Source organism: Leucoraja erinacea, chromosome 10 (genome assembly GCF_028641065.1).
Source record: "Leucoraja erinacea ecotype New England chromosome 10, Leri_hhj_1, whole genome shotgun sequence".
In the NCBI taxonomy this organism is placed as follows: domain Eukaryota; kingdom Metazoa; phylum Chordata; class Chondrichthyes; order Rajiformes; family Rajidae; genus Leucoraja; species Leucoraja erinaceus.
The window spans coordinates 33395968-33516094 of NC_073386.1; the positions used below are offsets into that span (position 1 = coordinate 33395968).

The window sequence follows — 120127 nt, forward strand, 5'->3', positions numbered from 1 at the left end:
GTCTCTTCTAATATTCTTTTCCTGTGAGTTTCCTTTTGCATCTCAATACCCAGTCATGTGATAGTATGAAGAAGGAGACAAATGTGTTCACAATGGAACATATGTTACTGCGGGTTTAAAGTCGCTTACTCTTGCAACCTTTTGGCCTTATTACATAATCTGAACTGAATTGGTTGAACATTATTATCTTAGGCTTTAGAGAGTTCAGGAAGTAAGTAAGTAGGATCAACAACTTGTAATTTAAACATCTTTCAGAATATTTTAAAAAAGCTGGCATTACACATGGCACGGATAATCATTACACATCATGGTGTTTGCACCACTGAGTTCATTCACAACTGAATCAAAACGTATGAATGGCATTTCTCTGAACTTAAAGAGGAAAAGTGAGATCAGTTTGGAGAATAGTTTGGAGAATCAGTTTGAGATCAAACAGGAGATGGCGTTGGGACTCTTGAAGAGCATTAAGGTGGATAAATCCCCAGGCCCTGCTGGAACCTGTCACAGGTTGTTAAAAGAAGGACAGGAACCTTGATAAAGGTCTTTCCATCTGTTAACCACAGATAGAGTCCCATAGGACTGGAGAGTAGCTAATGTTGTTCCTTTATTTAAGAAATCGTTATAATCCACAGAATTATCATTTAGTGAGCTTCACATCAGTTGTAGGGAAGCGGAGAGGATTCTTCATGATTGGGTTTATTCCCATTTGGATGAAAATGGGTTAATTAAGGATAATCAGCGTGGCTTTGTACATGGCAAGCCGTGTCTTACTTACTTTAGTTTATCTTGGCATTATTTTCAGCATAGACATTGTGGGCTGATGTGTCTGCTCCACGTGTTGTATTGTTCTTTCTTCTATATACTAAGCAGCAGATTGTTTTCTCCTCAGCCTCAATCATAAGAAATTTGCATCTTTTAAACTTGAAGTTCAAAGTGCAGCTTGTTCTTTGGAGTCCTATAAAATGAAGACACAAGAGAGTACAAATGCTAAAGTTTTGATCACAAAACAAACCACTACAAGACCTCAGTGGGTCAGGCAGCATCTGTGGAGGGAAGGGACAAACTTACTCTCCTTCTCCCATCCCCCCAACATTGCTCCAACCCTTCCCATTGCCTCTTTCTACTCGCTCTCGCCCCTCTACTCCAGCAGCCTGAAGAATGGTCCCGATCTGAAACATTATCCATTCATTTCCTTCCTGAGATGTTGGCCGAGTTCCTTCAGCAGTTTATTTTTTTTTTTTTAATCAAATAAATGTCTATGTGATCAGGTCACTTTCTTGTTAATCAATACCCAATGAGCGGCAACTAAACATGATTTAATATTTCCACATTTATCATCCTGTCTTTGTCTTTGTCTCAAAGAGCCTTTGTCTCTGGTGACAGCCCAAAGATTTCATGTAAGACAAAAACAAAGTATAGTAGGATATCAACACTGCGCTATGGACACTGCATTATCTGAGAATAAGTGATTTGTAATAAGACCTACTTCATGTCCCTGAACTTTGCTATTCTATCCTATGCTGAGATACTGTAGATACCTTCTAAAAATTCACGGAACAACTTGTGAAACAGCAGATGAAGACAATTGTAAAAGGCTATGGAGGAAGTACACCAGTCATCTTCACTCCATAATGAATGAAATAGACTCTTGAACTTCACTTTTTCAAATGCCTTCATTCCATTATTTTTGTTACATTTTCCCTTTTCACCCCAGTAGCTATAATCCACCATCTGATATGGCATAAATGTCAGGAAACTGGGCCAAGTGCTGGTATGAGTCGAGAAAAGGTAAAAGTCAGTTTGTTAATGTGGTGTATTTGAACTTTCAGAGAGTGCCAATGTTCTGCCATACAGACAGTTATTAAACAAAAATAGAATGCACGGTATTGAGTAGCATTTGGCCTATATTGGGGATTGTGTAATGCATTAAAAAGAGAGACTTGAAATAAATGAATTACTTTTGGATTGTGAAGCAGTGACCTATAGGGATCTGTGCTGAGGTTCCAAGTGTTCATAATCTACATCAACAATCTGGATGAGGATCAAATGTAATATATCCAGGTTTGAAATGTGAAAATGAAAAATGAGAGGCCATACATAATAGGAAATAATGGTAAGAATGTGTTCTAATTGAAAGGAGTTTGCATTTCGAGGGACCTGATGCCCATGTACTGGAATCTTTGAAAGATCATGAAGCAATTATAAATCCAAGTAGTATGCTGGTCTTTATTGCTGTGGGATGAGAGTACAAGAATGGACATGTATGGCACCAATTTTATAGAGCCCAGGTTAGGTATATGAGGAATATTGTGTCCATGTCTGATCTCCCTACATAAAGGATATATATGTGATAGAGGAAGTACTGTGTAGGTTCATCAAATTGATACCTCAAATGGCAGATTTATAAAACCTTAACACATAGGATCAGAATTAGGCCATTCAGCCCATTGAGTCAGCTCTGTCATTCAATCATGGTTGACCCATTTTTCCTTCTCAACCCCATTCTCTTGCTTTCTCCCCATCCTAATCCAGAACAGATCAATATCAACCTTAAAAATATTCAATGCCTTGGCCTTGACAGCCATCTATGACATTGTCTTCCACACATTCACTACCCTATGACTAAAGAAATTCTTCCTCGTCTCCTTCCTGAAGGCATATCCTTTTATTTTGTGCACTCTGGTTCTGGACTCTCCCATTACTGGAAATTTCCTTTCCTCGTCCACGTTCCACGTCATTGAAACCAGTGGGTTTCAAATTGATCAAACTGATCATATTATGATCACTGCTTCCTTCACTTACAGCTCCCTCAAGTCTAGTTCTCTAAACAAGCCTTGTTTTATGAAGAATGATTAAGCAGACTCGCCGCATAGAGTGTAGACCTGTTCCTTCTGATAAAGTAATGGCCAACATCAAAGCAAAATGATCTAATTTAGTACATTTTCAAAGCACTGAAAAATTATTCATTGTTCATAGAGTTATACATTTTCCATACAGCTACCACTTGTTTATAATGAAACATCATATTTATATAAACTAATTTAAAACTATATTCAGATAAATGATCTTATTCTGTATTTACATTTCAGTAGACGGTTTGCTTACCATCATTCATAGAAGGATGAAAAGCTACTTGGGTTTCTGTGCTGAGAGAATTATAAATATTTGAAAAGCTTGTGATGTATGTGGTTGGGGTGAAAATATCACCATCACTTTCTCAGCCCACTGTCCCTTACACCTGAAGTGATACATTCTGAAACATTGCCATCGGGTAAATGGAAATGTGCTCTTTGCATCAGCATGTGAAAAACCAAGTAGTATTTGGGATATGTGTGGCAAAAGCACCATTATTTAACCTAATCTCCCATTCAAATGACAGAGAATCTATTTAAATAGATTTTTTTATTAATTGGACTGATGAATGATTGGCATAATGGATCTAATGTTGATTCCATTGACTACGTTAGTAACAAATCAAAGAGCAGAGATATATTACTTCATTTTATACTATCTCAACCTTTTGTTCTTTATCAAGAGCGGAGCAGAGACATACCGGAGAGTTAAAGGAAAACGAACAAAAGATTGAGACAGTATGAAATGAAGTAACATAATCCAAGCCCCTTATTTGAATATCTTTTGTTATGATTTTGTAAAATTGGTAATTGACTATACGGTTTAAAAATACCTGGACAAGCCATGTAACAATCAGGTACAGCACCCGGGTCAATCTCAGGAACTCTCAGGTTAGCTCTCAGATGCAGACAGTTAATTTAGCCAAGCCAATTAACCTACAAACCTGTACGTCTTTGCAGTGTGGGAGGAAACCTGAGCACCCGGAGAAAACCCACGAGATCACAGGGAGAATGTAAAACTCCATACAGACTGCACCCATAGTCAGGGTCGAACTCGGGTCTCCGGCACTGTAAGGCAGCAACTCTACCTTTCCGCCACCATAGTCTCCCTGTTAAACTGCTCAATCCTACAAAACCTGCTTCATCTGATCTTTTCAGATCACCCTAGTAATCTGATAAACTCTGGTAAATGTTAAATGCAGATGAAATTGCCTACTAGTATGCACTTGTTTCAATATTTCCCATTAGTCACGAACATTTTTTTTTTCAAATAAATTATTACAGCAGGAAAGCATAACATAGATTAATATCACTGGTTAACTTCAAGCTAAATTTGGATTTAGCCAGATTGGATGCTAACAATCCAAGCAAATATGTTTGTTAACAAAGAACGTGAATGCAAGTCCAGTGAGGATGTGGAGAGGATCTTTACAGGCACAGGGAAAAGCATTCTGTTTTTCTGAAATAGATCAAGTGGATGGTAAATGGCCTGCCAACAAAAAAACAATGAAAAGTGCCTTCAGGAATCATTGAGCTGTATATTTGCGATCAATACCTGCCAATAGCAACTCAGCACTCACACCTCTGCAGCTTCGTGCTGCTCTTGAATCAGAGAAATACACTTCCGAGCATGGATTCATCGATCCTAATTTACACTGGGTCTAAATTTAGTTGGCTGCCCTCCTGACCAAAAATGCACAATGATCCCAAGCAATTCAAGTTTTAAAACTTTCTTTCATATTGACTAAAATTTGCATTAATTAAAAACCCATCCTTTTGACAAATCGCATCAATGCCTATTCAATACCTTGAATATCAAAGGGCACCAATCATGCACTCAGTAAATTGAGATACCAATAAACTCTGTGCCCTATTTTACTTTCTATAAAATGTCATCAGAACACTTCCTCACACAACTATGGTTGGACTTCTCTTTGTAAGTAGTTGTTGACTCTCACTATTTTGCAATTTGAATTAGTAGCTATGAATTCTGATTTTGTTTGCAATGTTCCAACCTGCTTCCTTTTTAAATTGACAGTCCAATTTCTGGTCCTCCTGAAGGTAACATGATGTGAAAAGGAAACTGTCAGGACATTTACAAGAATATTGAAAATAACTTATAATGCACAATCTCTTTTCCAATTATACGGTGCAAACTATTTATCTTTCAGGTTGTGCAGGAACTGTAGGAAGATTTCTTCCAATGAAATATGTGGAAGGCAAAAGCTGAAGCCCTCCATTGCTACCACAATCTCCATTGCCAAACCATTGGCTTCTCCAATGTAAACCCACCCTTGATTACCAACTTTGCTTGATACTAATGAAAGGTCATTCATGCAAAGCTTTCATTATGGAAAGATAAACGGTTAGTCCCTGATTTGTTGAGTATTTATTTTTTTTATTTTTTTTCAAACAATTCAATTCATTTACTAAGTAAAAATGGAACCAGGTTTAATATGGATGATGGTGGACAGGAAGTTGATGTGATCATCCATGTCAAGGACTATTGACAGATCACAGAAGATGATTTATATTTCCATAATCACATAGCATAACATTACAAACTTTTGGGAAAGAACTGCAGATGTTGGTTTAAATCAAAGGTGGACACAAAATGCTGGAGTCTGAAGAAGGGTCTCGGTCTGAATCGTCACCTATTCCTTCTCTCCAGAGATGCTGCCTGTCCCACTGAGTTATGCCAGCATTTTGTGTCTACCTTCAATTACAAACTTTTATCTGAGCAATTTTGGATATTGTGGTACATGCAAAAATCTGCTGAAAGGAATTTAGACACGAGACATCCATCAGGAGGCTTTTAAGATATTGTATATTGTAAATAAATATTGTACATTGTGGACGCATTTTGAGGGTGGGCGAATGAGGGTGCCAAGATGTTTTTTCTGTGAGATGACATAATGATAGCAACTCATGAACCCTCTTCAGAACTTGGCAAAAGATACTTAATAGGTCACTTTAGGAGGAACATGTTAAGTGTTGGACCCATCAGTTGCTGTGGGATGCCTCTATTGATTTGAAACAACTGATATCAGGTTGATAAAAAAGCAAATTATAAATTAAAGCAAATCAGTTGAATTTGTAGATGTAACAAACTATTTCAAACCTGAATCAGCCAGTCATCAAAATGCAGTTGTATAGGGCTCTGGTAAGACCACATCTGGAGTATTGTGTACAGTTTTGGTCTCCTAATTTGAGGAAGGACATCCTTGCTATTGAGGCAGTGCAGCGTAGGTTCACGAGGTTAATACCCGGGATGGCAAGACTGTCACTTGAGGAAAGACTGGACTTGTATTCACTGGTATTTAGAAGGATTTTAGGGGATCTAATAGAAACATATAAAATTATAAAAGGACTGGACAAGCTAGATGCAGGAAAAATGTTCCCAATGTTGGGGGAGTCCAGAACCAGGGGCCACAGTCTAAGAATAAAGGGGAGGCCATTTAAAACTGAGATGAGAAAACACTTTTTCACCCAGAGAGTTGCGAATTTGTGGAATTTTCTGCCACAGAAGGCAGTGGAGGCCAATTCACTGGATGGATTTAAAAGAGTTAGATAGAGCTCTAGGGGCTGGCGGAATCAAAGGATATGGGGAGAAGGCAGGCACGGATTACTGATTGTGGATGATCAGCCATGATCACAATGACTGGCGGTGCTGGCTCGAAGGGCCAAATGGCCTTCTCCTGTATCTATTTGTAAAACTTTATATTCCTAGCTTTGGCTAGTGACAAAGCTTACACTGCCAGCTTTGCCTTCTGTCAAAGACTGTCAAAGCATTCCAGGGATAAGGTTTCAGCAGGGTACCGTCAGCTGCTTTGCTGGGCGTCACTGGCTGCCTACCAGGTCCAGAGTAGCTCTACTTCCAGCAGGTGGACAGAAACTGTAAGTGCTGTCTGCACAACAAATAAAATCCAGCTTGATACAGCCCAATGCACTGTATTTCCAGTCAATAAATATTGCAAATGTCATTTGTAGTATAGAGCATTAGAATTTCTATGTACTACTGCACCAACATGTTCTATGTCCATAAGGTTTATTTGTGCAAAGAATTTTGACAATATCGTATTTTCACAAAACATGCCGAACAAAAATCAGTAAAGAATTGTTTATACAGCTTTAATACTATTCTTTCGATTCCTGGCCTTCCAAAAAAATAATCATTGAATTTTGGTTATCTTTCCACTTTGGTTTTGTAAACCTGAATGTATTGCCTCAATAAAGTTTAGTTATATGAGCCTTTAGCCTGTGTAGTACTCAAAGCTTTTTGTGGTAGAAAGTTCAATATTTTCATTTCACTTTTTGACAGAGTGCTGCTTCGTATTGCAAGAGAAAAGGCTAACTCTAATTTTAAGAATATTTCCCTGTTGATTGGTGGGAATACAGATCCAGCACCAGAAGAACAGCAACTAATGTACTGCAGTCATCTGCAGGTTCCCCTCCAATTGCACTTGCTAGCCTGGACACTTCATTGTCCTTTTGCATGAATACTGGAGCTGCCGATTCCACAACCCTTGCTTTTCATCACCATCATCTCTAGGCTAAACTGGCATGGCCATTACAGGCCTTGTCAGATATGTACACAGAACGTGATTAACTTTTGTTTGACAAGTGCCAGATGTTATGAGGATCAAGAGGTAATGCTTGTGTGCTGAGGAACAAGATTCAGATGTGCAGCCAACTGTCAGACTGCCAACAGATAACTAGCTGAGAAATGGACCATCTTGCATTCAATATTTTGTCAAACATTAAGAATTAAACATCTCTGGTGGGTATTGGCCTCTGGTTTGTAGCTGGAGGAAATATCAAAGCAACAAATTAAGGGAAAAAATATATGACCTCAGCTGTTATCGGAACTTGGAATTCGGAATAGAGCTAAGTTGATATTTAGTTAAACGATGCTCCCTTTCCATATGAAAGAGTATAAAAGCATCAAATGTTACATAGAGTGTAGAACAGTACAACACAAGAATAGGCCCTTCAACCTGCACTGTCTGTGCCGAACATGATGCAAAGACCATCACTTAACTACCTGCACAAAACCCATATCTATCCATTCCCTACTCACATTTTTCCCATCGAGGTGATAAACATCTTCCCGTTCCATTCCCACCTATATTTCCAAACTTTTTAATTGTTTAAAGTTTTAAAAACAGCCCGAAAACTCACTCATTTAAAAAAAAAATGTAACGTCACAATGGACTCGCAAGGTAGAACGGGACACTGCGGGAGGGAAGAGTACTCTAGCGCACCCGAGTGACTCACCAAGCAGGCCGGCGCCCGACAACTGGTGGCGAGGGTAGAGCCGCGGGCCCAGGCTGGAGCAGAGCCTGGTGCTCTAGCTGCAGTGAGAGCCAAGCCCGGGACGTGATGTGGCTGAGACTGGGGGCGATAATGAAGTTGCCGCTGGGGCCAAGGACAAGCCTGGGTCCAGGGTCAGGGAAGGTGAAGTCGGAACCTGCACTGGAGCCCAGGCGGTGGCCGAGATGAAGGCTGGAGGCTGCCACTGGAACCAAGGATGAGCATGGGTCAACAGCCAGGGCTGGGTCAAGTACGAGAACCAGGCCAGGTTCCAGGCCCTGACGCTGCTCTACGACCTGGGTAGGTCCTGGGGCAGGGAATGGGAGTGAGGAGAGGAGGATGAGAGAAATGAGGAGGAGGGAGATGGGGTAGGGACTCTATCCCCTCCCTCCTTGCCCCTCTCCCTCTCTCTACCACCCTCCCCCCCCCCTCTACCCTCCCTCTCTCTACCCCCTCCCCTCCCTCTCTACCCCTCCCTCTCTCCCTCTCACTCTCTAACCCCTTCCCTCTACACCCCCCTCCCTCCCCTTCCCCCCCCCCCCCCCCCCCCCCCTCTACCCCCCCTCCCTCTCTAGGAAGTGGTGAGTATTGGGACCTTTGAGTGAGCGCCCAGTCCATCATCAGCTCTGACCTCCCCACCATCGAAGGGATCTATCGCAGTCGCTGCCTCAAAAAGGCTGCCAACATCATCAAAGACCCACACCATCCTGGCCACACACTCATCTCTCCATTGCCATCAGGAAGAAGGTACAAGAGCTGGAAATCTGGAACATCCAGGTTCAAGAACAGCTTCTTCCCCACAGTCATCAGGCCATTAAACACAACATCAAACAAGCTCTGAACAATAACAGTATTATTACAATTGCATTTTATCTGTTTATTTATTGTGTGTATATATGATCTACGGTATGTAGGCACTGAACGTTTATCTCCTGTTCTGAATTATGTTTACGCATTCTGTTGTGCTGCAGGAACAAATAATTCCATTGTCCTATCTGGGACACATGACAATAAAACTCTCTTGACTTGACTCTTGACTCTTGAGTGGTGCAATATTGCGTTCGGGGACCAGTGACGGTGTGCACCCCCCCCCCCCCCAGGACAGGACCCAACAGGTCCCACTTGGTCTAATCTCCTTTATCCTCTCTACTTAAAGCTAAGCCTTCGAATATTAGATTTTGTTTTCCATCCTGGGAAAAAGATTCGGACTGACTACCTCTCTAATTTTATATGCTTTGATCAGGTATCCCTGGAAACTCCAGCGTACCATAGATAAACAATCCAAATCTGTCCAACCTCTCCATGTAGCTAATACCCGCTAATCCAGGCATCATTCTGGTAAACCTCCTCTTACCCTTTTCACAATACTCCAAATGTGGCCTAATCAAAGTCCTATAAAGCTGCATCATGATAATCTGACTCTTAATGTCCCGACCTATGAAGGAAAGCATATATGACTTTACCACTTTTGAGTCAAAAGGCAGTTGCAAAATACAAACATGACAAGGCAGGGAAAAGGCCTTCACAGCAAAGTTCTGGGAAAAGCGCAGATATGTGCTGTCAATGCAATGGCTGGCACAAAGCAAACAATTGGCAGTTCAAGGACTCAATGTGCTACAACTATGAAAAGAAAGGCCACATTGCATCAGCATGTAAAGCACTACTACAGGACAAATCGAAGCAAAACCAAATGCGTGGAGTTCACAACCTCAGCCAAAGAGTGTTGAACTTGGACTACACTGCATTTACGCAATGAGGGGTGGGTCTGGAAATGAACTTTCAGACAAAAGTCAAAATGAACAATCAATACATTACTATGCGTTTTGATACAGCTGCTTATTGCACAATGAAACACAAGGACACCTATGAGCAAGTGTATCAATAACCTCTCTCAAAAGCAATTCTTCAGCTGAAAAAGTACTCTGGAAAAGTGTCGGAGACGTGTATAATGTGCAACACAAAGGCAAAACTCTGAAGCTGCCAATTGTTGTCACGAGCTATGTCACGAGGCCATTGTTGGTGGGCAAACATTGGCTCCGTTTACAGAAACTGGACTGGAAATTTGTGTTCCAAGTAAAAGCACCAACAAAACTGGATAAATTGTTACAGAAACATCAAGCTGTGTTCAACCACGATGGCATAAAGGGCAAACAAGCATACATCAGCATTCGGTTCAATGTCAAACCTGTCCACTGTAAACCGCAACCAGTGATCTATTTGTTGAAAAGTCAGGTGAAGGCCAAAATCAAAAACATTGGAACAAAATGGCGTGTTGAGCAACTCCAATAGTGCCGAAAGCAGACAACACTGTGAGATTGTGCAGTGACCTCACAAAATCTGTATACTGAATTTGCTGGCTCCAAGGTGTTTACATGCATATGCCCAGCTGAATGTTGATTTTGAGAGCCAGCAGTACCTCACAAAAAACACACACATGGGGCTGAATTCCTATACAAAACTACCCTCTGCTGTGAAGCCCGCACCAAAAGTCTTCCAAGCTACAACGGACAAGATTCTCCAAGCAATCCCACATGATATGTTGATCATGACTGTTACTGGGGTGGAGAACCTGGAAACAACTTTATGATCATAATGCCAAGTTGAATGGAAGCAGATGTGCATTCTTGCAGTCCGAAGTACTGTGTCCCGGTTTGAAAGTGAATCAACGTGGGCTACAACCGGTGAAGAAAAAGATTGAAGCCATAGCAAATGCCCCAACACCACAGAATGTGTCTCAACTTCGCTCCTTCCTGGACATGGTGCAGGATTATTCATGCTTCTTACCTGTTAACAACAATGTTAGCTCCTCGTCACAAGTTGTTGTAAAAGGATGCAAAATGTGAGCAGTCGAAAAACAATAAAATGCTTATGATGCATGTAAGAAAAGCTTGACTAGTGATGCATAGCTTTGTTCACTATGATATAAATTGCCAGTTGAACCTAACTTGAGATGCATCCGGTTTTTGGCTAGGGGCTGTGATCTCACACATGATGGAAGATGGGCAAGAAAAGCCTGTAGTATTTCCACCATGCGCACTCATCAAGAGTGAGTGTAATTTTGCACAAATCGAGAAAGCCCTTGATATCATCTTTGGGTTCAAGAAATGTCAGCACTATCTGTTGGGGAGGAAATTCATCCTGATTACAGATCATAAGCCACTTCTTGCTATTCTTGGTGCTCAGTCTGCAATCACTACAAGGGCAGCCTCAATGATGCAGTGATGGGCAATTCTCCTGTCATAGGATGACTACAGTATTGAATTTCGCAGCTCAAAAGAAAATGCAATTGTTGATAAATTGTCCCGTTTTCCCCACAAAGAATCACACATGGGCACTGAAAGTGCTATCAACATCACAGAGCACTGGGCAATGACTTTCCAGTCACAGCAGCTGAAATTGCTGCTGAAACTCAAAAGGACACTGTGCTAAAACAAGTGTATGGAAACACTTAGTGTGGACGGTCAGAAAGAAAACCATATACTAATGAACTAAAACCTTACCACAATAGATGACATGAATTGTCATGTGAGCAAGGTGGGAATGTTATATTTTTACTGAGTAGTTTTGCCAATATCAGGTGTCAGGAGTTATGGGGAGAAACAGGAAAATGGTGTTAGGAGGGAGTGATACATTAGACATGAATGAATGGCGGAGTTGACGATGGGCCAAATGGCCTAATTCTGCTCCTATTACTTATGGCCTTATGATTTTTTTGTTTTTTTCTTCTGTACACAAAATTGAAAAAGAGCATCTGTTTCACAAATCTGGAATAACTGTAAGGTTAGATTGCATAGAATCCAGGGAGAGTGATCTAACTGGATACAGACTTGGTAGGAGGCAAAGAATGGTGGTGGTAGGATACAAAGTGCTGGAGTAACACAGTGGGTCATGCAGCATCTCAGGAGACCATGGATAGGCAACATTTGGGGCCGGGTCACTTTTTCAGACTGTCTGGCCATTGTCCTGTGTTTTTGTTATAGTGTCCCAACCAACCACTGCCAACTCATGCATTTCTTTGGACTTAAACCCCATCTTCAGAATGAACTACATAATTTTGACTTTGACCCTGACTCTCAGTCTGAAGAAAGGTCTAGACCCAAAATGTCACCCATTCCTTCTATCCAGAGATGCTGCCTGTCCTGCTGAGTTACCCCAGCATTTTGTGTCTACCTTTGGTTAAAACCAGCATCTGCAGTTTCTTCCTATACATAAATTTCAAATTTGATACAAAATATTATTTTTATTTTTTTCTAATATTCCTTTACAACAATATTATCAATAAACCCTTTCATGTTGTATAATGCAAGAACTAAACCAACCTTTCTTTAACTGGTTCCTAGTTATTCTAGAAACAAAGCAACACAGTACCAAGGTCATACCACATGGTAAACATAGTTCTTAAAGGTATCTTCACACATGTAGCTACTTCTAAAGTCCTACATTGTGAATGATTCTAAACTGCTGCTTGCAAATATCAGACAAAGTAATAGTGCATCTCAAAATGCTGACTACCCCTAGGCAAAGTGGGGGAATTCTAATCACACTTTTGACAAGGATTATTGGAATATAATAACTATAATGGAAAGGACAAAGACAAAGGCTGGTAGACTTCATCGTAGATAGAAGGAACGAGAGCTTTGGACTGCAGGATTAAAAGCCATGAAATATATATTTACATGTCAATGTTTGGGTGTCAGGCCACAATTATTAAAATTGTCTAAAATAAACATTTATCAATGAGCACACATCACTATATTTCATTACGTATTTGAAGAGCTTTGATCTCACACCAGTTGTATCATTCCCATTTAACATAAGATATTTATCAAGTCGTGCCAATTGTCACCAAATATCCATTTGGTGATAATTGACACTTAGTTCATTTCCACTGTAGTGTACCTGTTTCTCTTGTGCTTTGCTCTGGATAACATTTTAATAGTTAGTTTAATTTACTACCATGTCATCAAAGTGTTTGGGCAGACGTGAGACTTTTAAACATCCCCGTATTGAAAATTTAAATCTATTGTAAACATGGAAATCTGGCACACATTGTCCTGTTATAAACATCCATAACTGCCTAAGATCTTATGGTAGAAACAAGGGACTGCAGATGCTGGTTTACAAAAAAAGGCACAAAATGTTGGAATAACTAGGTCAGGCAGCATCTCTGGAAAAAAATGGATGTGTGATGTTTTGGGTTGGGGCCCTTCAAACTCATGGATCCCCAAACAAATCAAATAATGTTGATGATGACCTGTAAATGTCTCAAGCAAGAAAAATTTAGAGTTTTAAGGAATAATTATTTTAAATGTATTTGCTCAGTTAACAGGATCAAAGGGATTTACAAAGCACATGAAAAATGTTAGATAGGTTTGCATTTTTAGCAACCAACAATGGTCTATGTGGACAGTCCAACTTGAGGAGGGACCTTGTATTGGGAAACAAGCCTGGTCAAGTGACTGGCATTTTGGCAGAAGAGTATTTTGAGAACGTGATCACAACTCCATCAGTTTGAATATAGGTATGAATAAGGATATGTCTGGACCTTGAGGAAGGTACTAAAATGGGGAGAGACAGATTGCAGATGTATTAGGTAGAACCTAGGGAGTGTAAAGTGGAAGCAGTTGTTATTGGGTAAGTCCACATCTGGCATGTGAGAGTCTTTGAAAGGCCAGCTGATTAGAGTCCAGGACTGGCATGTTTCAGGAGAGATGAGGATGGCAAAGTAAGGAAACAAATTATCAGAGGGTGTAAACTTGATCATAAAGAAAAAGGAAGCCAATGTACGGTTTAGAAAGATAGGTGTTATTCTGGCTGGAACCCTGTAACCAAGTGGGTGTGCAGGATTTGTTCTAGGACCTCCGTTGTTTGTGATAAATATATAAGTGACGTGAACGTAAATGTAGGTTGCTTGGTTAGTAAGTTTGCAGATAACAACAAAATTGGTGGAGTTCTTGACAGCGAGAAATGCTATCAACGTATACAGCGGGATATAGATCAGTTACAGAAATGGACGGAGAAGTGGAAGATTGAGTTTAATCTGAGCAAGTGTGAGGTGTTGCGATTTGGGAGGTTAAATGTAAGTGTACAGTTAATGTCATTAAGCTGGAAAGATTTACAGGATATTGGCAGGACTCGAGGACCAGAGCTAAAGGGGGAGATTGGGCAAGCTAGGACTTTATTCCTTGGAGTGCACGAAGCTTAGGGGTGATATTATAGAGGTGTATAAAATAATGAGTGGAATTGATAGGCTTAATGCATGAAGTCTTTTACCGGGAGTCCCAGAATACGGCAATCAAGAATCGTATGGGTTTTCTCCGAGTGCTCTGGTTTCCTCCCACATTCCAAAGACATGCAGGTGTGTAGGTTAATTGGCTTCTGTAAATCATCCCTAGTGTATAGGATAGAATAAATGTACAGGTGATTGTTGGTCGACGAGGACTCAGTGGGTCAAAAGGACTGTTTCCATCCTGTATCTCTAAAATCTATACATAACTAAAACTCTGATCTTGTTATCTTCCGGTTTGGCGGTCTTTCAATTTGCGCAAAAATGGTTCGCGATAGCGCTACGATTTTTCGCCAGTTCACTCACCGGTGTCCTGTGCTGCGAGTCCACCAAGTTTTGATCCGATTGGTTGAAAGTCATAAAAGTTAGCGAGGTTTAAAAATCTTAAAAACCGCGCATGCGCGAATCAATCTCTTCTGTGCCAGTCAGCGCCGCGCGGATTAGTCTCTTCCCGTCACTACATGGGACGGTCCGTCCCTTCCTGCGCCATCGGTCTTTATTGGGGCTGAGGAAAGCCGGCGGTTTCCAACCGGACTTTCAGAGGGACCCGAAGCAGCCCTGCCCCAAGCTGCAGCCACGCCCCCAAGCAGCAGCCCAGCCCTAAGCAGGAACCAAGCTTCGAAGACCCGACCCAGCCCCCGGAGTCGGAGATGTCGCCAAACAGAAAGCGGAGACTCTGATACCAGCGGAGGAGAACGACCAGCGCCCACTGTGAGTCCCCATCGCCCGCTAATTGCTGCCACTACCCCTCTGGTCCCCTTGCTAGCTCCTCCCCCACACCCCCGTGATGCCCCCCCTTTGCCCCATGGCTCTTTCCTGTCTTTTCTTTCCTCAGCTCACTGCCCCACACACACACCACTCTCCCTCTCCCCCCCCCCCACCCCACCCCCACCCCCCCCCAAGCCCACACCCACCACCTCGCCCCCCCCACCCCCGCCCCCCACACCCCCCCCCCGCCCACATCTTTTGTGCCCATTGGTTTAAACCCAGCAGCTGCAGATTATTTGTACTCAATTAAATGGTATTAGCTAGGAGGACTGATTAGACAAATTTGGATTGTTTTCTCTTGAGCGTTAGAGGCTGAGGAGAGATGTGATAGAAGTATCTAAAAATAGACATCTCGATAGGGTAGACAGTCAGAACCATTTTCCCAGGATGGAAATATCAGTGAAGGGTATAGCTTATATAGTGAGAGGGGCAAAGTTTGGAAGGAGATGTGTATGGCTAGTTTGTGATGGTGCGAGTGGTGATTAACTGATACACGCTGCTAGGGGTGGTGGGGAAGCAGATATGTGGTGGCTTTTAAGAGGCTTTTAGATAAACACATAGCTATGCAGGGAATGGATCATGTGCAGGCAGATTGGATTAGTTTAACCTGACATGTTTATTGTGGGCTGGAGCACCCATGCTTGTGCTGTACTTTTCTATGTGATATGTTAGAACATAGGGTGGCTCTTGACTGCTAATATTCAGCTGCTACAATAACAAAACCTGTGTAAACCTGCGCAACGGTGAAGTGAGATAATTGCTCACAATTAAACGGGTTTATTTAATTATCCGTGTATAGTTGTGCCTTAGTATAAAACTGTTGGCCTAATAGCTCGGGATATGTGCAAACCTATACCACAGTGCAGTGAGATAATTGCTCACAATTAAACTGGTTTACTTAATTATCCGTGTGCCTGAGTATGAACAGTTAGTCTAATAGCCCGGGATATACTTAAAGAGAAGTAGCATTGCAAGGTAAATGGCTGAATCAGTGATCTCTACTTTCAGCTGTTCCTGGAAAATCACTGATACTTGCCCTTGGCTGAGGAGAAGAAAATAAGAGTGAAGCACACTCTGTTGAAGTGCAAAGCAAAAGGGCAGGACAGCTTGTGGACAAATATTGGAGCAGTCTAGCAATCAATTCAGTGGACCGTATGTGGAAGAACATTCCTTACTTGGGTAATATATTTAGGAGTTCTATGTAAGTGTTGAGTTCTGCTTGTGATTAAAAGACCAAAGTCTAAATAAGGTCAGGCCAAAAGTGGCTTTTGCAGGCAATGCATGGCAATAAAGTTTGGGTGTAATTTGAACTCGGGTATACAGGACACTTCTTGAGTAACAGAAGCTATGCAGATGTGATACACTTACAGACAGTGTTCAAAGAAAAGTTTAACTGTCAAGCTGCCAAGCTTCTCCTTTTCTTTCTACAAAAATTATAATGGAAGTAAAACTCTCCTGAGAAATTGTAATAATTTTAATTATGTTTTAAAATAATATCAAATGGTAGACTTGAAGTTATCGATTCAGAAATAGAAAAAAGAAAGTATAAATAATGCTTCAGTGCATCCTCAAAATACAAATACCATTCTTACTACAATATTCTTCTGAAAGTGGCACAATTTCAGGTTATCCTGAACAATTTCAGGAATCAATTTCAACACCAGAAATTTGGTGTGGGTGTTGACCATCTGTTCCCTCTGCCTTATTCGCAAACAACTGCCTGTATTATTTGATCCATGACAGTCAGTGGTCCCATGAAAAATATGTTTTCATAAAGTGGTGTTCACAATTAAACATAGTAATTCCATCATGGTCTGGTTTGGCTCAGCCACCAAGCATGACATCCGGAGGCTGCAGCGAATCGTCCGATCAGCTGAGAAGGTTGTTAGCTGCAACTTCCATCCATTGACAAACTGTACACTGCAAGGGCCAGGAAGCGAGTGGGTAAGATCATCTCTGACCCCTCTCACCCTGGCCACAAACTCTTTGAATCACTTCCCTCTGGAAGGCGACTCGGACTGTCAAAGCTGCCACAGCCAGACATAAAAACAGCTTTTTTCCATGAGTAGGTGCTCTACTCAATAACCAAAAATCTGTAGCCTCATTTTGAACTGGTATTTTATTTAATTCACATGTTTAATCGATAATGTTTTATTATTAATGTTTAATGTTTTATGTGTCTTTCTTAATTGTCACTGTATGTCATGTTGTCACTTGCGAGCAGAGCACCGAGGCAAATTTCTTGTACGTGAATATACTTGGCCAATAAACTTATTCATTCATTCATAGTACTTCTGCTAAAACCTAATTAGCGTTTAATAAAAGTTTAACATAATTTTTCTACTACACCTATAAAGATGATTCAAATGAAGAAAAAATAAATTGTTTATTGCCATATATGTAAAGTCTACTCCCACTTTCAACCCCTCTTTATTATGATACAAATTTTTCTGCTTAATGTTGAGAGTTCTTTTTGTTACACCATGCCTTATCACTTATGAAGGAGGGCCATTGACATTAATTCATTGAATTCCAGATGCTGTCTAACCCATTGAATATTTATAAATGTTTCTGATTTTTATTTCAGATATGTGATATGTAATATTTTGGTTTCATATAGCTATTTACTTTTCCAGTTCTAGAAAGGGTATGTTGCTATACTTTCCAGTCCAACTGCCTCCAAACCTATATACAACAGCCTTTGGTCTCTGATCCCTGGCTGTCAAATGTCATATTTTGATAGAAAGGCACAGTCCGTGCTTGTTCCACTGCAGAAGATTGTTCTGATGTTTAATTATCATATAAAGCACACACCTTGACATATGTATTACTGCAGTAGACCTTATGCAAGTCTCTCAGTTTAAGGACATTGTCAACTGTCCAACCATGCCGGCAACATCAACCAAACAAACTGAGCAGCACCAACTCCTGTACTTTCCATTCCAGTAACACATTAAGGGTCTGATTTACTCTTTGAATCAATAATGGCTCAGTTGCATACACTTGCCTGTAAGGCAGTCCCACTACAATTTTTTCTGCACAAAATAATTAGGTTGTCATGTGGTATCCTGCTTTAATGAAGTGTTTAAACCAAGACACTCTCAGTTCATCCAGGTGGATGTAATTGATTCAATTTCACTGCTTCATGGGGACAATATAACTGATGTCCTGGTCAATATTTGCTCAGTTAATGACATTGAAACGGATCGGGCCATTATCCTGCTGCTGCTTGAGGATGCACAGTGAATAATAACACATTTATTAGAAAACACTTTGTTCCTTTCTGAAGTTATGAAATGAACAATATATGTATTTCTCCCTTTACTTTACAATCCCATGCTACTTCATTTGTTGCCTTTTTCTCAAATGTTCAGTCTCTAATGTATGCGTGCAAGTTTTAAAATTAGATTGCATTGAGACAAACGACAATGAAATGTAGTTTTACAAGTTAATAGCTTGAGTCTTAATTGATGTCTGCAGTATGTGTCTTCACTGTCTCAGAGAGCATCTAGTCTCTGATCCTTGCTGATCAGAAGCACCACCTGCAGGACCAACATACTTATTGCTACATGCACCTCAATCAGCCTCCAATCTTGCTGTATTTTTACTGCTCCCATTATTTAGTTTATAAATTGTTTAGGAACAAATGCAGTTAAACAATAATTTTTAATGTCTTCTCTCCAATTTCTCAACGTGTGCCTTGATTATTCATTTAATATAAAAATGTAATTTTAAGTACAGTTAAAAAAATATGATTTTAATCACAGGAATAGTTAATGTTATTAATACTGTTACATTTTATGTCAGTAGTTTGGCATAGTGATTCAACAAAGGTCAAAGAATAATGCAAAATAATGTATTAACAGTTATAAAGATATTCTGTTGTGCTGCTGCAAGTAAGAATTTCATTGTTGTATCTGAGACAGATGACATGTGACAACACAACATTCTTGACTCTTATGTTGAAGCCACAATTGCAGAAAATGTGGGAAAGAATGTGGCTCGGATCTACCTTGAGAAGTGATCCACTAGAATTGGAGTGAAGTGTTTTTGAGCTGCCAGGTGCAATTCGTAGTATAGAGTTTAATGAACTAATGTTCCCAAAGACTAACTAAAATTATGCTTGGTTGAGCCATTTGTGTAAATAGTTAACCGCATAGTCATATTATCTTGTGAACCATTTACATCAATCGTAATTCGTATGTGTTTGTAACTTATGGGGAAGCAATTTAGTGTTAGTAAATGTGTACATTCAAGCCAAAGGGATCAGTGCTGGGTCGTCTGAAGAAGGGTCTCGACCCAAAACATCACCCATTCCTTCTTTCCAGAGATGCTACCTGTCCCACTGAGTTACTCCAGCATTTTGTGTCTACCTTTGATTTAAACCAGCATCTACAGTTCTTTCCTATATATAAATACTGTATATATGACTTGCTAGTAAATGTAGATTGGTTGGTTAATAAGTTTGCAGATCTTTGACACAAAGATTGCTGGGGTCATGATCTGTGGGAAAGACTATTAAGATATATAGCAGGATACAGATCAGCAAGAGAAATAGACCGAGAAATGGCAAATGGAGTTTAATCCAAGCAAGTGTGAGGATGCACTTTGGAAGGTCAAATGAAAGGGGAAAATTTGAATTAATGGGATGACCCTCAACAGTATTGATGTACAGCAGATCTTGGGATCCAAATCCATAGCTTCCCGAAAGTGGCTACACAAATTGATAGAATGGCAAGGAAAGTATATGGTATGCATGCTTTCATTGGTCGGGGCATTAGTATAAGTTAGAATGTCATGATGCAGCTTTACATGACTTTAGTTAGGTCACATTTTTATAGTTTAGTTCAGGTCGCCTCATTACAGGAAGGATGAGGAGGTTTTGGAAAAGGTGCGGAAGAGGTTTACCAGAATGATGCCTGTATCAGGGGGTATTCACTAGAGAGAGAGGTTGGACAGAGTTGGATTGTTTTCTCTGGAATGCCGTAGGTTGCAGGGAGTCCTGATAGAGGTATAACAAATGATGAGAGATAGGCTGGACAGTAGTCACAACCTGTTTCCCAAGATGGATAAATCAAATACTGCGGGGCAAAGTTTAAAGGAGATGTGCAGGGCAACCTTTTTATACAGAGGGTAGTGAGTGCCTGGAACGTGCTGCCAGGGTTGGTGGTTGATGCAAGTGTAATAGTGGCATTTATGAGACATTTGGATGAGCATGTGGATATGCAGGGAATGGAGGGATATGGATTATGCGCAGGTAGATAAGAGTTGGTCTTGGCATCATGTTTGGCACCGACATTGTAGGCTGAACAGCCTGTTCTGTTCAATATGTTCAGTGTATCAAAAGTCCTACCACATTTTACTTATGTAAAACATTGATGTTCCGTTGAAAGCCATTATTCTCCCATGCAAACCGCACTAGCATGCAGGTGCTGGAACAATATAAACTCTGCTATGAACTCTCTGAACTTTATTGCTATGGAAATGTTCTTTCTAGAATTGGCAATGTGCAAGAATTTCAGCTTAAACTGGTGAATAGTTTGAGGCGAGATTAATTAAGCAAACAGTACAAAGTGAACACAATATTGGGCACAATCTGTGCTGTTAACAAGAAGGCTAGTTAAAAAGAACAGCAATGTCAGGCTTTTCACAATACATAACTCTAAGGGTGAATTTACAGCAATTGTGTAAGTGAAATGAAGGTATTACTGTAGCAACTCAAACAAGGATATTAACAATACTTTTGTACAGAAATCTTCTTCTTCTTGCGTATGGCGTGCACAGCCTAAAGTTGTAGGACAACTTGTTCTATTTGATCTTATTTGATTGTGCATGCCGGGTTGATTGCATTCGACGAAACAGGGCAGACCACGTGAAGGTTGCAATCTTCCACCCCAGTACAGAAATGAGCATCAAGAATGAGAATTAATTTGTGCAAATTCACCCCCAGGGCAACGGAGCCTATATAGTCATGAAGCCATAATATTCAAACAAAAATTCTCTAGAACATATGATGCAGGTACATTTGGAATTGTTAGGATAGCTCAAGGAATGGATTATTGTTTTGAGCTGTTAATACAACTGATATGTCAGGCCAAATTAGACAAGAGATCAAAAACACAATAAATTCCAGATTTTTGCTTGCCTTGCGATTTGCAACTATGAATAATTTTGGAAGTTGATGAGCTAAGTGGCATTTCCTTGCTCCATATTATTTATTATGTTGTAATCTTTTAATTTTGGTATTGTGACTTCAAATTATGGCAGTGTTTACCACTCTGTTTTCCTGTAATATGTCATTCAATAATAGTCTTTGGCTTAGTCAACAATCTAGCATAGAAATTAAACAGAACAAGTTGTCTTACATAAAAACATAGAAAATAGGTGCAGGAGGCCATTCGGCCCTTCGAGCCAGCACCGCCATTCATTGTGATCATGGCTGATCGTCCACTATCAATAGCCCGTGCCTGCCTTCTCCCCATATCCCTTGACTCCACTAGCCCCTAGAACTCTATCTAACTCTCGCTTAAATCCATCCAGTGATTTGGCCTCCACTACCCTCTGTGGCAGGGAATTCCATAAAATCACAACTCTCTGGGTGAAAAGGTTTTTTCTCACCTCAGTCTTAAATGACCTCCCCTTTATTCTAAGACTGTGGCCCCTGGTTCTGGACTCGCCCAACATTGGGAACATTTTTCCTGCATCTAGCTTGTCTAGTCCTTTTATAATTTTACATGGTTCTATAAGATCCCCCATCATCCTTCTAAACTCCAGGGAATACAAGCCTAGTCTTTTCAACCTTTCCTCATATGACAGTCCCGCCATCCCAGGGATCAATCTCGTGAACCTACGCTGCACTGCCTCAATCACAAGGATGTCCTTCCTCAAATTAGGAGACCAAAACTGTTCACAATACTCCAGATGTGGTCTCACCAGAGCCCTATACAACTGCAGAAGAACCTCTTTACTCCTATACTGAAATCCAATTGTTAAGAAGGCCAACATTCCATTAGCTTTCTTCACTGCCTGCTGTACCTGTAAGCCACCTTTCAGTGACCGGTGTACAAGGATGCCCAGGTCTCGCTGCACCTCCCTCTTACCTAACCTAACCCCATTGAGATAATAATCTGCCCCCTTGTTTTTGCCGCCAAAGTAGATAACCTCACATTTTTCTATATTATACTGCATCTGCCACACATCTGCCCACTCACTCAACTTGTCCAGGTCATCCTGCAACCTCCTAACATCCTCTTCACAGTTCACACTGCCACCCAGCTTTGTGTCGTCCACAAACTTGTTAGTGTTGCTCCTAATTCCCTCTTCCAAATCATTAGTATATATGGCAAACAGTTGCGCCCCCAACACCAAGCCTTGCGGCACTCCACTCGCCACTGCCTGCCATTCTGAAAAGGACCCGTTCACTCCTACTCTTTGCTTCCGGTCTGCCAACCAATTTTCTATCCATGTGAACACCCTACCCCCAATACCATGTGCTCTAATTTTAGTCACCAGTCTCCCGTGCGGGACCTTATCAAAGGCTTTCTGAAAGTCTAGATACACTACATTCACTGGCACCCCTTCATCCATTTTACTTGTCACATCCTCAAAAACTTCCAGAAGATTAGTCAAGCATGATTTCCCTTTCATAAATCCATGTTGACTTGGACTAATCCTTTTACTGCTATCCAAATGCCCCATTATTATCTCTTTAATAATTGACTCCAGCATCTTTCCCACCACTGAAGTCGGGCTAACTGGTCTGTAATTCCCCGTTTTTTTTCTCGCTCCTTTCTCGAAAAGTGGGATAACATTAGCTATCCTCCAATCCACAGGAACGGATCCCGAATCTATTGAACATTGGAAAATGATCACCAATGCATCCATTATTTCTAGAGCCACCCCCTTGAGGACCCTGGGATGCAGACCATCAGGCCCAGGGGATTTATCATCCTTCAGTCCCATTAGCCTACCCAATACTATTTCTTGCCGAATGATCATTTCTTTCAGTTCCTCTACCACCTTAGATCCTCTGTCCTCCACCACCTTAGATCCTCTGTCCTCCAGTACATCTGGGAGATTGTTTGTGTCTTCCTTAGTGAACCTTACAACTTTAGAAGGAGGAGTAGGAGAAGAAGGAGAATGAGAAGCTTAGAAATTCACATTCAGCAGATGAGAAGAAATAAACCTAGTTTCTTACATTTAAATTGGCTCAAATGACCATGAAGTTCATACTACGATTTAAACCTGTTGATTATTTAAATGCACTGCAGCAATGACAGCAACATCCTTTTCCGAACTACACAAAAAAAATCATTGGAATAGAAATGGTATTTGTGGAGTTGGATTTATTGGAGGTTGTCTCGGAAAGAAGGATGCTCCTCAAACTGCGGAGCATCTTAGACAATATATCTCACCTCCTCCATGATACATTGGTCAACCTGAGGAGCACCTTCAGCAACAGACTGCTCCCATGTAGGTGCAGCATAGAACACCACAGGATATCCTTTTTCCCTGTGGCTATCAAATTGTATAACTCCTTCCACTTGTGTCGTGAGGTAGACTGCTCCCCCCCCCCCCCCCCCCCCAGGTCTCGCTGCACCTCCCTCTTACCTAACCTAACCCCATTGAGATAATAATCTGCCCCCTTGTTTTTGCCGCCAAAGTAGATAACCTCACATTTTTCTATATTATACTGCATCTGCCACGCATCTGCCCACTCACTCAACTTGTCCAGGTCATCCTGCAACCTCCTAACATCCTCTTCACAGTTCACACTGCCACCCAGCTTTGTGTCGTTCACAAACTTGTTAGTGTTGCTCCTAATTCCCTCTTCCAAATCATTAATATATATGGCAAACAGTTGCGCCCCCAACACCGAGCCTTGCGGCACTCCACTCGCCACTGCCTGCCATTCTGAAAAGGACCCGTTCACTCCTACTCTTTGGTTCCGGTCAGCCAACCAATTTTCTATCCATGTCAACACCCTACCCCCAATACCATGTGCTCTAATTTTAGTCACCAGTCTCCCGTGCGGGACCTTATCAAAGGCTTTCTGAAAGTCTAGATACACCACATTCACTGGCACCCCTTCATCCATTTTACTTGTCACATCCTCAAAAAATTCCAGAAGATTAGTCAAGCATGATTTCCCTTTCATAAATCCATGTTGACTTGGACTAATCCTTTTACTGCTATCCAAATGCCCCATTATTATCTCTTTAATAATTGACTCCAGCATCTTTCCCACCACTGAAGTCGGGCTAACTGGTCTGTAATTCCCCGTTTTTTTTCTCGCTCCTTTCTCGAAAAGTGGGATAACATTTGCTATCCTCCAATCCACAGGAACGGATCCCGAATCTATTGAACATTGGAAAATGATCACCAATGCATCCATTATTTCTAGAGCCACCCCCTTGAGGACCCTGGGATGCAGACCATCAGGCCCAGGGGATTTATCATCCTTCAGTCCCATTAGCCTACCCAATACTATTTCTTGCCGAATGATAATTTCTTTCAGTTCCTCTACCACCTTAGATCCTCTGTCCTCCACCACCTTAGATCCTCTGTCCTTCAGTACATCTGGGAGATTGTTTGTGTCTTCCTTAGTGAACCTTACAACTTTAGAAGAAGGAGTAGGAGAAGAAGGAGAAGGAGAAGCTTAGAAATTCACATTCAGCAGATGAGAAGAAATAAACCTAGGTTCTTACATTTAAATTGGCTCAAATGACCATGAAGTTCATACTACGATTTAAACCTGTTGGTTATTTAAATGCACTGCGGCAATGACAGCAACATCCTTTTCCGAACTACACAAAAAAAATCATTGTAATAGAAATGGTATTTGTGGAGTTGGATTAATTGGGAGTTTGTCTCGGAAAGAAGGATGCTCCTCAAACTGCGGAGCATCTTAGACAATATATCTCACCTCCTCCATGATACATTGGTCAACCTGAGGAGCACCTGCAGCAACAGACTGCTCCCATGTAGGTGCAGCATAGAACACCACAGGATATCCTTTTTCCCTGTGGCTATCAAATTGTATAACTCCTTCCACTTGTGTCGTGAGGTAGACTGCTCCCCCCCCCCCCCCCCATCTTTGCACATCCCTCATCTTGGACTTCTCCCACTCAATAATTTAATTTTGGTGTTGTTCAATATTACATATGTGCTGTGCAATTATCAGTCACTTAAATTCCATTATTATAATGCACATGACACTTTCAGTGCATTGTAACTGTATCTTTTGACTGGTGGCAGACCAATTTTCCTTTGGGATAAATAGTTGCATCATATCGTATTGTAAGCTTTAATACTATTTTAATGGATTCATTTCATAGTAAGGAAACCTAACATTTATGACAAATGAATTTTTCTGCCTTGGATGAGAAATCTACCAAGTAATCATTATCAGTCAAACAGGTTTGTCAACCATCTGTTTTGTTTACTCATCCATGACCAACAGCCCTAAATGTTAAATGTGTTTCTCTCACCACAAATGTTGCTATTCTTGCTGAAGATGTCCAGAATCTGTTTGCCTTTTTAGCATTTGTGCTATTTTGTGGTATTATAGTTCTTAATAATCAGTTCTTATTTTTCGTTACCCATTTGTGTTTTGCTAGTTTTCTTTGCTCTTTCAGAAACAATACTTTTCCTTTGTAGCTATAGAGCACAACCGAAAACGGATTATCATTTTCAAACCCGGTTTTCAAATATAAAATGTAATAGTTTGAATACAAGCAAAGTCTAGATATCGAATAATGCTTTCAAAACATAAATGTATTGCCTACTGCAGAACCAAGTCTGATATACCAGAGGTTTGGTCTGTATTTTGGTGGGTGGCTTGTATAAACAGCCCATTCCATGCTCACAATGAACATTTTATTATGATGAACAATCAAAAAGAAATACACGAGTAGTGTGTGAAATGTTTCTGTCCTCACTGTTATTGCGAACAGCGCTCGGTTATTGTTCTAACCATTGTTTCTGAGATAAACTAGTGATCTTGGACATAAGTTACTCTCTGCTCACAAATGAAAGCATTAAAGTATTTTTGATTAATTGCCTGCTCTTGGGCAATATGGACTTGAGCCTCTGACATCAATTTTTAATGTTTTTTTTATATACTTCATTAAACAATCTGTCAGATACTCGTTGAGAGATGTTGGATGAAAGGATGCTTCTAAAGCTCCTGTCTTCAAGAAAGCAATGAAGGTTAACCTTGAGTGTGTATATCAGAGACAGCTTAGAAGGAATTTTAATTTATTGCTATGAGAAAAAAGTGAAAAACAGTTTCCAGATATTCACGTTCTTTAAGCCTGCATGAAACTGTAGACGTCTACAATGTCTGACCAAAGATTCAGTATTCCCATGCAACTTAGCTCAGATAACGGTCCACACTTTATTGGACAAATCAATAAAGAATTTAGTGAACAGCTGGGGATCCAGCAGCAATTACACTGTAATTGTGTAACAATTACACAGGATGCTGGACTTGTAGAAAGGGCAAATCAGACCCTTAAAACTAAATTAGCCAAATTAAAGGCAGAGACTGGACTTGGATGGATTAAATTACTCACAATAGCACTATTTCACATGAGAGTCATGCCTGCAGGGAAATCTAGATTAAGCCTAATTGAAATTATTTACGATAAGCCCTTAGAAATCCCTTGGAACCAGAATGCGATGAAAATAGTTAATATCCACCATATGACTGCAGAGATAACCGACTACATCTTAGCCTTGACCAAAGCCTTGAGGGATTTACATTGTAGAGTGAGAGCAGCCTATGGTGATATGCCTTCATTAGCAACTCCCATTAAAGTAAAACCTGGAGACTACATCCTGATGAAGAATTAGGTGAGGAAAGGATCAGAAGATCGTTGGGTAGGACCTTATCACGTTCTTCTAATGACTCCAACAGCAGTAAAGGTAGAGGGAAGAAATGCCTGGGTGCATCATCATCGTTGTAAAAGTATTAGTGAAGGTATAGGTGGTTAACTTGGTTTCTTAGAAATTATCCACTCTCTTATGAATCGAAGACCAATGAACTATCAAGATTGATGGATGGAATTGGCGCCCATGAAAACTCAGGAGGTGAAAAGTATTCAGACAGAAATCATAGAACTATACCCACGAAAATTCAGGAAGCTCGATGAAATTCTGAGAAGCTACATCAACATCTTCTTGTTAGAACATTTGTTAAAGTAAAGCAGTCATCATTGTATTCTGGAGTTATCATTAATGATGAGGGTTATGATAAAATGGGGGGAATGTTAATACTGGTCAAATTAAAGACACCATAAAATGGAGGATCCCTGCACTTGTTACAATTGTCAACTGAAATTTACAGGCTTTGGATAGCACCAGCCAGTCTAGGCTCAGACTGGTATGCAGGATGATGAGGGATCCAGGTGTTCTCCTTGTTTCTCCTAAATTGATAAAATGTATAGCAGTTTTATGAACAAACCTTAAATGCATCATATCAATTGGATCGCTGCAAGGGCATTGTAAACAGTATAATGTTGCGAGACGGTCATCCTGTTAATTGATGATTGGTCGAACTGTTGAGCCTTGGAGAAACTGTTTGAATCCCAGGGCACATGTTGCAATGTTTATTCTTGTTTGCTTTCTTCTAGAAGCTTCTTTCAAATGCAATGTATTGAAGATTGTATTATTGTGTTAAGGAACTGTCAATTATATACTGTTATTATTATATGTTTAATTGGTTTATAAAGAAACCACCCCCATGTGGTTTGGCCCCTCAAAGTTCGGGGGCCTATAAAAGGTAGCTCCCACGAGGTCCGATGTCGATCTTCTGGAAGAACGGTTGGGACTGTGTGACCTTTTGGAGTGTCTCTGCTTGCACGAGGCTAGAAGGGCTTGGCCAAGCAGATACAAGGATCGAACCCGCGGTGGTTAGGTATTGTATAGGGGAATTTGTGTTGTGTTATCCAAAATAAAGTTTAGTTGCGCAAGTGCTTGATTTGGTATTTTATTGACTGAAACTAGAGTGGAGGGAACTTAGAATGAGCTATTTACATGCCTACGTAGCCATGTCCCACTTGAGGGACTATAAATCATCCCAAATTCACTGCAAGACTTTAGGCCACTTTCTGAGCGATACAGTTCATTCAAGCTGTAATGTAGTGGGCTGAGGGATGACATTAAAAAGGCTTATGAGTGAGGAACATAGATAGGACAGCCAATATTTTTTCCAAGATAGGGGAATCTAAAACTAGAGGCCACATGTTTAAGGCGAGTGAGGAGAAATTTCAAGGAGATCTGGAGGGATGACAGAGGCAGTGACAATTAACATTTTAAATAGGTGTTTGGAAAGATAGTTCTTATGCTTCTTTACAAATCTTTCCTTATTACTATAACCTCCTCCAGGGTGAAATCTCCAAGATCCTCCAATTCTGTCAGATTTAAGTGTGCTATCATTAATGGCAGATCTTCAGCTGTCTAGGCACCAGGTCTGCCATTCCTTTATTGAATCTACCCCTTGGCCTTTTAAGTAATTCCTTAAAATCTACCACTTTTTGGCCAAGCTCTTGAGCACCCTGTTCCTGTATCTCCCCATTATACTTAATATTTAATTTTACAAGACGTCTGTAAGTTCTTGGAAGGTTTTGGTTTATGAAAGACACTATGTGAATGTAAGTTATGAAACATAAACCAAACTGTAGAATAAGAGAGTAGACCAGAAGTCTGCATTCAAAGTAAATCTAATTTAGTTCAGTGTTTTTGTAAATTGAATTTATAATTAAAAAATGATCTTTAAAGCACTGTTGGAATAGTCTTAGCCTTTACTCTATCCAACAGGAATGAAATCCCAGATAACAGCATAGATGAGAACAATGGTAAAATGGAAGGTGCATAAAGTATCCTTTTTTAAAAATCAGCATGTGAGAGCAGAATTTTGTTTGTTTGATTCAAATCTATTACTGAGTTCTGGTTCTGAGCTGGTCATTTTTGGAAATTAAATATCCTAAGGTGCTTGATTTTTAGGAAATGTATAATGGAAGACACGATGTTGTAGCCCTGATAATAAAGGATGAGGCAAAACTATTGGAAATAACTTTAGAATATTGGGATATTGAATCATTATTGGTGCCGCTATGAAATTACAAAGAGCAGAAAACATTAGTAGGAGTAATTTAAAGGCACTCTAACAAACCTAATGGTGGACAGAGTACAAAACAGAACATTAAATGAGTTAGTAACAAGGTTAACTCAGTAATTGTGGGTTTTTTTTAATTTAGTTATAGACTAGACAAACTAAATTTGCAGAAGTAACTCATGTGATAATACATCAAAGAACTAAATGAAAATGTCAAAGATCACAAATGTCAAGTCTTCTAAGCTGCCAGGCAAAGTAAAAAAAAATCCCAAGAGATTCTACAGGTATATTAAGAATAAGAGGGTGGCTTGGGAAAGAATAGGTCTTGTTAAAGATCAGCATTGCATATTTGTGTAGAACCATAAGAGATGGGGAGATATTAAATGAATACTTCTCATCTATTTTTTACTGAGATGATCATGGAATCTATGGAATTGAGGTGTAGGAGTTGTGATGTCTTAGATCATATACGAATTACCAAAGTGGAGGCATTGGCACTTTTCAAGCAAATTACAGTGGATAACTCCTCACAACCCGATCAAGTTCTCCTTCTGACCTTGTGGGAGGCTCAGGAGGAAATTGCAGAGGCTTTTGCAGAGATATTTGCATTATCGTTACCACGGGTGATGTTCCTGAAGACTGGCGGGTGGCTAATGCTGTACCATTATTTTAAAAAGGCTGCAAGGACTAATGGAAACTAGAGGCCAGTGAGTCAGTTGTCAATGGTGGGCAAGTTGTTGGATGGGATTCTAAGGGATAGGTTCTACCACCATTTGTGTAGGCACAGATTGTTTAAGGCCAATGAACATGGCTTTGTGTGAGAAGCATTGTCTCAAAAACTTTATCTGGAGTTTTAGAAATCATCAAGAGGATTGATGAGGGCAGGGCAGTAAAGATTGTTTTCATTAACTATAGCAAGGCCTTTGACAATGTCTTTCATAGTAGGCTGTCTGGAAGGTTAGATCACATGGAATCCAAGGCGAGCTAACCAAATGGATTAAAAATTGGCTTGGTGGAAGGAATCAAAGCGTAGTTGTGGAGGGTAGTTTTTCTGATTAGAGGCCTGTGATCAATGGTGTGTTGGATCCACTGATGTTTGTTATATACATTAATGATTTGGATGACAATGAAGTTACTAAATTTAGAAATGACACAAAAATTGGTGGTATGACAGACAATGAGAAGGACACGTAAGTTTTCAACAAGGTCTAGATCACTTGGGAAGGTGGACCAAGGAATGGCAACTGGAATTTAACTTTGATATGTCAAACCAGAGCAGGTGTTGCACAGTAAATTGTGTGCCTTGTGGTGTTGAAGAGCAGGGAGATCTGGGAGTACAGCAGTAAAGTAAAGGTGGTGAATAGGGTGGACATTGTGGTGATGAAGAATGCTTGCCTTCATTTGGAAGGCAATTGAGTGCAAATGTTGGGACATTGTGATGCGCCGTTACAAGTCATTGGAGTACTGTGTGCAGTTCTTTTCACCCAGCTACAGGGAGGATATCATTGTTGGAAAGGGTACAAAAGAGATTAACCAGGATGTTACATGGGCTAGTTAGCTGGAGTTATAGGGAGAGGTTGGATAGACTAGACTTATTTCTTTGAAATATAGGAAGCTGAGGGATGATCTTATTGAGATGTTCAAGATCGTGGGGTATGGATAAAGTGAACGCTCGCAGTCTTTTTCCCTGGATAGAGGATTCTAACACTAGAGGGCACAGGCTTAAAGTGAGAGTGCAGAGATTTAAGAGGGGCTTCAGGGGTAATCTTTTCTCTCAGATGGTAGTCTGCAGTCAAAGTAGCCTTTATTCATTCAGACCTTGCGGTCTGAACGAAATGTTGTTGCCTTGCAGTCCTACATATAGTAAAAATGACAAAAACACACAATAAACACAAATTAACATCCACCACAGTGAGTTCACCACGCACCTCCTCACTGTGATGGAAGACAAAAGTCTTAAGTCTTTGTCTCTTCCCTTCTTATTCTCCCTCTGTGCCGAGGCGATCCAGGCTTCAGATGTTGTGACTCCCCCCCCGGGCGATGGTAAGTAATGTCAGTCCCGCGACTGAATCCGAGCTCCGCAAACAGGCCGGTTCAACTCCGCGGCCTGGGGTGGTCGAAGCTGCGGCCCGGGGTGGTCGAAGCTGCCGAAGCTGCCGCCCTCCAGTCCAGCGGACGCAGCTGTTGGTGCGGGAGCTCCGGAGAACAGGTCACCAACCTGTGACTGTGAGCTCCCGACGATGTCGTCCACTGGGCCCGCGGTCGGGTCGGGTGGCCGCTGCCGCCGGAACACTGCCCCAGCTCCGAGGCCGGGTGACAGATATAATTCTGCTTTTAAAAGACACTTGGACAGATATATGGATAGAGAGCTATGGGATAGAGAGCTAAATGCAGGCAAATTGAAGTGGCCCAATGTGCCAACTTGGTCAGAATTGAAAGTAGGCGCAAGTCAGACCATAGAAGGATCTGTTTCTATGTATTGTTTCCAGCTCTATGACTTTATAACTCATTATAATATTCTTTCACAGTCCTTCTTTCCTCAATCCGATTGCTTCCTGCATTCACCTCCTGTACTTACTCACTATCCAAGCCCAAATGTAGTGGAACTCTATTTCTGCCAGCTCTACCTCATATTCATTTCTTTGGCCAGGAGTCTTCATCCCGGATGGTGGATCTTTTCTCACGTGTCCAGGATTCACCAATCTATTTGTGCCTTCACTGGACTTATTTAGAGCTAACTATTGATGCAAGGAGTGAAACAATTGAGACACAAGCCTTCCGTTTCAATTGTTCCACTTCTCTTACTGTCAGTAAGCTACCCCTCTCTACACATACAGCATCCTATTGACTAAGGCCAAACCCCAATGATATCATGATAGTTAAAGCTATTGCGCTTGATAAACTGACCTACAACGGGCAGAAGCCAAACAACAGCTCTGAGGTGCTGAGTCTGCTACCTCTTACCAGGTCTGATCAAGCCAGTGAATCTCTGGTATTCACAGACCTCAGTTCCTCTCCCTCTCTACCTCAATCTTTCTACCCATTGCTCTCCCTATACGTTGCTGTCTTCCCACCTCGTCCCCGCCCCATCTCGCTCTCTCCCCTCACTATCTCGCTCTATCTATCTCATTCTCTCTATCATGCTCTCTCTCTCTACCTCTAATTAATTTTAGAATATTTTTTTAATTATTAATTTAATATTTTTTTCAAATACAGAGGAACTGAAGGAAATCCACATTAGGCAGGAAAAGGTGTTGGATAGACTGATGGGACTGAAGGCTGATAAATCCCCAGGGCCTGATGGTCTGGATCCCAGGGTACTTAAGGAAGTGACTCTAAAAACATCTTAAACATCTAGAAATCGTGGATGCATTGGTGATAATTTTCCAATGTTCTATAGACTCAGGATCAGTTCCTGTGGATTGGAGGGTAGCTAATATCCCACTTTTTAAGAAAGGCGGGAGAGAGAAAACGGGGAATTATAGAACAGTTAGCCTGACATCGGTAGTGGGGAAGATGCTGGGGTCAATTATAAAAGATGAGATAGCCGCACATTTGGATAGCAGCAACAGGATCGGTCCTAGTCAGCATGGATTTACGAAGGGGAAATCATGCTTGACTAATCTTCTGGAATTTTTTGAAGATGTAACTAGGAAAATGGACTAGGGAGAGCCAGTGGATGTAGTGTACCTGGACTTTCAGAAAGCATTTGATAAGGTCCCACATAGGAGATTAGTGGGCACAATTATGGCACATGGTATTTGGGGTAGAGTGCTGACATGGATAAAGAAGTGGTTGGCAGACAGGAAACAAAGAGTAGGGATTAACGGGTCCCTTTCAGAATGGCAGGCAGTGACTAGTGGGGTACCGCAAGGCTCGGTGCTGGGACCGCAGCTATTTACAATATACATCAATGATTTGGATGAAGGGATTCAAAGTAATATTAGCAAGTTTGCAGATGACACAACGTTGGGTGGCAGTGTGAACTGTGAGGAGGATGCTATGAGAATGCAGGGTGACGTGGACAGGTTGGGGGAGTGGGCAGTTGCATGGCAGATTAAGTTTAATGCGAATAAATGTGAGGTTATCCACTTTGGTAGCAAAAACAGGAAGGCAGATTACTATCTAAATGGTGTCAAGTTGGGAAAAGGGGAAGTACAATGGGATCTGGGGGTCCTTGTACATCAGTCTATGAAAGTAAGACTGCAGGTACAGCAGGCAGTGAAGAAAGCGAATGGCATGTTGGCCTTTATAACAAGACGAATCGAATATAGAAGCAAAGAGGTCTTTCTGCAGTTGTACAGAGCCCTAGTGAGACCACACCTGGAGTGTTGGGTGCAGTTTTGGTCCCCTAATTTGAGGAAGGACATTATTGTTATTGAGGGCGTGCAGCGTAGGTTTACAGGGTTAATTCCCGGGATGGCGGGACTGTCATATGCTGAGAGAATGGAGCAGCTGGGCTTGTACACTCTGGAGTTTAGAAGGATGAGAGGATATCTCAGTAAAACATTTAAGATTGTTAAGGGCTTGAACACACTAGAGGCAGGAAACATGTTCCCGATGTTGGGGGAGTCCAGAACCAGGGGCCACAGTTTAAGAATAAGGAGTAAGCCATTTAGAACGGAGACAAGGAAACACTTTTTCTCACAGAGAGTGGTGAGTCTGTAGAATTCTCTGTCTCGGAGGGTGGGGGAGGCAGGTTCTCTGGATGCTTTCAAGAGAGAGCTAGATAGGGCTCTTAAAAATAGCGGAGTCAGGGGATATGGAGAGAAGGCAGGAACGGGGTACTGATTGGGGATCAGCCATGATCACATTGAATGGCGGTGCTGGCTCGAGGGGCCAAATGGCCTACTACTGCACCTAATGTCTATTGTCTATTGTCTAAATAGTTTGTAATATCTCTATGAAATGTGTCAGAGGTGTTTTGTCAAAGATGTTTGAATAATTTGCAATCAGGAAGATGCCAAAAGCCTTGTCATTACTCAGAGCCAGCTCCTCCTCACCAATTTCTCGGGTGTGGATATGGGTGAGGGATCAGCTTATCTGGGCCTCTTCATCCACAAGAATTGCAGGAGATAGTGAAAAGAATGTTCAGTACACAGGCTGGCTCAAATGATCTGGCAGGGAAGATATTGGGTGTTGCCACTGACTATAACAGAATGACGGAGGGGTTGCTCTCCTGAATGACCGGCTGTTTCCTACTCGTGTTATGTGCTGCCTCAGCATCGACGATTATTCCTTGGAGCTGATGTGCCATTTTTGTAATGTTGTTCAATCACTCTTTTCAATGAACATCTAAGTCCTGCAAGAAGAAAAATGGGTTATTCAAGAAAAGTTTGTATCTGTAAGGATTTTGATCAATTTTACTACTGAGCTAAATCCTGATTGTAGCATCAAAGTGCAAATATGTGGTACATTGTACACTTAACATATTTTCTCATTGTTTTATGATTGATTGTCAATTGAAAAGTCATTGTAGTCCCAATTCAGCTGATCAGTAGAGCTCCCAATTTCTTTTATTCCTTTTTCCATTCAGTAATCCAATCTGGAAGACTCTGTTCTGGTAGTCTTGCACTATTCACTTTCTTGGATCCTCAACTACTGTATATAGAACAGTTCATTATCAACCTAGCTGTATTCATTCATTTATTCACTATTTTAAATGTTTCTATCATATTACCCAATAATGCATTATTTCAGTTGAAGCAATTCGGACTTAGGAAAACTGGTTTATTATCTCAGATAATGTCACGGTAAATCTGCATTTTGCCTTTTCCAAAATCTTTAATGTAGAATTTCTTATATCACACCTGCTCTAATTGTAAACACAAAGAACTGCAGATGTTGGTTTCTTGAGCAAAAAACAGTGCTGGACAGGGCCGTAACATCAGAACCACCAGGGGCACCAGGGAGATGGCAGCCCCGCCGGCAGTCTATTCGTTTTTTCTCTCATAGAAACATAAAAACATAGAAATTAGGTGCAGGAGTAGGCCATTCGGCCCTTCGAGCCTGCACCGCCATTCAATATGATCATGGCTGATCATCCAACTCAGTATCCCGTACCTGCCTTCTCTCCATACCCCCTGATCCCCTTAGCCACAAGGGCCACATCTAACTCCCTCTTAAATATAGCCAATGAACTGGCCTCAACTACCCTCTGTGGCAGAGAGAGTTCCAGAGATTCACCACTCTCTGTGTGAAAAAAGTTCTTCTCATCTCGGTTTTAAAGGATTTCCCCCTTATCCTTAAACTGTGACCCCTTGTCCTGGACTTCCCCAACATCGGGAACAATCTTCCTGCATCTAGCCTGTCCAACCCCTTAAGAATTTTGTAAGTTTCTATAAGATCCCCTCTCAATCTCCTAAATTCTAGAGAGCATAAACCAAGTCTATCCAGTCTTTCTTCATAAGACAGTCCTGACATCCCAGGAATCAGTCTGGTGAACCGTCTCTGCACTCCCTCTAAGGCAATAATGTCCTTCCTCAGATTTGGAGACCAAAACTGTACGCAATACTCCAGGTGTGGTCTCACCAAGACCCTGTACAACTGCAGTAGAACCTCCCTGCTCCTATATTCAAATTCTTTTGCAATGAAAGCTATCATACCATTCGCTTTCTTTACTGCCTGCTGCACCTGCATGCCTACCTTCAATGACTGGTGTACCATGACACCCAGGTCTCGCTGCATCTCCCCCTTTCCCAATCGGCCACCATTTAGATAATAATCTGCTTTCCCGTTTTTGCCACCAAAATGGATAACCTCACATTTATCCACATTATACTGCATCTGCCAAACATTTGCCCACTCACCCAGCCTAACCAAGTCACCTTGCAGTCTCCTAGCATCCTCCTCACACCTAACACTGCCCCCCAGCTTAGTGTCATCCGCAAACTTGGAGATATTGCCTTCAATTCCCTCATCCAGATCATTAATATATATTGTAAATAGCTGGGGTCCCAGCACTGAGCCTTGCGGTACCCCACTAGTCACTGCCCGCCATTGCGAAAAGGACCCGTTTACTCCTACTCTTTGCTTCCTGTTTGCCAGCCAGTTCTCTATCCACATCAATACTGAACCCCCAATGCCGTGTGCTTTAAGTTTGTATTCTAATCTATTATGTGGGACCTTGTCGAAAGCCTTCTGGAAGTCCAGATACACCACATCCACTGGTTCTCCCCTATCAACGCTACTAGTTACATCCTCGAAAAATTCTATAAGATTCGTCAGACATGATTTACCTTTCGTAAATCCATGCTGACTTTGTCCAATGATCTCACCACTTTCCAAATGTGCTGCTATCCCATCTTTAATAACTGACTCTAGCAGTTTCCCCACTACCAATGTTAGACTAACTGGTCTGTAATTCCCCATTTTCTCTCTCCCTCCCTTCTTAAAAAGTGGGGTTACGTTTGCTACCCGCCAATCTTCGGGAACTACTCCAGAATCTAAAGAGTTTTGAAAGATTATTACTAATGCATCCACTATTTCTGGAGCTACTTCCTTAAGTACTCTGGGATGCAGCCTATCTGGCCCTGGGGATTTATTGGCCTTTAATCCATTCAATTTACCCAACACCACTTCCCGGCTAACCTGGATTTCACTCAATTCCTCCAACTCCTTTGACCCGCGGTCCCCTGCTATTTCCGGCAAATTATTTATGTCTTCCTTAGTGAAGACGGAACCAAAGTAGTTATTCAATTGGTCCGCCATATCCTTGTTCCCCATGATCAACTCACCTGTTTCTGACTGCAAGGGACCTACATTTGTTTTAACTAATCTCTTTCTTTTCACATATCTATAAAAACTTTTGCAGTCAGTTTTTATGTTCCCTGCCAGTTTTCTTTCATAATCTATTTTTCCTTTCCTAATTAAGCCCTTTGTCCTCCTCTGCTGGTCTTTGAATTTCTCCCAGTCCTCCGGTATGCTGCTTTTTCTGGCTAATTTGTACGCATCATTCTTCGCTTTGATACTATCCCTGATTTCCCTTGTTATCCATGGATGTACTACCTTTCCTGATTTATTCTTTTGCCAAACTGGGATGAACAATTTTTGTAGTTCATCCATGCAGTCTTTAAATGTCTTCCATTGCATATCCACCGTCAACCCTTTTAGAATTAATTGCCAGTCAATCTTGGCCAATTCACGTCTCATACCCTCAACGTTACCTTTCTTTAAGTTCAGAACCATTGTTTCTGAATTAACAATGTCACTCTCCATCCTAATGAAGAACTCAACCATATTATGGTCACTCTTGCCCAAGGGGGCACGTACAACAAGATTGCTAACTAACCCTTCCTCATTACTCAATACCCAGTCTAAAATAGCCTGCTCTCTCGTTGGTTCCTCTACATGTTGATTTAGATAACTATCCCGCATACATTCCAAGAAATCCTCTTCCTCAGCACCCCTGCCAATTTGATTCACCCAATCTATATGTAGATTGAAGTCACCCATTATAACTGTTTTGCCTTTGTCGCATGCATTTCTAATTTCCTGTTTGATACCATCTCCAACTTCACTACTACTGTTAGGTGGCCTGTACACAACACCCACCAGCATTTTCTGCCCCTTAGTGTTTTGCAGCTCTACCCATACCGATTCCACATCCTCCAAACTAATGTCCTTCCTTTCCATTGCATTAATCCCCTCTCTAATCAGTAACGCTACCCCACCTCCTTTTCCTTTCTCTCTATCTCTCCTGAATATTGAATATCCCTGGATGATCAGCTCCCAGCCTTGGTCACCCTGGAGCCACGTCTCCGTGATCTCAACTATATCATAGTCATTAATAGCTATCTGCACATTCAACTCATCCACCTTATTACGAATGCTCTTTGCATTGAGACACAAAGCCTTCAGGCTTGTTTTTACCACACTCTTACCCCTTATACAATTATGTTGAAAAGTGGCCCTTTTTGATTTTTGCCCTGGTTTTGTCTGCCTGCCACTTTTACTTTTCACCTTGCTACCTATTTCTTCTACCCTCATTTTACACCCCTCGGTCTCTACGCTCACACATTTAAGAAACCCTTTCCCTTTAACTCCATCCTCCACTATCCCATTCGACACCCCACCCCCCTTATTCAGTTTAAAGCCACCCGTGTAGCAGTGGCAAACCTGCCTGCCAGAATGCTGGTCCCACACCTGTTAAGATGCAATCCGTCCCTTTTGTACGGTTCCCCTTACCCCAAAACAGATCCCAGTGATCTAAGAATCAAAATCCCTGCCCCGTGCACCAGTTCCTCAGCCACACGTTCAGGTCCCGTATCTCCCTGTTCCTGCTCTCGCCAGCACGGGGAACTGGAAGCAAACCGGAGATTTCCTTTTGTTATTTTTTAGTTTGTTGAAAGTTGGTTCTTCGGTATGTTTTATAAGGGGGGAGCGGGGAGGGGATAAGTGGAAACTTTATCAGGTTCTTACCTTCCTGGAGATGTGATTAATTTTCGGATCACATTCTCCGGGCTCCGCGGCCTACCATCGCTGGAGCTGGAAGCCTCCTCGGACTGTCCTGAGCCCCACCGCGGGGCGCAGACTTAACATCGGAGTGGATCCCTTGCCTGGGATTGCTCCCACCGCGACCACTGTGGACTTACCATCAAGGGCTCGCAGTCTCGGGAGAGGCTAGTCGGGAGCTCGAACGTCGCAGAAGGTTCAACCGGCCCCAGCGCGAGGTTCGATCGCCCGGCGCGGGGGAGCTGACATCCCCCCCGATGCAGGAACTGATCACCTCAATGTGGAGGGCTCGAACGCCGCCGGCTATGGGAGTCAAGACCATCCCGTCAACGGAGGGCTCGAGGCCCCCGACCGAGGAAGAACAAAAGGAAGGACTTGAACTTTATTTCGCCTTCGATCACAGTGAAATGTGTAGGAGTCACTGTGCTGGATGTTCATGTTAAAAAATGTTTTTGAGTGATTTGTTGCTTTTAATCGTATGACTGACCTGGCCAGTGAAATTCCTCGTATGTTGCAAAACACACTTGCCGAATAAAGTGTGATTCTGATTCTGATTCTGATTATAGGCCCCCGGGCAAAGCAGTGTACTGGGGCCCCTACCTTCACAACCACTCACAAGAATAAAAATGTAAATGATCGATAAAATTAAACATATTTATTCAACAAAATCAGTCTTTAAACATTAAAAAACATGCTGTACAGCAAAGATGAATCAACGCAAACATTGGAACAGGTGGCGCCGTGCCAGGAGCCTCGCCTTTTTTATTTTTAGTATGTCTAAAAGTGTGTTTTAGTGTGGGGGTGGGGCGGGAATTGAGGGAAAATTTATTAGTCATTTACATCGGTGGAATGCGACTTTTCTCCTAGTTACATTTCGCCCGCCCTCGCGGCCTAACAGTTTGGATTGGTGTGGCCTTTCCCAGTCGGGTCCAGAGCTTCAGCAGCGGGCGCAGCGTGGACTTTCCACTGCAGAACCGGGCGATCCCTTGCCAGGGGTCGGTAGAAGTGCTCCGACCACTGGTCTGCGGATTATGACATCCTGAAGATCACTGGCCCACGGACTACGACATCCTGAAGCCGCGGTCCGCGAAGCTTCTAGCCACGGGCGCGGCGTAGACTTTCCATCGCGGAGCAGGTGAGCCCTTGCCGAGGGTCGCCAGAAGAAGAAATTTATTGACAGCAAGTCACAACACAACACACATGGGGCCCTGGGAAACTGCCCAGCGTGCCATGGTGCTGGAGGAACACAGTGGGTCAAGCAGAATCACTGGGATAACATGGATAGGTGACATTTCGGGTCGGCACCCTTCTTCAAACTGATTGTGGTAGGGGGGGGGGGGGGGGGGGGGGGGAAGAGCTGGAAGAAAGGTGGGGGGTGGCGCAAAGCCAGACAGGTGAGATGATCACACCCAAGCTGTCCCCTCCCAGCTACTTTCCCGTGACCTCAGGAGATGTAACATCTGTCCCTGCACCTCCGCCTTCACATCCAACCAGGGACCCAGCAGCCCTCCTAGTCGAGACAGAGGTTCACATGCACCTCCTCTAACCTCATCTACTGTAGTTGGTGCTCTTGACGTGGCCTCCTGTACATCAATAAAATCAGACGTAGATTTTCCCCGTGCCCCACCTGGATACGCACTCATTTCTCCCACCATCCCGCCGCCCTCTTCTCTTTCCTTCCACCTGCATCCCTTCCTCTGGCCTCACATTTCATACCTCTGCACCGTTTCTCACATCTAGTTGTTTTCTTCCAATCTCTGGCCTTTGTCCCTCATCTGCCAATCAACCCCGCTCACCAATGTGTTCACTTATCACTTGCTGGCTTTGTCCTGCCTCCGCCTCTGCTCATTACATATACCCATCATCCTTTGAGTAAAAAAGTTGCTCCTCAGGTTTGTTTTAAATCTTGCTCCTCTCAGCTTAAACATATGTCCTTGTTTTATGATTCCCTAACTCTGGCTAAAAGACCATGCATTTGTCCTATCTATTTTACACACCTCTATACGATCATCTCTCAACCTTCTGTGATCCAAAGAATAAAGTCCTAGCTTGTCCAACCTCTCCCTATACCTCAGCCCCTCAAGTCCTGGCAATATTCTCGTAAAACGTCTCTGCACTATTTCCAAGTTAACATCCTATAGCAGGGTGTCCGGACCTGCACAGTGGACTCACCAATGTCTGTTGCAACTGTAACATTAGGTCCCAATTTCTATACTCAATTTCCTGGCGGATGATATCCAATGTAACAAAAGCCTTCTCGACCACCCTACATACAGGTACCTGTGACACCATTTTCAGGGAAGTATGTACCTGTACCCTAGATCCCTCTGCTCTAAAACACTCTCCGGGATCCTACCATTCAGTGTTAATGTACTGCCCTGGTTTGACTTCTCAAAATGCAACACTTTGCAATTATCTGCATTAAACTCCATTAGCCATTCCTCCGCCTACTTGTCCAGCTGATCAAGAGCCTGCTGTAATTTTTGATAACCATCTTCACTATCTGAGAGACTACCTACTTTAGTGTCACCTGCAAGCTTACTAACCATGCCTTGAACATCCAAATCGTTGCAATAAACCAGACTGCAATTGGCTCAGCACTGTATCCTGAGACACACCACTCGTCACAGGTCTCCATTCTGAAAAACACCTTTCCACCATCACCCTCTGCTTCCTTCCATGAAGCCAATTTTGTATCCAGTTAGGTAGTTATCCCTGGATCCCATGCGACCTAACCTTCCAGAGCGGTCTACCATGTAGAACCTTATCAAAGGCCTTGCTGATATCCATTTCCGGCAAAGGCCATCATCAACTTTTTTTGGTTACCCCTTCAAAGGTCGCAGTGTCACAGTGTCTATTGATTCATGTCCCAGCTACTGCGGAAGTACGGACCAACATCTCTCCCTTTCCAATCGTCTCTGAGAAGAAGGGTGAAGGTGGCATTGATCAAATCCCTATGATCCAAGGTTTGGGAACCAGCACTGCTCCAGGTTTGGAGGTTGGCACGTGGCTAATGGTGATGATGCACACATGTCCGTCTAATCTTCCAAGAGGTTGGAACTTAATACATATAATTTACAAAAAGATTCAGAATCTTTGCACAAGTTTGTCAGACAGAACAAGTAACACTAAACGAGGGACCATGGAATCTAATGAGGTTTTCAAAGTATTAAGAGATTTAAATTAATTGTGTATTTTGTGTATATATTTACATACATCACACGCAAGAGGATTTGAGCATCTGAGCATCAAGAATGCCGTGTCATTATTTTCTGTAATGCAGGCGCGGCTCTTGCAATTTTGAAATCATCAAAATGAATGAAAGTTACAACTCAAGAGATACTCAATGACAGCAGGCTTAAAGGTGGATAAATTGTCAGGGCAACAGAGAAATCCCCAGCAATTACAAACAGGTTAGCTTAACATCTGTGATAGGGAGGTTAGAATAGAGAGCAGTACAGAAATAAGCCCTTCAACCCACTATGCTGTGCCACAATACCAATCTAATTAGTCCCCATCTTGCAGTGCATTCCAGGCATCTACCGCTGCCTGTGTTTAAAGATAATTTATCATTGGCCACTCACAAATCAAGCTTTAGGTAACATTGTTTGCTACGTAGCTGCATGATGTGAAAGGATATTGACTTGAAACATTGCTACCCTGGGAGTAAAGGATAGAATAGAAGGCCTCATTACTGAAGATAGACACAACATGCTGGAGTAACTCAGCGGGTCAGGTAGTGTCTCTGGAGCAAAAGGAATAGGTGAGGTTTCAGGATGAGACCCTTATTAAGATGTGCCATACTTTACAAGCACCCATACCCCACATTCCTGTCTCAAATCTCTCAAAGGGAGTTTTATTCATGTATATCAAGGTTTCGTGAAGTGCTGGCTTGCCTCATCACCCTTCCTTTTTCACTTATTTTGCCTAACAATGTGTGAGTTTATTCAAAGGCTAGACTGAGTGTCAACACAGCTCTGTGATACAATTCTCTTTCACATGGAACACAGTTTCCAATTTGGAATAATCTGGAAAAAAATTGTCTCTCCTTGAAATACTTTGGAAAAAACATAACCCTTTGGCAACTTAAAAATAACAGCTCCAGCAGTCTGACATGGGAGTAAGTGAATTTCTAGGTCAGGAAAGGAGAACATCCATTTGACTTCAATAATATTTAATAGTTTTATAGTTCTCTCCCGTCATTCCCAAGAAAGATAAAATTTTGTTATTTAAAAATGAATTAATCATTTTCTATTCAGTAAACTAAATATCAAATAGCCATAAATTTGCTATTCATCTGTTACAATCAGATTAAAACAATTCAAGTGGTTGAAATTAACTCAAACGTTGCAATTGATTCAACATTTTTGCCAATCTTCTTGAGGTCTGTTCCCTATTTGTGATCACATTTCTTCCAAGGAACACGTTGCTTTATATGGGCGATGTTACCACGTTTGGATGCTGGAGAAGTAAATTAACAAAAGTAAGTGAAATTCCTCTTCCACAATTAAAAAACATTCATCTTTATTATTTATTAAATAACAACCATCTCAGGCAGAACTGGAGAGATGGAGGGGGGGGTGGGGGAATTAAAGATATATTTTGTTGGGGGAGAAAAGGGGGTCTCGTGATTATTATTTATTGGCAACTCTCAACAAGCTGACCAGGACATTACAGTGCAGGGTATAATATCTTGTGGTCAATAGTATACAATTCTCCTAAAAAATCCTGCTTGTGGTAAAATAGGGAGCAAAACTACTTTGGTGTTGTAAGAGAATGCATCAGCGCCTGCTTTCTAACATTCCATCTTATGGGCGTGTCCCACTTAGGTGACTTTATCTCTGTCTTCTTAAAAGTTGTCTCCACTCGTTCTCCTTCTCCCCCCTCTTTTAAAGGACTTACCGTACACTGTGCTTTGATGTGATTAATCAACACATCTCTTACAACATGCATTCTCTTACAACACCAAAGCGTTCCTGTTCATCGCAGTGTGTGTGTGTGTGTGTGTGTATCACCTAGACTTTGCACTGTGTGAATTTCACTCAGACAGCTCTTTCCCCCCCCCGCTTGCCCTGTCCCCCACCTGCATAACGGGCTGGTGAAGGTGTGCGTGTGTGTGTGTGTGTGTGTGTGTATGTTCCACTCTGACAGTAGCTATTCCAGTTACTGGTTTTTCAGGCGACTGCCGGCAACTTGACAGTCGCCTGAAAAATCGCCTAAGTGAAACAGGCCCATTACAGGTGCACAACCTTTCATCCGAAGATCCAAATAACGAAAACCTCCGAATAGCGACATTTTTTCAGTCCTTGAAGAAAGGTCCTTGAAAACGTTCACCGAGGGCGGCCCGCAGAGGTGACAGCGGAACCTCCGGTCGGTCCTCGAAGAAAGGGGAACTAAAGCCCCATTCATAAAAGAGAAGGTGAGGGTATATTGCGCGGGAGGGTTAATAATTGACAATCTGCTGCTGCCTGCCCGCTGAGGTTAAAAAGTTCCCACGGTAGACTCACGATACACAGTGTATCGTGAGTCTTGCGTGGGAACTTTTTTAACTCAGCGGGCAGCAGCAAATTGTCGCTCCCTTCAGTTTCACCCCACCTACACCCCTCTGCTTCCCGGCCATGTGTGTGACCCCTTCCCTCCCCTCTGACTCCAGCTCTCCGCGCATTGCACCGGCGCGGGGGCTTTGCACTGTCTTCACGTCGGAGCTAGTGCCAGTCACCGGAGACGTCAGGACCAACGGGACACCGACCCCCAGGCCCACTGCAAGCACGGAGATCCCAGAGACCTACAGCCAGCAGCAGCCCAGCCCCGTTCCAATTCCAGAGGAACACGCTCCCCGCTGTCCCCGTAGGGACAGAAGCTGATGGCTCGGGCTGTGACGTCTCCGGCGACCCCCCTGTACAGGAGCTGAGACTGGGAACTGTGGGGTTGTTTGCAGTTGCAGAGGGAGGGGGCAAGGGCGGTACAGTTCCCAGTCTCAGCTCCATTCCAGGGGGGTGACCGGAGACGTCAGGACCAACGGGACACCGACTGCAAGCACGGACAGCAGCAACTCTAGCCCAGCCCCGCTCCAACTCCAGAGGAACCCGGGTTGCGGATGAGGGGCCGCAGCTCGGGCTGTGGGCGAACTGCCACTTGTCGCTGTAGCGGCGCATCGGGGAGCGGGTTCTTGTTGGTCCTGACGTCTCCGACCACCCCCCTGGACAAGAGCCGAGAGACGTCAGGACCACCAGAAGCCGCTCCCCGATGCGCCGCTACAGCGACAAGTGGCAGTTCGCCCACAGCCCGAGCTGCGCCCCCTCATCGGGACACCGACCCCCAGCCCCACTGCAAGCACGGAGATCCCAGAGACTCACAGCCAGCAACAACTCTAGCCCAGCCCCGCTCCAACTCCAGAGGAACTCGGGTTGCGGATGAGGGGGCGCAGCTCGGGCTGTGGGCGAACTGCCACTTGTCGCCGTAGCGGCCCATCGGGGAGCGGATTCCTCTGGAGTTGGAGGGACAGGAAGACACAGCGGCTTTTGAGAATGGTGGGCAATCACTTCCAAAGTTCTGCCCACACAGTCAGTACACCTCTCCTACACTTGTCTCCCGCACTAAGATCATCTCGCAGAGAAGGATCCCAGCCTAACCCTCCCTATTCTCTCCTATTCTGCAAGAAAAACCTACATTGAAGACTCAAACTCGCGATCGAGTAACTGCCGGGATCGAGGCGCAAACTCGCGACCTTACGGATACGAGCCGAGCACTCTACCACTGAGCCAGCCGTTAAAATCTACGCTAAAAATCTTCCATTCCGAAAACCGAAAAATTCTGAATTACGAAAAGTGTCTGGTCACAAGGCTTTCGGATAAAAGGTTGTGCACCTGTACTAATAAGTCTTATAGCTTCCATTGGTCTTCAAAACAATATTTTGGAAGTACCCCAAATCTCTGACACATTCTACCTCTAGATTTATAGCATTGCTATGTTGAACCAAATGTAGACATAGGTCATCAAGGAATTTCTGCAATTCTTAATTCAGATTGTTCATCAGTGGTGAATGGATGGTGAAAGGCAAGAGAATGGAAGCATGCCAAGTACCATTAACTGTAACAAACTTGCACTTCCTACTTTTACTTAATGTTTTAGCGTAAAGCTCAATATTAACATGCAAGAGCATATAACTATTTTCTTTTTAAAATTAGATTTGCTTTCTTACTGCCACTTTTAGAGCTTGATGTAGGTCTTCAATGATGTCCTCCACATCCTCCAAACCAACGGATAATCTGATTAGGGTATCACTGATCCCTAATGCTTTGCGCTCCTCCACTGGGACAGAAGCATGCGTCATAATCGCCCTAAGAGAAAATAAAGAGTAATAGTGTTGTGGTTTTAAGGACAAACTCAGTTAAACACCAACCCCAAAGACAGCCATTTGAGATCTAATTGGAACCATAGCATTTGCAACAATCATTATTATAACTTAAAAAAAACTTATAAAACTTATAAACTTACACAACTTATAAAAAAAAAAAAAAAAAAAAGTGTGTGCGCTAGTGTAATGGGGATTGCTGGTCGGCGCAGACTCGGTGGGCCGAAGGGCCTGTCTCCATGCTGTATCTATCAACTAAACTAAACCTGCTGGTCACTTACTGCTAAAAGGCAATTTCACTATGGAAGTAGTGATTTGGGAAATAGGAAATTGCCACAGATGCAGCAGGTGCTTCTGTATAACCCTGGAATTAATTAAATTTACGGCACTATAGGACTGTTGTGTTGTGCTTGCCAAAATTGATTTTTTTTTAATTATTCCTATTTTCCAGCTCTATACATAGCCAGAAAGGGTTAAAGCTTTTCACATACTCATCCAGGTATCTTTCATGTTTAAAAATGTTTTTTTCTCAGCTGCAAATTACTCATTCACCAGAGTCTTGCAAAGAAAGGTTTTGTTGACTTCCTTCTAACTCTTTTTTCATCAACATCACAAAATAAATATTTCCTCCCTGTTCAAGCCATCCAGCTAGATCATTCATTATATATCTCTATCCACTTCTTCAGTCTTGCCAATAACCACAGATCTCTGTAGCCTCTCATCCTTTATTGTGTTGTTGTCAAAATTATATACACTACCCTAGATATAATCTATTTAATGGTATGCCTTGGTTAATAAATGTCCAGAATAGTATTTTCTAGGGAACAATTTGGTCTGAAACCCTTTCTTGTTGAATACCTTGCATAGTTCTGGCCAGGATGAACTTTGAAGTATAGGTCTCTAGTACACTTTAGCTGACTTGCATCATAGCCTGATGAAACTCACCGTCCCCCACTTTAAAAGTTGTACTCCTGGACTAACTTTGTTACGATTGCTATTTCTAAAATGTCAAGCTAGTCTCCCAAGAGGGTCAAACAAGATTATTGCCTATCATTACATCCCAGTGTATAACTAGTACCATTAAACATATAATACTTAATTTAATAATATGACAAAATATTGCACGGTTCGACTCTCTAATTATCATGAGGTATAATTATCAAGCAAGTAAAGAAAAAGACGGTAATCATGTATTTTTATAGAGGTGCCAGCCCGGCACCAACTCATCCTGACTTAAAAAAAAAAAAAAAAAAAAAAAAAAAAAAATTGTTCGGCATGGACTTGTAGGGCCGAGATGGCCTGTTTCCGTGCTGTAATTGTTATATGGTTATATGGTTATAACTTCTTCCATTGATCAAGAGCAGTCAATAAAACGATCCAGATCAGAATGATCGATTTAAAATACTGAACTATACTTGAACAATGTACCTAGACATACATTGGACTTGAGTTGGGTTGCAAGGCTCTACACAGAAATAACTCATTACTATTATTCTTCCCTCCTTTATTTTGAAATAGGCAATTCAATTTTATATTCTTATGGAATGGAAGGAAAGCAAGACAGACAGATGTTATGTAACTTGCCTCGTTCCAATATGTAGAACCCAAAAATGTTTTGGAACAGACAGCGTCTCATTAGATATTTTTTGGATGTCGTTGGGAGAAATGGCATTGGGTGGTTATGGGCCTGTACTAACCAAATTAATAATTTGCTTGAACTCTGTGTGTAACGTCAAGTGCTATAAAGTCATATGCAAAAGTACAGATATGCAAAATTAAATGTGTTTAGGCGATTTCAACACCGCTTCTAATAGGCACAAATGCATAGTACAAAAACTGGGAGGCACGGTAGTGCAATGGTAGAGTTGCTGCCTTGGTGTCAGAGACTCGGGTTTGATCCCGACTATGGATGTACAGAGTTGTACCTTCTCCCCATGACAGCGTGGGTTTTCCCCGGGTGCACTGGTTCCCTCCCACGCTCCAAAGAGGTATAGGTTTGTAAGTTAATTGGCTTTGGTGAAAATTGTAAATTGTCTCTAGGGTGCAGTGTGTGCACTAGTGTAATGGGGATTGCTGGTCGGCGCAGACTCGGTGGGCTGAAGGGCCTGTCTCCATGCTGTATCTATCAACTAAACTAAACCTGCTGGTCACTTACTGCTAAAAGGCAATTTCACTATGGAAGTAGTGATTTGGGAAATAGGAAATTGCCACAGATGCAGCAGGTGCTTCTGTATAACCCTAGAATTAATTAAATTGATGGCACTATAGGACTGTTGTGTTGTGCTTGCCAAAATTGATTTAAAAAAAAATATTATTCCTATTTTCCAGCTCTATACATAGCCAGAAAGGGTTAAAGCTTTTCACATACTCATCCAGGTATCTTTCATGTTTAAAAATGTTTTTTTCTCAGCTGCAAATTACTCATTCACCAGAGTCGTGCAAAGAAAGGTTTTGCTGACTTCCTTCTAACTCTTTTTTCATCAACATCACTACAAAATAAATATTTCCTCCCTGTTCAAGCCATCCAGCTAGATCATTCATTATATATCTCTATCCACTTGTTCAGTCTTGCCAATAACCACAGATCTCTGTAGCCTCTCATCCTTTATTGTGTTGTTGTCAAAATTATACACACTACCCTAGATATAATCTATTTAATGGTATGCCTTGGTTAATAAATGTCCAGAATAGTATTTTCTAGGGAACAATTTGGTCTGAAACTCTTTCTTGTTGAATACCTTGCATAGTTCTGACCAGGATGAACTTTGAAGTATAGGTCTCTAGGACACTTTAGCTGACTTGCATCATAGCCTGATGAAACTCACCGTCCCCCACTTTAAAAGTTGTACTCCTGGACTAACTTTGTTACGATTGCTATTTCTAAAATGTCAAGCTAGTCTCCCAAGAGGGTCAAACAAGATTATTGCCTATCATTACATCCCAGTGTATAACTAGTACCATTAAACATATAATACTTAATTTAATAATATGACAAAATATTGCACGGTTGGACTCTCTAATTATCATGAGGTATAATTATCAAGCAAGTAAAGAAAAAGACGGTAATCATGTATTTTTGTAGAGGTTCCAGCCCGGCACCAACTCATCCTGACTCTCCTGCAGCTCTGGGCCTTCACACACACAGTTATCCATTCACTCATCCATCCACTCAATGGACCACAACTCTACTTCATTCAACACCAGATCCACACAACAAAAGCTACCTCGCCTATCTGGACTCTACCAAGGCTCACAAGCTTGCCCGCCTCCAGACCGGTCCCTCCACCGACACTCCTTGACTCGACCACGCGCAGGTCTGGAGGTCCACCGTTGGACCACGACGCCGCCTGCACAACCACCACGAGGCCGGGATGGCCACCACGAGGAGCAGCAACAACACCCACGGCCTCCCTGACCCTCACCGCTTTCCCGGCCAAACGCAGGCCCGGACCACCAAAACTGCCGCGGCTGCCGACTCTCACCGCCTCCCCGGGGCCACCGCCGCTGTCGCGGACCTTCAGTGTCTCCCCGGGGCCACCGATGCTGCTGCCGCCGAACCGTATCTCTACTCCAGCCCCTCACAGGCCTCCACCGACCCTCGCCTATCCATCGGCCACCAGCAGGCCAGAGCCGTCACCACACCAGAGTTCCAGGCTCAGCATCAGGCCCACAACCTCTACAATGCACACAGCACGTGGTCTGACTCTGCTGGGTCCCACTGTTCCCCCCCCCCCCCTCCTACAGGGAACCTCATTAGTGATGGGTCTTCCCCTTTCCCCTCTTTCAACCAGGTTACCCTGACCACACACCCGCTAGTTAAAATTCCGGCTTTTTTTTTGGCTTTTTTTATTATTTTTTTATTTTTTAAAACAGAGGTGCCGGAGTAGTGCTCCGGTGAGCTCCGGCAGCACTGCACCCCTGCCTACAGCCACTTTTCCACAAATCAAGTTCACTCCCTCCTGGTTAAAATTGCGACATACCAATTTTAAGTATGAGTGTCTTTGAAAAAATCCATATCTCCTTGATTCTTCACTCTACTACTATCCCAGTTTCTCCAGATTATTTTATGGTTATTGCTTTATTATTTTTGCAGTTACCAACCTATTTGTATTATAATCTCCCCCACCTGGGAGTCTAAAGGAAACTCCAACAAGGCAAACACTCATTTCTTTTTTTTCACCATTGTTCATCCAAATGGCCTCACTCTTTGATCTTTCAAGTAAGATTCCTCTTCACCAATGTTGTTTGCTTCACCAATATTGCTACACAATTCATTTTTCTTTGTGCCTCTTTGCCCCCCACAATATTTAAGCTCATTATATTGAACATTTAATTAAAAATAAAAGTGGAGTCATGTGGCAGCAAGATCAGATTATTGTTGTATGGTAAATTTAACCAAGATCAGTTCTTCAATCAGTTTAAAAAATAATAAAAATATCTTACGGATGCTCAGCCAGGCTTTCATATCCTCCCAAACTCTCGGCAAGGCAAAATATCTAAATAATAAGTTAAAAAGTGAAAATGAGATTATTCTGCTCAGGCACATGATACACATAATATACCAATTGCTTTAATGGGAAGCAAAAGATACTCCTTTACAAAAAGAGGGCTAGCAAAGAAAATGCTAGATTGTTCCCTTTGCAAATGGTATCCTTTTTAAAACTTTAAACTTTTTCATAAATTAGGAAACTAATCTCACTGTTTTCTCAAATCGATTATGTCAAAAACATACCAGTTTTGAGATATACTTGAGTAAATGAATAATACATTTCCAAATCAGGTAGTAACTCAAGTGATAATGATGCACACCTGGATGAGCTCAATGTTTTCTATACTCGCTTCAAAGGGGAAAACATCAAAATACCTTCTCAGGTAATCTGTCACCAAGACCAATATCAGAAGATCGGTGCCCAAAAAGAGCAAGGTCACCTGCCTTAATGACTACTGACTGATGGCATTAATATCTGTAGTGATGAAGTGCTTCAAGAGGTTGGTTTTGATGCATATCATCTCCTGCTTTAGTAAGGAGCTGGTCCTTGTAGCAAAGAAATAAAAATACAGTGCTGGATTAACTCAGCGGGTCAGGCAACATCTCTGGAGAACATGGATTTGTTGATGTCTCAGATCGGGACCTTTCTTCAGACTGATTGTGGTTGGGGGACAGGAAGGGGGGTGGGGGGGGGGGGGGTAAGAAGGCTGGAAGAGAGGAAGGCTGGACAAAGCCTGGTAGGTGATAAGTGGAAACAGGGACCAGGCCTACCTTGTAGTGAAGACCTGGACCCACTACAATTCCCAAGCTCCAACACCATCTTTAAAGTCGCAGGTGATACCATCATTGTATGAATAATGGGAATTGATGAGTCAGAAAACAGGAGGGAGATTGATAATCTATTATTCTGCCACTCATTCTTGCTCTCAAATGTTAACAAGCCAAGGAGCGAATTGTGGACTTCAGGAAGGGATAACAGAGGATCCATGAACCAGTCTTCATTAATGGGACTGCGGTGGAGAGATTCAACAGCTTTACATTCGTGGGCATCACATTTCTTAAGATCTATCCTAGGCCCAGCACATTGATGCAATCACAATGAATGCTCAGCAATACTTTCACTTCCTTAGGAGGAGAATTGGCGTACTGCTTAATACTATTACCAAACATCTACGGATATACAGCAACAAGCATACAGACTGGTTGCATCACGGGGAGGTTAGGTAACTCCAACACCCAAGATCGAAGGAAGTCGCCGAAATTGTCAGACATTGTCTGATTCATTACGAGCACTGACCTCCCCACCATTGAAGGGATCTACAGGTGGCCCTGCTTCACCAAGAGAGCCAATATCAAAGACCTACATCATCCTGGCCATGCCTAATCCCACTACTATCATTGAGAAGCTTGCATGGGGGCCCAAACTATGTGACCTCCAGGTTCAAGAACAGCTTCCTAGCAACTACTTGAGCAGCCACTTGAACACTACTAACCACATCCCTACATTAGCAACTATGATCTACTATGGACCTGGGGTTGCTGAATATCCCACGGTCTAGGCATAAGCTCAGGGGCGACCGCGCCTTTGCGGTTGCAGCCCCTAGAATGTGGAACAGCATCCCCTTTCCCATCAGAACTGCCCCCTCCATCGACTCTTTTAAGTCAAGACTAAAGATTTATCTATACTCCCAAGCCTTTCCTGACGTCCTGAGTGAGGGCTACATGTATATATGCATGTAGTTTGTTTTGTTGTGCTATTCTTATAACAAATGTAAAGCACTTTGGCCAACGAGAGTTGTTTTTTAAATGTGCTATATAAATAAATGTGACTTGACTTGACTTGGTTATACCATGGACTTCGGTTTTACACTCTTAAGATCTCATTACTTCGTATTACTGTCATGAATTTATTGTATTATTGCATACTTGTTTGCTATTGTCATAAAGCTGTGGCAACTAAGGATTTAATTGTTCTCTTGCCAGGACATATCCGATCAGCATATACATTGGAAGACCACTGTCACCACATTACACACCAAGGTGAAAGCTAAGAGTGAAGGCTCAAGGAACGGCAGATGCTGGTTTACAAAATAGGGAAGTGCTGGAGTAACTCAGCAGGTCCGGCAGCATCTCTGGAGGACGTAGATAGGCGACATTTTGGGTCAGGAGTCTTCTTCAGACATTGTAGTAGGGGAGAGAAAGCTTGAAGAGAGAAGGTAGTGATGGGCAAAGCCTGGCAAGTGTTAGGTGGAATATAGGTGAAGGGAGTTTGAATGGAGGATGGGTGCACAAGGACTAAAACCGAAAAGGAGACAAAGGGATGTCAGATAAGGAGGGAAGAGGAATGCAATGTAAAAACAAGAGTGAGGAATGTATGTGGAGGGGAGGAAAAGGGGACAATGGATCTACACAGTCTCATATTGTGTTTTGAATTGAATTCCGTCTTTAATTTGTGCACTAGTCATGTCTCTACTATTTATTTCATTCCGCTTACATGTTTTTCCTCTACTTGCTAAATTTTTGTAAGGTGTCCTTGAGACTCTTGAAAGGCGCCCATAAATAAAATTTATTATTATTATTATTATTATTACACAGGGCAGTTCTTTTGTTAATTTTGGGGGGGAGGTAGAAGCAGACCATGCGCGGCTAGGGACGATAAGGCTGGAGGCTGTGGAGGGCAGATCACAAGAGGTGATGAAATCAGAGACATTGGCCTGATGTTCATCTGTAGGGTCATGGTCATCGGGTTGGTGGGAGGTGGTGTCAAAAAGCTGGCACCTGGCCTGAGCACGGTAAAGGTCAGCCCGCCAGACTACAACTGCACCTCCCTATGCAGTGGTTTAATGACAGATCTATACTCGATGCCTTGACTGATGGACCATTGTTGACAGTGGAGGAGGTGATACTAACAGTAAAATTGGCAGGACGCTTAAGGTGGGGGATGGACGGAGAGAAAGGAATGCATGGGTTACTTGAAATTAGAGAAATCAATATTCATACCACTGGATCTTAAGCTGCCCAAGCAAAATACCAGGTGCTGTTCCTCCAATTTGCATGTGGTCTCATCTGACAGTGGAGTCGAGATAATTTGCGTGGTTCGGGTGGGAAGAGATGAGTGAACCAGGGAGTTGCAAAAGGAATGGTCAATGTGCAAACCAGAAAAGGGTGGAGATGCGAAGATGTGATTTAGTGATGGGATCCTGTTGCAAATGGTGAAAATGTCAGAGGATTATGTGCTGCATGGCGAGGACCAAGGGGACTGTCCCTGTTGCGACTGGGGGGAGGAGCCAGAGAGGAGCTACGGGATACAGAGGAGACACATATGAGTGCCATCTATGATAGACAAGATGAGGCTATTCCCTAAAGAATGAGGACATCTCAGATGTCCTGGTATAGAATGCCTCATCTTGGACGCAGATGCGATAGAGACTGAGGAATTGGGAGTAGGGGATAGTCTTTGCAGGAGGCAGCGTGGGAAGAAGTGTTGTCTAGATAGTCAGTAGGTTTATAATAAATGTCAGTTGATAATCTACCTCCTGTAATGGGGATGGTGAGATCAAGAAAAGGGAGGGAGACGCGAGACATGGTCCAAGTGAATTGAGTGCAGGATGGAAATGGTAGCAAAGTTAATGTTCCACGAGTTCTGCATGGATGTAGAGGATAGCCCCAATGCAGTCGTTAATGTAGCGGAGATAGAGCTTGGGTATAGGGCAAATGAACACCTGGAAAAGGGATTGTTCAACGTACCCTAGATCTATGGCAAAGACTCTCGTCAACGTCTACCCTACATAGAGGCAGGCATAGCTAGGGTCCATGCGAGTGCCCATGGCAACACCTTTGATTTGAAGGTATTGGGAGGAGTTGAAAGAGAAGTTGTCTAGAGCCAGGACCAGCTCCGCTAGGCAGAGGTGACTGTTCGTAGAGGGAAATTGGCTGGTTCTACAGTCGAGAAAAGAACTGAGGGCATTAAGGCCTCCTTGGTGAGGGGTGGAGGTGTAGAGTTCATATTTAAATGTTCATAACATTTCCTCAGGAATTATTACCATTAAACAATAGCAGTTTAAACTTGCATTTAACTAATGTATAAGGGAATAATACAATACTTTAGGGCAAGGGTTCCCAACCTGGGGTAAATTTACCCCCAGGAAGTAAATTGCCCTGCCCATGAGGTAATTTTATTGATTTGGGATTTCTACATATTTTTTCTCATTGACTGACTGTGTTTGGTTCTGGTATACCGGTATCTGTTCATCATTAGTTGTTCATAAATAATTGAAATAACATTGTTATGTGCTATTAAAGTTGCCACGGGTAAACGGGACAAAAAGGTTGGGAACCCCTTAGGGGTTAGAACTTGCAATTAACCCTAATGTATGGGCAAATGTTTGAAGATGCAGTATAATGTGGATAAATTTAGGGCAAGGAAAGCAGACTATTATCTAAATGGTGGCCGATGGGAAAAGGGGGAGATGCAGCGAGACCTGGGTGTCATGCTACACCAGTCATTGAAGGTAGGCATGCAGGTGCAGCAGGCAGTAAAGAAAGGGAATGGTATGTTAGCTTTCATTGCAAAAGGATTTGAGTATAGGAGCAGGGAGGTTCTACTGCAGTTGTACAGGGTCTTGGTGAGACCACACATGGAGTATTGCGTACAGTTTGGTCTCCAAATCTGACTTATTGCCATAGTTTGACTGATTCCTGGGATTCAGGACTGTCTTATGAAGAAAGCCTGGATAGACTTGGTTTATACTCTCTAGAATTTAGAAGATTGAGAGGGGATTTATAGAAACTTACAAAATTCTTAAGGGGTTGGACAGGCTAGATGCAGGAAGATTGTTCCCGATGTTAGGAAAGTCCAGGACAAGGGGTCACAGCTTAAGGATAAAGGGGAAATCCTTTAAAACCGAGATGAGAAGAACTTTTTTCACGCAGAGAGTGGTGAATCTCTGGAACTCTCTGCCACAGAGGGTAGTTGAGGCCAGTTCATTGGCTATATTTAAGAGGGAGTTAGATGTGGCCCTTGTGGCTAAGGGGATTAGGGGGTATGGAGAGAAGGCAGGTACGGGATACTGAGTTGGATGATCAGCCATGATCATATTGAATGGCGGTGCAGGCTCGAAGGGCCGAATGGCCTACCCCTGCACCTAATTTCTATGTTTCTATGTTTCTAACACAAAGCCCAAGCAAATTTTAAGAAGTGGACAATGTTTAACAGTACTTACTTTGAGGTTCTCCAGGAATATCTTGGCATTTTCCAGATTTCCTTTAATTAAGAAAGATATCATGCCAGAAGTCCCAGTGCACTGCTGCTTTGTCAGCTTGTATTGTGGATGAGAAGGGAGCCCTGAAAGAAACACATTTACCGTAAAAGGGGGGCATTTTTATATACTTGGAATCAACCCAGTTTGAGAATTTTTCCTGTTATGGATAATTTTGATTCAAGGACTCAATAGCTCAATACACTTGACAATAAATGTTCCTGTGAACCAGAATAGTTGGAAGCAAACACAGGATTTATTAAATTGAAAGATTATGGAGGTACTAGAGCTTTGGTGAGTTAAAAAGGAACACAGGAACCAGAGCAATGTTCTAAAATTAGGGTCTTACATTTAAACAAAGGGAAATTTGAAATGGCTGTGATAAATTGGGGGGCTTCTTTCAAAAGCACTAGTGGTGGGTATATGGAATGAATATAGGAATATAAACAGTTATCCATTTCTTTCTCGAGCAAAAACAGAAAAGGAAAATCCCTCACCATGGCATACAAACTGAGGACAGTATTAGATCCAAAGAAGAGAAACAAAGTTGCCAGAAACAGCAGTACACCAGGATTCAGTAAAAAAGGGACCCAGAGTGCAATAACCAGAAAAATAACATTGTCAAAGTTTCTACATGTTAAAAAAAGCAGTCAAAATAAATTGTAAGTTCCCAAGGTTCATATAGAAGGTTAAGGAAATATGTTACTAAAAGTGTTGTAGAAATGGATGCTATCGAAAGCTGAAATTCGCAGCACCAAATTGGGTGGAGATTATAGTTCGAAGCTACTTCACATCTGGATAATATGCTTGTACAGAGTTATTTTAGATTGTATTTGCAAGCTGTTCTAAGATCAAAATGGAGCCAAATTTACAAGGGATTTAAATTTTAACCCAAATGACCGGTGAAAAAAGGTAAAAAAATTACATATGGTTCAACAAAGAAAACGTAAAACGATTACTGAGTGCAATGAGAGAAACTTAAAAGTTCCATCACATATAATATTACTTATTGTAGCATTTAGTTCATTGGGTTATAGTCATTCCAAATCTCCTTTTTGCAATGTTGAGATCTGTGCTTAAATGTTAGGATTATTAGTCCAAACATTTGGACTATTTGTGCAATAATTTAAGCACCACTGTTACAGCTTCCGAATTCCCAGCTTCACATTTTCAATGTGTTGAGATAACTGGTTTCACAAGACACATAGCAGCTTGCACCAACTACCTTCATCCTCCAACTTCACAAACAAAACACCCGGAGTCAACTAGATACAAGTAGTCAAACTAGTTTTAACAAATCCAGATAAATGGACAGTCATCCAAAACTAATTGATTATACTGCCATTTTTTGTTAAGATTGCTACAGCCGAAATAACATTAGCCATCATGTCTCATAGGAAAGGCACAAGCTTTCCACTAGCAAGTATTTAGTGTTATTCTTGCTGTAATTCTGGATATAAGGAAACAAATGAGACAGAATGCTGCCCGGATTAGAGGGATTCTGCTACAGGAAGAGTTTGGATTGTTTTCTCTGGAAAGTTGAAAGTTGAGGAGAGACCTGATAGAAGCATATAAAATGTGAGGGTAGAAATATTCAATACTAGATGGCATAACTATGAGGCGAGAGAGACAGGTTGATGGAAATGTGTGGGGCAAGATTTTGTTTTTGTGGTGGAGCCAGGAAGACACTGGCTGGGGTGGTGGTGGAGGCAGAAACGTCTGTGGTGTTTAAAAGGCTTTTAGGTAGACACATGGAAGTGCAGGGAATACAGGGATATGGATCATGTACACGCAGATGAGATCAGTTTAACTTTAGTTTAGTTTATCATTCAGGCACATTGCTAGTGGAAGACCAGCAACGTGCTTGAAATTCAACAGAGTCAAGGGGTGGAAGTTAGCGGCATGGCTATTGCTAGGGAGAAGGTACTTGGGAAGCCGAAAGGCCTGAAGGTGGATAAGTCACCTGGACTGGATGAACTGCAGGATTCTGGAAGAGGTAGCCTTGGAGGTTATGGAGGCATTAGTAGTGATCTTTCAAGAATCACTAGAATCAGTAGTGGTTCCAGATGATTAGAAAATTGCAAATATTACTCCGCTATTCAAGAAGGGAGCAAAGCAGAAGAGTGGAAACTATAGGCCGGTTAGACTGACTTCAATGGTCGGTAAGTTTCAAGTCCATTATAAAGGATGATGTTTCTGAGTACTTAGAAGCACATGATAAAACAGGCTGAAGAGGGCATGGTTTTGTAAAAGGGAGATCTTGCTTGATGAACCCGTTGGAGTTCTTTGATATGATAAATAGTAGGATACCAAAGCAGTGGATGTTATTTACCTGGATTTTCAGAAGCCCTTTGATAATGTACCACATGCGAGTCTGCTAAAGAAGATGAAAGCCCATGGTATCAGAGGGAAGATACTAGCATGGATAGCAGGTTGGCTGGATGACAGAAGGCAAGGAGTGACAATAAAGGGGCCAAAACTCGCTTGTACTCGGTGGAGTTTAGAAGGATGAGGGGTGACCTCATTGAAACATACCGAATAGTGAAAGGCCTGGATAGAGTGGATGTTTCCACTATGGGAGAGTCAAGGACCAGAGTGCATAGCCTCAGAATAAATGGATGTACCATTAGAAAGGAGATGTGGAGGAATTTCTTTAGCGGAGGGTGCTGAATCTGCAATTCATTGCCACAGTTGGCTGTGGAGGCCAAGTCAATGGATATTTCTAAGGCTGAGTGTCAGATTCTTTATTAATAAGGGTGTCAGGAATTATAGTAAGAAGGCAAGAGAATGGGGTTGAAATGGAAAGATAGATCAACAATGTTAGGATGGCGGAGTGGACTTGATGGGCCGAGTGTCCTAATTCTGCCCCCATCACTTATGTTGGCCGAAGAGCCTGTTCCTGTGCAGTACTGTTCTATGTTAAGTGTAAATAGTTATCAATACTGCTATTAAGAAAAGTATCCAATGAATTATTTTACAACTGAGCCATTAGTCATGAGAATTACTGATAATAAAATCCAACAAGATACTATCAAATTTGTTTGCACTAGGAAGATATTGCTTCGCCAGTCATGTAAATAAGTGTTCAAATCACCCACCTGGGAAAAGGACCTTCTCTACCCGAGGATCTGCCTCCAAAAACTGGGCAACAGCCAGTCCGTTTTTGAAGTGTTGCCTCATTCGTAGGGATAATGTCTTTAAACCACGGTTACACAAAAAACAATCAAATGGAGATGGAACAGCACCAATAGCTGGAACACAATTAACAAACATATAAAAAAGACTTGATATATAAAAAAACCTTGTGGAAAAGTTCATCTTGCTCCTTTTTAATTATTATAAATAAATACCTTCAGAAATCCACGTCATATGGACTACCACATCCAACTCCTCTTCTAACCCATGGAGGCCAGAAATGCAGAGGATTCCAGAAGAGGAACCGATTTCACTCAGATCTAACATTTTCTTAAACTTTTTCTTCGATCCTATTGCTCTACAAATGAATTCTAGTATTTCTACTTGCATTCTTTTTGGCTGTATCAAATGGCAGAGTACTTTTAAATGCATTTGAAGTTCTACTCCTCTCAAAAGCTCAGCTATAATGTACAAACATTCAGTTCCCTCTCCTAGATGATTATTGATAGTAGTTGTATTATTGAGATAACTCTGATCTCCGCCTAATTACAGAAATCCCCTTTTCATCCCCCATACACAATCTCTCTAACATTTAACACACTCCTTTTCCCACTTCTCCAGTTTTGCCGAAGGATCTCAACACAAAAGGTTAACACGGTCTCTCCATCGATGATGCCAGACTGGCATTGTATTTTCACATTTGCTGTCCTTGTTTCAGAATGTTAGTATAAATTTCTATTGCTCACTGTCTCGAGAGAGATTTTTTTAATATGTTGCTGCCATTTCTTGATTACTCACTTTTATAAATTCTATTTAAATTCCTCCTCTTCATTCATCTGTCTAATTTGCAGTGGTAATTATTTATATGTACTTTGGCATTTTCATTTTCAGCTTTTCACTTTACTACGTAATTTATCTTTAAAACTTACATGCTTGTCATTAAAGCAATTATTCCCCAATTTCAAAGTGTTTACTTGCATTTTAAATCTTTAAAATCTTTTAAAAGAACAGTATAAAGAGTGTCTGACTAGAATAAATTAGCCTGCTATTACAAAACATATGGATTTATTTTTAACTACATCAAGTTATTTAGAATTTAGATGAAATCATTACCATTTTGCAAGAACTTCAATTTTTGATACAGGTCATCACGATTCGTGGAAGCCAACCCCATGACTACATCAGAATGACCTAGAAAGTTAGGGATATATTACCTATTACCAAAAATTAGGCAAGTCACACAGTAATTACATGGCTTTTAAGCACAATTTTAACTTAAGGTTAGGTTAAGCTGACCGAAGCACTGAAACAGGAAATTGTAGGATCAAATGTACTTTCAAAGTCTACTTTACAAATATTTGGTGTAAGGCGGTAAAGCCAAGAACCAACAAGTGTCAACATAACCAAAAGCCAAGCAGGCACATTCCATCACCATCCCAAACAAAACACATCCAAAACATGTGTGTGGCAATGGAACCAGCAATGGAAAACCTAGCCATTTTGGAATTGCAACACACAGAATGGAATGCTGAAGTTGAGCCAACAGCAGTTGGGCTTGTGCATTCATACATGTGACTTGCAAATGAGCTGTGCATACAAAATATGTTCCTCACATTATTACCAGCATTGCTCCTGGAGACCAAGTCCTTGAGAATCCAAGACAAGCCACAGCAAACATACTTGAAAAAATAAATCTAGCTAGTTTAGTTTAGAAATACATCGCGGAAACAGGCCCTTCCGCCCACCGGGTCCGCGCCGACCAGTGAATCCCACATATTAATACTATCCTACACCCACTAGGGCCAATTTTTACATTTACCAAGCCAATTAACCTACAAATCTGTCTAGTCTAACAGTTACAGCAAGTAAAGTTAAACGTTTTAAGAGAATGAGTTAATGGATTTCAAAATGTATACAATTACCAAGTGAAAGAAATGCAGGAATTTAAAAAAACTGGTAAAACTCAGGTCAGCCAGCAGCTATGGAAAGAGGAATGGTTAATGTTTGAGGTCTTGGACCCATCAGAACTGAAAAATACATGGTTCACATTAGTGGGTTATTCAGGATTTACAAACTGAAAACAGTTTAGTTAAAGTGGATAATACTAAAATGTGGATAAAATTAAGAGACAGGAATTCAAAAACAAAAATAACAAAATGATTTGGATGAGGACTCAAATGGAATATGTCCAATTTTTTTGAGATACAAAGCGAGGTGACAGAATACTGAAAGTGTCAAGCAGAAGAATCTAGTGATGAATCGATGGTAATATAGATATTCTTCTGGGGATAAAGACACTCGGTGAATGGGAAGGATATGACATAGAATGGAATGTGAGAAATTGCAAGATAATATAGGCTAGAAAACAAAAGAGCAAAACATTTGGAAGTGATGCAAGATTGAAAGATGCCAGTGCTTAAAGAGTCTGGGGTGTCCTTACAAATAAATCATTGCAAATAAATATGGAGGCGAACCCAGCAGTTTGGAAGACAATGATATGCTAACCTTTATTGTGAGAGGAAGTAATACATCTTTTTCCAAAATCACATGGAACCCTTGTGAAATCTTGTCAAATATTGTAAACAGGTGTGGAAGCCAAGAAAGGATATACTTGTGAAGGAGGACGTGCAACATCACCAGATTGGATACCAGGGATGGTGAGTTTATCATACAAAGTGAGATTAAGTAGAGTATGATTGTACTCCCTAGGAGTTGAGAAGAGATGATCTCATAGAAATGTCATAAGTGATCGGAGTAGAATTAGGTAATTCAGCCCATCAAGTCTACTCTGCCATTCAATCATGGCTGATCTATCTCTCCCTCTTAACCCCGTTCTCCTGCCTTCTCCCCATAACCTCTGACACCTGTACTAATCAAAAATCTATCTATCTCTGCCTTAAAAATATCCACTGACTTGGCCTCTACAACCTTCTGTGGTAAAAAATTCCAGATTCATCACCTGATGACTAAAGAGCTTTCTCCTCATCTCCTTTATAATAGAATGTCCTTTAATTCTGAGACTATAACCTCTAGTCCTAGACCAGGGATGGGGAACCTGCGGCCTTCTAGGCCATAAAGTGCGGCCTTTTGAATGAATCCTAATTTTGTAGAACAAATCCTTTTATTTTTATTAGTATGTTTTTGTTTGTCTTTTATTATTTTTATTCTAATCTTAAAATGAATGTATTTAAAATACTAAAAAGAAGATTTAACAAAATAATCCTCCCCGACTGACGGCCACAATTACAACATTAGTAAGTCATGAGGGCTTTTTTAACAAAATAATGTACATTTTGAAGTATATCTAATTGAAGTTTCTTGGATGCGGCCTTATTAGATTACAGCTAACTTAATGCGGCATTCCAACATGAAAAGGTTCCCCACCCCTGTCCTAGACTCTCCCACCAGTGGAAACATCCTTTCCATATCCACTCTATCCAAGCCTTTCCCCATTCTGTATGTTTCAATGAGGCCACCCCCTTCACTCTTCTAAACATTAGCGAGTACAGGACCAGTGTACAAAATTGTTATCGTGCTTGGTAGGAACCCAGACAGGAAGCATAGAACCAGGATTCAGTCCCAAAAGGAGAGGTCAGCATTAAGGACAGTGGAAATGATTATTTATTCATTCAGAAGCTAAAGAATCATATAATTCACTACCCAAGAGAGGTAGAGGGGCTTAATTGCTGAGCATATTCAATTCAGAATATCTATACATTCCTCTGAATAAAGGAAATCAAGGGTTATAATATTAGTGCAAGAGGGTGGCACCAATAATACCGAATGATTACACAGGGAAAAAGACTGAACCGCTTACTCCTACTTTGTGAAATTCCCCCCGCCCCCACCCTACAAAAAGAAAATATATCTTTAAAAAAAGTCATAAGGAATGAAGAATTATCAATGGAAATAAAGGACCAGAGTTAAGAATAGATTGTTACAGAGAATCAATGAAGATTTGAAAGGCAGGGCTAATAAAAAACTAAAACAAGCTTGTGATAAAATTGCTAAATGAACTGTCCAGAAATTAGGTCTTAATCCATCATAATGACAGGTCCAATGTTCATAATGCACTGCCGATAGACAATTTAAGATAATAGCAGTGGGAATCAAAAAACGTCTGACATTTTAGCACTTCTAATGTTAGTTACCATTTGCACGAATCACAAACATCAAACCAATCATCATTATGTTTCAGCAGAATTTCATCTTTCTACAGACACCAGTCCACAACATCAAAATGCAAACACGATGCTTTAAAATCCAAATTCTCTTACCATTCATATACTTTGTTGCAGAATACATGCAAATATCAGCACCAAGGGCCAAAGGACGCTGCAGGAATGGGAGAAATATCATCAAAATAAACATATTTTAACTAAACCATCAAATAAGATAAAACATTAAACACAGCCTTCCAATACATTCCAAAGTATTAAGCACAATTTCATTAAATGGCAGAGAAAGGCAGATCAGCCAAATGCCCTACTACTGCTTCTATTTGTTATTTCTGGTGGAATGCAAATAAAATTATCAAATAGTAAAGCTAGATTAACTATTTGTTTTATGCTTGGATCATGAAAAAGATTTTAACTAGGTGATTTGACTGTTGAGAAATTTGACATTCAATTTTGAATGGTACAAAGAAAAACTTTAAGACACCAGCAAGTGAGTGTAGCTATTACTGATCACAATGTTGATCCTTCAGCGAAAAGATGGGGTGAGATACAGTGGGGGAAAGCATAAGAAAGGAGAGCAAGAAAACTTTCTGAAAAATTAAAAAGGTCCCTGGACAGAGTACCCTGAGGATTAATCATATATTTCAAACTAGCTCATTGGTCTGGGTGTTTGATCATCCTGCAGCCATATGCTTAGGGGGCCTACATTTGTTGAAGAGCATTGGTGCATGCTATGCAATAATATATCAGTAGGATACGGAGGCCAAAAAAAAGTACAATGGTGGAGATTGGGTGGACTTAGAAATGGCAAATAAAATTCAATATTACCATGTATGAATTGGATTGGGGAAGGAAAACAAAAAGCTAAAACATTGTAATCACAAAATGTTCTAGAAGAAAGAAGGATTGGATCAAAAGAAGCTCCTGGACAAAGGAAGAGGATTCAGGGTGTGATATTGATCTCTTCCAGAGCTTTGAACATATGCAACACCAAAACAATATCCTTATCTCAAAATAACGTGAATGTTATTTAATTCAATAAACATTAGTTAAATGAACTAAAGTTGTCGAGTTTAAAATGTGCTGACTTTTTTTAACTGAATATTTCCTGGAATGCATGGATATACAGGTGCACAACCTTTTATCCGAAGATCCAAATAACGAAAACCTCCGAATAGCGACATTTTTTCAGTCCTTGAAGAAAGGTCCTTGAAAACGTTCACCGAGGGCGGCCCGCAGAGGTGACAGCGGAACCTCCGGTCGGTCCTCGAAGAAAGGGGAACTAAATCCCCATTCATAAAAGAGAAGGTGAGGGTATATTGCGCGGGAGGGTTAATAATTGACAATCTGCTGCTGCCTGCCCGCTGAGTTAAAAAGTTCCCACGGTAGACTCACGATACACAGTGTATCGTGAGTCTTGCGTGGGAACTTTTTAACTCAGCGGGCAGGCAGCAGCAAATTGTCGCTCCCTTCAGTTTCACCCCACCTACACCCCTCTGCTACCCGGCCATGTGTGTGACCCCTTCCCTCCCCTCTCCAGCTCCCCGCCCATTGCACCGGCGCGGGGGCTTTGCACTGTCTTCACGTTGGAGCCAGTGCCAGTCACCGGAGACGTCAGGACCAACGGGACACCGACACCCAGGCCCACTGCAAGCACGGAGAACCCAGAGACCCACAGCCAGCAGCAGCCCAGCCCCGTTCCAATTCCAGAGGAACACGCTCTCCGCTGTCCCCGTAGGGACAGAAGCTGATGGCTCGGGCTGTGACGCTCCGGCCACCCCCCTGTACAGGGGCTGAGACTGGGAACTGTGGGGTTGTTTGCAGTTGCAGAGGGAGGGGGCAAGGGCGGTACAGTTCCCAGTCTCAGCTCCATTCCAGGGGGGTGACCGGAGACGTCAGGACCAACGGGACACCGACTGCAAGCACGGAGATCCCATAGACTCACAGCCAGCAGCAACTCTAGCCCAGCCCCACTCCAACTCCAGAGGAACCCGGGTTGCGGATGAGGGGGCGCAGCTCGGGCTGTGGGCGAACTGCCACTTGTCGCTGTAGCGGCCCATCGGGGAGCGGGTTCCTGTTGGTCCTGACGTCTCCGGCCGTCCCCCTGGACAGGAGCTGAGAGACGTCAGGACCACCAGAAGCCGCTCCCCGATGCGCCGCTACAGCGACAAGTGGCAGTTCGCCCACAGCCCGAGCTGCGCCCCCTCATCGGGACACCGACCCCCAGGCCCACTGCAAGCACGGAGATCCCAGAGACTCACAGCCAGCAACAACTCTAGCCCAGCCCCGCTCCAACTCCAGAGGAACCCGGGTTGCGGATGAGGGGGCGCAGCTCGGGCTGTGGGCGAACTGCCACTTGTCGCCGTAGCGGCCCATCGGGGAGCGGATTCCTCTGGAGTTGGAGACACAGGGAGACACAGCGGCTTTTGAGAATGGTGGGCAATCACTTCCAAAGTTCTGCCCACACAGTCAGTACACCTCTCCTACACTTGTCTCCCGCACTAAGATCATCTCGCAGAGAATGATCCCAGCCTAACCCTCCCTATTCTCTCCTATTCTGCAAGAAAAATCTACATTGAAGACTCAAACTCGCGATCGAGTAACTGCCGGGATTGAGGCGCAAACGCGACCTTGCGGATACGAGCCGAGCACTCTACCACTGAGCCAGCCGTTAAAATCTACGCTAAAAATCTTCCATTCCGAAAGCCGAAAAATTCTGAATTACGAAAAGTGTCTGGTCCCAAGGCTTTCGGATAAAAGGTTGTGCACCTGTACAGGCGCGGTTATTTTTGCAAAGCAAAAAAATATGAACTTCATGGGTTAGAGAGCAGAGAATATTCATGTGTAATTAGATTCAGGACACATCACTTCAGTAGCATGGTTCAACAAAGTTGCCCAACTAGAATCAGATATGCCATTAACTATGGGCAGACTCACCTAACAAAAGAGATATTCGTCTGAGTGGACAAATGAACTCGCGCTATAAATTTGAAAGAACATTTAGAAATTTGGATAATTTGTATCCTGCATATTTATTGATCACACTATTACCTGGAAATAAGGTGACATGAAGGTGTTGTCCACCACCATAATGATGTCTCCGCGCTTGTGTACCAACTCTGCACAAGCTTTGATGTCAGTAACATTCATCATTGGGTTAGTCGGAGTCTCAATCCAGACAAGCTATGAAATGAACCATAACAGATTAGAGGAAGGAATTCCACTATTGGGTTCTTCTACTAGCTTTATGGAGGAAGGCGAAATAAAAAAGGAAATAGCCAATGTTTTTATCAATGGCAACTCTGGTGGAACAGCCATGGTCCGTAAGGCCATTTTTACGTTAAAAGTATTTTCCACTAATGAAAGAACATGTAGTGAAATTTATTCTCAGAATTATACCTTCATCTCCTTTTCCATTTCCAACCTTTGTCATTTCAAATCTGGTCTCAGGCTTGGTACACCCAGCACACAGCTTTCTCTGTGCTTTTTTTATTTTAACAATTTTGGGCAATAAAAAAAAAAACTGTCAAGGCACTTTTATACTATTTTCCCTATATGTATTGTACCATTTATTGTCATTTTAGGGATACAGCATGGAAACAGGCCCTTCAGCCCAGAGTCCACGATGAACAGCAAGCTCATGAAAGCCAATTAACCTACAAACCTGCACGAAAGTGGGAGGAAACCAGCAAAAACCCACAGTCACAGGGAGAATGGGCAAACTCTGCATAGACAGCACCCGCAGTCAGGATCAGACCCGGGTCTCTGGCACTGTAAGACAGCTACTCTACCATTGTGCCACTGTGCCACCCAATAGTTTTGTTTTGTTCAACATAGCTGCCTTCAATAAAGGCTGCTTTTTGTTAACACTGCCTAGTCTAAGTGATAGTACTGGCAACATTACCAAAAGGTACAGCACTTCAGTTGATAATTTTTAGATAAAAGGTTAGGTGCTACAGCAGTTGGTCATGAGTTATTCTTCAATTGTAATAAGGACACTAATGTTGGTTATTCAATTCTGACTCTTCAGTATCTTGAAATGGAAAACCACAAAGGTGACAATGTTTTTTATGTGGTTGGAATTTCCATACTTGCTGTCTGTTATTAAAACACATAATCCTAAAACAGAAACCCCACCCACCAAGTTTATTTTCTTCAGAGTCTTGCAACAGACCACAGTGTGTCCAGAGAGTACTGGCAAAACATTTGCCCCATTATACCTCCACAATAAGAGCTCTTAGTGTTAATTATCTCTTGACCAGTATGTTCACTGGTGCTCAGTCAGGGTGATTTTTTTTTAATTTGCAAAGCAGTTTGACAGCCTTGTCCCTGAATACTACAAAACAATAATCGGGGCATGGAACTGAGGTTAATGCTGATAATCAACCCAGGCAAACAATTCAATCTAATGAGTTATCTGAAAAAAAAAAATTATAGTATTCATTAAATTGTTTAAAATTATTTTAGCATTCAATATGGTTCAAAAATCAAAATGGCATTATTTTTTGCAAACATTTCTGAAACTGGAAAAGTCTGAACTTACTGTTCCATATCTGGTCATACGACATTCACAAACAAAAATCATAACAATGAAAGCCCTGTTTGTGCACCTAATCCTGAAAGCCCATATATAGCCCATTTTCATTTTCTTCTAATTTCCAAAAAATAAACCAATCCATTTGTACTCTTATACTCTATGCCTAACCCCTCGCCGCCTAAAGATATGTCCATACTCATGTCTCCCTCATGTTGTTCTTTTTGAGACTACAAGCATGGAAATGTTTTCACTGAAACTCAGCTTTGTATTATTGGGAAATAAAATATGCCATTCTATTTTGTTAACAAGCCAATTTTATTCTGTTGTTCTTTACTGTACATATTATGTTGTTTAAATAGTCCCAGCAATGCATTCTACAATTCTACAATTCCACTTATTCCAAAATGACACAACATTTTAAACTTTATTCTACAACTTGGTGGTGCTAGCTGTACTCTTACTCTTAATTTCACCTCATTCAGTTATTCTGTTATTGTGTTTTAATATTCTTTTGCGCTGCAATCTTACAACATTTTGTTGTTTTGTTGTTTTGTACCTTTGTTGTATTGTGTAATTTATCATTACTGTATTTACTATTTCCTCTATGAGCTTCATGTAAAGAAGGAATTTAATTCTATTGTGGTGTATTTATCCAAATAAACTAATCTAATCACATGATCTTGGTAGCTAGGACACAAATATCATTCCTAGGCATCAACAATATTTATTTTACAGACATTGCAGCACTCCACATTTTGAACATTGTACTTAAAGAAAAATTGCACAAGGTAAGAGATGTTTATTGTAATCATTAACTTGTGTGGCTGAAACAGATAATCAGTGGAAAGAAGCAGATAAGCAGGTTACATATTTTCTACTTTCAACAAATCTACCTTGGTGTTTGGTTTAATTGCTTCCCTCAGGCACTTCAATGACGTGCAGTCAATGAAACAGGTTTGCAAACCCATTTCAGATCCAACACTGCGAAAGTATCTGTTGGTACCTAAAATACAACATTAGTCAGATCGCAAGAAACATAGAATCATAGTAGGTTTTATAATTAGAACAAGATCTTACTATCCTTTCTTCTGCTAAAGGTAATGCAGAGACATCGTGGTTTCCAGCACATCATAAGGTCGACAGATAGCACAATGGGCTAAGAGTTCGACTGGCGACCAGAAGGTAGCCGGTTCAAATCCCGCTTGGAGTGCATACTGTCGTTGTGTCCTTGGGCAAGACACTTCACCCACCTTTGCCTGTAATGGAATGTTACGGCGGCAGGCGCGGGCACACCGCGACGCCCTGTGTCTCCCTTTCAAGGGAGATGCTAAAAATGCATTTCGTTGTCTCTGTACTGTACACTGACAATGACAATAAATTGAATCATTTCATTTTTCATTTCATAAGGACAACAATAAAAAAACACATACATGTGCAATGAAGGCTTCATGCAGCTGTCTTACACCACGTGTGGAGCACTTGGGGGTCTCTGCTTTCCACACGTTCCACAAAACAAATTAACTGTTGTTTGCTTCAAACTGGCAGGAAAGCACATTTGCTCTTCCCATTAAGAAAAAAGTAAAGTTCTAGTCTTGTCAACATATCTGATCTGTAGATTTAATCACAGGAGCAACCCCATTATCATTGGACAGATGTTTTTGGCATCGCAGTTGGATGATCAAATTGGGACACCAGCAAGTAAGTCCACGTTTGCATTTTTGCTGATTGTCCATCCATTTCTGACATGCAAAATTAGTTTAATCTGATTTTCTTATACAAATCTGAACCAATGCAGAAATACAAAATTTACCTCCATATACGTCATTCATGCAAATAATGCCATCACCGGACTTCAGCAGGTGGGCAATAGTCATCGTAGTTGCCAAACCAGATGCAAATGCCATGCCTGTAGACAGATGGAAATAAAGCTCAAATATCAATATACCAACTAAAATGGAACCGAAAATGCTGGATGTGATCAAGAGGTCGGGCCTCATCTGCATAATACATAAAACAGAGTTAATGCATCAGCTCAGAGACCTGCAATTTTTTTTATTTTCACCGAATGCATAATATGATAAGGTGAGAGGGGAAAGTTTAATGGAAATGCGCAGTGCAAGTTTTAAAAAAATGATTACACAAAGGGGGAGGAGGCCAGGAATGCACTGCCAGGGGTGCTCGTGGAGGCAGATACAATCATGGCGTTCAATGTTTTTTAGATAGGCACATGGAAGCTCAGGGGTATGGATCACGATCAGATTGACAAAATCAGTTTAACTTAGCATGTTCGGCACAAATATTGTGGGTCGAAGGGCCTGTTCCTCTGTTGTATTGGTCTATGTTCCATGGTGGGCAGTTTTCTTATTGTGCTGTTTAAGAAAATATTCGTGCATTGCCCTGCAAGCCAATTAATTTGACAAATCAGGAATGTCTTGGATTTAATGCCTGCACTATATGAGGATTTAATCTGAGCTAGATCAACATTCAATTCAAGACTTACTGTAAGACACCACTTCATCACAAGATTAGATTTATTCTTATTGCTATGTGCACTGATGTACAGTAAAAATCTTTTGTGTGTGTGCTACCCCATTAAATCAGAAAATACTATACATGAATGCAGTCAAGGCAAATACAAGTACAGCAGTTAAGAGTGAAGAGAAAAATACCACACTGCAGAATATAGTTTCTCAACATTGTTGTTGTCTGTCCATTTCCCTCACTGACCTGTTTCTCCTGATTTTTGCTCAAGATCACAGCACCTGCCAGTGTCTTGTCCCTCTCATATCTACTACTTGACCATGACCCCACCACCAAAGTGAGATATCCCCTTCAGTTGATCAACCCCATTCAACCCGTTTTTATATCCTACCAAGATTCACAAATGGGACTGGGCACATTGATGCAGCTGGTAGAGCCAGAGCGCCAAGTTCGATCCTAACCTTGTGGGTGATGTACCTGGAGTTTGCACGTTCTCCCTGTGACCACATGAGTTTCCTCTGGGTGCTGTGATTTCCTCCCATATCCCAAGGACATGTGGATTTGTAGGTTAATTGGCCTCCATAAAATTTCGACAAGCATGTAAGGAGTGGATAAGATAGAACTAGCATGAACAGGTGATTGATGGACAACGTGGACTTGGTGGACCGAAGGGCCGGTTTCCATACTTTATGTCTAAACTAAGGACTGCCCTGCAGGCTCAATGTTTCTACCTCCTCTTACCCCTACTTAAGGGCCCTGGAAGCTCCGGGGTTTTAGATGCTCTCTGGTCCATTCTGAGCCTTATTTTGGAGCATTTTTGCACCAAATTTATGACCAATATTTAAGAAATAATTTGGGTTGTCAAAAGTAATGAGTGGGTGGAATGCAATGATTGGGGTCATTGTTGTATATGTTTTTTAAAATCAAGAATCGAAGTTGACCTTGTTTTAATAATCAAGTACTGTTGTAAAACGTTATGTAAAATATTATAAAGGAGCATGCAAAAACTGCAAATAAAATACTGCAAGTTTTTGCAGTAAAGAAAACCTTTTTTTTAGAAAATGATTAAGAATGAACTGCACATGCTGGAACAATCGAAGGTAGACAAAAATGCTGGATAAACTCAGCGGGTGAGGCAGCATCAATGGAGCGAAGGAATGGATGACGTTTTAGGTCGAGACCCTTCTTCAGACCTGAAACGTCAACCATTCCTTCGCTCCATAGATGCTGCCTCATCCGCTGAGTTTCTCCAGCATTTTTACCTACTTTAGAAAATGTTTTGTGTGTTGATTTAATTGCCTGTTGCTGTTGGGCTGTGTTAGTGCGAGCGGTGCACCTTTAATGGTCCTTCTGACCTAACAACTACACATCACGTCAATTTCAACATGGAATAGTGATGTGGATACAACATTTAGTTCAACTTCAATTTCCATCATGAAAATTTAAGTCAATCTAAATGGTGCATTTACATTCCGATGATCGCTTTCAAACTGACCTATTTTACTGTCATATTATTATAACAAATTCTAGTTCCTTGAAGACTCATAAACAAGATCATAAATCACATTGTGAATTCCCAAACACAACGTGATTGCGAGTGAAGAACGAGCAAGTCAGGTCCGAGAAATCCCAAGCTCCCCCCCCCCCCTCTCCCCCTCCACCTCTAACGTTCCCACTCTCTCTCTCTCATTTCCCCCCTCACTCTCCCTCACAGCGTTAGAAGGTCCGCGGGGGGGGGGGGGGGGGGGTGGGCCCAGTGGGGGGGGAGGAGGCGAGGAGCCGTGGGGAGGGGGGGGGGGAGTGGACATGACCTAGACGACACTTGGTGTCGGGTCATGGCCGCTGCCAGGACTGGGCTCAGATTCAGACGTTCCCGCTCCCGCCCGCCGACGGGAGAACGGCCTCCCCAGACGCTCCCTGGACGCCAGGCGAGGCTGTGATCTGATCCCACCCAGGCCTAAGCCCACGCGCGGAGAGACGTCATGGCGTTGCTATTGCGTCACCGACCGGCCAGGACTGATGGTCGCAAATATTTTTTCCCCACTAAATCATCCCACGGGCCAGAATCAGAATTTCCTTCAAAGTGGTAACACTGATTGCGCTCCAATTTTTTTTTCTCTGGATTTATTTTTACTCTGGGGGAGCAAAAGGGGGGTGCGACCACACCCATCGCATCCCCCCTTCAGACGGCCATGTATCTTGAGTATTTTGTTCCCACTTGTCCAGTCCCTGGACCAGCCACATATAGATACATAGGGTGCGAGGCTGTGATCTGATCCCACCCGGGCCTAAGCCCACGCGCGGAGAGACGGCGTCATTTTGCGTTGCTATTGCGTCCCCGACCTCCAACTGTGCAGGCGAGGATGGTCGCAAATATTTTTTTCCCCACTAAATCATCCCATGGGCCAGAATCCGAATTTCCTTCAAAGTGGTAACACTGATTGCGCTCCAATTTTTTTTTCTCTGGATTTATTTTTACTCTGGGGGAACAAAAGGGGGGTGCGACCACACCCATCGCATCCCCCCTTCAGACGGCCATGTATCTTGAGTATTTTGTTCCCACTTGTCCAGTCCCTCCCCACCTACATCCAGGACATACATATAGATACATAGAAAATAGGTGCAGGAGTAGGCCATTCGGCCCTTCGAGCCTGCACCGCCATTCAATATGATCATGGCTGATCATCCAACTCAGTATCCCGTACCTGCCTTCTCTCCATACCCTCTGATCCCTTTAGTCATATAGGCCACATCTAACTCCCTCTTAAATATAGCCAATGAACTGGCCTCAACTACCCTCTGTGGCAGAGAGTTCCAGAGATTCACCACTCTCTGTGTGAAAAATGTTTTTCTCATCTCGTTCTTAAAGGATTCCCTCCTTATCCTTAAGCTGTGACCCCTTGTCCTGGACTTCCCCTACATCGGGAACAATCTTCCTGCATCTAGCCTGTCCAACCCCTTACGAATTTTGTAAGTTTCTATAAGATCCCCCCTCAATCTCCTACATTCTAGCGAGTATAAGCCAAGTCTATCCAGTCTTTCTTCATATGAAAGTCCTGACATCCCAGGAATCAGTCTGATGAACCATCTCTGCACTCCTTCTATGGCAATAATGTCCTTCCTCAGATTTGGAGACCAAAACTGTACGCAATACTCCAGGTGTGGTCTCACCAGGACCCTGTACAACTGCAGTAGAACCTCCCTGCTCCTATACTCAAATCCTTTTGCTATGAAAGCTAACATAACATTCGCTTTCTTCACTGCCTGCTGCACCTGCATGCCTACTTTCAATGACTGGTGTACCATGACACCCAGGCCTCATTGCATCTCCCCTTTTCCTAATCGGCCACCATTTAGATAAAAGTCTGCTTTCCTGTTTTTGCCACCAAAGTGGATAACCTCACATTTATCCACATTATACTGCATCTGCCAAACATTTGCCCACTCACCCAGCCTATCCAAGTCACCTTGCAGTCTCCTAGCATCCTCCTCACAGCTAACACTGCCCCCCAGCTTAGTGTCATCCGCAAACTTGGAGATGTTGCCTTCAATTCCCTCATCCAGATCATTAATATATATTGTAAATAGCTGGGGCCCCAGCACTGAGCCTTGCGGTACCCCACTAGTCACTGCCTGCCATTGTGAAAAGGACCCATTTACTCCTACTCTTTGCTTCCTGTTTGCCAGCCAGTTCTCTATCCACATCAATACTGAACCTCCAATACCGTGTGCTTTAAGTTTGTATACTAATCTCTTATGTGGGACCTTGTCGAAAGCCTTCTGAAAGTCCAGATACAACACATCCACTGGTTCTCCCCTATCCACTCTACTAGTTACATCCTCGAAAAATTCTATAAGATTCGTCAGACATGATTTACCTTTCGTAAATCCATGCTGACTTTGTCCAATGATTTCACCACTTTCCAAATGTGCTGCTATCCCATCTTTATCCCAGTGTTTTGTTGGAGGTCTAGACTTTTTGTATGTGGGGGGTGGGGGGAAGGGAGGGGGAAACTACCTTTCAGGGTCCCTACCTGGTCGGAGAGGCAGCTTTTCTCCGGGCTGCAGCTTCAACCCGTCCTCGCGGCCTACCAGCGGGCCTGGAGCGGCGTTTCCTATCGGGGACCGCCCAGAACCACGGCTTCGGCGGCGGCACAGCGCTGGAGCGCTATCGTGGAGCGGGCGATTCCTTGCCCGGGTCGCTGCGCTGGAGCTCCAGTGAGCTGAGACCGCCGGGAACAACATCGCGGAGCTGCGGGTCTGTGGAGCGGCGAGCTGCGGACGGCGGCGCTGAACTTAACATCGGGAGCCTGGAATCTCGCGACGATATCGCCAGTTGTGGAGCTGCAACCGGCGTGGCCTTGTTGGCTTTGGAAGCCACGGCCTCCAGTGTGTTCCAGGGTTCCCATGCCGCTGGGAGGACTCTCCGGACGCCGGAGCAACATCACCCGGCGAGAACGGCCAGGAGCATCGGGCCTCCGTAGAGGCAACTGTGGAGGCCTCAATAGGCCCGACTATGGGTGAACTGGTGTTGGGGATTAGACTTTGTGCCTTCCCTCATGGTGGGAGCCATTGTGGGGGGATGTTCTATGTGTTTAAGACTCTCATTGGTGTTATGTCTTTTTTTGTGTGCTGCAAAATGGCAAAAAGCATTTCACTTTCTGGGTGTATGTGAATGTGACTATTAAAATACCTTTGATACCTTTGAAAGCTTTATTAACTGACTCTAGCAGTTTCCCCACTACCGATGTTAGACTAACTGGTCTGTAATTCCCCGTTTTCCCTCTCTCTCCCTTCTTAAAAAGTGGGGTTACGTTTGCTACCCTCCAATCCTCAGGAACTACTCCAGAATCTAAAGAGTTTTGAAAAATTATCACTAATGCGTCCACTATTTCTATACATCTTGCATGTGCTCCATCATTTCAACTTCCAATTCCCCACCCCCTCAACATTTCATGTTCAGCATGGACCCTATACACTTCCAATCCCCTTCAGCAACGGTCCTTAGGGCTCTCTATTTATTTAGAGAATATGAATCCAACCAAGTGCTCTCTCTGCCAACATTTTGCTCCAGAACTGGCCAGGTGGAGGAACATGTTAGCAGAGAGTAACTAGTTGCATCCGTGTTATAGAAACTTAATCTCAACAACTTCTCTCCTTTTTGACTTCTCCCACGTTTTACAAATCGAAGACATAGTATTCATATGGGTCCTAGTTATGCCTGCCGCTTTGTTCACTATGTGGACCATTCTACATTAATGACCACACTGGTGCAGCCTCCTCACCCATGAGGAATTTTGATCAACTTCAATCTGACCCTCAAATTCATTTGATCCATTTCTGAGAACTCTCACTGATCTTTCTCCATCTTCGGAGACAAATTATGCACGGACATTTACTATAAACCCACTAACCTCCCCTCCGACTAGACCTCCTCTGCACTGTCCCTTGTAATGATGCCATTCCTTTCTCCCAGTTTCTCTGCCTCATCCATTCTCGAGATGGGGAATTCCACTCCAAGACATCAGAGGTGTCCCTTTCATTTTTATGTCGCAGGACCCCCCCCCCCCCCCACCACTCTGATTGCCGATGCCCTTACCTGCATCTCATATATCCCGTATATTTGCTTTCACCCCTCCTCAACCTCAGACAAAATAATGATGTAGTCTCTTTTTGTCTTTCACCTCACCAGCCATCACACCTAACTCAACATTCGTCCATAGTTCTGCCAGCTTCAATACTATCCCACTGTTACATCTTCTCCTCCACACCCTTTTCTGCTTTCCACTCCCCCCCTCTCCCTATGAGAAGGCAGGAATGGGGTACTGATTGCGGATGATCAGCAATGATCACATTGAATGGTGGTGCCGGCTCGAAGGGCCGAATGGCCTACTCCTGCACCTATTGTTTATCGTCAACATACTTCTGCCATTAGTCCCCTTAATACGTTACCAAAACATATGCTTTATTTTACATATGCACAACAACATTTTTAAAAATGATGCAAGCAAAAAAGAGAACCCATGCTAATGAGGCCAATGTCACCCTTCACCTAGCACTGACAGAAAAAAAAGACTTGAAAGCAGCAGGAAAATACTTCTTTTATGCATTAATATCCTCCCCTTCAGGCATTGCAGCAAAAACAATAAATCGAAATAGTAAGTTCTATGACTTACAGTATTTTGCTCCATCAAGTGCTGCAACAGCCTTCTCCAAACAGTTCCGTGTAGGATTTCCACTGCGGCTATATTCAAAGCCCTGTAGAAAAGTCCAGAATCAGACACTTTAACTGGAAAATAGATTCACAAAATAAGCCTTTGCAAATGAAGCAACATAATCCTCTGGCACATACCCTTCAAAAAGGAACAAAAACAACATCACAAGTTTCTTTAGTCTACAGTTTTAGTCCAAATGCAGTGAACACTACCATATTTGTCATTTTACTTCGGAGTCACGTGAGTGACTACGTGAAGAAGGGCCGTCCGTCTGCGTGCGCGTCATTACGTCTGAACGCAACGCGCACGACGGACTGGCAGGCATTGTGTCCTCCCAGCCGTCGGGATGGGCAGGTAAGGAAAGTTGAATTACTTACCTGCGTTCTTTCGGGCTTGAAGCTTTTTGTAATTTCAGAGCCCAGATGTCGAGGAGACGGCCCTCGGGGATGTCGGTTGCCGAAGACCGCAGCATTCCAAGTAGCGGGCGACGGTCTTGTTCCCGACATTAGCGCCAACAGCAGAATCGGCAGGAGACTTTGTGCGGGAGGAGGAACTCCATGGTTATCCTGCGGGACGTAATACCACCCGCAAGTCTAACAAACCCGTTGACTCAGATGAGTCCTGGGAAGAGGGATACCCTCCCTCAACGGAGAGCGTCTGAGGACGACTTCTCCCACATGGAGCAACTTATGGAGACAATGATCTGCTCCGAAGGAGGGAGCAGTATCAGCACGGCCTACAGCAGTGCCGGTGCCGGGAGCCTCACACATGGGGCAGCCCAATGTCTTCCCCATTGGAGGGGGAACTACATATGGAAGAAACCACTCTGAATCAGAGTACAAAAGAAGAGGGGGGAAACCTTCCCAGGGACAAGCAGAAGAAAGGAAGTAAGTAAATAAGTTTTATTTATATTGCACTGTTCCAAGTCAACTCGCATTGACACCAAAGTGCTTTACATAAAAGGAATAATAAGCTTCCATACAAACAACAGAAAATAAGTACTTCTGCAATCATCCAGGTTCCACTGGGTGCTTCCCTGGATGGAGATCTAGCTAATTGACAGCCCGGGTATTATGGAGAACCCGCAGGCAGCAGCACCTGTTTCAGGGCTGCACAAATGTCTCCTGCTCTGAGGAGAGGAGCATTCATGGTCCGTTTCAGTCTGACCCAAAGCTAGAACCTCATTTAGGTCCACTGGAAGGGCCATGTCAGCACAGTTATCCGCAGGGGCCTGCGGCAGCACCTGTTTTCAGAGCTGTCCACGAATCTCACTCTCAGTGGAGGGGAGTGTGAGTGATCAGTAGGTAACTGATCTCGAATTTAAAGTATGAACATACTGAAGCACATGCATATGGCCTCAAGAGCCAGCAGTTGGCAGAATATCCGCACGCTACAATGCTGGCAAGGGAGCGCTATCAGCCATCGAATCCTCTCTTCAGGTAAGACCAGAAGAAGGAAGCAAAAGCTGTCGGACCAATCTAGGTACCAACGACAAGCAAAACTTCATCAGTAGGCGACAATACACCTCACACTTCCATAGGGGGTAAGCGGTTCACTGAATACGGTGGTAGCTTGAAAGCTGGGCACGGATATATGATCAGAGTTGTCTTTCAAGGCAGACTCAGAATTATGGCCAGAATTGTCCTACAAGGCAGGCTCAGTATGATGAGGTTTTCAGACCAGACCCAAGCAGAGGTCAGGAGAAACATGGCATCCACACTCCTTACCAGTCCTACTCCCAATCAAGGAGAGAAAAGGAACCCGCATCAGGGGCTTTTGGGCTTACCACAAGACCACTGGTAGCCATGGAGGTAGGTGGGTCTGGGTTTACTGAAACAAGGGATTGTGGACCAGTTACATGTTGGTAATTTACTCTTGTGTTTTTGTTCTAAAATGACAATACCATGAATTTTCAGAAATGGTTTTAAAAAACAGATAACATGTGATTATTTTTACTGCACAACATACATAGGTTCCAAGCAGACTTGGAACTTGGACTGGGGTTGTCTTCAAGGCAGGCCCAGTATTTTGGGCCGCATTGCCATTCAGGACATGTGACAGATGGAGGATGTCACTTCATCCAGGTTTAACTCATATGTGTAGTATAGACTTACAGAACAGCAATTTTTGTTACGGTCTAACAACTGTTTTATTGGAGCTTCCTATAAAATGGTCGCATGGCATGCATCGACCTCAAAGATGCATACTATTCAGTGTCGATTCACTAAGAACAGGAGATATTTGAAGTTTAACTGGATGGCATGGATCTGCCAAATGTGTTGACATCAGCTCCTAGACTATTGACTAAACTACGTAGACCAATTCTGGGTCTACAAAGGTCTCAGAACCACATAGTAATAGCATATTTGAACAATTTCATTTTGGAGTCACCAAGAATTGGCAGAAGCATCAGTCAAAGCAAACCAAAACCCTGTTTGATAGAATTGGTTACCTCATCCATCCAGTTAAATCAAAATTGACACCTACAAGGGTAAATGATTACCTAGAATTTACTATCAAAAACAGTAAATATGTTGGTGACTTTGCCTAGGGGCAAACGACTATATTAATCAAGCCTGCTATGACCTGATAGTTAAATACTAGCCATCTATCAGGCAAACAGCGAGTGTAATTGGCAAATAGTAGCTGCATTTCCAGCAGTACGTACGAGCCTTTGCATTACCAGAATTTACAGCGAGCAATGGAACGAACACTCAGACTCCATGCAGGCCAAATTGCCAAAACTATGGATTGGCAGCAGAGGCCATTGTTGAATAACTATGGTGGATAACGAACGTGAGAAAGCTCAAGGTAAATTTTGCTTGAAAGCCATCGAGGGTTCTTCAGACCTATGCCAGCGGCTAAGGATGGGGAGCCACAAACACAGTCTAGAGCTGTGGGGGCAGATGGAATGAGCAGTCTGTAATTCCCCAACACATGGAATCAATTACCCAGAATTGTTGGGGGCACAATTTGGACTCAAGGTTTCTGTAGCAATATGCAACCGGTGCTTGTTCAAATTCAGATTGATAACACCACTGCGGTGGCACATATCCATTAACAAGGGTGGTGTAAAATCTGTATCTTACGACAGATGGTCGAACCTCATTTGGCACTGGTGTATCAAGAGGAATATTTGGGAAATCTACGAGGTAGATACAACACGGTGACAGATGCTGGATCATGAATGTTTAATAACAACACAGAATGGATGTTGATTCAGGCAGTTTTTAACAAAATAACTACACGATTTGGCATACCAGATATTGATCTGTTTGCATCTAGACTAAACCATCAGTTACCCAGATATTAGTATGTTACCACACACACAACCGTAGGTCCTCTGGATATGCCAAGAACTGGATCTCCATCCCTGGCATTCCTGGGATAGCAAGCAGGATCCAGGAGCAAAAGCAGTGGATGCTTTCTCCCTCAATTGGGGAGGATTGTTTATGTATGCTTTCCGCAAATTTGTCTCACAAACCGATGCTTGACCAAAATCAAGCAAGACTAAGCCACAGGCATATTGGTAGTGCCAGATTGGCCTACTCAAGCCTGGTTCTCAAAATTTTTGGGAACTATACTCCAGCCAGTTATGGCTGTGCCCAAGAGCAGGGACCTCCTAGTGAACCCAGTTACAGGGAGCAATCATCCACTACACGAACGTATTAACTTGTTGGTCTGCAGATTCTGAGGAGGCTATTTCAAGGCATAGGACTGTCCGAACAAATACAACACAGTTCGGATAACAGATGTCTTGGATTTCCTATCAACTCTGTACCATAACTATAAACAAAGTAATAGTGCAATCTATAGTGCCAGAGGCGCACTCTCCTCCTATCTGATGCTGGAAGCAGGGCACGGGTCGATAGGAACGCACCCCTTTACAACAAAATTCATGAAGGGAATTTACAATTTAATACCACTAAGGCCAAGGTACACGGACACATGGGATGTGAGCGTGGTACTAACCCTACTTTGACAGTGGGGACCGCCTATAACTAACCCTGAAGGTGGTATGCTGACAAAGAGTCCAGACACTGCAAAAGCTACGGTTGGACCACATGACCACCAATATGAACAACATAACATTCGTAATCAGGAACCTGATAAAACATAGCAGGCCAGGAATGCCAGGGATGGAGATCCAGTTCTTGGCATATCCAGAGGACCTACGGTTGTGTGTGTGGTAACATACTAACACCACTATCTGAGAGTTACGGAGAACCTCAGAGGCTCAGAACAATCGGTCCTCATCAGCCATAAAAAAACCACACCAGAAGGTGTCAACTCAAACCATCTCCAGATGGTCAAAGGGGGTAATGGCGGTAACAGAGTGAACATTTATATGGTTAAACCTCACTCCACCAGGGCTGCATCTACGTCGGCAGCAAGAGCTATGGACGTGCCTCTTGACGACATCCTAGTGGCTGCAGGATGGACGAATGAAATAACGGTCCACCGGTTTTATAACAAACCCATAACCGGACTGGGGGTGTTTGCACGTACCATTTTAAGTTCTGTCCCTTAGTTTACCCCCAAGGTTGGGAGGGGTAACTAGTTTTTAAAAACGTTTCTTTCATTTAAAGCATCAATGTCTTTACTTAACTACGTAATGTCTGAATGCTTTAATGATTACAAGCATCCATGGTCAATCCATTCAGTGTGACGCCTGGATTCGTAACCGGCGTAAAATCACAGAGCTTTAAAATCTTCACGTAGTCACTCACGTGACTCCGAAGTAAAATAGTAAGATTAAACGAGAACTTACCAGTTTGAAGTTTGATCTTGATTTTATGAGGAGTTACGATGAGCGATTACGTGCCCACCGCTCCCACCCTCATATTATCACGGTCACATGGAAGTTCTAGTTTTTTCACAATCTTACTATTCTCAGGTCTTCTTTGTTATCTGTGATTTAACACCGCTGCTTTGAAGATTGACACGCATGCAGACGGACGGCCCTTCTTCACGTAATCGCTCATCGTAACTCCTCATAAAATCAAGATCAAACTTCAAACTGGTAAGTTCTCGTTTAATCTTACTATTATCCTTTGAAGATTGTTTCAAACTAAATAAATGCTTCTCCAGCAACTGGTCTTTCTTGCATCAAACACGCAATGTAACAGGGTAACACCTCTCTGCAGTTTTTTTGCAAGAGTAACAGCTATAAAATGACATCAGCGCTCCACAGAACAAAGATTCCCTAAGTGCTCTTCAGGCACGTGCCATCATGGGCAAGGTAGGCACGGCCTACCCTGACTAAAATTATAAAATGGTAATTAGTAAATATAAATAGTAAAGGCATGGGAGAATAATGTCTACCTAAGAGATCTCTCTTAGGTAGGCATAATTCTCCGTGCCTTTCATCCGCAGTGCATGTAACACGCGAAGGTCTGTGCAGCCCACATGCCATCGACGATGCTTCAAGCCGTCAATTCCAGGGGACTGAAGCCAGTTGAAATTCTGCCTTTGCAGTACTGCGCATGCGCAGCGCAAGTTTATAGGCGTGTTTTTCAAACATGGATTGTCTTTAACATTATCTTAAGAATATCTCAAAAAAACAAGGAGAGAAGAATGGAGTTTGTGTACAAATGATGTGGTAAGTAGATTTCTTGGTGCTATATGTTTTTAAATACCGTATTTCCCGGCAATGAAGACGCTATTTTTTTACCCCAAAATAAGGTACGAAAATTTACATGCGTCTTGGAAGCCGAAGTTGGAAGGTTGTTAGCCAAGATAGACTTGGCTATCCCTCAGTACAGCCACATCAAGAACGATGTTGTTGTACTGAGGGATAGCCAAGTCTATCCCTCATTGCTGGCAGCTGACCGGAAACGGCTGTAAAAGGACAGCGCTGCTGGGGAGGGGAGGAGGAGGTCAGGAATCATGCCAGGCCGCGACTGTCCAGGCACGGTGCCACCGCATTGTGGCCGGGGGAGAAGTAGCTTGGATGGCTGCGAGCGGCCGCTGGCACCGGACAGCTCGGGTGGCTGCAAGCGGCCACCACCACAGCTCCTTCTGCCACTTCCTGCAAATCCTTAAATTCCAACAGCGTGATCAAGGGACCAATTGAAGTTACTCGGCTGTCGGAATTTAAGGATTTGCGGGAAGCGGCTGACATGAGCGAAGCCGGCGAGAGATGTTCAGACGGAGAGCACTGCCAGAGGTGAGTGGGCCGGCAGAAGGTGCTGAGGTGGCGTCAGCGGTCCGGTCCCAGCAGCCGCTCGCAGCTACTTCCCTCCCCGGCCAAAATGCGGTGGCTCCGCGCCCGGAGCAGTGAGTGAGTTACTGGCATGATCCCCGACCCCCTCCTTCTCAATGCTCCTGTCCTCCCCGCTACTTTACGCCTGACCAGGCTATGAAAGGAACTCTCCCCACAATTGGTCCCTTGAACAAGTATTGTCATTCAATAAGATCACAACTGATTCAACTTGTCCCGGTGTGCTCCCGTTTTTCCCACCACCCCCCACCCATTCAGTAATTCAGAATGAAGGAGATTTGGAAGCCTTGGGTAAATTGCTTTCTTTATTTTTATTTTTTTGAGCGTGAGAAATTCTGTGTCCCACCAGTCTTCTTTCAAAATTTAGCAACTCTGAATGGGGGTGTGTTTTCATTGCCGGGAAATATGGTACTTTATTAAGAGATATGGCTTTTGAAGACTTCATAAAAGTAGACTGACAGCTTACGGAGAGAACAATCTGCGCATACGTGGTTTAAGATTTTTTTTTAAAGCCGACTGACTACCTACCCTGAGTAATTCTCACGGAACATGCCTGGTGCTCTTATAGGGAGAACACTGATGTGCCTTCCTGAGCCCCCATTCGCCGTGATGGTATTTCGGTCATAGTCACAGAGGCCAACATCAGAAGATCCTTCAGAGGGGTGAACCCTCGGAAAACGCCTGGACCTGATGGTATACCAGGATGTGTTTTAAAAACCTGTGCGGCCCAACTGGCTGGAATCTTTACGGACATTTTCAACCTCTCTCTTCTGAGGTCTGAGGTTCCCACCAGCTTTAAAAGGGCATCAATAATACGGTACCCAAGAAGAGCAAGGTGACATGACTCAATGACTATCGACCAGTGGCACTAACATCTGTGGTGATGAAGTGCTTTGAGAGGCTGATCATGGTGCAAATCAACTCATACCTCGAAAAAAACCTGGACCCACTGCAGTTCGCTTACCGCCACAACAGATCAACGGTGGATGTGATCTCACTGGCTCTCCACTCCGCTCTGGACCACTTGGACAACAAAAACTCATGTGTCAGGCTGTTATTCAATTACTACAACTCGGCATTTAATACCATCATCCCCTCCAAGCTGGTTACCAAGCTCTCAGAACTGGGTCTCTGTGCATCCATCTGCAATTGGATCCTCGGCTTCCTCATTCACAGACTATTGTTGGAAATGTGTCATCCTCGATAACAATCAGCACGGGAGCAGGAGGCCTGCTCACTCTATACTCATGACTGCGTAGCTGGACATAGTGCAAACTCCATCATCAAGTTCGCCGACGACACCACTGTTGTGGGATGTATCACTGATGGGGACGAGTCAGATTATAGAAGTGAGATCGACCGATTGACCAAATGGTGCCAGCACAATAACCTGGCTCTCAACACCAGCAAAACCAAGGAACTGATTATGGACTTCGGAAGAGGTAGGATGGGGACCCACAGTCCCGTTTATATCAACGGGTCGATGGTGGAAAGGGTCAAGAACTTCAAATTCCTGGCGTGCATATTTCCGAAGATCTCTCCTGGTCCCAGAACACTGATGCAATCATAAAGAAAGCACATCAGCACCTCTACTTCCTGAGAAGATTACGGAGAGTAGGTGTGTCAAGGCGGACTCTCTTGAACTTCTACAGGTGCACAGTAGAGAGTATGCTGACCGGTTGCATCGAGGCTTGGTACGGCAACCCGAGTGTCCAGGAGTGGAAAAGGCTGCAGAAAGTTGTGAACACTGCCCAGTCCATCATCGGCTCCAACCTCCCTACCATCGAGGGGATCTATCGCAATCGCTGCCTCAAGAAGGCTGCCAGCATCATCAAGTACCCAGACCATCCTGGCCACACACTCATCTCTCCGCTGCCATCAGGTAGAAGGTACAGGAGCCTGAAATCTGCAACATCCAGGTTCAGGAACAGCTGCTTCCCCACAGCCATCAGACTATTAAACACAACTTCCAACAAACAGCATAAAAACAGGCCCTTTAGCCCACATAAGACATAGGAGCAGAATTAGGCCATTCAGCCCATCAAGTTAACTCTACCATTCATTCATAGCTGATCTATTATTTCCTCTCAAAGCCATTCTCCTGCCTTCTCCCCGTAAACCCCTTCCTAATCAAGAACCTATCAAACTACACTTTAAAAATAACTAATGTCGCCCTCCACGGCAAATAATTCCACAGATTCTGATTCACCACCCTCCAGCTAAAGAAATTCCACCTCATCTCCATTTGAAAAGGTTTCCAATTTTATTCTGAGTGTGCGCTCGGGTTGTAGACTCTCCAGCCGTAGGCACTCAGAGCATCAGGTAAGTCAGGACGTTTGTTCAGCATGATGAAAAATGTCCACAAGTAAAAAAATAGCCCCCAGTACCTACGGCGGGCATAATGAGCCGCTACGATATATCCACAGATTCCTAAGGCCTCCTACGGACACGTTACGAACATTCTGCAAGTTTGAAAACACGGGAGAATTCGTGAATAACTCGGGAAAGTGGAACAGGCCCTTTACTAAAAACATCCCTTCCACATCCACTCTATCTAGGCCTTTCATGATCCAGTAGGTTTCAATGAGATCTCCTCTCCCTTATTCTTCTAAACTCCAGCATGTGGAGATCTAGAGCCTTCAAACTCGGCTCATACGTTAACCCAATCATCACTGGGATCATTCTCGTTAACCTCCTCTGGACCTCCTCAAAATCAGAACTTTCTCCTCGGTTATGGTAGTCCAAGACTGCTCACAATTTTCCAAATGTGGCTTCAGCAGCGTTTTATAAAATCTCAGCATCACATTTTGCTTTTATAATCTAGTACCGTCGAAATGAATGCCTACATTGAATTTGCCTTCCTTGCGGCCATATAAACGTGCAAATTAACCTTCTGGCAATCTTGCACTTGTACCTTTGATGAAACGTAGTTGTAAGTAAAATGAAAGGTAGACAAAACGCTGGAGAAACTCAGCGGGTGAGGCAGCTTCTATACAAGTAAAATGACGTGCTATTTAAACTTGTATAATGTTCTGAATTGTGTTGTGTACATGGATGGTGCAACACAAGAATCGGTTTCCAGCCAGAAATCTGGAAATTGGCAGAAAAATAAGCCACGTGCGCTTCAGACAATTGCACACACACACTCTACGTTACACCCAGTCTACACTGGCGTGCATTAAACACTCACCGCATGCTTCCCTGGTGTAACCTGCTTAAAAGTGGTTGACAGGGAAATCGGGGGCACAACTGCCATCGAGGTCCACTGTTCGGCATCCTGCCCCACGTGAAGAGCCTGCGTGGAAAAATGTTCAAAAGGGGGTTGAAAACCGCTCAATAGATCGCATTCCTTGTCCCCAGCAAACATTCTTGCCGTTCCCTTCTGGCCAAAGATCTTACAGCTCTAAGATATTTGCTTCTGGCCAACAACTCGCTGAATGCAACCTGCTGTCTTTCAGTGGGATGGGGCGGGACGACATAGGCCAACCCACTCACGTCATAATAGCGGACGCTCTTACCCTGTAACATCTCTGGGAGGTGCCGCCGGTACATTACTATTGGCTCAGAACCTGAGAATAGAGGAGCTCCTCTATAATCTTTGGACATAACCAAAGCTCCTAGAGGAGCAAGAAGCTCCTCTAGGATCTTTGATCTTTGCTTTGGATCACAGCGGGCGGCATACCGGAAGTCGCGTGTCGCATTGAAAAATGGCGGCCGTGACGTTCCGTCACGTACTACACGCCAGTCCATTGGATTTCGAAGGAGTGGTCTATCTTGCTCCTCTAGGATCTTTGCTTTGGACATAGCGGTAGAGTTGCTGCTTTACGGCGCCGGCCGGAGACCTGGGTTCAATCCTGACCAAGGGCGCTGTCTGTACGGGAGTTTCTACATCGCCCTGTGACCTGCGTGGGTTTTCGCGGAGATCTTCGGTTTCCTCCCACACTCCAAAGCCGTACCAGTTAATTGGCTAGTGTGTGTGTGTGTGTATCGCTGGTCGGTGCGGTCCGAAGGGCCTGTTTCCGAGCTTTAATCAAAACTAAAAAAAACTCCCAAGATGAACAAAATAAAGGACGTCCAATAGGATTAAACGACAACGGAAGAAGGGTCATTTATCCCTGAGCCGCGTAGTTACCCCAGCATATGTTGTGTAAACCAGCGCCTGTAGTTTCTTGTTTCTACCGGAATCTTACTTTGCGGTCAGTCAACCGTTTTTTTAAGTCGATGCAACGCTTTCTGTGGGTGTTTGTACATTACTTAGGATTCCGAACCATTTTAATGTAGAAACCTCCCACGGAGGAATTATTTCATTAAGACAATCAACCTGACATGGAAATTAATTGAGACAACTTCATGACACAAGTTGTGCAGTTTAACATTTTCGGGTAGCATAAAGTGGCTATGACATTTCCGGATGGCTTCAATTCATTATGCTCGCTTTAAAAAGGAGAATAATGACACATCTACAACACCATCCACTACCTCCCCCCTCCACCCACCTCTGTATCTTTAAAGTAAACTTTAAACAGTTTTCCCCAAAATGGAAACTTACTAAGTCTGTGTTCGTGGTCTTAAGTATCCTTCATAACAACCTTCTGCTGGACTTGTAGCTCTGATTATCTCCCTGGTCTCCATGGACAATGAACACATCTTCAGCTGCTTACGAGCCTGTCCAATCCCCATGGTCTCGAAAACCACTCGTGTACAGTCCAGTCACTGCAAAATCCTTTTTTATTTCAGTTTTAATCATTCAGTCTCCCCACAGGCTGAACGAGTGCTGCTGCATCATTGTAGGTCATTTTAAGGGCTGGTTGTTGAGGTTGCAGCTATACAGTTAAATGTGATAATGCAAAATCTGTAATTGAGCAGTATAGTAACACATACCAAAACTGCTATGACATATCATAACACAGGAAAACCTAATGGTATTGTCAGGAATCTCAAATTGGGTGACATAGCTCACCATTTTAGAATTTGATAACACAATCTCTAGTCTCCTGTGTCATTACTAACAATGTAATTGAAAAAATATATACTCAATGAGGCCAACAGAATGTTAACTAGAAAGTTCAGTTAAATCTAAAACCCATTTCAAACAAAATAGCAAAAGTATAGTTAAAATATTGTAAAAACATTTTTTTAATTACTTCATGATAAAATGCTTCAAATCTGAAGGAATTAAATTTTCAGTCTGGTGAATTTTGGGCACGAATCAAAGCTTGCTCACATTGGAATAGACAAACATGCAAGTACCAAAATATCACACTTTAACATGTGTTCAATGATAAGTACATTGGCGAGATATCCATGTAGCAAACCTCTAGAGGAGCAGAGCAACTCTCTTGATTTCCATGTCTCAACTCAATGGTAGTTACATAAGTAAATAGTGATGCTTTCCTGCAAAACGCAAGCCACTGGGTCTGCACTGGCTTCTCAATAAACAGTCTCCATAGTCCTTTTTCCAATGTTCTATTCCATGACCCATTTGTAGGGTATATTTCTATCCATAGATTAAATTATTAATTATGTACCCACCATCCTAGATGATGGATGATGAATACTAACTCACTGCTTTTTTTTAAAATCATGTCACCTCCAGTTCTTTAATTAAACACTTAACTGTCCCACCATTTAGGACAAACACTTGGATTGCCTCTGTGTGGTCAATCAAATTAACAGCCAAAAAATGGCCCCATTTATGAGGTTGAATCAATAAACGTATAAACTTAAATAATAATCTTATTACTGGTGTCCATAATGAGCTCCAATCCACTGCACTGCTTATGAGTTGCCAAAATCGTAAACAATCGTCTAACCAAATTATTACAAATAATTTAAGCAATTGGTTGTTAATGTCAGGAAGAACTAGATGAAAATAAGTTTTTAAAAACATATCTATTTTCCTCTCCCATACAGATGAGTAATTAGCTACCACATCTTGAAATTACAACATTTAAATACATTTTGACCGAATCATGGATGTGAAAGATATAGAGGGATATGGCCCAAATGCAGGCACAGGATTAGCATAGACAGGCATTCTTGTCAGCATGAACAGGTTGGGCCAAAGGATCTGTTTCTGTGCTGTATAACTCTATGAAGCAAACAAGCCTCTGATGTTCAAATCCAAAGCCTTTAGGGAGGCATAGTCATACAGCAAGGAAACAGGCCTTCAGCCCAATTTGCCCATGCCGACCAAGATGCCCCAAGTACACTTGTCCCACCTGCCCACATTTGGTTCATCTATCTATCTATATACTACTCTTGTATGTGTGTATGTGTACGCGTTATTGTATATTTGCCAAAACGGTTCATAGTAGCGCTGACAGTTTTGCAGTACCTTACTCAGATGTTTCTCTTCGTCGATCTGATCAAGTTTTCTTCAGAATTGATGTTATATTTCAAAAGTTATTGATATTTAAAGATTTTAAAAAGCCAACTTTGAAAAAAATAACTGCCTTTGACAGGGAGACTCTTCCAGCAGCTTCCAGTGATGATGTCACAATGCCATCTCACAGTCATCCAATCACAATGGGATCTCATTTACACAAGCTGACATAAAGATTCCGAAAACCAAAATGACATCACAAGAGATCTCAGGCACACGCTGCAGTGAACATTCCAAAAACCAAAAATGACATCACAATGTGATCTCTGCTGCTCTCTGCTGATGATCTCTGTTGTAAGGAGAAGGACGTAGTGGGGGAGATTTAACATTTAAAAGTTGGATTTCTTCAAATCTGCACTGGCAGTTAGGCAGTTATGATGTCACAATCCCCTTCCGGCTACAATGTTTCTATCCCAGAACACTGAGTCCTTCACGTCAAATGTCCTTCAGGGAAACTGCCAGCCTAACACAGCACAACAAAGTCTGCCATCTGCCTAACACAGCACAACAAAGTTTAATGATTATATTTGGATAACAAAGGAGAAACATCTGCCAGCCTAACCTAGCACAGCAAAGTTTAATGATTAGATTTGGATAACAAGAGGTGGCCTTGTCGGTGGCACTTACAACACATTAAATCTTAGTGCAATTGCATTTTTTTTTAAAGTTTAAAAAGACCTGCACATTTGAGGGCTATGGGTGAGTGATGGAATATTGCATTGGGGGATTGGGTTATGTTGGGGGAACGTGTGAGTGGTGGAATCTTACATTGGGTAACAGGTTGCATTGGGGTCCAGGCCTCCCGTGTCACAGGGACCTAATGGGTGAGTGGTGGAATCTTACATTGGGGAACGGGTTGCGTTGGGGGACCAGCCTCCCGTGGGGACTATGTGTAAGTGGTGGATTATTGCGTTGGGGGTACAGGTTTCCTTGGGGGAACGGGTGAGTGGTGGAAACGGGTTGCATTCGGGGAACGGGTGAGTGGTGGATTATTGCGTTGGGGGACGGGGCCCAACGGGTCCCACTTGGTCTAGTATACTATTAAAAATCTTGTCTTGTTTGTCAGTCTGTCAGTCTGTCTGTGAGATCAAGGAACTGTGCCAAAACGGTACACAATAACGCAGAAATATTTGCAGAATCTTACTCAACTTTTTCCCGTGGTCGTTAGTCTCAAGTTTCTTCACATTTGATGTTACATTTTACAAGTATATGTAGCAATTTAAGTGCAAAAATCGCATTAAACATTAAACATTGATTGCTGATACATGATTCAGAGTTTTCCTTGGGCTATAATTTCACTGAAACTTATTCCTGAAATTGTCCAAACTAATTTTTGACCTCTGCCACCAATTTGAAATTCAGAATGTAATACAGTAATAAGGAACTGCAGATGTTGATGTATAGACAATAGACAATAGGTGCAGGAGTAGGCCATTCGGCCCTTCGAGCCAGCACCGCCATTCAATGTGATCATGGCGGATCATCCCCAATCAGTACCCCGTTCCTGCCTTCTCCCCATATTCCCTGACTCTGCTATCTAGCTCTCTCTTGAAAGCATCCAGAGAACCTGCCTCCACCACCCTCTGAGGCAGAGAATTCCACAGACTCTCTGTGAGAAATGGGAGGATTTACTATATTGCTAAATATTTGCATACCAGTGAACGCACATTATAATAGTGGCAAATTCTCTGTTTTTCTCTGTTCGTCAATCAAGATAGGATAGGAAGACTCACATGTATGTAGCTCGATGGTACTGAGATGAAAGCTACATAATGTGAGTCTTCTTGGCTTGATTGGCTCAGAGTGAACAATAAAGAATTTGCCGCTACCTGTATTACAATGTACATTCACTGGTGTGCAAATATTTAGCAATATAGTAAGTCTTAATAACTGCCCAAAACATCTCTCCAGCACTGAAAATTGGCTTTTGTGGAGTAGAATCCCATTCCTTCATATTTTAGTAAATTAAGCTTAAAAAAAAGTTATTTTTGTTGTACAGGTATCTGTTTTACCCATTTTTCTTTCCATATATTCTGTTTAAAGTGCATTATTTGACAACTATTCTTACACTATTTTCCAAATGTACTCCACAAATTCCTTCAATCAATAACAAGGCATGTGATCAGATCACTTATTTTAGTGAATACAGAGTGGATTTTGTCTTAGAATTTTTTTTTCCTTTAAAAAATGTTTGGGGATATTTCAGATTCAACTCAGGGAGCAGTCAAGACACCAGTTTAAAGTCTAATCAAGGGTAGTTGGGAAAGATGCAAGATGGGAGGGCTGTGGGTTCAGGGTTCAAACTGGGCATGCTTGAAGGGAAGAAAATGAAAGAAGCAGTTAAACAAATTCTAATCTTAATGACAATCAAGTCCACGAGATCTTCGGGTTTAAAGGTAAAGGGAATTAAAACAGTACAACTAATATTTTCAAGTCTCCATTCCATAACATGTGAGAACAAACTGCGGTCATATCAAGAGGTCAACTGTCATGAAATAAATTAATAATGTTCACGTGGCCGAGAATATCAAAGGTAGAAGTGGGGGAGCTGTTAAACTGATTAATAGCTGCAGAAATAATGCAGAAGTGAGCAGTTATTCTCGTTGTTCACTAGAGTGGCAAACCTTGAAACTATAATTAAGGGTTAATAATTGATGCTTGGACTTGTTTTACAAATTGTATGTAGTGTCTGCTTTCAAAAATATTAATTTTGGTCAGAAATAAGGGGGAACAAGGTACATCACTGACAAAGTAATTTGTCCTACAGAATCCATGTAGGTTTAAGTTATGGCTCTTTGTGTTTGTTCAGCTGTACTTCAAACATCTTGAAGTTTTCTGCCTCTAGCACCCTTTCAAGCAATGAGTTGAAGATTACCAACACTCTTTGGACTCTGGTACCATCTTCAAGCCCTTAAATCAAATCTAAAGATACCACACAGAGTAAAGAATATAGCACTGAACCAGTGGAAATGTACTGCTGTCTGCTTCTGTTCATTAAAATTCTAGTCAGTCACGAGACTTCGCTTTCTGCTACTGAACCAGTTTGGAACTAACCTTGGATCCTGCAAGCAATGTACCTGGTGGAAATTATCGAAACCTTGCAGATTAATGTTCTACGCACACTAGCCTTGTTATCTCCATAAAATAAAATTAGTTGGGTTAATCGGACATGACATCTATCTATCTATATCTATATATATATAAAACTGTGTGTGTGTTTGGCTGTGTGTGTTTCTGACTTGTGGCTGCCAGCCTTTGATTCGTTGCCACGACAACACCCGACCCACAAACGCCCTGATTTTTTCCATTTCGGTAGAGATTTCACTTTTCATTCCAAGTATCCACTCCTCATTAAATTTTGTCGTGTTTATGTACACTTTTTTAATCAAAGCCTTCTCCTTCCCCCCCATTCACTCATTTTGTCGCCTCCTGCTGGCCAGTGACCATAACGGCTGCTGGCGCCCGCATCTCGCCTCAAAGACGCCATTTAAAAACAGCCGCACTGCTGATTCCTGAGCCGCTTGAGTTGGAGGACCATGTCTCCCGTGGGGGCTACGGTTAGAGAACGGCTGCGTTGGGGTAGCAGACCCAACTGCACTTGGTCTGCACCGCTCCGCCACCCAGGTCCAGCCCCTTCCCCTCTGGCCCCCCTCGCTGGCTACTCCCCTCCCCCATGATACCCCCCTTTCCCCATGGCTCTCCCCGAATCTTTTCTCTGAGCTCTCTCCCCCCCCCAACACACACCCCCCCCCCCCCCCCAGCACACCCCCTCCCCCCCACCACTGACACACCACATCCCCCTCCCTCCCACACACACCCCTTAGACACCCCCTCCCCCCCCACACCCAACCCTGCCCAGATATCTCCAAAAATTGTTGTGCCTTTTACAGCCATAGCTAATTTGGCCAAAAGCGGGTTTCTCCTTTTTAGCGATATGGGAGGCACCACAGTTATTACTGATTTGATCCATGTCTGGTTTCGATATTTAGGACCCGATCCCCAATCCATGTCGGTTTCCACCATGCCATCCTGCGGAATGTAAGCAATCATACTTGCTGTTTGAGCTACGACTTTGAGCTTACAGTACCTGCCATTATGGTCTCTGTATGTATTCTTATTAAAGTACTTATTATGAAGTTCTATGACTCAGTTTTATCAGTACTTTACACACAGCATCAGAAGTAAACTTCGGATCGACTTTGGATGCTATTTTGAGATGGCTGAAGCCTTCCGGAAGCCGGAACCTCTAGTCGTCAATAGCAAAATTGGACAGCATTGGTGCCTCTTCGAATGACAGCATAATGTTTACATTGCTGCATCTCTCAATGATAAGCCGGCTTATGCACATGCTAACATGCACCTCAACCTCGCAAGAGATGAAGCTTATGAACGTGCAGAGCAGATTGTGTATGCAGAAGAAATTACTCATCAACCTGCCGATGGTGGTGACCCCTGCCGAATCGGCGGACGACCATTAAAAGAAAGTTTCGACAGCTATGTGACGCTCAAGCCAGTCCTCTCATTGAGCAGGTGAAATTTTTCTAACATAATCAGAATGAGGGTGAGACCATTGAATCATTTGTGTGTGCCATTAAAAAAGCAGTTGGAAGCTGTAGATTTGGCGAGCTTTGGGATGAACCTATTAGAGACAGATTTGTGTGCCGTCTTATTAACGACAAAATAAGAAGGAAGCTTGTTCATGATCCTGCTTGGTTAGAACGGTCACTGTCTGCGAAAACTATGAGCTATCTGATTTTCACGCCAGAACGCTTACACAAGCATACCCCCCTACCCTCCACACACCCCTTTCGCCACCCCCCTCCCTCCACACACACCCCCTGCCAGCCCACACACCCCCCCCCCCCCACACTCTCCCTCCCCTCCCCCCACACACCCCCCTCCCCTCCCCCACAATAGACAATAGGTGAAGGAGTAGGCCAATCGGCCCTTCGAGCCAGCACCGCCATTCAATGTGATCATGGCTGATCGTCCCCAATCAGTACCCCGTTCCTGCCTTCTCCCCATATACCCTGACACCGCTATTTTTAAAATCTCTATCTAGCTCTCTCTTGAAAGCAGCCAGAGAACCTGCCTCCATCGCTCTCTGAGGCAGAGAATTCCACATACTCACCACTCTCTGTGAGAATAAGTGTTTCCTCGTCTCCGTTCTAAATGGCTTACTCCTTATTCTTAAACTGTGGCCCCTGGGTCTGGACTCCCCCAACATCGGGAACATGTTTCCTGCCTCTAGTGTGTCCAAGCCCTTAACAATCTTATATGTTTCAATGAGATACCCTCTCATCCTTCTAAACTCCAGAGTGTACAAGCCCAGCTGCTCCATTCTCTCAGCATATGACAGTCCCGCCATCCCGGGAACTAACCTTGTAAACCTACGCTGCACTCCTTCAATAGAAAGAATGTCCTTCCTTAAATTAGGGGACCAAAACTGCACACTAGTGCTCTGACAACTGCAGAAGGACCTCTTTGCTCCTATATTCGATTCCTCTTGTTATAAAGGCCAACATGCCATTCGCTTTCTTCTCTGCCTGCTGTACCTGCATGCTTACTTTCATAGACTGATGTTCAAGGACCCCCAGATCCCGTTATACTTCCCCTTTTCCCAACTTCACACCATTTAGATAGTAATCTGCCTTCCTGTTTTTGCTACCAAAGTGGATAACCTCACATTTATCCACATTAAAATTCATCTGCCATGCATCTGCCCACTTTCCCAACCTGTCCAAGTCGCCCTGCATTCTCATAGCATCTTCCTCACAGTTCACACTGCCACCCAGCTTTGTGTCATCTGCAAATTTCAGATTCAGATTCAGATTCAATTTTAATTGTCATTGTCAGTGTACAGTACAGAGACAACGAAATGCAACAAAACGAAATTTGCTAGTGTTACTTTGAATCCCTTCATCCAAATCATTGATGTATATTGTAAATAGCTGTGGTCCCAGCACCAAGCCTTGCGGTACCCCACTAGTCACTGCCTGCCATTCTGAAAGGGACCCGTTAATCTCTACTCTTTGTTTCCTGTCTGCCAACCACTTCTCTATCAATGTCAGCACTCTACCCCCAATACCGTGCCCTAATTTTGCCCACTAATCTCCTATGTGGGACCTTATCAAATGCTTTCTGAAAGTCCAGGTACACTACATCCACTGGCTCTCCCTTGTCCATTTTCTTCAAAAAATTCCAGAAGATTAGTCAAGCATGATTTCTCCATTGTAAATCCATGCTGACGGACCGATCCTGTTACTGCTATCCAAATGTGCGGCTATCTCATCTTTTATAATTAACTCCAGCATCTTCCCCACCACCGATGTCTTAAAAAGTGGGATAACATTAGCTACCCTCCAATCTACAGGAACTGATCCTGAGTCTATAGAACATTGGAAAATTAACACCAATGCATCCACGATTTCTAGAGCCACTTCCTTAAGTTACCTGGGATGCAGACCATCAGGCCCTGGGGATTTATCAGCCTTCAGTCCCATCAGTCTATCCAACACCATTTCCTGCCTAATGGGGATTCCCTTCAGTTCCTCTGTCATCCCAGATCCTCTGGCCACTACTATATCAGGAAGATTGTTTGTGTCCTCCTTAGTGAAGACAGATCCAAAGTACCTGTTCAACTCATCTGCCATTTCCTTGTTCCCCATAATAAATTCACCTTTTTTGGGCTTCAAGGGTCCAACTTTGGTCTTAACTAATTTTTTCCTCTTTACATACCTAAAGAAGCTTTTACTATCCTGCTTTATTTTCTTGGCTAGCTTACCTTCGTACCTCATCTTTTCTCCCCGTATTGTCTTTTTGGTTATCTTCTGTTGTTCTTTAAACATTACCCAATCCTCTTGCTTCCTACTCATCTTTGCTACGTTGTACTTCTTCGCATTAATTTTTATACTGTCATTGTTGTACACCTGTCATTGTTGTTCCACTGTTATCCCTGCTGGTGTATCTTTCCAGTCAACTTTGGCCAGCTCCTCCCTCATGGCCCCATAGTCCCCTTTATTCAACTGCAACACTGACACTTCCGATCTACTCTTCTCCCTCTCCAATTGTAGATTAAACCTGACCATGGTTTGGTCACTGCCTCCTAATGGCTCATTAACCTCGAGGTCCTTTATCAAATCCGGTTCATTACATAACACTAAATCCAGAAGTGCCTTCTCCCTGGTAGGCTCCAATACAAGCTGTTCAAAGAATCCATCCCAAAAGGCACCCTACAAAGTCCCTGTTTTGGGGTCCAGTACGAACCTGATTTTCCCAGACTACCTGCATGTTGAAATCTCCCATAACAACCACAGCATTAGATAGATAGCCTTTTATTGTCATTCAGACTGAAGTCTGAACGAAATTGCAGCAGTCATACATATAATACCATACAATAAAACAACAATAAACACATATTAACATCCACCACAGTGAGTCCACCAAGCATCTCCTCACTGTGATGGAGGCAAAAGTGTTAGGTCTGCAGTCTCTGTTGATTTACTTTTACTACATGCCAATTTTAACTCCTGATGTCCAGGCTACTATTTGGGGGCCTGTAGATTAGTCCCATTAGGGTTTTTCTACCCTTACAATCCCTTAGTTCTATCCATACTGACTCCACATCTCCTGTTTCAATGTCACCCTTGCAAGGGACTGAATTTCATTCCTCACCAACAGGGCAACCCCACCCCCTCTGCCCACCTGTCTGTCTTTTTGATAGGTATACCCTTGAATATTCAGTTCCCAGCCCTGGCCATCTTGCAGCCATGTCTCAGTAATTCCCACAACATCATACTTGCCAGTTTCTAACTGAGCCTCAAGCTCGTCCACTTTATTCCTTATACTTCGCGCATTCATAAATAGCACTTTGACCTCCGTATTCACTTCCCCCCTCGCAATTGGCCCTGACCTTACTCTGTTGTTCATTCTCAAGCTTTCCTTCCCATTAATTAGAGAATATTTGGTCATTTTTCCTGTACTCACCTCCCCATTCAACTCCATTATTATACTCCCAATTTGTCAATCCCTCCCCCCCATTATTTAGTTTAAACCCATATGTGTAACCCTAGCAAACCTACAAAGTCCCTGTTTTCATTAGGCACAGCCACCCGAGTCTTCTGCACTCCATGATTTCCACCCTTTCTCTCTGTCACACACATTGGTTCTACCCGTAACCTCGGCATGACTACCTTACTGTAGGTCCTGTCCAGGAAACTCTTGTTTTCCCGGATGGCCCCGAGGTCATCCAGCTGCTTCTCCAGTGCCCCAACATGATCCTTTAGGAGCTGAAGCAGGACGCACTTTCCACAGTTGGAGCAGCCAGAGGCTCCAGCTGTGTCCTTGGGCTCCCACATTCTGCAAGCCTCACACTGTCTCACCTGCCCCGACATGTGTTCACCGCTTTTCGTCCTCTCGAGCTTTATGCGTAGCCTCCTCTCCTTAGGCTCCTCGTCGAAGACTCTCAAGCCAAAGACTCACACTTTACCCACAAGGCACTTCCCTCACAATCCCCCCCCCCCCCCCCCCACCCACCCACCCCCACCCCCACACATCCCCCCACCACAAACCACCCTCCCCAAAGCTCCCCTGACACCCCCACCCACACAACACCATCCCCCCCCACCCCTCCCCGCCCACACTCCCCCTCCTCCCAACATGCCTCCGCCCACACACACCCACCTGCCCCAACACCCCCACCCCCTGCACACATACACCCCTGCCCCGCACAACCCTCGTCCACACACCCCCCTCCCACCCATAACCCCGCGGCCCACACACCCCCCCCCCCCCCACCCACACACACCCCCCCCCCCCCCCCCCCCACACACACCACCATCCCCACTCCCCCCTGTGCACACACCCCCCCACCCACACACTGCTTCTCCACCTCCCACACACCCCCCCCTACCTCCAATTCCCCCCCCCCCCCCCCCCACACACACCCCCCCCCCCACACACCCCCTCTCCCCACACCTCCCCTACCACCACACACACACACCCACCCCCCCCACACCTCCCCCCCCCGACACGCCACACCCACACACACCCCTCCCATCTATCATAAAGCATTCTCATCATCTATGCCATGCCTACTTTTCTCATATCATTGGGCAGGAGGTGCAGTAACCGGTAGTCTCACAACACCAGGTTCAGGAACAGCTACTTTCCTGTAACTATCAGGTTCTTGAACCTAACCACACAAGCCTAATCCTACCTGGAGAAGGAACATTATGATCCACCTCTTGCATTCCATGGATTCATTTTTTTTTCTAATCGTGTTTTTGACCGATGTTATTTTGCAGTTTAAAAAAGTTAAGTGGTTCTATGTATAATATATGTTTTTATGTGTTGGTCTGAGCCTATAACACCTGTTCATTGGCTATATTTAAGAGGGAGTTAGATGTAGCCCTTGTGGCTAAAGGGATCAGGGGGTATGGAGAGAAAGCAGGTTCAGGATACTGAGTTGGATGATCAGCCATGATCATATTGAATGGCGGTGCAGGCTTGAAGGGCCGAATGACCTACTCCTGCATCTATTTTCTAGGTTTCTATGTGATATAGCACTTATATACTTGTGCATGTGACAACAAACTCAATTTGATTTGACTTAACATGAACTTCATATGTAAGTAAGTAAGTTTTTATTTATATAGCACTTTTAAATCAAATCACGTTGAAGCCAAAGTGCTTTACAGAGAAAAAAAATAGATTACCATACATCCATATAAAATAAAAAAAGAAGAAAAAAAAGACACAATACACTATAGGATTCAACATGAACGTACCCCCAACAGCAGATGTGATGGCTCAACTGAACCAAGAAAGAGGAAATTAATGACAATGCTGGCCTCTAGTGTCCGATAGCACAATGATATCCAACTGCCTCTGATCTGATACTGAAACTGCAAACAGCAGGCAGGGTGAATGGGGAGAGAAGACTAAAAGCAGAACCACAGGAAGTGTAGCAATGCTCTTGTGACGAGAGAACATTCTGTATGACTTGATAATAGAGGGAAAACATTAAGATTAGAAACACCATATTTCTATAATGAGAATTCACCTTAAGCGTTTATTCTTACAGTAGCAGTACAGTAGTGTGGGGGGGAGGGGTGGCATGGGGGGAGGAGAGGGTGGTGTGGGGGGAGGGTGGTGTGGGGGGGAGTGGCGGGGGATGGGGGGGGAGGGGGGAGGGTGGTGTGGGGGGGGGGTGTGATGTGGGGGGAGGCGGGAGAATGGGGAGGGGTATAATGGGGGGTGTGTGAGTGGATGTGGGGTGTGTAGGGAGAGGATGGGAAGGGGAGAAGGGAAGGGGGTGTGTGTAGGGAGGAGGGGGAGGGGGAAGGGGGATGTGTGTGGGGGGAGGGACTCCACTCAGTGGCCACCGGCCACTACACCATACAGCGACTTTCCCAACACCGCACAGCGACTTTCCCAACACCGCACAGCGACCTTCTCAACCAAAAAAACGACCTTCCCGCCACCGCACTGCGGCTTTCCCAACCCCGACACCATTCGGGACTTTCCCGACACCACACAGCGACTTTCCCAACACCATTCAGCGACTTTCCCGACACCACACAGCGACTTTCCCAACACCACACAGCAACTTTCCCAACACCACACAGCGACTTTCCCAACACCATTCAGCGACTTTCCCAACCCCGAACAGTGGTTTTCCCAACACCACACAGCAACTTTCCCAACACCACTTTCCCAACACCACACAGCGACTTTCCCGACACCACACAGCGACTTTCCCAACACCATTCAGCGATTTTCCCGACACCACACAGCAACTTTCCCGACTACACACGGCTTATGGACTCAATCAGCACTTGTTTACTCAGCCCTGTCTCCGGGAATTTTTACTCCAGCGGGTGCTGGAAGGGGCGTTACCTTCATGGTGACAGACAGGTGAGAAGACCAATCTACAGATCTCACGATTTTTAAAACCTTAATAGCTTCTGTAATCTTCCACCGATCAGAACAAAACTTGGTGCGCTTGGAGGAGAGGAGGACGGTGAGTAAGGTGGCAAAAAATCCTAGCGATAAAGGGTACCGGTTTTGTGCAAATTAAAAAAAAATGCAAACCAGAAATGGTCAAGATGAGGGTTTTAGTAATAGGATAGGATAGATAGATAGATAGATAGATAGATAGATAGATAGATAGATAGATAGATAGATAGATAGATAGATAGATAGATAGATAGATAGATAGATTGATTGATTGATGGTGGATGGATGGATGGATGAATGGTTGGAAGGATGGATGAAGGGGTTCACAATGACTTGGTCGTATGGAATCAGAACTGTCTTATTCATAGAAGACTGTGCTGGGACCCCTGCTCTTTGTGATAACCTAGACGTAAATGTAGATGGGTTGATGAATGAGTTTGCTGACAGTGAGTGCCAAGGGAGAAAGTAGAATTATGCGGAACAAAAGTTTGTGGTTTATAGCAAACATTTTGAGATTTAGTCATAAAGTCATGTAACATGGAAACAGGCCCTTCAACTCAACTCATCCATGTAGACCAAGATGCCCCTTCTAAGATAGTCCCATTTCATCCATATCCCTTTAAACATTTCCAGTCCATGTACCTGCCCGAGGGTCTTTTAAATGTTGTTATTCTACCTGCCTCAACTATCACTTCTGGCAGCTCATTCCATGCACTCACCACTCTCTGAGTGAAAATGTTGCTCCTCAGGTTCCTATTAAATCTTTCCCCACTCACCTTAAACCTGTGACATCTGGATCTTGATTCCCTTACGCCGGGTAAAAAACTCTGTGCATTCACCCTATCAATTCCCCTCATGATTAGATCTACCTCTATAATTCCATGGGGTGGCGCCACTGTAGTGGCTGCCTCACCACCAGCTCGTCAGTCCTTTCGCCTTTTTTGTTATTTTCAGTGCGTCTAAATGTATGTTTTAATGTTTCTCAGTATGTCTTATGTAGGGGGTAGTGGGGGGAATAGGGGAAACCATTTTTCAGTCACTTACCTGGATGGAGATGCGTCTTTTCTCCTTGTCGCATCTTCGCCCCCCCCCCCCTCGCGGCCTACCATCTGGATTGGCGCTGCCTTTCCTAGCGGACCTTGGCCCAGAGCTCAGCAGCAGGCACAGGGCTGAATTACCATCGTGGAGCCTGGATCCTGTCGAGGATCGCCAGTGTTGGAGCTCCGGAGTGTTAGGCCTGCCGACTTTAACACCGTGGAGCTGTGGTTTGTGGAGCTTCTAGCAGCGGTGCGGTGCTGACTTTATCATCACGGAGTGCTGGGATCTTTTGCCGAGGATCGCCAGTGTTGTAGCTCCGTCCAGCTCGGCTTCTGGACTTTGGAAGCCACGGTTTCCGGTAAAAAGAAGCGGTCGATTCGGAAACCCCAAGTCGCTGAGTGTTCCATTCTGATGCCGGAGTTTCGATCATTCCGGCGAGAGGGCCTGTACATTGGGCCGTCCGTAGCGACGACCGTGGAGGGTTCAAAGGCCCCGGACACGGGTGAACAAAGAGGAAGAGTGACTGAACTTTATTGCCTTCCATTACAGTGAGAAACGTTGATTCCGCGGTGGTGGATGTTTATGTTAAATTAAATTGCGTATTGTGTTCTTTTTATTCGTATGGCTGTATTGTAACTCAAATTTCACTGTACCAATTGGTGCATGTGACGATAAATGTGAGCTTGAACTTGAACTAATATCACCCACGTAGCCTTCTACTATCAAAGTAATAATGTCCTAGCTTGCCCGAACTCTCCCTATAGCCCAGGTCCTCAGGTTCTGACAACATCCTCGTAAATCTTCTCTCCACTCTTTACCACAATACCCCATATGTAACCTCACCAACATTTTGTACAGACGAACCCTTAGAGAAAAGATTATGTGTTCCTGATTTTATTTCAGAATGGAATGGTACCTCACTTAAAGCGAATATTGAACATGGTGGTCCCAGTGGGGAACAATTTCAATGAGATACTGACCTGGCAATAACAGATCAGGTGAATCAGGATACATAAACTAAAATCAATTCAATTAATGATGAGGGCAAACAAGAATGCTCTATGGTGGAGAACAGAATATTTTACCTACGAGTGTAGGAAAAGGAAGGATGGGATCTCAGAACTGCCAGGGTCCAATACTTGTCACAAGAATGGATATTTCACAAAGGATTGGTGGGTGGAGGATGGCAACTGAGAAGGGCAAATTCCCAAGCAGAACTGAGCAGGCAATCAAAATTGAGAGTTCCAGCCAGGCAATCGATCAAAACTGACCATTCAGGCCTTGGTGGATGAGTCAAGCAAGTGGTGGGGCTCAGATAGCAAAGAAAGTTGAAAGCATGATCGGTATCAGCCTTCAAGAAGAGGGAGATCCAAAGGGACGTATTGCAAACTATTAGATAACGATATATTCCTAAGGTTCCAAAGATACCTTAGATGCTGCTGCACCCGCTGAGTTTCTCCAGCATTTTTGCGTACCTTCGATCTTTCCAGCATCTGCAGTTCCTTCTTGAACAGGTTCTAAAGATAAGCTGGATCGGGGGAGGAGAAAACTTTGCAGTATTTAGTAAACCTACCCTACTGGAAACATACGTTTAGTACAGAAATTAAGGTTTGGTTATGTAAAACTGCAGAAGGTTCAATTTTAGGGATTGTCTCCTGGAACAATGATAGCTGGTTCTAACAAAAAAATTGCAGTAGTAAGTGAAGTAAACGCCATCATGATAATAGACGAGGAAGTAAAATAAAACATTATGTACAACAAGAGCGGACGTAGAAGTAGATGGAGGACCATGGGGAATAAAAGTGAAAGCTTTTCCAGTGGTTGGCTAACTTATACAAAGTATGTCCAACCCATATATGGTATTTTAGCGAGTCAAGATGATGGTTGGTTTCCAAACGAGCTTTATTGTTAAATTTATTGAAAACAGCGGAGATCATACAACAGCTAAACACAAACGTTCTTTCCACAACGGTGGTCGAAAGAATGAATGGGGCTTGCCCAGAAAATGCGCAAAAATAAAACCTCTCCCCACAGTCACATGACCGAGGTAGCCAACCTCAGGGTTCGACTACCCACAGGCACCAGCAGGTGCTGCTACAGGATCCCTCCCCCCCCCCCTCCACCCCAGAACCCGAGGTACGAAACCGAGCGGGGACCCGTATGGAACGACCAGAACGTGTAGTCCACGAAGGTGGGGCAGGCGTAACATGAGGGGCCGGCGAAACAGGGCTGGGAGGATGCGGGGACCGCGAAGGCGGGGCGGGCATAACATGGGGGGCAGGCAAAAAAAGGCCGGGGGCAGTCAAAGGAGCAGAAATAACTGGGATGGAGGAAACGGGCGTACTCTGTACGGGTGGGACGGCTGGTGGACAACCTCTACGTTGCGGCGCAGCAACGACCACATCCATGTGGGCGGGTTTGAGACGGCCGGCGGAGACGAACCCCTCCAGGCCTCCCACGTCCACCGTGAACGTGGTGACTCCGGCTCGCAGCACCCGGAATGGCCCTTCATAGACCCGTTGTAATGGCGAGCGGTGAGCGTCCCTGCAGATGAAAACATAGGCACACTGTCGTAACACCGCGGGCACATGCACTGCGGACGAACCGTGCCTGGAAGTGGGAACAGGGACCAACATGCTCACCCATTCTCGAAGGACAGCCAGCAGCGCCGGGGCTGATGCAACCTGAACGCGGGTGGCAGGCAGAAAATCCCCGGGCACCCGCAGGGTCGAGCCGTACACGACCTCAGCCGAGGAAGCAGCCAAATCCTCCTTAGGTGCGGTGCGTATACCAAGAAGGACCCAGGGCAGTTGGTGCACCCAGTCCGGGCCCGTAAGCCAAGCTTTCAGTGCCGACTTAAGGTGCCGAGGGAACCTTTCGACCAGCCCGTTGGCCTGCGGGTGGTAGGCGGTCGTATGGTGTAACTGGGCACCGTAGAGCTGGACTAGGGTAGACCACATGGAAGAGGTAAATTGGGTCCCCTGGTCAGTGTGGTATTATGGGAATAATAGCGTAAGGAATGTGGTGGCCGGATGTGACGTGGGAAACCGGGGGTGGCAGTTGAGGAGTTGCCCGGGCATGCACACGAACCTGCGGCTGCTGTACAGAGTTGTTAAATAAAGATATACTCCGTTTACGTCGTGGTACGAGCCTTATTATACAAATAACTCGACATGGTGTCGGAAGTGGGAGACTTGCAAGTGGAAAAAAAAAGAAGACGAGGAAAGTGTATCGTTTTGGCGGGAAATGGGAGACGAGCCGGCAGATATGGCGCAACCCACACCAACTGCTACGTTCACAATACAACCTCTAGAGCCATTCGATTTCACCAAGCCTCAAGAATGGGAGCGTTGGATCAGGAGATTCGACCGCTTTCGGCTTGCAAGCAATTTAAACGCGACGTCGGCAGAAAACCAGGTGAACACGTTAGTGTATTGCATGGGCGATGAAGCCGAAGATGTGCTAAAGGGGCTAACGCTAACTGCAGATGAGAGGAGGATGTACACGGATGTCAAGGCGGGCTTTGATGCATTTTTTGTACCTAAAAAGAATGTAATCTACGAAAGAGCCAAGTTCAATCAGCGTGTGCAACTGCCAGGAGAAACGGTGGATTCCTTCATCACTGCTCTATACGGATTAGCTGAACACTGCAACTATGGACAGTTACAGAACGAGCTGATCCGCGACAGGTTAGTGGTCGGGCTGAGAAACGTCTCATTGTCAGAAAAGCTACAGCTAGACAGAGACCTAACCCTTGGAACTGCTATAACAAAAACAAGGCAGTCTGAAGAAGTTAGACGACAGTGGTCTGACTTAAGAGGAGAAAATAGCGGTGCTAGCAAGTGCTCTAATGTTGATGCTGTGCATGCTAAAAGCTACAGAAAACCCAAATTTCCCTCAAAGCCTCAGCCACAAGCACAAACACCAAGCAAAAATAGACTTAATACACGGCCTCAGCCAGGTTCAAAGGCCTGATAGATGTGGAAAAATGCCCTCGCATGGGAAATTGGAATGCCCTGCTAAAGATGCTGTGTGTCACAACTGTGGCAAAAAGGGACATTATGGCAAAGTGTGCAGAAACAGTGCAAAATCTCTCAATGCTGTCACTACAGAGGAAGAAGAGAGCTTTTTCCTGGGAGCCGTGAATGCTGGAAAAGACCCGTGGACGGTGCAGCTACAAGTGAGACAAAAAAAAGTGTGCTTTAAAATAGACATGGTGCTGATGTCACCGCCATGCCAGCGGAGGTGTACCATGACATTACAGGGGAGCATGATGTGAAGCGCCTGGCAGTGTCGACACGCCCATTGTTTGGGCCAGGGGGCAATGCACTCTCTGTCCTGGGCGTAGCCAGAGAAACACTGCGCAGAGGCAAAAAGACAGCCATAGAGAACATTTATGTAGTAAAAGACCTGCACACTGCACTGTTGGGAAGACCTGCCATAGAACGGCTTCAGCTTGTGTGCAGGGTTGACGGCATCACCGTGGAATCAGTGAAACGACAATATCCAAAGCGGCTTGGGTCTTGTTCGGAGGCCATACTCAATTAAATTGAAGCCAGAGGCTGTGCCCTTCTCTCTCCACATGCCACGCAGAGTCCCTCTGCCGCTTATGGGAAAAGTGAAGGAGGAGATAGACCGTATGGAGAAGATGGCGTAATCACCAAGATTGAGGAGCCGACTGATTGGTGTGCCGGGATGGTGGTGGTGCCGAAAAAAACAGGTGATGTTCGCATTTGTGTGGACTTCACAATGATGAATGGATCAGTATGCAGAGAAAAGTTTATCCTGCCTTCTGTTGAGCACACTCTGGGCGTGCTAGCTGGTGCAACAGTATTCAGCAAATTAGATGCCAACATGGGCTTTTGGCAAGTACCATTGACAAAAGAGTCTGCCAAATACACCACCTTCATCACGCCTTTTGGGCGCTACTATTTTAACCGTCTACCCTTTGGCATAGCATCAGCCCCCGAGCACTTTCAAAGGATGATGATGACAGAAGTGACCGGTGGCCTGGAGGGGGTACTGTGTCACATGGATGACATCCTGGTCTGGGGACAGACGCAGGAGGAGCATGAGGTGCGGCTACATGTGGTGCTAGAGAAGGCACATAAGGCCGGCATTACGCTCAACATGGACAAATGTGAGCTCACACGCCACACAGTCAGATTCCTGGGTCATGTGATTTCAGCAGATGGAGTGAAGCCAGATCCAGAGAAGACGAGAGCAGTACAAGAGATGGATGCACCCAAAAATGTCAGCGAACTCAGGAGTTTTCTGGGCATGGTCAATCAGCTGGGCCGCTTCTTGCCTAACCTGGCTGAAAAAGACAAAGTGCTACGAGACCTGCTGTCCAAGAAGAACCACTGGTACTGGGGGACAGAGCAGCAGGCCGCCTTTGATCAGTTAAAAACAGAGCTGTCATCCACACCAGTGCTCACATTATACAACCCAAACAGTGCTCTAAAGATCTCTGCTGATGCCTCTTCCTTTGGCCTGGGGGCAGTCCTGCTGCAGAAGAGCGATGCCATGTGGTCACCTGTGGCATATGCGTCCAGGTCAATGACACCAACAGAGCAGCGCTATGCTCAAGTAGAGAAGGAGGCATTGGCTGCGACGTGGGCATGTGAAAGGTTCAGCTGTTTCATCCTGGGAAGATCATTCGAGCTGGAAACTGACCACAAGCCGTTGGTGAGTCTGCTGGGAGGGAAAGCTTTGGATGACCTCCCACCAAGAGTCCAAAGATTTAGGATGAGACTCATGAGGTACAACTATACAGTCGATCATGTCCCTGGCAAAAGCCTGGGGACAGCCGACACCTTATCTCGTGCTCCTCTGAGAGCCGCAAGAACACACACAGACACAAGCCTATTAGAGGACACCAACATCTATGTAGACTCTGTCATCAGCAACATTCCTGTCAGTGGAGATTATCTGAGCAGCCTACGTGAGCACCTGCAGGCAGACAGCACATGCTCTGCACTGATGGAGTACTGCACAGACGGCTGGCCCGACAAAAGCCAACTGCAGGGAGTGCTGAGACATTACTGGGCTGATAGAGCAGTGCTGACTGTGCACGATGGGCTGCTGCTGCGGGGCACGAGGCTCGTCATCCCATCAGCCTTACAAGGTGATGTGCTGCAGAGACTACATGAGGGACACCTGGGGGTGACAAAGTGCAGGGGCCGGGCCAAACAGACGGTATGGTGGCCAGGACTCAGCAGCCAGCTGAATGACATGGTGCTGAAATGTAGAACCTGCATCCAAGAGAGAAGGAACGTCAAAGAGCCGCTGATGCCAACGGAGATGCCAGACAGGCCTTGGCAAACCTTGGGAGCTGACCTATTCACGCTGAAAGACAAGACTTATCTACTAGTAGTAGATTATTTCTCAAGGTATGTGGAAGTTGCGCTGCTGTCACCCACAAGGTCCACAGATGTGGTGGTACACCTGAAATCCATGTTTTCTCGTCATGGAATTGGTGAAGTTCTTAAAAGTGACAATGGACCCCAGTTCTCAGGTAGCCACTTTAAAGCCTTTGCAGCAGAGTATGGTTTTGTGCACATCACGAGCAGCTCCAGGTTTCCTCAGAGCAATGGGGAGGCGGAACGCGCTGTACAAACCGTGAAAAACCTGCTAACAAAGGCGTCAGACCCATATCTTGCATTGCTGGCCTACAGAGCAACCCCTCTACAGAACGGCTATAGCCCGGCCGAGCTGTTGATGGGGCGCCGCCTCCGCACTACAGTTCCTGCCCTTCCAACCCTGCTGAATCCAGTTTTGCCTGACTACAACGCGCTGGGGGCCAAAGAAAGGGAGAAGAGGAGGAACGACGCAAGATCCTTCGACAAGAGGCACGGAGCGAGAAATCTGGAGCCACTAGTACCTGGGGAGGATGTGTGGATCACCGATGCACGAGTCCAGGGCACAGTGCTATCTACACACAATACCCCTCGCTCTTATATCGTCCAGGTGCCTCAGGGCACACTGAGGAGGAACCGGCAGCACTTGGTGCCGCTGCAGACCAACAGTGGGGTAGTCGACGCTGATGAGCCACCGGTGGGAGAAGATTCACCTACACCAGAGCCAGCTCCATCAGTGACAACATCACCCAGCAGAGAGGGCCCCACCACAGAGACTGTGCAGACCAGGTGTGGGAGAGAGGTTAGAAAGCCGAAGAGACTTGATTGGTGATTTATTGATCTGTTTTCACAGTAAAGGAAAAGAGAGTGAAATGTGATTGATAAATTGTTCTGTAAACCTGGTACATTTACCTGAAACCTGAGAGTTTAAGGGAAGTGTGATTGTGAAATTGTTCTGTAAACCTGGTACATTTACCTGAAACCTGAGAGTTTACGTTTTGAAGAACACAGCCTGCTAAAGTAATAGTTCACAGTATGGTAACGCGTAAGTTATTTTATTTCTATTTTGCATGCTTGAATCAGGGACAGGTCTTCCAGCAAAAGGGCAGAATAAACCCCTTAAGACCTGCGGAGACAAAGGTAGTCCACCCTTTGTTCTCAAAGAAAGGGAGATGTGGTATTATGGGAATAATAGTGTAAGGAATGCGGTGGCCGGATGTGACGTGGGAAACCGGGGGTGGCAGTTGAGGAGTTGCCCGGGCATGCACACGAACCTGCGGCTGCTGTACAGAGTTGTTAAATAAAGATATACTCCGTTTACGTCGTGGTACGAGCCTATTATACAAATAACTCGACAGTCAGTGGAAATGTCGAAGAGCACCCCGAATCTGGCTGTAGATTGACTATTGCATGTTAGTCAATCAGAATGCTTAGTAATTATAACTCCGCCTAATTATATGATTTATACTGTAAGAACTCGCCTGCTGCCTGCCAGTAGCTGTAGCAGTGTGAACGTGTGACGTCCTGCTTAGATGATAATGACCTGAACAATAAAGATGCTTGTGCTTCCACCTGTGTGGGATTAAGCTCTTTACATGGTATCAGAAAATCGGGTCTAGCCCGTGTCTGTTTACCGCAATTTATTTTGTTTATCAGTTTTTATTTGTGAGTGATTTTGACGACATGGCTATCTCTTGTTGAAAGCCAAGTCCGCTCGTGTTTGATTCTGATATAGCTGAACGCTGGCGAATGCTTGAGTGAGACTATGCTCATTATATCCGCATAGTTCACCGAAACGACCCCGATGACCTAAAAGCATCGCTACTGTTGAATCTAGCGGGTCCCGAAGCTATGATCCGCACAAATTTTTTTTAATTCGCACCGGCACACTTAGACGGGAACGGTCTGGTGTCGGCGCCAGCTGAGACTATCGACTACACAGCGGTTCTGCTGAGAAAGTTCAGAGAACTGTATGACCTACCATCGAATCGTATACTTGAGAGAACAAGATTTTTTGCCCGACAACAACAGGCTGTCGAGCCTGTGGAACGATTTATCAGCGACCTAAGACATATCAGCTCACGGTGCCATTTTGGTAAGTTGACAAATGATTTAGTGCGAGATAAAATAGTGGGAGGAATGAGCGACCATAAGCTGAGAGCTGAGTTACTGCGGAACTGACTTTAGAGTAAGCCATTCATGCATGACGTATGGCAGAAACTGTAGCCCCACTAGTTGATTTCAATATCACAAACCCCCAACAGCAACATAAAGTAAACCTAGCCAACTATTCTACAAAGACGTTTTTAAATGCGTCCCGCAAAGATCCAAATTTGCCTGCCACGAGGTGTCCAAACTGCAACTATTTCCACTCTAGAGGGTGCCAATTCTGCATTGCCCATGGGAAAGTATGTCATAAGTGCAAGAAACTTATCCACTTTGCTAATTGTTGTCTGTCCCTTAGGAGCACTGCTTCAAGGACAAATCTACACCTGATTCAACAAGAGCAGGCTGATTCTGATTCCCAGGAACAAGACGATGTCTCCCACGGGAATGATTCCAATAACACACACACACACTGACTCTACCGTACTCTCCTTAAACCTACGCTCCCCAGGCAAACTGATGGATCATTCGGTGACCATGATAATCAATAACAAATCTCTGAATGCCAAGGTTGACACGGGGCCAGAGTAAACGTTATGTCAATCAAAGAGTTCAACAAGAACTCATGAAAAGCACTGAAACACTGAACCCATGAAAAAGGACTCCTCCACCATACATGCATACAGTGGGGGGGGGGGGGGGGGGTCCCCCCCACTGGGTAAATTCGATTTAAAGTGTACTATCAACGAACAGACAAAAAACCAAATCTTCCACATTGTCCAACCGAATGCAGAAACCCTGCTTGGCATCAAAGCATGCCACGGCCTGGGTCTGGTTTCTTTCGGGCATGCTGTCCACAAACTCTGTCTGACAGAGAAACTAACACAACAGATGCTATCCAACTATAAAGACTTATTTGACGACAAACTTGGCAAATTGCCTACGATATGCAAGATCACTGTAGATCATACGGTCACCCCAATAGTTTGTGCCCTCACCGCGTCCCTCATGGCATGCGGGAGAAAATACACGCCGAGCTCAAGCGCATGATCTCTATTGGAGTCATTGCCGAGGTCAGTGAACCCTCGGACTGGGTCTCCACTATGGTCATCACCACAAGAAAAGATAAGAAAGAATTATGCATCTGCATCAATCCTAAAGATTTGAACACAACAATTAAACGGCAACACTATCCGATGAGAACCACTGTGGATGTAGCGGCACAGATTGGTAATTCAACAGTATTCTCAGTCCTCGATGCCAAAAGCTCTTTCTGGAAAATCCCGTTGGACCGAGCATCATCTGCCCTAACAACTTTTGCCACACCATTTGGCCGCTACAGATTTTTAAGAATGCCCTTCGGCATCAACTCTGCTAGCGAAGTCTTTCAGCGCGCAATGGAACAACTATTCGCAGAATGTCCATGTGCCAACATTGTTGATGACATCCTAGTATACGGTTGCGATGTGATTGAGCATGATGCCAACCTAACAAAGATACTGAACTGTGCCAGAGAAATTAATCTGAAACTCAACCCTCTGAAATACAAACTGATGGACACGTGTTCACCAGCAACGGATTAAAACCTGATCCACTAAAGACTGCAGCCATCGACGAGCTGCCCGTCCCACCCGACGTCACCAGTTTACGATTCCTCGGTATGGTGAACTACCTGGGCAAATTCATTCCCAACCTCAGTGAACTTCCAACACGTCACCAACAGTCCAGAATACCCACAGTCCAATGGATTTGCCAAGCATGCCGTCCGGAGTGCAAAGCAACTCGTGGAGCGCTCCTATCTGGCTAAATCTAATGTCTACCTGGACTTGCTGAACCTGCGAAACATTGCCGACAATATTCTAGGCTCTCCAGCCCAGTGGCTAATGCGTACCAAGTTTTTACTGGATTGTAAGCAAAAATGGAATTTAACTGTATTTTGGTACGTGACAATAAAGTTACATTGAACTATGTATTAATAAACATTAACCAATGACAGATTTGAATTTGCCAAATCTCCTCCCAAAGATCTGAAAGTTGTCAATCTGAAGCATTAACTTTGCATTTCTCTCCACTGATGTTACCAGACTTGCATATTGAATTTAAATGGGTTTTGGTCAATGTCAGTACATGCCAACCACCAACTTCAATTTTCCTTTTACAATAGGGGCCCAACCGTACACATGGAATAGGTTGCCCAAGGGGTTTCATAACAATTCGTCATTTTCCATCAACATATGGTACAAGTGCATAGTTAGATCACCCTCAACGGGCCATGGATTAAATTTTCGAGTATGTTCATGACATATTTGTAGCCTTGGAAGGAGTAAAGGATGATATGATACCTTTTTCAAACCTTGAAACAAGATGTAAACCCTGATTAGGCACAATTTGGACAGTCCCAAATTATGTACCTGAGGTACCAGATATCAAAAGGAGAGAAACACATTCTAGGGAAAGTGAACAAGCTGTTCTGAATTGGCCCTAACAGTGGGACAGGTGCAGGGATTATTTAACCACTATGGACATTTTGTGGAAAACTATTCAGAATTGGCTAAATCTCTCCAGGAACGTATTAGGGGGTGGCAAACCGTCAAGAGAGAAAATAGAATGAAGGAAAGAACTGTAAAAGGAGACAGTGGAATGATTCCTGAGCCTTGGAGACAAGGCACACCTGGTTGGAACCAGATAATACCAGCCCCGGCTCCCTGCAACGAGCTAAACGTGAACTAAAGTGAACCTATGCCTAGATACTGCATAGCAACCAGTACCCAGAATCCAAGGTGGGAATTTTCATTCTACATATATGGTAAAAATAGAAATGTACACAACTTATGTAACACAAAGAATAGAACGGCAAAAACCACTTACCTCATCCTAGTTCCTCACAGTGCACATGGGGTAGAGATGATGGGGGTGTGGTGAAGTACATAAAGAATAGCATTAAGATAATGCAAACTTTGCATCAGAGAGCTACTGTTCAAGGACGGATGTCTCCTAATTTGGCCAACTTGCAGTAAAAGGTTTGTTCTGAAGGTGAACTCCATACTCTGTGTGAATTATTTCCATCTACTGTGAAAGGGAAGCTACAATCTTGTGTTCCGATTGAGGTAGGACAAACAGGTTAAAATAAGTGCAAGCAACACTGTAAAAGCTTTAAATAAAACATTATACAGTGTGAGAATGCACTGTGAAGAGCTGAGAAAAAGTTGCAGAAATCGGACATCGGTCACGAACAGTCACAGAAGGAGAATGAATGTTACGAGTTAAGGCCAAACACTCCCAATTTTGGCTGCAATCACAAAGAAAAAAAAAGAGGACAGATTAGAGGAAGGTGACATCGATGAGAGGGAATGGGAAGTAAACAACAATGCAGACCTTAGCCCCCGAACTGCCAAAGAACCAGTAAAATTATACCCTAGCCTCAATGGGCTGAGCCTGACACTGTCTTTGGGAGAACAGACAGACAGACAGAGACACACACACAGACTTACAGACACAGAGACACAGAACATTGAAGTGTGAAAGAAGATCACGTGATCAACAACTGGTCATTAACAACATGAGAACATAAGAGACAGTTTTGTAGCTATGTGATGCACCATGCGAAAAAATCAAATATTGTATGTTCATGATGGAAATAAGAATACTCAGTATATTCATTAGCTTTGAATTGTAGTTTTATGTAATCCTCCCATAATTTCTGTTCCGTTTCACAATATCTATCAGACATACAGAATGTTGCAAGGTAATATTTTGCCCAAACTCAGTTGTAACTTTCTATCTCAATAAATATCACAAAATATGCCATTGTTTCAGCCACATTATGACAAAATATAGAATGTAGGTTGCTTGTAATCAGTCACCCCATCCCAGAAACAACAGTACTTAAAGAAGAACATTTGTTTTACTAATTTACAAGCATGTACCATATCCAGCATGAGGTTGTGATAATTGCATAAAAGGTATTATTGTCTAAGAAATTTGGTGTGGAATGTTAATCCATCTCAGTACTCATTTAGGTAAGTCCCAAGCTATAGATACTTTCCCCCCCATCCCCAATCCGCCTCACCCGACCTTCATTGAGCCTCCCATTTGACCAATCTTTTACTCAGCTGCTGTAACGTTTCCTTCCTATCAAATACTGTTTTATAACTCTCCCACCTGTCCACGTGGAAAGCTTGACTGGTTGGAGACGCAATCTAAATGCATTTTCTTGTTATTGACTAAGATCATTTCTTTGCTTTTGCATAATATTTGTTCAGGCTTCAGGCTTCGGCCCACAACACCAGGTGATTAGTTTCCAGAGGGCTAGTATGGACATTGTGGGCCAAATGGATTATTGGGCTGGCAACTCAATCACTGAGACCACTCACAAACACAAACACACACACACACACACAAACACACACTCACAAACATACACACAAACTCACTGACTCACACACCATATATATGGCAGTAAACTTTCTTGAATACTCACACAGCTGAGCGCGGCCTCTCCACTTTGGGGCTTCCGCAGTCAGCGTCACTTCCGCAATCAGCATGACCTCTGCACTTATCAGAAATTACGCAATTAGCGCGACCTCTGCACTCACCGGAAATTACGCAATCAGCGCGACCTGTCCACTAAGCAGAAGTCACAAAATGAGAAGGACTTTTGAACCAAACACAGTCGAACCTAATAAAGCATTTATTCCTTCCAAACACAGTCGGACCTAATAAAGCATTGCAGTGTCAAGCACAGGCAGGGCAGCAGGGCAGCAGGCCAAACAACTCATGGCATTGTCATTAAGGGCTAACAAATGATTTATTGCATATACGTTGCAGACTCACAGTTCAGTTGATTCACAGCTTAGTATGTCGTGGCATCTCCCTCGCGATCTTGCAGAGTGGCTGAATCATGTCCAGGCATCTGGCCCCCTGTCCCACCCCAACCCAGGAAGGGCCGTTACCTTAATCGCGGTGATTGACAGGTGAGAGAATCTCAAAGTTTTTTAAACACCCATAACTTTCTTATTTTTCATCGATGGGAAAAATCTACGGGGCCTGCTCAGCAGAGGAGGACTGTGAGTAGGATGGTCAGAAATCATAGCATAATATGGTAGCGTTTTTTCTAAAATCAATATACAGCACAGACAGGAAGTGGTCAAGATGAGACTTTTAATTATATAGATATTGTATGATTTGCTTAGATAGCACACAAACAACGTTTTTCACGGTACCCAGTGCAATAATAAATTATACCAATATTAAATGGATGCTTTTTAGGCTAGAGGTATGTAATCAGTGGAATACCACATAGGTAATTTCTTGACACTCAATTATTTATAATTTACCAACAATCTGGAGGGGGACATGAAATCAAAGTTTGCTGACGATATAATATTAGGTGGAAGGGCACTTTTTGATGAGAACATTGTGATTCTGCAATGGGATATAGTCATTAAGTCTTTGGGTGAAAACCTGGCAAATGGAGTGTAATCTGGAAAAGTATGAGGGCTTGCACATTGGTAAGCGGAATCAATAGGCAGATTATTATCTAAATGAAGAGAAAGTGCAAATTAATGAATACAGGGGGATTGAAGTGTCCCAGTGCATGAATCATAAAAAGATAGCAGGCAGGTCCACCTTAACTAAAGAAGGTCCACCTCAACTGAAAAAATGGATATAGTAGCATTGGAGACCGTTCAAAGCAGATGCACCTGGCTATTTCCTGGGATGCGAGGGTTGTTCTATCAAGGGAGATGATTAAGCGTTAGTTCTGTATTCCTTGGACTCTAGAAGAATGAGGGGTGGGTGACCTGGTCAAATGTATAAGATCCTATGGGAGTTTGACAGGGTAAATATTGAGATGTATGCATGAGTGGGAAAAATTATAAACAAGGGAGCATATTTACAAGATAAGGGGCTGGTTATTTAAAGCTCAGGTACATAGAATTTCTTCTCTCAAAAGGTGGAGAAAGATAAATATTTGAAAGAGGAAATAATTGAGAGCTCTGAGGAACGAACTGAATTGAGGCCAACATAGATCAGCCATGATCACATTGAATGGCTTGACGGTCCTGGTGGCCTATGCCTGCTCTATTTTCTTGATCTTGAATTCTCCCAAGTTCCATTCTCCATGACCCTTTCTCGTTTGCACTGCAAATTTTCAACACTATGTTTATCCAATTTTATCTTGAAGGTCACAATGGAACTTGCCTTCAACACATCTGCAGGCAGTGCATTCGAAATTCCAACTTTCACTGTAACAAAAATGTTTTTCCTCCTGTCACATATTTTTTGTTGACTTCATTTTCTCAATTAATCGACTGGAACAGCCTTCCACTATTTATCAGATCTCTCCTTAGCCTTCATATTCCCAAAGCAAACAATCCCCACATCTTTAGTTGGCCCTTGTTATTGTAATCCCTTACCTTAAGAACAATTCTTCTGAACCTTTTCTAAACCCTCTTTAATGCCTTCACATTCTTCCCAGAAATGACCACATTACTCCAGCTGAAGCCAAATCAGTGTTTTAAAGATTCAGTATGAGATCCTTGTTTTGTACTGTCTGTTGATAAAGCCCAAAATTGTGTATAACTCATTAATCACTTTCTTAATTTGTTCTGTCACTTTTAAAGACCCGTGCTCATTCTCTCAGGTTCCTCTGTTCTTGCACACTTTTTAGTATACTGTTTACTAGTTTGAAGAAGGGTTGCGACCTGAAACATCACCTATCCATGTGTTCTAGAGATGCTGATTGACCTGCTGAGTTGATCCGGTTCTTTGTATCTCCTGTTTACTATATTATACTGTAAATGCAATATTTCTGGAATTTAATACAATAATGACCATTTATAGATTGTTTTTCTTCTTAAGTTTAAGGAGCAAATAGACAGGTACATGGATTGGACAGGTTTGGAGTGATATGGGCCAAACACAGGCAAGTGGGACTAGTGTACAAGGTACATTTTGGTTGGTGCGGGCAAGTTGGGCCAAAGGGCCTGTTTCCACACTGTATGACTATGACCTCAGAAATTTAACAAGCCACATCCTGCCATGAGTCATTCTGCAGCTTTTATTAGTTTTACCTGGGAATAAAAATCATGGTGTTCCAGGAAGTGATTATCATGGCCACACCTGAAACAAATATCTTTATGGTGCTGTGGCAGACTGGGATGCACAAAGGAAGGTCATTGTTTATTATCTATTCAACTTCCTCCTCCCTAAACCCGACACAGCATATTCTGTTTCCTCCTCAGAGAACAATACTCTTCTAATTGATACCTAGCCTTTCCCAGCACTGATCTTGTTCACTTTATTTATTTATTTATTTATTTATTTTTAAATTTCAAAATAGACTTTATTTAATTGATAAATATATACAATTCCTGAACCATTCAAACAAACAAAAATTCATCCGACATTTTCGGAGACTATACAAATTTTTCCAGTACAATTTTTTACATTTGTCAAATTTCACCAAACAGTCCCCCACCCGTGCCACTCTGTGGCCCCTGTCCAAGTAATAAATATATACAATGTTTACACAGTGCGAAAATTCCATCTGACATTTTCATTTCCACAAAAATGTCCCCCACCCGTGCCACTCATGTGGCCCCCTGGCGTGGGATACCTTCCCTTAATTTAATTTGAGGGGCGTCTCCACCATACCGTGCCCCCTATGTCCAGCAGCGGAAGGACCCTAGACTGTGGCCCTCCCCCACCGAGCCTTGGCGTTGGCTGCACCAAGCTTCAGCGAGTCCCTTAGCACGTACTCCTGCAGTCTGCAGTGGGCCAGTCGGCAACATTCCCTGACGGACATCTCGCTCTGCTGGGTGGTGAGCAACGCTCGGGCAGACCAAAGAGCGTCTTTCACCGAGTTGATGACCCTCCAGCAGCACTCCATGTCAGTCTCTGAATGTGTCCCTGGGAACAGTCCATAAATCACAGAGTCCTCTGTGACGGAGCTGTTCGGGATAAAGCGTTCCAGGGACCCTTGCATACCTCTCCAGACTCTTTTTGCAAACCCACACTCTGCAAAGAGGTGGGCAACCGTCTCCTCTCCACCGCAACCGTCCCGAGGGCAGCGTGCGCTGGTAGTGAGGTTCCGACGGTGCAGGAAGGATCTAACTGAGAGGGCTCCCCTCACCGCCAGCCAAGCCAGATCTTGGTGCTTGTTGGTCAGTTCTGGCGATGAGGCATTTTGCCAGACAAGCTGGGCAGTCTGCTCTGGGAACCACGCCACCGGATCCATCGAGTCCTTTCCCTGCAGTGCCTGCAGGACATTCCGCACTGATCTTGTTCACTGAACAACCCAACCACAAACCCAGGCCATCCATGAACCAAAGCCCTAATCAGACCCCTGACTAACTATACTCTCTTTTCCCTTCATGATCAGCACCTGCTCTTGCTCTTCCATGGAGTGCTTTCAGTGTTTTACTTAGCAAAATCTGGTTTCCATTTTCTTCCCACAACGTTACCATCCTTTTCCAGGGCCAAAGACCTTGTTGGAAGAAAATGGAAACCAGACTTCTCTAAGTAGTAACCGAATAATGATCGGCCCTCCTACCTTTACGCTCCGAACATTCTCTCACACCCTACCATTTGGTTCTTTTGTCCCTTACTCAGTGAAAACCACTACTCTTTCCTCTGTTCTCCCCCTCAGTTCTCCCTACCTACCTACCTCTCAACTCCACACAACCCCCAGCCCACATGCCACCCCCATACTTCTCCAGCTGCTCCCAATCATTGGGGCAGCTCAGTAGTAGAATTGCTGCCTCACAGCGCCAGAGACCTGGGTTTCATCCTAACTACAGTTGGATTTGTAGGTTAATTGGTTTGAGTAAATTGTAAAATTGTCCCTAGTGTGTAGGATATTGATAGTGTATGGGGTGATCGTTGGTCGGCGCGGACTTCGTGGGCCGAAGTGCCTGTTTCCGTGCAGTATCTCAATGTCTAAAATCCATCACTGATATCTTGGGAAACATTTAAAATCTGTTTAATACTGGCAAAAAATGGTTCATAAAAGCTTTCCTTGGCTGCTCAGGTATTGTCTAAATTAGTTCAAACTCAGGAACTGCTTCAGTTAGGCTCTCAACGGTGCATGAAGCTGGATGAATGATTTTCCTCCAGTTCTTGCGGCTTTGCTAACAGCTGAGTTCTTTCAGAGATCTCACCCTTACACCTTCGATTTCTTTTAAATATACAGCTGATTGTGGCAGTGTAGTTTTCTGGTGTGCGAAGGCAGATTGGTAGGTCTCTGTATATTCTTAATTGCTCAATGGGAGATTCACCCCCATGCCAGAGGTATAATTGTCACCTCATTATAATCTAAAATCTGCAATGTTCTGGAAACTTCAGCTAAATACAAAGATAGATACTTTTAACTGAATTGTAATCTTTTATTGTCTTTCCGCTGATTGGTTAGCGTGCAACAAAAGTTGACAATAAACATGACAAAAAACTAAACTCAAACTCAAACCAGATAGACCTTGGGGTACAAGTCCATTGATCCCTGAAAATGTCAGGACAATTAAATAAAGAGGTGAAGAAGGTATGTGTGATGCTTGTCATGGAATAGAATATAAGAGCAAGGATGTCATGTTACAACTTTATAAATCATTGAAGGAAAACACAAAATGCTGGAGTAACTCAGCGGGACAGGTAACATCTCTGAGGAGAAAGAATAGGTGATGTTTCGGGTCGAGACATAGAAACATAGAAAGTAGGTGTAGGAGTAGGCCATTTGGCCCTTCAAACCAGCACCGCCATTCAATATGATCATGGCTGATCATCCAAAATCAATACCCCGTTCCAGCTTTTTCCCCCATATCCCTTGATTCCATTAGCCCTAAGAGCTAAATCTAACTCTCTTGAAAACATCCAGTGAATTGGCCTCCACTGCCTTCTGTGGCAGAGAATTCCACAGATTCCCAAGTCTCTGGGTGAGATTCTTCTTCAGACATTGGTTAGGCTACATCTGGTGTATTGTGTGCAGTTCTGTTCACCACGCTATAGGAAGAAAGTAATTGTGCTGGAGTAGGTGCTGAGGAGATTCACCTGGATGTTTAGCAAAAAATAAAGTGCTAGATGAACTTAGTGGGGCAATATCTGTGGCGGGAAATGGGCACACGACGTTTGAGGTTGGGACCCTCATCACAGACAGAATGGTTGGAATCTGGAATGCTGAAAGGAAAAGTCAAGAGATTATTTCCTGATTTCAAATATGAGTGCAGGAAAGAGGAAAGGTCTGGGTGTCTACAATCAGTCAGGGTGCAAGCCAATACAAAAACAGAGGCAGAAAGATGGACAACTATATAAAGCAGAAATTGTCAGTATAATATTAATGATAACCAGCAATGTTATTGCATTTATTATATAGTTATATATAATGTTATATTAGATTATATACTATATCATTACATTTACTGTAGCTATTAATGACATACTAACCATTGTGTTACATCTCTGAACTATTTAGTGCACAGAGATGACACTAAGATGATGGCGATCCAAAACACATAATAGAATGCTCTGAAGTTCATTTGTTGCAGCAACAATCAAAAAACAGGATGGTGAGGCAAGATGTATCTCACGCCTATCTGCATAAGTGATCCACTTGACAAGAGTTCTTA

General features: G+C 43.4%; 2 protein-coding genes across 2 annotated transcripts; one reads left to right on the plus strand and one right to left on the minus strand.

Annotated features, from left to right (window-relative positions):
- Positions 1 to 42948: 42948 nt before the first annotated feature.
- LOC129701001 (cystathionine gamma-lyase-like) lies at positions 42949 to 86138 on the minus strand. Its single transcript, XM_055641892.1, has 12 exons — positions 85852 to 86138; positions 76400 to 76481; positions 69553 to 69648; positions 68636 to 68745; positions 66257 to 66388; positions 63305 to 63362; positions 60141 to 60218; positions 58991 to 59143; positions 55857 to 55978; positions 50589 to 50641; positions 45993 to 46131; positions 42949 to 43252 (listed from the first exon to the last, which is right to left on the minus strand). The coding sequence occupies exons 1-12, from the start codon at positions 86026 to 86028 to the stop codon at positions 43223 to 43225; spliced, it is 1230 nt and encodes a 409-aa protein (XP_055497867.1). The 5' UTR covers positions 86029 to 86138; the 3' UTR covers positions 42949 to 43222.
- A 21228-nt stretch (positions 86139 to 107366) lies between these two features.
- Positions 107367 to 110198, plus strand: LOC129701002 (uncharacterized protein K02A2.6-like). Its single transcript, XM_055641893.1, has 2 exons — positions 107367 to 109497; positions 109867 to 110198. The coding sequence occupies exon 1, from the start codon at positions 107500 to 107502 to the stop codon at positions 108232 to 108234; it is 735 nt and encodes a 244-aa protein (XP_055497868.1). The 5' UTR covers positions 107367 to 107499; the 3' UTR covers positions 108235 to 109497; positions 109867 to 110198.
- Positions 110199 to 120127: the final 9929 nt, after the last annotated feature.

What these genes read in the sequence shown, in the direction of transcription:
- LOC129701001 (XM_055641892.1), bottom strand. Translation starts at nt 86,028, where the DNA reads ATGTTTGCTGGGGACAAGGAATGCGATCTATTGAGCGGTTTTCAACCC. An exon ending in TTACACCAGGGAAGCATGCG is followed by an intron (nt 76,482 to 85,851) that starts GTGAGTGTTTAA and finishes ACTTTTCTACAG; the next exon opens with GGCTTTGAATATAGCCGCAG. An exon ending in ATCAAGCTCTAAAAGTGGCA is followed by an intron (nt 43,253 to 45,992) that starts GTAAGAAAGCAA and finishes TTACTTCTCCAG; the next exon opens with CATCCAAACGTGGTAACATC.
- LOC129701002 (XM_055641893.1), top strand. Translation starts at nt 107,500, where the DNA reads ATGTTTTCTCGTCATGGAATTGGTGAAGTTCTTAAAAGTGACAATGGA.